Below are 144179 nucleotides of genomic sequence, written 5' to 3'. Positions count from 1 at the left end.
TACAAATGATAAGTGAGTATAGATATCAGACATCAAAAAACTTACTCTGTTTTATTCTTTTTCAATTTATAGGGTTGCATACTTATTCTTTGCAAACTATTATCTGTGTTCACTTTAAAAAGGCCCATAGGAAGAGATGGAAGTGGTTCTTTTAAACAAAAAATGATTTTATTAATGCCAAAGGTAATGCTGAAAAAAGCATAAAGAAGTCTATGTGACCTCAAAAGTTATCTATGTCATGAATGGAGGAGCAAGAGGTGATCATAAAAATATTTTATTTGCCATGTTTACAAAAAAGATTTAGCAATTTCCCAGATTTTTATATGGCTAGAAACATTTGCATTATCAGAAGATACATAAGAGTACACAGATTTTATGCCAGCTACTCTTCCTCTACGTACCTGAAGGCATAAAGATTTTGCATTATTTGTTATTCTATTAAAAAAAGACATCTTTCTAGTTGAAGCCAACCAAGTTGCTGTAAAAATGTTAGATAGTTATAGTACATTGGAAGTGGGATCTTTTAAAACTATTATGCATGGTGGATTTCTTGGAGAAATTGTGTTCTTGAAAACCAGAAAATAAACTTGGAACGATGGTGTGACTTATTTTGAAACATATCAACTAAGTGTCAGATAAGTACTAAACAAAATAATCAGATATGAATTTACCTAAATATCTGTGTTGGCTTTTCTTTATAAGAACACTGCTCAAGCAAAACTGAAAATGCATTTGCTATTTACAAACTTTCTTATGGTATGCTAACACACTCTGCTACAGCATATAGGTGAAGAAAGCAAAAAATATATACAAATATCATTAAATATTTTCAATACAATTTTGGAAATTTGCTTTGTTTTGATAACATATAAACTAATTGTAATTTTATTATAAAGTTTTAATGTTTTAAAGTATAAAGAGTTGTTTCTGTCTTAGAAATACATGATTGTACAGGAAAGACAATTCATTTTTATTGTTACTTAATATAGTTTTATTATAGAGCTAATATATCATTGTAGATAAGATATGCAATTCAGAAAAAATATTACTACCCATTGCCCAAATATCTATAGATAAAAATGGGTAGATTATTACATTAGCATCTAGTAATGTAGTATCTTAGTTTCTGCTTACTTACATGAGTTTGGCCCTGTGATTTGTTTTAGCAAGTAGGTGCTAGCAAAACTGATAGAAGCTGAGGCTTGATAGAGTACTTCTGCACTGATGATTGTTTTTTTGAAACATTACCACCACTGTGTAAAAAACCTGGACTATTCTTCAAAAGAAACCGTGCAGAGGAGATCTAAGATTCTCTGACCTCAAACCTCAGCTAACCTCCAGTTATGTGGCTCCGACCTTGGATCACTCAGCCCTAGGAGAGTTGTTAGACAACTGAATCCATGCAAAGTGACCCCAGATTTAATCAACAAATAAACTGTCCAATTGAGTTCAGCCTAGATTGTAAAACAGCAAGCAAATAACTGGTTGCTGTTTTAAGTATAAGTAGCTGAAACTTAAATTAGAACCTAAAGCTGGGATGCAACCCTTTAAAAAACATTAACCATACTCCACTGAATTTGTGAAGTGCTTTGGGTGGACAAATGGTGAACAAACTGGTAGTGAAAGTTGAAAAGACGGTGAGGAAACTAACAATGGAGGCTAGAAGCATGATAAAGCAGTTTTCACAGTGCTAAAGTAATAAGGGAATAGATAAAGGGTTAATTGACAGCATTTAGTTGCATAGAAGGAGAAAAATAGAGGGGCATACAGGAAAAGAGAAAGACGGGAAAAAGGACTATTTAGCTTTCAAATAGAATTTTGAGGAAATATGGAGCATTGAATAATTTTTAGGTCAAAAAATAAAACCCATAGCCAACAGTCACATGAAAAGATGCTCAACATCACAAATCATCAAGGAAATGCAAATCAAAGCAACAATGAATTATCATCCCAGACCTATGAGATTGGCTAATCAACAAAAAGAACACAGATAACAAATGTCGGCAAGGATGTGGAAAAAGACAAACTCTCATCCACTGTTCATGGGACTGTAAACTGGGGCAGCCACTGTGGAAAACACATTTCTCAAAAAACTAACAATATGATTGCCATAGGACCCAGCATTTCACCTCCTGGGTATACACCTGATAACAACAAAAGCACTAATTCAAAGAGATACATGCACCCCAGTGCTCAGAGCAGCATTATTTACAGTTGCTAAGATACAGAAGCAACCTAAGTGTCCCCCAACAGACGAATGCATAACGAAGATATGGTATGTATGCACACATGTATGTGTGTCTATAACAGAATGCTGCTGCTGCTAAGTCGCTTCAGTCGTGTCCGACCCCATAGACGGCAGCCCACCAGGCTCCCCCGTCCCTGGGATTCTCCAGGCAAGAACACTGGAGTGGGTTGCCATTTCCTTCTCCAATGCATGAAAGTGAAAAGTGAAATTGAAGTCACTCAGTTGTGTCCAACTCTTAGCGACCCCATGGACTGCAGCCTACCAGGCTCCTCCGTCCATGGGATTTTCCAGGCAAGAGTACTGGAGTGGGGTGCCATTGCCTTCTTTGTATAATGGAATACTTCTCAGCCATAAAAGAAAAAAACCCTGTGTACGAGACAGCAAAAGAGACACTGATGTATAGAACAGTCTTATGGACTCTATGGGAGAGGGAGAGGGTGGGAAGATTTGGGAGAATGGCATTGAAACATGTAAAATATCATGTATGCAACGAGATGCCAGTCCAGGTTCGATGCACGATACTGGATGCTTGGGGCTAGAGCACTGGGACGACCCAGAGGCAGGGTATAGGGAGGGACGAGGGAGGAAGGTTCACGATGGGGAACATATGTATACCTGTGGTGGATTCATTTTGATATTTGGCAAAACTAATACAATTATGTAAAGTTTAAAAATAAAATTAAATTAAAAAAATAAAAAGAAAAGAAAAAAAAATCTGCCATTTGTAGCAACACAAAAGGCACTATGCCAGGTGAAATAAATCAGAGAAAGACAAAGTATGATATCACTTATATGTAGAATCTAAAAAAAAAAACCGCAACAAACTAAAGAAGCAGGCTCACAGATAAAGAGAACAAAATAGTGGTTACCCATGGGGAGAACGTAGTGGGGAGGGGTAATAGCGGGTACAGAAGTAAGAGGTACAAACTATTACATATAAAATAAACTATAAGGAAATACTATACAACAAGGAAAATCAGATAATATTTTATAATAACTATAAATGGAGTATAACCTTTTATGAATGATGAATCACTATATTGTATGCAATATAGTCTTATGTAATATTATACAGCAACCATATTTCAATAAAAAATAATTTTAAAAAACCTCTTTCTTAGATCTACTCAACTTGACAAAAACAAAAGACTAAAAAAAAAAGGCTTCAGAATAAGGATCATTCAAGAACATTGCTGTAAAATACTTTGTTAAGACTTTAAAGATTTGAAGTTAATGTTTGAATACATACATTTTAAAGAAAAGAAACAACTTCTAGGACTTCTGCAGATATTGTTTCAAAGAGTCTAACAAGCCCAAAGAGAATTATGTATATGATTCTTGGAGCATTAAATAATCCATAATTAGACTCAAAATAACTAAGAATTCTTTAAAATAACTGTATGGTCTTCGTCAAAATGGGTCACAAACAAGTCAAGAAAAGAAGCTTCTGGGCCTTCAACTTTCACAGAGATTATACTGAAAAATCTATTCCTCTTCAAGCACACCCATTTCTTAAGGAAAAGGAAATATTCAAGAGCAGAGGCAACCACTCAGAGGGAGATTCAGATGTAGGAGAGTATAATATCTTAGGAACCATTTCCAGGGAACATAACGTGACTGGTTACTAATTGAGGAACATTCTCTGTCTCTTAAACAGAGGCTTTGGCAGCCTGTTTTGGCCAGATTTTCCTGATAGAATCATTATCAACAACTGTTTACTAAGGTCTCCCACTCCCCCCGTTTTTGAAGGTATACAAACATCTATTATAATTTCCTGATTTTGCCTAAACATTCGACTGGATGTTGTTTGTTTGCTTTTGGTTTTGAAATCCCAAAATCAAGAGTGGTTGAGAAGCCTTCATTCAGACTTGATGAAGATGAGCAGATTACAGAATTCAAACACAATATCACCAATATTTTCTAGCCAAAGACCACCAAGGTGCACCTTTAAAGAAACAAACAGGGTTTATTGACTCACTGCATTAAGGGAGAATGCACCCTATGAGGAAGCATGGGGCATCTAAGCAGTAGGGTGTTTGTTATTTAGTTGCTAAATCGTGTCCGGCTCTTTGCCACCCCATGGATTGCAGCCCACCAGGCTCTGTCCATGGTACTTCCTGGGAAAGAAAACCGAAGTGGGTTGCCATTTAATTCTCCAGGGGATCTTACTGATCCAGGGATTGAAAATGTTTCTCCTGCATTACAGGAAGATTCTTTTACCACTGAGCCACCAGAGAAGCCCAACAGGATGTTAGAAAAGACTTAGAAAAGACTGTAGGATTTAGGCTTTGTGATTTGCAGAAGAATTCCAGGATGTGGGGTTTTCTCTGAACTTGATTCTCTCAGGAGGCAGAAGCAATTTTAAGACTGAACATCTTAATATTATTTAGTTGCTCAGTTCAGTCCAGTCATTCAGTCGTGTCCGACTCTTTGGGAACCCATGAACCATAGCACGTCAGGCCTCCCTGTCCATGACCAACTCCCGGGGTTTACTCAAACTCATGTCCATTGAGTCGGTGATGCCATCCAATCATCTCATCCTCTGTTGTCCCCTTCTCCTCCCACCTTCAATCTTTCCCAGCATCAGGGTCTTTTCCAATGAGTCAGTTCTTCATATCAGGTGGCTAAAGTATTGGAGTTTCAGCTTCAACATCAGTCCTTCCAATGAACACCCAGGACTGATCGCCTTTAGGATGAACTGGTTGGATCTCCTTGCAGTCCAAGGGACTCAAGAGTCTTCTCCAACACCACAGTTCAAAAGCACCAATTCTTTGGCACTCAGCTTTCTTTATAGTCCAACTCTCACATCCATACATGACCACTGGAAAAACCATAGCTTTGACTAGATGGACTTTTGTTGGCAAAATAATGTCTCTGCTTTTTAATATGCTATCTAGTTTGGTCATAACTTTCCTTCCAAGGAGCAAGAGTCTTTTAATTTCATGACTGCAGTCACCATCTGCAGTTATTTAGAGCCCAAAAAAGTAAAGTCTGTCACTGTTTCCACTGTTTCCCCATCTATTTGCCATGAAGTGATGGGACCAGATGCCACAATTTTAGTTTTATGATGGTTGAGCTTTATGTCAACTTTTTCACTCTCCTCTTTCACTTTCATCAAGAGGCTCTTTAGTTCTTCATTTTCTACCATAAGTGTGGTGTTCTGCATATCTGAGGTTATTGATATTTTCTCCCGGCAATCTTGACTCCAGCTGGTGTTTCATCCAGCCCAGCATTTCTCATGATATACTCTGCATAGAAGTTTAATAAGCAGGGTGACAAAAGGCAGCCTTGGCATACCCCTTGGATGTGGGGTATCTCCTCATGGCTACTCCAGCGCCATCCAGCAGCGGCATTTAGTTGCTCAGTTGTGTCCAACTCTTTGCGACCCCATGGACTGTAGCCTGCAAGGTTCCTCCATCCATGGGGTTCTCCAGCTGTGAATACTGGAGTGGGTTGCCATGCCCTTCCTCGGGGGATGTTCCCAACCCAGGGACTGAACCCACTTTTCTTATATCTCCTGCTTTGGCAGGCAGGTTCTTTACCACTAGCACCACTTAGGAAGCCCACCTTTTGAGCATACTTACGCACAAATGAAAATGCAGCTGGTTTTGTATATACAATTTCGTTCTGAGAAACCCTGATGTACCCACTTGTTTTAGTCTATAATCCCCATGGCTGGGAATCTTCTTCATTTCTCAATCCTTTGCATACCTAGTTCTCCTGTTTTGAGCACCTGATTATAAAACTCCAAGTTCTAAAATCTTGAAATTTTGGAGATTTCAAATCAAGAAATCTAAAATCTTAAAATCATGCCTTTCCCATGCCTTCTCTTTGAATGTTCCCTTCCAATATGGCAATATTGTAAATGAATTGCCCACTACAATTCCATAGGTTTAGCTTAGCTAAAGATACTGCTGCTGTTGCTGCTAAGTCGCTTCAGTCATGTCCGACTCTGTGCGACCCCATAGATGGCAGCCCACCAGGCTCCCCCATCCCTGGGATTCTCCAGGCAAGAACACTGGAGTGGGTTGCCATTTATTTCTCAAGCTAAAGATACTAGGACCCTGTTATTGCCCTCAAAGAGATATCAGATTATCACAAAGAAAATTATTGTATGAATATAGAGAAAGAGCAAATTAGCCAAATGGCATGGTCAGGCTGTCGCCCCACGTTTTGTAAATAATGGTTATGGAACAGCTGAGATCACTTACAGTGCTGTGATGTGTGTCGCGAGGTACTGGCTTGCTCATGGGATACTGTGTGCAGAACGCCTGTGTGAGCTTCGCCGTGAAAGCTCTGGCTTCTGCTGCATTGGCGCTACATTGGAGCGACATCACAATTATGTTACATGAGGTTACGTTATGGCTCTGTTATGGCTACGTTATGGGTATGTTGTGGCTGCTGCTACAGCTGCTGCGTCAGCCAGGCTGTTGTGGCTGCTGTGCCAGCCAAGAGACAGCAAGGGTGTCTGCAGTTCCTATGGCTCCTCAAGCCTCCTTCCAGCATCTTAGGTCGAGTCCTGCCTAACCTGGGTTCAGCGAACACTGTGGGCAGTGTGAACAGCAAGGCAATTGGCATCATGAAGAGGATCAGCAATGCAACGATGTGGTATACGAAGGATGTTTTAAGGCCAATGAGGTAGCTAAGAGTTGTGTGGGTTCATCACTTTGTAGGCTTTCAACATCCTGTGCATCACGGTCCCTGCTTGTAAAACTGGTGATATTATTTATAGATTTTCTTATGAGGCTAAATAATATAACATATGTAAAAACCTTAAATATTTTACATATATAGCACTGTATATATGTTACCAGTGTTATGGAAAAAAAAAAAAAATGGGTAGGATTTGAAGAGGCAGGCATTGAATGTCAACTCTAGGCAGGGATAAGCACATAAGCATAAAGGTCTTAGGTGGAAAGTCCACAGCATATTGGTCAATTTGCATGAAGTTGAATTATAGGGTTAGTAATAATATTGCAAGCTGGATTAGAATTATTATTAATTTTATATAGCATTTGAAAGGCCACTGAACATCACGTTAGCAATGTTTAATCTTCCTTTTCTAGCAAATATTATTTTAGCTGAATATTCATTGGAAGGACTGATGCTGAAGCTCCAATACTTTAGCCACCTGATGCAAAGAGACAACTCATTGGAGAAGATCCTGACGCTGGGAAAGACTGAAGGCAACAGGAGAAGTGGGCAGCAGCAGATGAGATGGTTAGGTACCATCACTGACTCGATGGACAGGAATTAGAGCAAAATCGGGGAGATGGTGGAGGACAGAGGAGCCCTGTGTGTTTCAGTCCATGGGGTCGCACAGAGTCAGACACGACTTAGCGACTGAACAACAAGAACAAAATCCAATTAAAATAAATAAATATATATTTTAAAAAAGAACAAAATCCTTTTAGCTAGGCATCAAATGTGAAGAAGTTGGCCTACAAAAGCCAGTACGTGGATCACACCTTTTATTTTGTGATATGAAAAGGTCCACCAGGTAGATGAGATTTGTTCTGTATTGTTCAAGAAAGCAAAGCTAGAGCTACCAGTTTAGTTTACATGTAGGCAAGTTTACCCTCAGAGTGGCAAATAATTTACTGCAAATACACATCTGTCAGGAGAAAGGGCTCTTATACACAGTAACAAAATGTAGCTCACAGGAATTAGAATAGCAAAGAGTGGAAGACAAACCACAGATGCTATAGAAAGCGTTAATACAAAATAAGGATGAGGGGTTCACGTGTGTACATGAGCCTCACTCAGTTTTCAGGAAAGGAGAGCACATGTTTTCGTCACACTCTGAAAAAAATGCATAGCTCCAAAAAGGTTAGGACTGATACAAAAACATTATTGGACTTAGATGCCTCGCTGTGATTTTGAATGTCTCAATAGCTAGTCAGCATGCACAGAGAAATACCTAGATGTTGCAACCTTGGCAAACTATCTGACTTTGTCATGGTGCATGCGTGCCTAAGTGGTGTCTCAATCTTTGTGATCCCATGGACTGTAGACTGCCAGGCTCCTCTATCCATGGGATTTTCCAGGGAAGAATACTGAAATGGGCTGTCATTCCCTCCTCCGGGGGACCTTCCCAACCCAGGGACTGAACTACAGTCTATTGCATCTCCTGCGCTGGCAGGCAGATTTTTTACCCCTGGGCCACCTGGGAAGGCTAGCTAAATCGCATAACCTAAATTTCATAACTGATTTTCCTTAATCCCTCACTCTGTCAGTCTCTCTTTTAATTCTGATGCCTATTGCTGTGTTTATTCCATCTACTTCTTAAACTTAAATTCTCATTCTGGTCATTTGAGCTATTCTTTAGCATTTTTATTCTGTGAGATTTAACATTTATCTCCCAACTTTTTAACTTCACAATGGCCTTTAGACTGGAAGGACCAAAAAGATTTCTGAACCTTTCTTTCAATCCCCCACACCCTTACACCCCCGGACACTTTATTCCCCTGATCTTTTTATTGCTTTTAGTGCCGGATTTTACTTTCATTGTCGTTCTTTTGTGAAGGGCATTTTTTTCAGGCCTAGCGATTGTTAAGTCATAAACCTTATCTGTGAATCTAAGTCTGTTTGGGGGGTGGGGGGCCGGAAAGAAGATTCTGAATCAAAGAAAGGTTAAGGGATTAAACTGTGACTCTTTAATTTGCAAGTTATCTTAACTTTGTAGGCAGGGACTTTTATTTTTATTTTATTCAGTTAAAGGGATTGAAAGACATGCAGCAAGCTATCAATCGAAATCACAGTGTAAAACACTGAATCAGGCAGACCCCATCGTGGTGTATGTCTCCAAAGATACTGCCTAAGGATTCTCCGAGGGTTTTATCATGTATACGATAATGTAGATAACTCTTAAGCAAGTTTCAGAGCCAATGAATATGGTTTCATAATATGTAATAAATTTGCAATCTTCTGTAACTCTTTTAGTGAACTGAAGCGTGCAGGTCCCCCTGCCCGGATATTACTCTTGACTTTTAAAGTTACCAATCCTTAGGCCATTCTTGTGAGTTCAAGACAAGTAAGACACAAGCCTATTTTCTATGAGTCAGTGACAAACTCTTTATCAAGGTTTAATTATATTTCTCTCTTTACAACTAGTGAGTCGACACCCCTTCCATGAAACAACGCTGAAATAATTCATCCATACAGCCTCAGAGGGGAAAGAAGTGGGTTACCTAAACTGTACACTGGCACTGTGGAATCAAAGAAAAATGGCTCAAAGGCAGGGCTGAGAGGCTGATTTTACATGGAAGAGATAGTGTTTCATTTGCAACACAACATCTGATATAAAGATGCATGGCATTATGTTTTTATCTTGAAATACTAACACTGCTAGCAGCTCAACCTGCGATTCCATTAGAACATCTCCTAGGAATTCTGGAATTTATCTGCTGCCCACATAAAAACAGATAAAGCAAAGGAAAAAGAAAATATTAAAGCTTATTTTTATCACAGAACAGGGCTGTAGCTCCAGAATCAAAGCTTTTAAACCTCTATCATGAGCCGTCTGCAAGAAAGCTCAGGTACAATGCGAGCAGGGCGAGGGACAATGGCGAGGGAATGTATACGAACAGCATCTTTTTAATGTTGACACCTACATTCTACGCAGCTTAATATTTCTCTTCAGAGTCACAGAACAGCAAGGAGTCTTACTTTGTTCCCCATTCTGAATCCATAGATGCAACAATGCTCTGCCTGGAAAGTGATAACAATGTAGGCAGAGGAGATGCCTAAAGCGGAAGCCTGGAGTTGCTTTGCGTGAGGGAGCTTAAGAGAGTATAAAAAGAGAAAACTGAGTTTTAGAGACCTATCCAACAGCCGAAGTGAGAATCCCCTGTGACCAGTGGGATCTTGGGGAAGAGAATTACTGAAATACTGTGAATAAAATGAAATTTTATCTAAATTAGCCACTAAGGTCTACAACAGTACTGTCAAACAGAAAATTATGAGATGATAGAAATGGTCTATATTCGCTCTGTCCATAATAGTCACAAGCCAAGTGCAACAACTGAGCACTTATAGTATGACTGCTTGGACTAAGAAAATAAATTTCAAATTTTATTTAATTCCATTTAATATAATTAGTCACATTTGGCTAGTGTCTATGTTATTGTACGGAATATATCTAGAATACAACTAGCTAAACATATTTATAAAATCTTAGTGTATGAAATCAAAGGGAAATAGTTCTAGTAGTGAAGGTAATTTAAAGAGTTTGATGAACACATTTTCCATTGCATCTCTTTCCAAGTAAATTTTATTGAATATTTTGTGCCTTTAATCATCATCTGAAATATTTGGAAGATTTTCATGTAGAGAGACACTTTTTAAAATTTATTTTAATGAAGTCATGATTGATAAAAGAAGATTATTGATTAGACTGATTGACTTGTTCTAATATCTCTAAGTAAGTAAACTCCTCATCTCAACACCATGGTAATAGTCACAGAAAAATGAGTGACTCTTATAGACCAGTGCCTGAACTATTAGTGCTTTAAGTTGAACATTTTATTGACATGTAAAAACAGTACATTAAGCATGAAAGAGAGAGAAAAATAATGTAAGAATGCCAAAATGACTGGGATTCCAATTCCAACTAGTGATATAGACTAAAGAGATATGAATGGATATTATATTTTCATTTTCAAAAAGCTGTGAGCTCTGTAGAATCCCAAAGGGGAAGATAACTTTATAGTAAAAATGGTCAGATTTCAATAAGAGCCACGTTTTTAGTTTCTATAATTTTTAGATATCCCTTGGACTGCAAGGAGGTCCAACCAGTCCATTCTAAAGGAGATCAGCCCTGGGATTTCTTTGGAAGGAATGATGCTAAAGCTGAAACTCCAGTACTTTGGCCACCTCATGCAAAGAGTTGACTCATTGGAAAAGACTCTGATGCTGGCAGGGATTGGGGGCAGGAGGAGAAGGGGACGACAGAGCATGAGATGGCTGGATGGCATCACTGACTCAATGGACGTTAGTCTGAGTGAACTCCGGGGGTTGGTGATGGACAGGGAGGCCTGGCCCGCTGCGATTCACGGGGTCGCAGAGTTGGACACGACTGAGCGACTGAACTGAACTGAACTGACAATTTCAGAATTGAATGTTTAAATTCCTTTCTTACATTCATTTTTTTCATTCCTTCCTTCATTATTTACCAAAACCTGGTGTTTCATTGGTGCCATTTCTGTGCTAACTTGACAGTGCTTTGTGTTTACTGAAAAAGCTCTGCACCCCTGATCATGCAAAAGAGTGTGGGTTCCACTGGTTCAGTTACAAAGTGCTTCCATCTTAAGAAACAGTGGGAAATGAAATCATAGATCTAGATGAAATGGAAAATTCCTAGAAAAAAATGAAGCAGCATGGCTGAATCATGAAGAAACAGAAAATCTGAATAGATTAAAGACTACTAAGGAAGCTAAATTGATAATCAAAAACTTAACAAAGGAAAATTCAGGGATAAATGCTTTACTAGTGAATCATACCAAACATTTAAACGGGTCTTTTTCTTTTTCAATTCTTCTCCAAAAAAATTAATGAGGAGGGAATACTCTTATACACATTCTATGAGATCTGTGTAACAAAGCAAAGTCAGACCAATAAAAAAGAAAATACAAGAAAACTACAAACCAATATCTCTTATAAATAATGATTATAATTCCTCAATAATATACTAGAAAATGAAATTCAACAGCACATCAAATGGATTATACACCATGAAAAAGAGGGATTACCCCTAGAATGCAAGGATGGTTCAACATATATAAATTAATAAATGGGATACACCATGTTAACAGAATGAAGGATAAAAATCATATGATCATCTTAATAGATGCAGAATAAAATATTTGATAAAATTCAACATCTATTCACAATAAAATATTCAACAAATTAGGAATACAAGGAATGTACCTCAATTAAATAAAGGCCATATATGACAAATCCATGGCTAAGGTGAAAGCTTTTCCTTTAAGGTAATAAAAATGACAAGGGTGACCACTTTCACCACTTCTATCCAACATGTATTTGGAAGTTCTAGCTGGATTAATGAAGCAAGAAAAGGAAATTAAAGCCATCCAAATCAGAAAGGAAAATGTTTAACTGCCTCTTTTTGTGGATGATATAATCTTTTTTTTTTTTTTTGGCCTGTTGTCAGTTTCTGTTTTATTTTTTATTTTTTTTAAATTTTATTTTATTTTTAAACTTTACAATATTGTATTAGTTTTGCCAAATATCGAAATGAATCCACCACAGGTATACCTGTGTTCCCCATCCTGAACCCTCCTCCCTCCTCCCTCCCCATACCCTCCCTCTGGGTCGTCCCAGTGCAGCAGCCCCAAGCATCCAGTATCGTGCATCGAACCTGGACTGGCGACTTGTTTCATACGTGATATTATACATGTTTCAATGCCATTCTCCCAAATCTCCCCTCCCTCTCCCTCTCCCACAGAATCCATAAGACTGATCTATACATCGGTGTCTCATAATCTTATATGAAGAAAACCCTAAGACTCCATAGAGCATTTGTTAGAATTAATAAATGAATGTAGCAACTTGTGGAATATAAAATCGATGTATAAAAATCACTTGTATTTGTATACACTAACAATGAATTATCCAACAAAGAAATTAAGAAAACAATATCATATATAAAGCATCAACAAGAATAAAATACTTAAAAATTTAACTAAGGAGGCAAAAGACTTGTACACTCAAAACTGATAGACATTGATGAAAGAAATTGAAGAAGACACAAGAGTACATGTTGATGGATAGGAGGAGTTCGTAGTTTTAAAATGCCCATATTATCCAAAGCAACCTACGGATTGAATGTAACACATCAAATTCCAATGATATATTTCAGAGGAATAGAAACAGTGATTCTACAATTTATATGGAACCACAAAAGACCCAAAATAGCCAAATCAATCTTGAGAAATAGTTTAATAACAAAGCTAGAGTCATCACACTTCATTATTTCAAACTATATATGTATTACAGAAAAACAGAAATCAAAATAGTATTCCACTAGCATATTAAACAGAAGCACAAATCAACAAAACAGACTACACAGTCCAGAAGTAAACCCATGCAAATATGGTCAACTAATCTTTTGCCTGGAAAATCCCATGGACGGAGGAGTCTGGTAGGATGCCGTCCATGGGGTAGGGAAGAGTTGGACACAACTGAGCAACTTCACTTTCAATTTCACTTTCATGCATTGGAGGAGGAATTGGCAACCCACTCCAGTATTCTTGCCTGGAGAATCCCAGGGATGGGGGAGCCTGCTGGGCTGCCGTCTATGGGGTCGCACAGAGTCGGACACGACTGAAGTGACTTAGCAGCAACAGCAGCAGCAGCAGCAATCTTTTATAAGAACGCCAAGAACAGTTATGGGGAAAATATAGTCTCTATAATAAATTATGTTGCGAAAACTAGATATCTAAATACAAAAGACCCGTTTCTTACAGCAATCCGAAATTGAAATTGATTAAAGATTTAATGTAGACAATAATGTAGAAAACTATTTAAAAATAAAACTATAAAACTCCTAGAAATGAGTGGGAAAAAAAATGCCCCTACATCAGTCTTGGCAATGATTTTTTGGGTATACCATCAAAAGCACAAACAGAAGAAACAGGCAGAAGTACATCAACCTGAAAACTTCTGTACAGCAAAAGAGACAGTTAACAAGATGAAGAGGCTGCCTACAGAAGCAGAGGTAACCCATGCAAACTATGTGACTGATATGGGATTAATGCCCAACATACTTAAGGAGCCCATAAAATCCAGTAGCAAAAGAATAGATAGCTGCATGTAAAGTTGGGCAAAGGTCCTAGACATTTCTTGAGTGAAGACATACAAATGGCCAACAGATAGACAGAAAGTTGTTCAATATCACTGATTATGAGGGAAACGCAAATGAATACCACAGTGAGATGTTACCTCACACATGTTAGGACAGCTATTATCAAAATGATAAGAGATGGTACGTTATGGCAAGCGGGTAGAGGAAAGGGAGCCCGTTGATGGAAATGTAAATTGGTCAGCCATTAAGAAAAACAACACAGACTTTCCTCAAAATATTAAAAGCTTAACTACCAGCTGATCCAGCAATTCCACCTCTGAGTACATACTCAAAAGAATTAAAATCACTATCTAAAAACAATATATATTCTCGTGTCCACAGCAACACTATTCATAGCAGCAAAGATATGTAAACAACCAAAGTATTCATCATGGATGAATAGATAAATAACTTGTGTGAGATATCTATATAAGGATATCTCTATATATGTAGGTTTATATATATATATTTACACAAATAGATACATATATTAAATGTAATATTGTTCATGGGATTCTCGAGGCAAGAACACTGCAGTGGCTTGCCATTCCCTCCTCCAGTAGACCACATTTTGTCAGAACTCTTCTCTATGATCCATCTATCTTGGGTGGTCTTGAATGGCATGGCTCATAGCTTCACTGAGTTATACAAGTCCCTTCACCATGACAAATCTGTGATCCATGAAGAAGGGCTGTTACAAAGAATATTCAAACTACCACACAACTGTGCTCATTTCACATGCTAGTAAGGTTATGCTCAAAATCTTTCAAACTAGGCTTCAACAGTACCCGAATCAAGAACTTCCAAATGTACAAGCTGGGTTTAGAAAGGGCAGAGGAACCAGAGATCAAATTGGCAACATTCATTGGATCATAGAGAAGGCAAGGGAATTCCAGAAAAAACATCTATTTCAACTTCATTGACTATGAGAAAGCCTTTGACTGTGTAGATCACAACAAACTGTGGAAAGTTTTCAAAGAGATGGGAATGGTAGATCACCTTATCTATCTCCGGAGAAACCTGTATTCATGTCAAGAAGCAACAGTTAGAACCGAACATGGAACAACTGATTGGTTCAAACTTGGAAAGGAGTACAAGGCTGTATATTGTTACCCTGCTTATTTAGCTTATATGCAGAGTACATAATATGAAATGCTGGGCTGGATGAATCACAAGCTGGAATCAAGATTGCCAAGAGAAATAATCACCTTAGATTTGCAGATGTGTGTGTTAGTCACTGAGTCATGTCTGACTGCAACCCCATGGACTGCAGCCTCTGTCCTCGGAATTCTCCAGGAAAGAATACTGGAGTGGGTTGTCATTTCCTTCTTCAGGGGATCTTCCTGACCCAGGGATAGAACCTGGGTCTCCTGCATTGCAGGTGGATTTTTCACCATCTAAGCTACTAGGGAAGCCCAGACATGCAGATGATACCACTCTAACAGCAGAAAGTAAAGAGGAACTAGAGTCTCTTGATGAGGGTGAAAGAAGAGAATAAAATACTATATGATCTCACTTTTTTGGGAAATCTAAAGAAGTCAAACTCATACAACCAGAGAGTCAAATATTGGCTGTGAGGAGCAAGGGTGTTGGAGAAATAGATGTTGTTCAAAGTGTACAAAGTTTCAATTATAAGGTGACTGTCTTCTTGGGATTTAATACACAGCATGGTGATTATAATTAATAACACTATAATGTACACTTGCAGTTCTCTAAGAGTGTATGCAGATGTTGTGTTCTCTGCAGAAAAAAAAAAAAAAAAAGTTACCAGATGAGGTTATTTACTTTGATTGTGGTAAGCATTTCACAGTATAATTAAATCATCACATTTGTACATCTTTTAAAAATTATATCACATTACTTAAATATATATAATTTTTGATTTGCCAATATTACCTCAATAAAATTGGGAAAAGTTATAATAATGACATATTTTATGGTATATGTTTTGCCACCATAACCAAGCAAATAAACAAAATGGAAACAGCAACTCAGCCATGCTAGTAGTATACAATTTGATATATGATGAAAATCACACTTCACTTCTGTGATCTTCCTCTTTAAAATACAACTTCAGTATAATCATGGTAAAATACCAGAGAAATATCAGTTGATGGACATTATATAAAATACTTGACCACCACTCCTTAAATTTTCGAGGTCATCAATGATAAAGTATGAGAAATTGTCATTGACAAGAAGTAGCTTAAGGAGACATAAAGTTTTTAATATAACTTGGTATCCTAGATGGGATTTTGTGGGGGGAAAAAAAAAAAAGAAAAAGAAAGAAAAGAATAGTGGATAAAAGCTGAGGAAATTTTAAGCATGAACTTTAGTTAATACTAATGTATTAATAATGATTCATTAATCTTGTCAAATATGCCATACTAATAATGCAGGCTGTAAAAATGGAGAATACTGGATATGGGGTATATGGGAACTCTGAACACTATATTGAAAACTTTTCTGTAAATCTGAACCTATTCTGAAGTAGTCTTCAAAAACAGTTTATTTTAATATAGAATTGTAAATATACAGAATGTGTGTGTGTGTTAGTCCTTCAGTTGTGTCTGAATTTTTGACCCCATGGACTGTAGCCCACCAGGCTCCTCTGTCTATGGAGTTCTCCAGGCGAGAATACTGGATTTCCATTCCCTTCTCCAAAATATATAGAATACTTAGCATTAAGTATGTTGAATTAGTACTTAAAATCTGCCTACTGAATTTATTCAAATTGGTTCAACCATATTGGGAAATTATTTCACAGATTGTATGATTCAGCAATTCCTCCCCTACAGACTAACAGAAAAATATATGTATCAAAAAGGCATGTGCAAAATTACTTATAGAAGCATTATTCATGTTAGAAAATCAAGCAATCCATGTGCCTATCTACAATAGGATAGATTAATTGTGACATATTCACATGAAACATTTTTACTGAACTATGGAAATTAACTGTTGTTAAACACAGCTACGATGAAAATTACAAATCTAATGTTGAATTTAAAATATCAGATATCAAAAAGCTAATTCTTATCAAGTTAAAAAAAACATTCTTAGCTAATCTATGTCATTTATATCAGAAAAGTGGCTATCCTTGAGGAACGTAAGATCAACGAATGGAATGCAAGGAAGTTCTGTTGTTGATGTTCAGTAGCTAAGTCATGTCTGACTCTTTGCAACCCCATGGACTGCAGGACACTGGGCTTCCCTGTTCTCTACTATCTCCCAGAGTGGAAGTTCTAGATACTGGTAATATTGTTTATGTAGTGGTGACAAGTTGGATTTGTTTACCTGGTGAAAACTATATCAAGCAATGATACAGTACTTGTCAAAAGTGAAAGTGCTCAGTCGTGTACGACTCTCTGCAACCCCATGGACCAGGCTCCTCTGTCCATGGGATTTTCCAGGCATTAGTACTGGAGTGAATTGCCATTTCCTTCTCCAGGGGATCTTCCCAACCCAGGGGTCGAACCCAGGTCTCCTGCATTGTAGACAGACGCTTTACCGTCTAAGCCACCAGGGAACATTCTCAAGAAACCTGGCATTCCAGGCTTCTGAATGAGGAAAATCTCCCACCCTTGATACCAAATCCATGCAATGACAGTATGAAGGATATTTACTGGCCAGTATCATTTTGCACATAAAAAATAGTAAATAAGCCAGCAACGTGAATTTGTGTAATCAAAAAAAAAAGTTTAGTCGCTCAGTCGTGTTCGACTCTTTGTGACTCTGGACTGTAGCCTACCAGGCTCCTCCATCCATAGGATTTTCCAGGCAAGAATACTGGAGTGGGGTGCCATTTCCTTCTCCAGAGGATCTTCATGACCCAGGGCTCAAAGCCAGGTCTCCCATATTGTAGGCAGATGCTTTACTGTCTGAGCCACCAGGGAAGCATGTACACAAAATATATACCTAATATTTATATAAATAACATATGAATATGTCATGTATACATTTTTGTTTTGTTTTTATTTTTTTAATTGTTCTAATTAATTTATTTTAATTGGAGGCTAATTACTTTAAAATACTGTAGTGGTTTTTGCCATACATCACATGAATCGGCCGTGAGTGTATATGTGTTCCCCATCCTGAGCCTCCTTCCCACATCCCTCCCCATCTCATCCCGCAGGGTCATCCCAGTGCACCAGCCATGAGCACTGTCTCTTGCATCAAACCTGGACTGGCGATCTATTTCACATATGATAATATACATGTTCAATGCTATTCTCTTAAATCATCCCACCCTCACCTTCTTCCACAGAGTCCAAAAGTCTGTTCTTTACATCTGTGTCTTTTTTGCTGTCTCGCATATAGGGTCATTGTTACCATCTTTCTAAATTCCATATATATGCATTAATATACTGTATTGGTGTTTTTCTTTCTGACTTATTTCACTCTGTATAATAGGCTCCAGTTTCATCCACCTCATTAGAACTGATTCAAATGTGTTCTTTTTAATGGCTGAGTAATATTCCATTGTGTATATGTACCACAGCTTTCCTATCCATTCATCTGCTGATAGACATCTAGGTTGCTTCCATGTCCTGGTTATTGTAAACGGTGCTGTGATGAACATTGGAGTGCATGTGTCTCTTTCAATTCTGGTTTCCTCGGTGTGTATGCCCAGCAGTGGGATTTTCTGGGTTGTATGGCAATTCTATTTTCAGTTTTTTAAGGAATCTCCGCACTGTTCTCCATAGTGGCTGTACTAGTTTGCATTCCCACCAACAGTGTAAGAGGGTTCCCTTTTCTCCACATCCTCTCCAGCATTTATTGTTTGTAGACTTTTTGATGGCAGCCATTCTGACCGGTGTGAGATGGTACCTCATTGTAGTTTTGATTTGCATTTCTCTGATAATGAATGATGTTGAGCATCTTTTCATGTGTTTGTTAGCCATCTGTATGTCTTCTTTGGAGAAACGTCTGTTCAGTTCTTTGGCCCATTATGTATACATATTTTAAAGATGGTGCTTAAATCAGCAGGGGAGGGAGAGAGAGCAAATGTATTTGAAAATGGGTTAACAAATGGTTTTGTGTACTAACATGTATGCCAGACACGGCAAACGGTATTTCAGACAATTCTAAAGACACGGATTTGATGAAATGAAAATTATCTAAAGATATTACCCAGAATACAGCTCAGAGTAGGACAAGATTAAAAATAAAGAACTCAGGAGAGATGGAGGGCAAAATGAGACGGCCTAATGGTCATCTTTCCAAAGATAATATATAGAATGAGAGATACTTTATTTAAAGAATTTTTTTTTGCATAATATGTTTCACAGCAATCTCTGATGAGTTCAGTTAGCTCAATAACAAAATCGGTTTTCTATTCTTTACAAATGAAGGGAAGATCCAGGGATGCATTGGTCAAATTATCTGACCAATGTTAAGAGACGCCATGCATGTGAGACCTGAGACACCCCAAGGTGACTCTAATGCCTCCATGTATCTTCAAACTAAAGCAAACACATTGTTTCTATCTGCACTTGGGGAGAGTGTGCTGGGAAATCTTTCAAAGAATTGGATTGGATAAGATGAAGGAAGCTAATGCTACCATAACAGATTTCTATTAAGTAAAACATATTTTTACAAGATATTTTATCTGTTCCTTATAAAATCTCTCAGATAATAGTGGTATTTTAATAAATAAAATATTAATATATGTTGTTAAACAGCCTTTCTAGTATTTTAATTTTTAATATAATTTGTTCTAACAGTTTCTTTCAAGTATACTAAGTAAAGAAAATTTACTTTAGTGCTTAATTCACATTTTCCCTCACATTGAACTTGACATTTTCACAGCAAGAAAGAGACAACATCATTCTATGTGGGAACAAATTTTATGGTATATTGAACCAGAGAAAACAAAATTTTTTTTCAGATATACACAAAATAAAGTATAGTATATTTTTGTTTCATTCTGCAAAACTATTACCTGCATTAGGATAGGGAAACAAATCTAATGTAATTTCAGAAGGATGAAGAAAATTAATAAAAGGGCATTTAGTCATCAAGTGTTAAAACTTAAGCTACAGCCTCTCTTTAAAGAACTGGGAATTGTCTTGACCAATTGTAAAATGTGAAACCAGCCACATAGACAGAGTAAAACTGGTCTCACCTGACGACTTTCAGTGTTTGAGTTAAGTAGAGAAGCAGCAATACATGCACAGTTAATTTCAGGGAGAAGATACACTCATCGACAACAAGAACAACATCAAAAATGAAGAAGTATCCGTAATTGACGCTAAGATACCAGTGAGGTCAACAGCAGACCCTTTGGTTAGTCCAAAACAGTATTTTGTTCCTTGGATCAAAGGCTTTAAGAAACTATGCTCCCTCTTCATGGAATTTTTTGTAATCCTAGCCATGGTGCATATTTTGGTAAATCAGAAAACTGTGTTTTTGTATATACATTATATTTGTTAAGCGCACATGTTTTGTGTGTGTTGGGTGGGTGGGGGGTGATGATAGTACCAATGTTAAAGACTTAAGTGATTTATAGTTAAAAAACACATATTAGAAATACATAATAGTATTTGTTAATTTCACATTTTGTTAATTTCACATTTTACATTGTCAACAGTAGCATCCACTGGCAGGAACAAGGCAAATTGAAAATGAGCATTTTCAATTATTTTGAATCTTGTTTTCTCTCAGAATTTAATAAGTTTTCAAGAGCAAACAGCACAGACAATCACACTTTTTTTTTCTTGTTGAGTTCTCATTTTTGATTCCCCAAAGGTGAGACAGAGGAAGAATTGCTCTTCAGTTGAAAACACAAATATCAGAAAAAAGCATACATCTCCTTCTTAAGAGTCCTTATTCTCTTAGTTCTTGGGAGTGCTTTCATTTGAGTTTTTTGAGTCAAATAATCTTTTGATTTCATTAAATATAATGCTGATTTCCATTTTAGATGAATGAATTTGAAATTACTAACGTGTCAGAATAAGCTGTCAGGGTAGACGACGTTGGTTACATACATTTAAACTGCTTTTTAATTAAAGTGACACTTAATTTTGATACTCATTAGAATGTGAAGTGAAACAACAGAAAACCTATGAGCTTTCTCAATTAAACTAAAAGTTTAATAGGGATTTGTTATTGTTTTTTTTATACTTTGACATTTCAGGTAAATACACACATACACTTAATTACATAAATTATTTTTTACTCATTTAGCAAAACTAACGAACAAGAAAAGTCTCAAAAACTAACAAGTGCTATGAAGAAAAATTAAAGCAGTGTAACCTAAAGGGAAGTGGGTTGACCTTTCAGATTGGGAATAGGAGGTCTCTCCGAGGAACTGACAATGAGCCAAAACCTAATGAAGTGAGGGGTAATTCCTTTTGGATTTCTGGAGGAAGAGCATCATAGTACAGAGAATAGAATGTACAAAGTTCTGATACCACGGAGTTGACAGCATGTTTAAACATAGGATCAGAAGCCATGGTATCTGATGCACACTAAAAAAAAAAAAAAAAAAGTGAAGGTGGTAATAAGTGTGTTTAGAGAGGCAGTCAGGGACTAGATTTAGCTGGATTTTATAGGCATTAGTAAAGAATTTAGATTCTGTTTTAAGTGTGACAGCAAGTGCTAGATAAATCCTGGAGCATGATTGCAGACGGGTTTGGAGGACAACCGAGCCCACTTTCTCAGCTTGGTTAAGGAAAGATAGACCAAGTTGTTAGATAAAAAGGCTAAAGATGAGAAATGACAATTTTGTTCATACCTAAAGGTTATTTACTATACTCTGGCAAATATATTTCCGAGAATGATGTGATAACTCTGGCCCAGGCTAATGGACAGAGATAAGTATCCTAAAAGATTATATGCTGGGCTGCTCCAGCTTCATGCAGCTATAAGCCCGACTGAAAATCACTGAACATCCAGGAGGTGGGCTACGACTCCAGGTTTTCACTGACATAACATTTCAACTTAGAAGGTTCTATGACCCTAAAACTTCTGGTCAGATCTCTCATATTGTGTTCTTATCCTTCTACAGTGAATTCTGACTCTATTGCTGCTGCTGCTGCTAAGCCGCCTCAGTCGTGTCCAACTCTGTGCGACCCCATAGACGGCAGCCCACCAGGCTCCCCCATCCCTGGGATTCTCCAGGCAAGAACACTGGAGTGGGTTGCCATTTCCTTCTCCAATGCATGAAAATGAAAAGTGAAAGTGAAGTCGCTCAGTCGCGTCCGACTCCCAGCGAACCCATGGACTGCAGCCTACCAGGCTCCTCCGTCCATGGGTCTCTACTGACTTATCTATAAATCATTTAGATACACAAATCTTATTTAATGTGGCTACATTATGTCTGTATCTGATCTATTCACCAATATGTACCTGCTATTCACACTTGCTGATACAGTCACCCAGCAAGAAGCCACTGGAGGATATTAAGCTGGCAAGAAAAATGATCTGACTTATGTCTTAAAAGACCATACAATAAATATAATGAAGGCATAAGAATAGAAGCATAGCTGCAAATAAAGGCTCTTTAGAGCAAGAAATGATGGAGCCTGGATAAACGTGACAGTGGAGAAAGTACAGACAAGTAGTGATCAGATTCCGGACATATTCTGAAGGCGGAACTGAAGTATTCTCTAATGCTAAATACAGAACGTGAGTATAGCAGAGAGCTACAGCATAACTAAGCTTTTTGGCCTGAACAGCTGGGTGAGTGATTATAATATTTACTGAAATGTGGTATACCATAAGAGGCATGGTTTTGAGTAATCAAAAGTTTAGTTTGGGGTATATTATGCTTGAGGTTTCTAGTAAGATCCATGGAGAAATATCAGTAAGTCAATTGGATATGGAAATCCTTATTTCAAGGGCAAAGCTGAAGCTGGTATCACAAATTTGTGTGTCATCATTTTATGTATAGTAACTAAAATCAAGTGATATAGTTGTGATTACAGATGGACAGGAGAAAAGATTCTTCATCAGAAAGTTGGAGCGGTCTCAAATTTTTAGAACTGGGAAAAGAATAATCAAGTAAAAATAACTGATAACAATGGCTAGTGAGGTATAAAAACATACACACAAATGTGAGTCTCAGTAACTGAGTGAACAAGTGTTTGAAGAGAGATTGATTATATGCTTCTGCAGACTTAGAACGTCAGATAAGATAAAACAAACTGAGATAAGACAGTGAAAATCTGCCATTGAGTACCTCAAGATAGAGGTCTCTGGTGACACTGACAACAGTAGTTTCAATAGAGTCAAATTGGGTATTCTTGGGCTTCCCTTGTGTCTCAGCTGATAAAGAACCTGCCTGCAATGTTTGTAGACCTGGGTTCCATCCCTGGGTTGGGAAGATGCCCTGGAGAAGGGAAAGGCTACCCATTCTGGCCTGGAGAATTCCATGGACTATAAAGTTGCATGGTTGCAAAGAGTCAGACATGAATGAACAACTTTCACTTTCACTCACTGAATAAGGATACTGATAAAATTAGTCCCATGTATTTTTTATTTGTGGTATCCTGAAACCAAATGCAATTCTAAATACTGCTGACAGCAATTGGTTTGCATGGAGGAGGGGAAAAATTGTTAGCAAAGGGAAAAAACAAGGAAAACACGCTGTCGGGAAATGCAGTATGTGTCTTTGAGGGCAGTCTAAAGCTTCTGTGGTCATATTTAGAGTGAGGATTAGTATGTATGTTAGTAACTTCAAAAGTAAGGAGATCAACAAAAAATTATTGGCTTCAGTGGGTAGAGGTCATGGTAGAATCAAATAACATGGAGAGTTAGAGTTCTTGAAGAGATCATATTTTAATATGAAAATACGAGGTGTGTTGGTTTTAATTAAGATTATGAAGGTAGTCCAGAAATTGGTAATGATAATGTTTAGATAGAATGATGATGGAATGGGTGATTGAAGTGAATTGTAGAACAAAATTATTGGAGGTGAGCAAGTATAAAACTAAAATATGTTGCATAGATTATCTATATAGATGTTGATCAATGACACAAAGAATAAAAATAAAAGTACTGGTGGAAGGAAGGTAGTAAACAAGTTGATAAAACATCAGTGATGTTTTTTAGTAGGTGATTACAATCATTAGGAAAACATTCACATTCACAATTTTCCCTGATACAATTTAAACAAGTTGTTCATCTGCTTGTTTGTTTTGAGGAGAGATGCAAATGTGTCCTAGCTCCAGGACTGCTGCTTCTTGGGGTGGAGTGAAGGACTACTAGAGAGTCCTACTCTGGACACAGTGTACTTAGATGGCTAGATTTCAGTTAGAACAAGAAGTAGCAGAAACATTCAGACACAAGGAAGGTAGAGGGAATTTTCTTTGTTCAGTGGTCACCGTAAGAGTTTACACTGTGAGAGAATGAGTTATCTCAGTGGATACACAGAGCCGTGTGTCTTCAAGAAATTAGGGAGACCTAAGAGTCTTGGCCTACTTAGGATACGGACACAAATGAGGGTGCAGAGAGTATTTGGATTAACTTTTATGATTTCTTTACAGAATGTGATAATCAGCTCTGGTTATGGTCTTCTATTGAGCAATATTTTAAAAGTTTGGTTCTGGAACAAGAAGGGTTGGCGATCAAAAGTGGTCTCACCATATGCTTGGGGGATTCTCAGATGCCCCCACCTTCAGTCTTGATGTGAGGAATGTCAAAGCTGGAGGGGAGGTAGTTTCAGCAGGAACATGGGTACTCTGAGGGACCTTTGTCACCCCAAATTGAAATTTACCTCCCAACAAAACACCTTTCATATTTGACTTGAATACGGAGAGGGCAATGGCACTCTACTCCAGTACTCTTGCCTGGTGAATCCCATGGACGGAGGAGCCTGGTAGGCTGCAGTCCATGGGGTCGCTGGGAGTCAGACATGACTGAACGACTTCACTTTGACTTTTCACTTTCATGCATTGGAGAAGGAAATGGCAACCCACTCCAATGTTCTTGCCTGGAGAATCCCAGAGACGGGGGAGCCTGGTGGGCTGCCTGCCATCTCTGGGGTCACACAGAGATGGACACGACTGAATCAACTTAGCAGCAGCAGCAGCAGACTTGAATAAAAGCTCATTTTCCTCCATTTTACCAGGGAAAAGAAAAAACAAAACAAACGAACAAACTGAAAACTCATACTGTAAAGCAGAATTAAAAGGGGAGAAAGCCCTTGGCATGAATCAGCTCTTTGGTGAGTTGCCTTAAAGAAACATCCCAGTTTTAAGGCAACATCCCTGGTTGCCTTAAAGAAACATTTCCCCTGTGAATGGAAGAATTCTAGTGGGAAGGAGAACACGATGTCTGAGAACCAGCACTGAAGGGGTAAAAACATGGTAAATATTAATGAGACTTTAAATTAGATGTGATTTCAGACTGCTAGTCAGATTTAATGACAATAAACATATTTATATCGCTTCTTTAAGATTTCAGAGAATGGGATGTCTGCATGATATTCCATGAAAAAGCATTTTCTATGGCTAATTCACTTTGGAATATCTTACCTAATATATGCATACCCTAGATTCAGACAGTTTAAGTTATTGTGGTATTGGTATATGAAAGTTCTTGTTGTAAAAAAGTAAAATAAAATAAAACAAAACTCGTTTGCCTTTATTTAACCAAGAGCTGCCCATTGTAGTTGATCCATAAAACTATGTCTCTGCGTGTATCTGTGTGTGTGTAAATACTTACTGAAATTTTGCAGAAATACAGTCCCAGTATTATCTCCTATTTACCTAGGAGGCTGTTGTTTCTTTCAGTTCAGTTCAGTTCAGTTCATTTCAGTCATGTCCGACTCTTTGTGACCCTATGGATGGCAGCACAGCCAGGCCTCTCTTGTCTATCACCAGCTCCCGGAATCCAGCCAAACTCATGTCCATCGAGTCGGTGATGCCATTCAACCATCTCATCCTCTGTTATCCCCCTTCTCCTTCCGCTTTCAATCTTTCCCAGCATCAGGGTCTTTTCCAATGAGTCAGTTCTTTGCATCAGGTGGCCAAAGTATTGGAGTTTCAGCTTCAACATCAGTCCTTCCAATAAATATTCAGGACTGATTTCCTTTAGAATGGACTGGTAGATCTCTTTGCAATCTAAGGGACTCTCAAGAGTCTTCTCGAACACCAGCTCAAAAGCATCAATTCTTGGGGACTCAGCTTTCTCTATGGTCCAACTCTCACATCCATACAAGAATACTGGGAAAGCCATAACTTTGACTAGATGGACCTTTGTTGGTAAAGTAATGTCTCTGCTTTTTAATATACTGTCTAGGTTGGTCATAACTTTTCTTCCATGGAATAAGCATCTTTTAATTTCATGGCTGCAGTCACCATCTGCAGTGATTTTGAAGCAAAATAAATAAATAAATAAAGTCTGTCAATGTTTCCACTGTTTCCCCATCTAATCACCATGAAGTAATGGGACCAGACGCCATGATTTTAGTTTCCTGGAATGTTGAGCTTTAAGGCAGCTTTCTCACTCTCCTCTTTCACTTTCATCAAGAGGCTCCTTAGTTGTTCTTCACTTTCTGCCATAAGTGTGGTGTCATCTGTGTATCTGAGGTTATTGATAAATCTCCCAGTAATCATATGCCAGCAAATTTGGAAAACTCAGCAGTGGCCACAGGACTGAAAAGGTCAGTTTTTATTCCAATCCCAAAGAAAGGCAATGCCAAAGATTGCTCAAACTACCGCACAATTGCACTCCTCTCACATGCTAGTAAATTAATGCTCAAAATTCTCCAAGCCAGGCTTCAGCAATACGTGAACCGTGAACTTCCAGTTGTTCAAGCTGGTTTTAGAAAAGGCAGAGGAATCAGAGACCAAATTTCCAACACCAGCTGGATCATGGAAAAAGCAAGAGAGTTCCAGAAAAACATCTATTTCTGCTTTATTGACTATGCCAAAGCCTTTGACTGTGGGGATCACAATACACTATGGAAAATTCTGAAAGAGATGGGAATACCAGACCACCTGACCTGCCTCCTGAGAAATTTCTATGCAGGTCAGGAAGCAACAGTTACAACTGGACATGGAACAGCAGACTGGTTCCAAACAGGAAAAGGAGTACATCAAGGCTGTATATTGTCACCTTGTTTATTTAACTTATATGCAGAGTACATCATGAGAAATGCTGGGCTGGAGGAAGCACAAGCTGGAATCAAGATTGCCAGGAGAAATATCAATAACCTCAGATATGCAGATGACACCACCCTTATGGCAGAAAGTGAAGAGGAACTAAAGAGCCTCTTGATGAAAGTGAAAGAGGAGAGTGAAAAAGTTGGCTTAAAACTCAACATTCAAAAAACGAAGATCATGGCATCCAGTCCCATCACTTCACTATTCATGGGAAATAGATGGGGAAATAGTGGAAACAGTGTCAGACTTTAGTTTTGGGGGCTCCAAAATCACTGCAGATGGTGACTGCAGCCATGAAATTAAAAGACGCTTACTCCTTGGAAGGAAAGTTATGACCAACCTAGATAGCATATTTAAAAGCAGAGACATTACTTTGCCAACAAAGGTCTGTCTAGTCAAGGCTATGGTTTTTCCAGTGGTCATGTATGGATGTGAGAGTTGGACTGTGAAGAAAGCTGAGCCCCGAAGAATTGATGCTTTTGAACTGTGGTGTTGGAGAAGACTCTTGAGAGTCCCTTGGACTGCAAGGAAATCCAACCAGTCCATTCTGAAGGAGATCAGCCCTGGGATTTCTTTAGAAGGAATGATGCTAAAGCTGAAACTCCAGTACTTTGGCCACCTCATGAGAAGAGTTGACTCATTGGAAAAGACTCTGATGCTGGGAGGGATTGGGGGCAGGAGGAGAAGGGGACGACAGAGGATGAAATGGCTGGATGGAATCACTGACTCGATGGACATGAGTCTGAGTGAACTCCGGGAGTTGGTGATGGACAGGGAGGCCTGACATGCTGCAATTCATGGGTTCGCTAAGAGTCCGACACGACTGAGTGACTGAACTGAACTGAATCTTGATTCCAGCTTGTGCTTCATCCAGTCCAGCGTTTCTCATGATGTACTCTGCATATAAGTTAAATAAGCAGGGTGACAATACACAGCCTTAACATACTCCTTTCCTGATTTGGAACCAGTCTGTTGTTCCATGTCCTGTTCTATTTGCTTCTTGACCTGTATGCAGATTTCTCAGGAGGCAGGTCAGATGGACTGGTATTCCCATCTCTTGAAGAATTTTCCACAGTTTGTTGTGATCCACACAGTCAAAGGCTTTAGTGTAGTCAGTGAAGGAGAAGAAATGTTTTTCTTGAATGTGCTTGCTTTTTTATGATCTGATAGATGTTGGCAATTTGATCTCTGGTTCCTCTGCCTTTTCTAAATCCAGCTTGAACATCTGGTAGTTCTTGGTTCACATACTGTTGAAGTCTAGCTTGGAGAATTTTGAGCATTATTTGCTAGTGTGTGAGATGAGTGCAATTGTGAAGTAGTTTGAACAGTCCCTTGCCTTTCTTTGGGATGGGAATGAAAACTGACCTTTTCCAATCATGTGGCCACTGCTGAGTTTTCCAAATTTGATGGCATATTGAGTGCAGCACTTTTTTTTTTTTTTCCTGGCTTCTCGACTTTTTATTTATTTTTTAATTTTTATTTTATTTTTTAACTTTACAATATTGTATTGGTTTTGGAGAATGGCATTTAAACATGAATAATAATCATATATGAAATGAGTGCAGCACTTTTACAGTATCATCTTTTGGGATTTGATATAGCTCAGCTGGAATTCCATCACCTCCACTAGCTTTGTTTGTAGAGATGCTTCCTAAGGCCCACCTGACTTCGCATTCCAGAATGTCTGGCTCTAGATGAGTGATCACACCATCCTGGTTACCTGGGTCATGAAGATCTTTTTTGTACAGTTCTTCTGTGTATTCTTCAGTTCAGTTCAGTTCACCACCTCATAATACCTTCTGTTCTGTTAGGTCCATACCATTTCTGTCCTTTAGTCTGCCCATCTTTGCATGAAATGTTCCCTTGGTGTCTCTAATTTTCTTGAAGAGATCTCTAGTCTTTCCCATTCTATTGTTTTCCTCTACTTCTTTGCATTGATCGATGAAGAAGGCTTTCTTATCTCTCCTTGCTATTCTTTGGAACTCTGCATTCAAATGGGTTTATCTTTCCTTTTCTCCTTTGTCTTTATCTACTCTTCTTTTCACAGCTATTTGTAGGGCCTCCTTAGACAACCATTTTGCCTTTTTGCATTTCTTTTTCTTGGGGATGGTAGTTTACTTACAGTCAAAATTCAAACATATGGTAGGCCACTGCTAATTGACTTCTGACAATTTAAACATCTGACTAGATTATTGATTATAGTATATAAATACCCATTTGAACTTAATATTTTCAACACAAAGAGTATTAACAGTATATTTGAGCTATAGTTAAATATGCAATGCCATTTGACAATATGTGTAGAATTATGTGTGATTCTGGTTTCCAAACATCTAGTTTTGCATATGCAAGATTATTGAAATCATCAGAGTATACTTTGTTGCCTTCTCTAACCTTGGGCATTAAGAAATCAAGTCACTAGTTTTTGAACGGTCTACTAATCACAACATATATCTATTAATGTGGATAAATAGTTTTTACTTTACTTTTGAAAGTTGCACTTTTTTGAGACCAAAATAATATCTCAAATAAAGCAAAAGTAAGACACAATTTTATACATCAGTGATACCCATCACTTGGGAATGCAAATCTCTTTGCATTTCCTTCAAACAAAAATAATCAAATTTTTTCTTTAGATCATCCATTGGAAAATTCTCATAATGATATCCTCCATTCAGGGATGGAAATGATAGGATAATATCCACTTATTATAATAATGACTTTCAACAAGAAAGCATTCACAAAACTTAATGGCTCAAGCAAACATTAAATGTATAATTTTAGCAAGCAACTATATGGCCTGAGAAGAACAAATATATACAAATTATCCAATATAACTATTCCATATACAGCACAGTAGACAAAGCAAGGATTAGGCCTCCAATAACTATAAAATGCACATAACAGCACACTATAATGGAACCAAATAAAACATTTAAAAAATTACAATGATAAGTTTGATAACTGTATAGACATTTTAAGCGGTCTATTATGGAGAGAGATATGTACCCACACACACATAATACACATACTTCTTATTACTACATTTTTAAGTGACAAAATTATTAGTTTATAAAGGTTTTAAATGGGTGTGGTGTATCTTTCATGGTTGGCAAGCTCATATTCAATTAGATGGTTTTGCCTTCAACATTTTATAAATTTATCAAACAAATGATTATTTTAATATGTAACTTTTAAAATGGAAGTGGTTGCTTCATACCGTACACCTGGTTACTTGGAAATATAACTTGCATCAAGCTTAAGATAAATGTATAACTACCAACTACAGTTGATATTTAGTAATGTCTCAAGTCTTTTTATATTTACTGTTTTGTGATGGCCTTCAAGTTAACTAGAAGAGCGAAACTGAGTCACATTTTATACAATAAAATACATCAGCCATGGTCCTATGCAATTCAAGTGTTTCTTACTATATGAACTATTTCTAGCTTGGCATTGAGTTATCTATCAATTTGAAATAGACTGAAGATAAGAAAATAGAGATATTCTGTGATCTCACTTCTATTGTTTTGTATTTCTCAGGGACATGCTTGTTGAGAGCTAAATTCATATTGCAATCAATAGCTTTCATGTCCTCTTTATCCTTACTGCATATCATTAAGAAGTTTATATTTATTCAGTATTAGATAAAACACAGTGAAAATGCTAGTCTGAAATAATGTTGGAAAATATATTATCTGAAAACTTTGAGGTTAAGTTCACTATAACAGGTTTCAAAACAGGAAATATGAGTGTTCGTGTTCACTGAGAAAATCAACAGAAAATATTGGTGTTTCTAATCTGGCATGAGTCAAAATACTGCATTCTTGATTCGATATGAAGAGCTGTAAAATAAACATGCTTGTGCCAGTGCTCGCCAATAATATCTACACAATACATAAAATGCATTTGCACAAGTATGCATTATAAAACTGATTAATATTCCCAGCTGTCTATATTAATATCCACATATGATATAAAATATAATTCAATACAGTTTATACCATTTTTTCCTAAATTGACCAAACACTCTATTGACTGAAGTGAAGATGTATCTTTTTTAAAGTAGAAAACTTCTTATAACATAATAATATAAATTTTTACTCACATTACAAATTTTCCCTCAGGTGCTCAAAATTCACAAACCCTATTGTGTTTCAACACCTGGAGGGAGGAGAGAGTGTTGTCTGAACACAAGCTCTATGCTCAAGATTTATGTCTAAAGACACAGAGAGACAAACTGACGCAGAAGACGCAGGCTTGCTGATTGATAGAGAGACAAACTGACGCAGAAGACGCAGGCTTGCTGATAGAGCGACAAACTGATGCAGAAGACGCAGGCTTGCTGATTGATAGAGAGACAAACTGACGCAGAAGACGCAGGCTTGCTGATAGAGCGTCTGCTCTCTGCCATCACTCTTCAATGGTGTAACTGATTGGAGGAAATTGATTATTGCCTTGAGTGCTGAGTAAATGATCAACGACAGTTTCTTTTATTTTTCTGATTTACACTTAAAGTCAATGGTCACCTCTTTCAGTAAAAATCACTCTTTTCCTGTACCTTCCTAGAAAGCATCCCAGATTATTTTTAAACATATTTCCAGTGTTTTAAAAGTCCATATCATTAACATTGAGTTGAAAAGTACTTGAGAACACTGTCCCAGGGGCACTTTCATCTTTTAACCACTTCTCAGACCAAGGTAATTTAGCACAGAAATGCAAAATCACATGCCAGCTTTGACTTTCAGGAGCAAGTTTTCATCTGCCCAATCCAAAGTCAGATCAGATCAGGTCAGATCAGTTGCTCAGTTGTGTCTGACTCTTTGCGACCCCATGAATTGCAGCACACCAGGCCTCCCTGTCCATCACCAGCTCCCGGAGTTCACTCAGACTCACGTCCATCGAGTCAGTGATGCCATCCAGCCATCTCATCCTCTGTCGTCCCCTTCTCCTCCTGCCCCCCAATCCCTCCCAGCATCAGGGTCTTTTCCGAAGAGTCAACTCTTCTCATGAGGTGGCCAAAGTACTGGAGTTTCAGCTTTAGCATCATTCCTTCCAAAGAAATCCCAGGGCTGATCTCCTTCAGAATGGACTGGTTGGATCTCCTTGCAGTTTAAGGGACTCTCAAGAGTCTTCTCCAACACCACAGTTCAAAAGCATCAATTCTTCAGTGCTCAGCCTTCTTCACAGTCCAACTCTCACATCCATACATGACCACTGGAAAAACCATAGCCTTGACTAGACAGACCTTTGCTGACAAAGTAATGTCTCTGCTTTTGAATATGCTATCTAGGTTGGTCATAACTTTCCTTCCAAGGAGTAAGCATCTTTTAATTTCATGGCTGCAGTCACCATCTATAGTGATTTTGGAGCCCAGAAAAATAAAGTCTGACACTGTTTCCACTGTTTCCCCATCTATTTCCCATGAAGTGACTGGATGCCATGATCTTCGTTTTCTGAATGTTGAGCTTTAAGCCAACTTTTTCACTCTCCACTTTCACTTTCATCAAGAGGCCTTTCAATTCCTCTTCACTTTCTGCCATAAGGGTGGTGTCATCTGCATATCTGAGGTTAGTGATATTTCTCCCGGCAATCTTGATTCCAGCTTGTGTTTCTTCCAGTCCAGCGTTTCTCATGATGTACTCTGCATATAAGTTAAATAAACAGGGTGACAATATACAACCTTGATGTACTCCTTTTCCTGTTTGGAACCAGTCTGTTGTTCCATGTCCAGTTCTAACTGTTGCTTCCTGACCTGCATACAGATTTCTCAAGAGGCAGATCAGGTGGTCTGGTAGTCCCTACTCTTGAAGAATTTTCCACAGTTGATTGTGATCCACACAGTCAAAAGTTTTGGCATAGTCAATAAAGCAGAAATAGATGTTTTTCTGGAACTCTCTTGCTTTTTCCATGATCCAGCAGATGTTGGCAATTTGATCTCTGGTTCCTCTGCCTTTTCTAAATCAAGCTTGAACATCTGGAAGTTCACGGTTCACGTATTGCTGAAGCCTGGCTTGGAGAATTTTGAGCATTAATTTACTAGTATGTGAGAGGAGTGCAATTGTGTGGTAGTTTGAGCATTCTTTGGCATTGCCTTTCTTTGGGATTGGAATAAAAACTGACCTTTTCTAGTCCTGTGGCCACTGCTGAGTTTTCCAAATTTGCTGGCATATTGAGTGCAGCACTTTCACAGCATCATCTTTCAGGATTTGGAATAACTCAACTGGAATTCCATCACCTCCACTAGCTTTGTTCATAGTGATGCTTTCTAAGGCCCACTTGACTTCACATTCCAGGATGTCTGGCTCTAGGTCAGTGATCACACCATCGTGATTATCTGGCTCATGAAGATCTTTTTTGTACTGTTCTTCTGTGTATTCTTGCCATCTCTTCTTAACATCTTCTGCTTCTGTTAGGTCCATACCATTTCTGTCCTTTATCGAGCCCATCTTTGCATGAAATGTTCCTTTGGTATCTCTGATTTTCTTGAAGAGATCCTTAGTCTTTCCCATTCTGTTGTTTTCCTCTATTTCTTTGCATTGATCACTGAGGAAGGCTTTCTTATCTCTTCTTGCTATTCTTTGGAACTCTGCATTCAGATGTTTATATCTTTCCTTTTCTCCTTTGCTTTTCGCTTCTCTTCTTTTCTCAGCTATTGTAAGGCCTTCCCTGACAGCCATTTTGCTTTTATGCATTTCTTTTCCATGGGGATGGTCTTCATCCCTATCTCCTATACAATGTCACGAACCTCATTCCATAGTTCATCAGGCACTCTATCTATCAGATCTAGGCCCTTAAATCTATTTCTCACTTCCACTGTATAATCATAAGGGATTTGATTTAGGTCATACCTGAATGGTCTAGTGGTTTTCCCTACTTTCTTCAATTTCAGTCTGAATCTGGCAATAAGGAGTTCATGGTCTGAGCCACAATCAGCTCCTGGTCTTGTTTTTGCTGACTGTATAGAGCTTCTCCATCTTCGGCTGCAAAGAATATAATCAATCTGATTTCGGTGTTGACCATCTGGTGATGTCCGTATATAGAGTCTTCTCTTGTGTTGTTGGAAGAGGGTGTTTGTTACGACCAGTGCATATTCTTGGCAAAACTCTATTAGGCTTTGTCCTGCTTCATTCCGTATTCCAAGGCCAAATTTGCCTGTTACTCCAGGTGTTTCTTGACTTCCTACTTTTGCATTCCAGACCCCTATAATGAAAAGGACATCTGTTTTGGGTGTTACTTCTAAAAGGTCTTGTAGGTCTTCATAGAACTGTTCAACTTCAGCTTCTTCAGCATTACTGGTTGAGGCATAGACTTGGATTACTGTGATATTGAATGGTTTGCCTTGGAAAGGAACAGAGATCATTCTGTCATTTTTGAGATTGCATCCAAGTACTGCATTTCTGACTCTTTTGTTGACCATGATGGCCACTCCATTTTTTCTGAGGGATTCCTGCCCGCAGTAGTAGATATAATGGTCATCTGAGTTAAATTCACCCATTCCAGTCCATTTCAGTTCGCTGATTCCTAGAATGTCGACATTCACTCTTGCCATCTCTTGTTTGACCACTTGCAATTTGCCTTGATTCGTGGACCTGACATTCCAGGTTCCTATGTAATATTGCTCTTTACAGCATCCGACCTTGCTTCTATCACCAGTCACATCTGCAGCTGGGTATTGTTTTTGCTTTGGCTCCATCCCTTCATTCTTTCTGGAGTTATTTCTCCACTGATCTCCAGTAGCATATTGGGCACCTACTGACCTGGGGAGTTCCTCTTTCAGTATCCTATCATTTTGCCTTTTCATACTGTTCATGGGGTTCTCAAGGCAAGAATACTGAAGTGGTTTGCCATTCCCTTCTCCGGTGGACCACATTCTGTCAGATCTCTCCACCATGACCCACCCGTGTTGGGTTGCCCCACGGGCATGGCTTAGTTTCATTGAGTTAGAGAAGGCTGTGGTCCTAGTGTGATTAGATTGACTAGTTTTCTGTGAGTATGGTTTCAGTGTGTTTGCCCTCGATGCCATCTTGCAACATCTACCGTCTTACTTGGGTTTCTCTTACCTTGGGTGTGGGGTATCTCTTCACGGCTGCTCCAGCAAAGTGCAGCCATTGCTCCTTACCTTGGACGCACAGTGAACTACTTCAAACAGACAAGTCACTTAACAATTAGTTTAAAAATAAATGAGGGCTACAATAGGGGTCAATTACAAAAATTAGCTACATAAGGAAAAGGAATAAAAAGTGCAATTGCTGAGCAAAATAGGTCATTAAGGGCTCAGCGTGTCCTCAAAACACAGTGTGATTTCAGGTTCAAGTGTAACATACAGCTTATATTTTCTTTCCGGATATTTAAAGTTGGAACATTTAGTTCCATCTACAATGCTTGAAGGAAGTCTACATATTTACACTTTAATATTCAGGAGTCAATAAAAATGAAAGAATTTTCATCAATATTACTTTTACTTTATTTGACTGAATTATTTCAACAGCATCTTACAATTTTACAAGTCAAGTGACTGAGAGAGGAAAAAAAAAAATAATGCAGACTGTGGCACATACATCTCTCGTTTTCAAGAGCAGCTCTGCTTTGGTATGAAATCTTCTTGCCTGTTTTATTTTGCTTTTGTTTTTGCATTTTTATGAAAGTAAAGCATGAGTATGTTTTAGGAGGAAGAATGTATTTAATTGTACAAAAATTTCCATGTGCATTCATTTTAGTTGAAATGTATGCTCAGTGAATTTATATGGCCAAGTGGAGGACTGATTCTGACTAATTTAGTTCTCTAGTTTTACAAGACTGACGTTGAATAGAATGTCTTTTCCTTTGTGCGTCCTGAATTTTTTTCCATCTCCCTACAATGAAAGAATCTCATTTTGTCCTCTATTTCAACCTAGAGGGTAGTAAGTCATTCCCTTAGGTGTAATAACCAAGGCACTAACTGTGATTCAGTTAGCAAGATGGTAATAATGATAACAATATCTCAGAGTCTTTTTCCCTAGAGACTCTCAAAGACACTACCAGTACTAACTCTCCCACATTGTAAGTTTCATGAACTGTACGTGAAGGTTTAAATGTAGCCCTAAGCTGAAAAGAAATATTTTTTTAAAGTGGCACCTTGTTATTATTATAGCATACATTTATTCCCTGTGTGCCTTTGGGTTGTCTCTGCTTATGACAACAACAAGTTTTTACAACTGTCAGCAAGTGCCAGCACAACTGGGAAAGGGCAAGTGAGAATGTCTTGTACTTCATGTATCAACAATATTACTTCCCATATCCCTTTGCTCTGGATAGTTATAGAGGAAATATATATTTAGTAGCATCAAATGGTGCCTGGAAAAATTATCAGGGTTATGAAAGTGGGGAGAGAGCTAAATGCTTGTTGGGCTGTTTCATTTTATATGGAAAATCTAGCATGTCATATTTGCTCACACTGATATGTTTCTTTAGCCCCTAAAAGCTGTTTCTGGATTTTTATTTACTGGATGTATTAGTGTCCCGGTTAACAGTGAACAGGGTTTCTTTAAGATTTCCTTTCTCCTCCGTTTGCTCCATGGAATCAAGTGAAGGGCCACAGTAACGGAAATAGTAAAGAAAGAGTTTTTGAAACAGCTCATCTTTGATCAAAAATTGTTTTTAGAAAGATTAAATGAATATAGGATAAAAGATGAACAGTAAAGCAGAGGTTCGGATGAGGTATTAGGAACATAACACATTTCTCATGTCAGAAAACTTCGCTTGCTCTATAGCACAGGGAACTCTGCTCAATGTAATTTGGTAGTCCAGATGGTAGGGAAGTTTGGGGGGGAATGGATATATGCGTATATGTATGGCTGAGCTGCACTGCTGTGTACTGGAAACTATCAAAACATTGTTAATCAGCTATATTCCAATATCAAATAAAAAGTTAAAAAAAAAAAAGAGAAAGCTTTGCTGACTTTGGAAATAATGATCAAAGCTATGTTTGGGTATATAAAAGTTTCAAGGGGAGCATAATATCACATTGAACTATCATTAGATCATTATCAGTCTATTTTGAGCGTCAGAGTTTTGTTTTGTTTTTTTTTTTAATTATGGTAGCAATGAAAGAAATTTTAAACACATAAAGTTCTCTTTAGTGAACTATTGAACCGGACACTTTGCACACACATGCACAAGAGCAGACACACGTAAGAAAAAGCAAGTTCACAAACCGTGATTAGATGTGTGGATGCAAGGAGTTAAGGGAGTGGAGAGTGAGAGGTACTGAAATCTCATTCTCCCGGGGATAGTCCTGAACATCGCAGCCTGAATATCGGATTCTTATTAAGCAAGGAAAAACGTGTATGCCCACTGTTGACAAGGTCACTACCTTCGTTTTCAATAGTAATGGAGTTGTGGGTGCAAGACAACATTCTATACGACTACCCAGCTCTCCTTCACAGGCCGGGGAGCACAGAGATGGATTCATCAAGGTTTTTATTACTTCAGATCATCTCAGATATTCATGACCAATTTTCCCCCCCATGAACTTTATCTTCCATCATGTTCACAAAATGCCATGTCAAGCTTTTCAACAAATTGGCTCTAACATCTTTTCCAGATTTTTTAGCACCAATAAGAGATATATTTATATTAAAGGCAACAAATTTAAAAATGTACGTATTTTTTCAAAAGCCTGTATTGATAGACAATAAGAAAATCATCCTATTAAATTATCAGAATGTAAAGCTTTTCCTTACAACAAGTGCTTAATTTTAAACTACAATAAATGTTATTATTATGGATAATTTGGGCCAGCAGAATCCCTTTCCCTGGTGGCTCAGATGGTAAACACAGGAGACCTGGGTTCGATCCCTGGGTAGGGATGATCTTCTGTAGGAGGTCATGGCAACCCACTCCAGTATTCTTGCCTGGAGAATCCTATGGACAGAGGAGCCTGAAGGGCTGCAGTCCATAGGGTTGCAAAGAGTTGGACACGACTGAGCGCCTAAGCACAGCATATTATGGAGCATAAGCTTTGCAAAACATGCTCATTTGCATAAACCTTTACTCAAAATCCTCTGTAGTGCAATTCAGTCACACTCTACACACAGAAGAAAGTACTGTCTGAGGATGTCAAGTAACTTGACAAAACCCCATTACAACTTCAAACTAGTTGGTTATACTAATGAAAGTACTACCATAAAATGGAGGTCTTAGATCAAGAGAGGAAACCTATGAAGTCAAAGATTTATGAAAGGTAGGGTACATGGCTCCAAATTATGTTTTCTGGAAAAAAAAAAAAAAACAGTCCTGAATAAAATAGCACAGTTTTCTCAGGACTGTAGAAGCTGACTGGGGTCTCCGGCTTGGGGCTGTTAATGGACAGCACACCTGCAGGCACAAGCTTGCTCTCATCTACCTTGACCAACTCTATTTATGGTAGTATTTATATAGGGATTTTTAACTCAACTGACTTATCACTCCAAATGAGTAATTATGAACTACCATTGAAGTCCTCCTGAGTTTTCAGATAATTGGCCTCAGATACTTAGAAGTATTTGAGCTCTTCCTACCCAACAACCTGTTATTACTCAGATCACCTTTTTCACAGGACTAAAGCCCATATGTAATCTTTAATAAGTATTCAATGATTATACCCTCTGGAGCATTCATACATAAAATGCTTTATTACACATTTTTTAAAAGGGATCCTGAATTTATGAATAACTTCACACTTTCTCATTTGTAAGAGACTGTCCCTAGGGACTTCATTCTGTAAGATTAGAAGGTAAAACTCCTAACTAAATTACCCTTGTTTTGTGCACTTGTTTTACAAAAAAAAAAAATGAAGTTCAATCTCACAGGTTTGACTCAGGTAACCACTGGTTTTGAATTTATTCAATTCCAATTATTAAATAATTATTTTCTAAAAATTAGTAGATCTGTTTTAATAATGTTTTAACATCTTAACATCTTAGCAATGGTCAGAATCTTCCCCTCAGTCTTTCCAGGACATTTTAGTTTAATTTAAAAGTGAAGATATGTAGAGGATCATGTCATCTGCAAATAGTGAGAGTTTTACTTCTTCTTTTCCAATTTGGATTCCTTTTATTTCTTTTTCTGCTCTGATTGCTGTGGCCAAAACTTCCAAAACTATGTTGAATAGTAAATTTGAATCAGTTCTAATGAGGTGGATGAAACTGGAACCTATTATACAGAGTGAAGTAAGCCAGAAAGAAAAATACCAATACAGTATACTAACGCATATATATGGAATTTAGAAAGATGGTAACAATAACCCTGTGTACGAGACAGCAAAAGAGACACTGATGTATAGAACAGTCTTATGGACTCTGTGGGAGAGGGAGAGGGAGAAGGTGGGCAGATTTTGGAGAATGGCATTGAAACATGTATAATATCATGTATGAAACGAGTCGCCAGTCCATGTTCGATGCATGATACTGGATGCTTGGGGCTGGTGCACTGGGATGACCCAGAGGGATGGTATGGGGAGGGAGGAGGGAGGAGGGTTCAGGATGGGGAACACATGTATACCTGTGGAGGATTCATTTCGATATTTGGCAAAACTAATACAATATTGTAAAGTCTAAAATAAAATAAAATTTAAGCAAAAAAAAAGTGAAGATAAATATAATTTAAATTAAAAGATAAGATGCATATTTTAAACCTCATAAGAAAGATTTTGTCGGGGACTGGCATATTTTAAACCTCATAAGAAAGATTTGGGGGGGTGGCGACCATACAGTGATTAAATTACTTGGAAACTTTACATTTTTTTCTCCAATTCTGTACTGCAGATTGTAGATAGGAAAGCAGGCTGAAGCTTGGAGGATGGAACTTGGCTCTCCTGTTCTTTCACTCAGAGAAGAGTTCAGACAATAATTGTTTAATATAGTGAATTTTCACTAGAAAAACATTTGTGCAAATAAAATTATTTCAGAAAATCTTGTTTTAAAGCATGAATCTCTACTATGTATCCAATGAAAATGAAAGTGATAATCGCTCAGTCATGTCTGACTCTTTGCAACCCATGGACTACTTTGCCAGTCTCCTCTGTCCATGGAATTCTCCAGGCAAGAATACTGGAGTGGGTTGCCATTTCCTTCTCCAGGGGAACTTCCTGACCCAGGGATCAAACCCAGGTCTGCTGCATTGCAGGCACATCCTTTACCATCTCAGTCACCAAGAAAGCCCCTATATATTCAATAGTTTCTTTAAATTATGAATTATTTGGAGAAATATTTTATATTTACAATTTATATATGGAAGTGACTCATTTTAACACTTGTTTTAATGGGTACTATGCAAAAGACTCAGCTGGTAAAAAATCCACCTGTAATGTGGGAGAACTGGGTTCAATCCCTGAGTTGGGATCCCCTGGAGAAGGGAATGGCTACCCACTCCAATATTCTTGCTTGGAAAATCCCATGGACTGTATAGTCCACGGGGTTGCAAAGAGTGGGACACGCCTGGGTGACTTTCGCTTTTTCATGCAAAAGTAAGTCATGACAGTGACAGTGGACATTTTTTTTTTTTTTTATAAATGCAATCTTATTGGTAAATTGTTTTATCTACTCTTACTTCGTTAGACTATTGTCAGGTATCTCTTTAAATGATTTTACTATATAACAAATGTTTTCTAAAAAGATGCCCAATGGAAGACAGGCAGCTAAACACTGTAGAATACCTGAAGTATTCCATATATCTTACCTCAATGAACCTTGCAGCCTTATGTGATCAGAACTATATTCATGTAAATACAAATAATACAAGGGAATACTTCACAAGAATCAAAAGAGAGGTATAGGGACAGTATGTTCTATGTTTAAAAAGCATCAGAGCTTGTTAAAGATGCAGGTGTCCAAATCTATTCTAGACCAACTGAAATAGTAATTTTCAGCGTCTAGTGCAAAATGAAAACATGTGTGCTCTTGTTTAAAAAGAAGGAAGAAAGCGCCATTAAATAGAAAAATTTACTCCCATTTTCTTTGTGCTGTTGGCCTTCTCACTCATCTTGCCATACTTGCTGTTGTTATTTAATGTTGTTTCAAATAAATAAAAAATAAAAATTTAAAGTAGCATGAATTTTGTATTCATTTTTATATTGTGTAATGCCAGTTTAAAACACATATAATCTGTATATGGAATTACTTAACTTACGCAATTCCTAATTTTAGTGAATATGGTACACATTAATGTATTTCAACATTACTAGAAACGCTAAACTCTCCACAAAACTAACTTGGTTGTTATTTCATTTCCTGATAAGCACACATTCTGCCAGAACTTTCTACCTGAGGCTTAGCGATGAGTAAGAAAGGACAGAAAGGAAACAAGCTATGGACTGTCTAATCTTTCCTTTTCTGCCCATGTCATCATTTTCAGCATAAGTGGTTGGACATACAGGGAAGTAACAAAGGTAGGAAAAGATATAATGGAGTTTCTTGAGTGTTCATGTTTCTTAGATTTTCACTGCCTTTACGTTGAAGGAAAATTCTGATTTAAAGGAAATTTGAATAAACCCGTCTCAGAGCTCCCTGTTCCTCCGCTTATTTTGTATGTAACATGCTAACCCTGTATTCATTTGAGTCTGTCTGAATTCCCAGCCATCACAAAGCAGAATTCTCTGTCACGGTGCATCACAAATGCTATATGTGAATGGTGTGATAAGAATTAGAGGGCAAACACATTGCATGTATGTTCTTTGGTAATGCACATGCTCACTTGTCTCGTTGGACTTCATTTACAGAACATTAGTTCAAAATAAAATTTACAAAACATTAGTTCAAAATAAAGAAAGAAGCAGAGCGTTAAAGTAAATGTGGGAGGCCGTTCTGAGTATGGGGCTTTGTGCTACTCTATAGGTCTCACATGCAAGTTGTCAGCTCTTAAAAGGGTCAAGGATTCTTTGTTTTAAACAAGCACTCAATGGGATTCTTATGCAATCTAAATTTTTTTCAGTCGAAATTTTTGTAACCCTAAAGGCTATGAATTTCAGAGTTAGGACAGCTTTCTTCTACCTGGCTATGAAAGATTCACAGGCTTGTATGGACTTGAGTTTACTGGAGAACATGACTTCTTATCTTACCATCATTTGCATCTATGTCCTGGATAGTCAGGTCTACGTGTTCAAAGTAATGTTTTCAAATTGCAAAAGAAAGTTTCCTAATGCTTTCCTAATCAAAGCATTAATATCATCTAGATGACTCTCTCGGAGAAGGCAATGGCACCCCCCTCCAGTACTCTTGCCTGTAAAATCCCATGGATGGAGGAGCCTGGAAGGCTGCAGTCCATGGGGTCGCTGAGGTTCGGACACGACTGAGCGACTTCACTTTGACTTTTCACTTTCATACATTGGAGAAGGAAATGGCAACCCACTCCAGTGTTCTTGCCTGGAGAATCCCAGGGATGGGGGTGCCTGGTGGGCTGTTGTCTATGGGGTCGCACAGAGGCGGACATGACTGCAGATGACTCTCTGCCTGTCCTACATTTCAGTGGTTGAACATGACAATCAATGGAAATGCATGTGGCCCTCACATTGTGCCATTATGAACCACTTTTGAAACAATACAAATGTTTAAACATTTAGAACACAGTTTTCATTTTAAACAGAACACTTACTTATAGTAGGCAAATTTGAAAACCAAATACGGGAGACCAAACATTCAATTATAAAACTTTAAAAATTGTTATATTTCGCACTAAATAATGTTGAGTAAGCAATAATTTTACAGTTTTAAGAAATAAAACTCTCTAAGATTCTTCATATAAACCAAGACTATCAATGAAAATACTCTGTTCACTGTGAACATGTCAATTAAAATGAAGACATAATTTGACTAAATATGAATATGCTAGTTTTATGCATTTCTCCTTTAAGAACTTTTACTCTCATAAAGCTATAAAAATCATAAAGCTTTAGAATGATCAGTTCAGTTCAGTTCAGTCACTCAGTTGTGTCCGACTCTTTGAGATCCCATGAACCACAGCACACCAGGCCTCCCTGTCCATTACCAATTCCTGGAGTTCACTCAAACCAATGTCCATTGAGTTGGTGATGCCATCCAACAATCTCATCCTCTGTCATCCCCTTCTCCTCCTGCCTTCAATCTTTCCCAGCATCAGGGACTTTTCCAGTGAGTCAGTTCTTCACATCAGGTGGCCAAAGTATTGGAGCTTCAGCTTCAATATCAGTCCTTCCAATGAACAACCAGGACTGATCTCCTTTAGGATGGACTGGTTGGATCTCCTTGCAGTCCAAGGGACTCTCAAGAGTCTTCTCCAACACCACAGTTCAAAAGCATCAATTCTTCAATGCTCAGCTTTCTTTATAGTCCAACTCTCACATCCATACATGACCAGTGGAAAAACCATAGCCTTGACTAGATGAAACTTTGTAGGCAAAGTAATGTCTCTGCTTTTCAATATGCTGTCTAGGTTGGTCATAACTTTCCTTCCAAGGGGTAAGCGTCTTTTAATATCATGGCTGCAATCACATGTGCAGTGATTTTGGATTGCAGAAAAATAAAGTCTGACACTGTTTCCACTGTTTCCCCATCTATTTGCCATGAAGTGATGGGACCAGATGCCATGATCTTCGTTTTCTGAGCTTTAAGCCAACTTTTTCACTCTCCTCTTTCACTTTCATCAAGAGGATCTTTAGTTCTTCTTCACCTTCTGCCATGAGGGTGGTATCATCTGCATATCTAAGGTTATTGATATATCTCTCATTAGCTGTGGATATTTAATGTTTTCAGTTTCATTCACTATCATAGATAAATGGAAATTAGCCTCAGTACTTAAATTATTATTTTCCAAGTTTGACCTAAAATTTGCAGAAAAGGACAAGGTATATATTTGAAGTAGATATTAATACATGGATATAGATTTTCACCTCCTCTATGAAAGAAGATAAAAATTCCTAGCTAAGAATTAAAGAGACTACTTCATTAAGAAGTGGATTCACCTTTATGGAAAGCATTTACATCAAGGACAAATCAATGTTTCTTCCACCTTTATTTGGAAGAAGTTTGGACTGGATGTCTCTAAAAGCTTTTGTATCCCTTTGAACAATTTAGGAGAATAGTTTATTGGCCAGTCTTTATATGTGTTTCTCTGCACCTTTTCAGAAGATTCTTATCCTTTCCTCTTCCCTGGAATAGATACATTTGTGTCACGCCACCAAAAATAAATCACATTATTCCTTTATTTCTGGTCTCCCTTCAGTTGAAATGTTATTACTCTAGTAGGAAGAATTTATTACATTACTCATACAAGTCCTCGTACAAGTACAATTTACCAAAAGCCATTACTTACATGACTCACACTGAGTCATCTAGCTTCAAGTTATCCTATACCTTAAAGAACTATGTAACTAAAGATCCTGAGTTGTTTTTTCTCTCAGAAGTCCTCAGGGTGATTTTTAAGTCAGAATGTATTTTCAAAAACTAAGTTGCTTGTAAAGTCAATTGTCGTAGACATCCTCCACTGAGAATCCTATTCACCACTCCTACAGGGATCTAGCTAAGACAGTACTCTATTTTTACCAAAGACTTGGATTAAAAAAAAAACTACCATTTATTTTTGCATGAAATCAAAATTAGATTAGTAATATGATATGTTTAGAAAAACAAACACTTTAGACATATGTAAGCTGTTTGTAATTTAAACCTCTGTTCAGTGTGTCCTGAATGTTAAACCCTGTTGCCTCTTCAACTCACTTATCATATCAGAGGATTCCCTAGGATCTGGGCAAGGTTTGATAAGATAGGAAAGTATTAAGGGGACAGGGGGAAATAACACTAATCCAAATGCCATGTAGAGTCCCCTTGTTAGTAGACAGAGATACTACTTTCTCTTCCATTTCTGTACCTTTGTCCACACCACAGACAAATAACCTACTCACCATAGGCTTCAATTTCCTAACTCCATAAAGTAAAGGGGTTGGACTATTTGACCTTTAAGGTGCCCTTTAGCCTGAAAATCTTACAGTTCTGTCATGTTCAATCAATGGACTATAGAGAGAGAGGAATACTTTAGGAATAAGCCTGACAAGCCTACAGGCCAATGATGACACAGATGTTCATATTTTTAAGGAGGTGATAGAAGATATTTGATCCCAACGGTCTGGAGTCCCCCAACTGTGATAAAGGAAAAGAGCTGAGAAGCCTTACAACATTAGTGTTCTTTGTCTCTTTGTGGATGACCCTTTCACATTAATATCAACATCAGAAACTCTGAATTCAAGAAAAGAAAGGGAGAGTCACAGATTCTTTCAATAACCCTTTACCAGTGAACATTTGAGAACCATAGGAAGCCAAATCAGACATCACTTAAAATAGTTTTTGGGTCAAGATTACAAAAAAAAGGAAGACAGGAAAGAACAGTGGAATCAGCAGGAGTGTGTCCCCTAAAGTCCCTTAAACTAAGTTGGAACACAACCCAGGGCAAGTTAGCTAGAGCACTTCTCAGTGGGATTTTACCCACAGAAAGGCATTAACCACAAATTGTCCTCTGAAAGCATTTTCCCTCAACACCAAAAATCACTGGGAAAAAAAAGGGTATTATTTGTTAAGGAGACTTTCAATAAAGCATGCATGCCAAATCTTATTGCTTACAGAATTCATAATCAGTCCTGAAAATGGGCATCTTAAATTGGGGAATATGAATGTAATCTTGTCTTTCAATCTCAAGCCAAGATCATATATATGGGAATTTTATAACTACTATATAACTGTTGGCTATATTTGCAGATTTCACCAATGTGTGGAGGGTAAAAACAAAGTAAAAATAAAAAAAAAAACATTTTTCTGTTCCCAGTTAAGGATCCCTATTTTCTGGTTTTACATAGAGTTAATTTTTAGAGTCACAAAGTGACCGTGGCTATTAAAAAAAGCACCACAGAGCTATTTACATGCAGACAGCATCTCAGTTCACTGAATGAAGAGAAAAATGAAATTTCAGCAGAACATGAATTTTGACACATCTCTGGTAAACTATTCAAGTATAATTCAAATATTCAGTAGACCACAATATTTCTTATTTTCCTTCAGAGGTTTTCTTGTTCACTTTCCTTCTGTCCATTTCAAATATCCAGGCTGTTTATTTTCAAAATGTCTATCCAAACTAACAGACGCACTATGAAAACAAAATAAGGTATGTCCACTATTTTTTTCTGCAAGTTAATTAACATTTTTAAGATTTAATTGCTCCAAAAACTAGTATAAAGTCCTATCATTTAAGGAGCATTTAAAAATAAATATCAACTGGTAAGAGTGACATATTGATATTTCCCTATATTTTGCCTGTGCAGACTATCTTGTAACACAGAACTTGGGAAACAAAAGAGATGGGGAAATAGATTCATTTTGCCTTCCTATTTCAATACTGTATTTTTAATTGAATTAAAGTTTATATTGTAGAACTTTGAACTAGTAGTTGAATTAATTTCTATTGCTGAATATTATATAGAATTGGAAAGCTACTTGTAATCTCAAATGATAAATACTATTTGATTATGTAGCAAGACTTCACTATGTATTATAAATTATTAAAAGAATAAAAAGAACATAAATACCTATCATTATCCAATATTAGCTTGGATGAATTTCATTGTAGTTTTCTTTCATTGAACATATCATTAAAAAAAAAATTTCTGACTGTTTTGTTTGTCATACTTCAAAAGCCATAAGAAATAGCTTCTATATTTAATATATCACAGAATGATGCTATCCAAGTGATTGACCATGCAAGCAGTATATTTTCAAGCTGACAGTTTTATATGGCTAGAATCTATACTTTTTTTTTTTTTTTTTTGCTTTCCCATATGAATAGCTCATTCTAAATTCAATGCTTTGATCTATCCTATCACCCTTCCAGAGTTCAGTTCAGTATAAATCCCCACTGACACTACTTTGTCATTGTTTTCGGTTTATGATACTAATACACAGCCTCTATTTTTTGATTGACTTTCAGTTTTATTAGATCTCATTGTTTTTAAAATAATTTATTTGTAAATATATTCACTAGTATAAATTATCTTGTCATTTTTTTCAACTTGTATATGATTATTTTTTTATAGTTACATGTCATAAGTACACTTTAAGTAGAGGCAAGTGTACTTTAGCAATGGAAGAAATGTGTAATGTTAATATAGCGCTTCAAAAGCATAGGCATGTGTTGGTTCATTCGAGTGTGATAGACATAGTTGTGGGCTATGTTCAAACAAGTGCAAATAAACATGCTAAAACTGACAAGAGACATAAAATTAATAAAAAATTGCCATCAGTGCAAATAATGTATAAACTATTCATGTTTTAAAAGAGTAAGTTAACTGACAGAATTTGAAAACTTTATTAGTTGGAGTAATTTTAATATCCCAATCTGGTATATATTATTTAGACACAGTGAGAAAAAAACAAAAAAACAAAAAACTGTAGTCTATTTAGTTTGCATGTTTTTGAACAAATACTGTAATCAACGCAAATGTTCATTATATTTTTATCTATACAACAACCTTGATATTTTTATTAAGAAAGTGCCTTCTGAGCAGTCTTCAGGTGCACTGCATACATTTTAGTATGCTGCCTTTATATTAATTTCAAATTATAAATATGAAAAAAGCCTCCCAAAATAGGAAACAAAAACTAATAATTAAGGGAGAAATATAAAACTGAACAATTGTTGTTACAGACTTCAATATGCCTACTTTAAGTGATGGAAAGAAAAAAGGGAAGATCAGCAAAGAAACAGAAGACTTGTAAACACTATAAATCAATTAGAAATAATAAATGTGACTAGAGGTTTGATATATTTATACAATGGAATAGGACTCAGCCATAAAAATGAATGGAATAATGCCATTTGAAGCGACATAGATGGCCCTGGACACAATGATACCAAGTGAAGAAAGCCAGACAGAGAGACAAATATTGCTTAGACGTGGAATCTTGAACAAAAAATTACAAATGAACTTATATACAGAACAGAAGTAGACTCACAGACACAGAAAACAGATGTTTCGTTACCAAAGTAGTGCAGAAAAAGGGATAAATTAAGAGTTTGGGATTAACTTACACAAACTACTATGTATAAAACAGATAAGCAACAAGGACTCTACGATACAGCACTGTAACCTATATTCAATATTTTGTAATAACCTATACGGGACAAGAATCTGAAAACATAGGTATATATGTATGTATAACTGAATGACTTTGCTGTATGCCTGAAACTCACACAACACTGTAAATCTATATTTCAATACAAATGAAATAAATAAAATTTAATTTATTTTTTTAAAAAAGAAATATGTATAGAACACTTCACCCAATAGCAGTAGAACACACATTCTTCTCAGGTCCACACAGAACTTTCTACAGAAAAGACCATATGCTAAGCCATTAAACAAGCATCAATAAATAAAAAATAAATAAAATACAAAATATGTCTCTAAGTGCAATGTAATTAAATTATAATTCAATAACAGAAAGCAATTTAGGACAGTTACACAAACTCCTAAATAATTGATAATTAAATTAAAAATAATCATGGAAATTTATAAAATACTTGGAAGTAAATTAATTAGAAAATATTTTGGAGACAAATGAAAATAAAATCACTAAATATCAAAATATACTCAATTCAGCTAAAGGAATTAGACCATAAGAAATTAGAAAAAGAAGAGAAAACTAAGCAAACTCAAAGCAAAGATAAGGCAATGTAATGAAAATAAAATACTATAAAGAATATCAATAAAACAAAAAATTATTCATGAAAATGTTAACAAAATTAGCAAACATTTAGCTAGATCGATTACGAGAAAAAGAAAAAAGACTTGAGTTACTAAAATCATGACAGGAACAGGGGGAATTATTACAGAATTTACAAAGGCCAAAAAACAAAAAAAGTAAGGAAATACTAGAGGCATTTTAAGCTAACAAAATAAAATAAATGAATTGGATAAATTCCTTAAAGAAAGCAAAATCTACCAAAACTCATTCAAAAGAAAATACAATATCTGAAAGTATCATAACAAGTAAAAAGTTTGAGTTAGTAATAAATAACCCCCACAAAAGAAAAGCTGAGACCTACATGGCATCACTGGTAAATCATACTAACCCTTTAAATAATAAATGTCAATTCTTCACAAAATCTTCAAAATATACTGAAGAGGCAGGACAATTCCCAACTCATTCTATGAAGCAAAAACTGATAACAAAATCAGGCTAAGAAAAGAAAACTGCAAGATGGATAAGAAAACAATAAATTTTCAAGAAAGCTAAAAATCAATACACCTTGCAAATACAGAAGCAAAAATCCTCAGCAAAATCCTGGCCAATCAATCCTGTGTACTCAGTTGCTCAGTTGTGTTCAACTCAGCCACCCAATGGTATCACCAAGAAAATTAAAACATAACCCACAGAAGGCTAGTATTTCAAATCATACCTTGAAAGACCTATCTTCAGAATATATAAACAAAGACAACTAATCCAATTAATGATTGGGCAAAGAATAGATATTTCTCCATCTTGCCTAATAAAAGCACCAGAAAAGATGCTCAAGATTTTTTGTCATTCTGCTACTGCTTCCGCTGCTTAGTCACTAAGCCATGTCTGACTCTTTTGTGACCCCATGGACTGTAGCCCACTAGGCTCCTCTGTCCACGGGATTTCCCAGGAAAGAATACTGAAGTGGGCTGCCATTACCTTCTCCAGGGACTCTTCCTACCCACAGATTGAAACCACAAGCCACCTGGGAAGTCCTAGTAGCCATTAGGGAATGTAAATCAAAATCACAATTAGATGCAGTTCAATTCCAGAAAGATGATTATCAAAAAGAAGAAATAGCAAGGGGATATAGAGAAATATCAATCCTCACCCACTGAAGGTAGCATATGCTACGCTATGCTATGCTAAGTCACTTCAGTCGTGTCCGACTCTGTGCGACCCCATAGACGGCAGCAAAGCCACGTTGGAAAACAATTTTTTGGCAATATTTCAAAATGTTAAACATCAAGTTACTATATGACCCAGCAATTTCACTCCTAGGTATAGCCAATATGAAAATCTATGTCCATACATAAATTCATACATGAGTGATCAAAGCAGCATTATTCAAGATAGCCAAAAAGTAGAAACAATTCAGATGTCAGTTGTTGAATGGAATAAAACAAACATATTCACACAATAGAATATTATCCAGCAATAAAGAAGAATGAAGTAGTCACACAATCTTAAAATATGGGTAAACAGTAACAACATTATTTCTGGTTTAAGACAATGCAATGCATGATGTTTTTGTGAAGAATACAAAATAAGAGAATTTATGGTAAGAGAAAAGACCAGTGGTTGCCTAGACCTGGGTACATGCCATAGTGCATGCTAAGTCACTTTGCTGCTCCATGGACTGTAGCCTGCCAGGCTCCTCTGACCATGAGATTTTCCAGGCAAGAGTACTGGAGTGGGTTGCCATGCCCTGCACCAGGGGATCTTTCCCACTCAGGGATAGAACCTGAGTCTCATATGTCTCCTGAATTGGCAGGCGAGTTCTTTACCACTAGCAGCACCTGGGTGTTTGGTACTGAGTAGAAATGGAGAGCGACTCCCAAAGTGTACCAGAATTATCCTAGGCATGATGAAAACGTCCTATAATTGAATTGTAGTAATGGGTTGGCTTCCCAGGGGCGCAGTGGTAAAGAATCTGCCTGTTAATGCAGAAGATGCAAGAGATGGGGGTTCCATCCCTGGGTGGGAAAGATCCCCTGGCGTAGGAAATGGCAACCCACTCCAGTATTCTTGCCTGGAACACTCCATGGACAGAGGAGCCTGGTGGGCTACAGTCCATGAGGTCGCAAAGAGTGCAACACGACTGAGTGGCTGAGTACTGGCAGTGGCAATGGCTGGCACAACTCTGTAAATATACTAAAAACCACTGAATTACATACTTTGGTGAATTTTAATGTGTAAAATTACATATCAATGAAAATGTTAAAATATATAAATAAAACCAACATTTTAGTACCATTTCTTAATAAATTGCTTAATACCAATCATTCTTAGAAAATAAATTATGTACTAGCTGATTAAAGATGGTACATAGAATTATGTACTAGTTATTAAAAGACGGTTTAGTTGCAATTAATATACAAAATAAATATTGCAGAAATAGTATAGGTTTTGGATACCATTCTAATTGTCTAGGAGCATGCTCTTATTCCAATTTCTGGCAAATGTGGTTTTTTACTTCTTTGATGCCAGGATTCCACAAATTCCCTGAATGTGCACATTATATCCTATTTCAAATAACTTACAGAGGTCCTTCCATTTACTTTTACTCACTGATAGCAGGTTCCTCAATCCTCCTCCAAAAATAAGATAAGATTTCATATTTTAAAGTAAGCTAAAAATTTAAGATTACAAACACAGTTTATCCGACTTCCACTGTATTTTTAACAATGTGAATACTATATACTTCTAGAAGCAACAGGGGCTCAAAAAAAAAACATGGACCATAAATCTCTAGAACACATCGTGTGGCTATTTCTTTTATTAATATCTTTTGACAGGGAAACTGCCTCTCTTCTCAGTTGTTTAAACTATAGAGACAGGCATGTTCTAACTCTTTAAAGATTACCTTTACTTGCTCTTTTTCCCTCAATGCTTTCCTTTTATCCTCTTTTTCTATGAAACTTTAAAGTTTCTGCTGACTCCTCTGCTACTCAGGTAGTGTTTATTTTGGGAATTTAATATCCCTTGCTCCATCTAAAAACGTTCCACTCTTTTCTACCTTTTCTAGGATTTATGGTCTTAGTGTTATAATTTCAAGTATACAAACCAGGTAAATGCTGATATTGATTTATGCATAAATATACATATACATCGGAGAAGGCAATGGCACCCCACTCCAGTACTCTTGCCTGGAAAATCCCATGGACGGAGGAGCCTGGTGGGCTGCAGTGCATGGGGTCGCTAAGAGTCGGACACGACTGAGCGACTTCACTTTCACTTTTCCCTTTCATGCATTGGAGAAGGAAATGGCAACCCACTCCAGTGTTCTTGCCTGGAGAATCCCAGGGATGAGGGTGCCTGGTGGGCTGCCGTCTATGGGGTCGCACAGAGTCGGACACGACGAAAGCGACTTAGCAGCAGCAGCAGCATAGCATACATATACATACACATACATATGTGTGTAAATATTTATATATACAGAGACACATACATTAAAGTTCAGCAAGCTTTGCTTGCCTTTTACCAAATTGTTTTTCATTCTAGAAAATATAATCAGGAATAGGCATCACATAACTAAAGCTTCTAATTCCTGCATGTGATTTATAATTCCGAAAGATGATCACCATTGCTGGGTACAGAAGTCACTCCTCCCATCAAGGGATCTTATCTGTTTTCTCTTTCATATTCTAGGTTGGCCTCAGAATTTATCTTTATCAATAGAATGCAGAATTGACGCTGAATTAGTTCTATGCCTTGCCCTAAAAAGGCTTGCCAGCTTCATGTTTCACTCTCTTGAAACCCTGAGGGACCATGTAAAAAGTTCTGGCTACACTGCTATAGAAACCAAGCAGAGAAAAAGAGATGCCTGGACAGCCCATAGCTGTTGCAGACACAGCCACCGAGGCACATCTCCTGTGACCTGAGGCATATTTGATGTTTCAGCTCTAATCAAACTTCCGGACAAATGCACTGTGTCAGTGACCTCAGCTAATCACGTGGAACAGAAATGATCTTTGCCCAAATTTCAGAGTCATGGGCACATAAATGGTTGTTATTTTTCTAATAAGTTTTGGGGTGATTTATATAACAGCAACAGATATGTAAAATAGTCATTAAAAAGAACACACAGGAGAACAAAATGCGGAAGAAAGTTTAACATGGGAAAGAGCCTCTATAATTAAAATTTTAGGAACTTAGAGAAGAATCTGCACGTCAAAGTGTCTTAAAAGATTTAAAAGATGTGCTGTTGTTGTTTGGTCGCTAAGTTGTGTGGGCTTTTTTGTGACCTCGTGGATTGTAGCCCACCGGGCTCTTCTGTCCATGGGATTTCCCAGGCAAGAATACTGGAGTGGGTTGCCATTTCCCTCTCTAGGGAATATTCCCAACTGAGGGATTGAACCCACATCTGAAGCATTGGCAGACAGGTTCTTTACTACTGAGGCACCTGGGAAGCCCCTTAAAAGAGTAAATGCGTATAAAAAGACATTCTTTAGAAAATTAGTGAAGCTGATCTGTAAGGAACAAGTCGATGCTTTTGACTCATTATAATAAATACAAAAAAAAGTTAAGAAAACCAGTGTAGATATAGTAGATATGTAGATATAGTGTGTATTATTTATTGATTGTAATATGTTACAATAACCTTTTTTAATCAAACAAGAAAAGCAGCAAGAAATTTTATATTTTATGCTTGATGATTGCCAGGAGGTATAGGAATGACAGATGAGGCAAGTGAGAAACTCTCCTTTATTATCCTCCTATAAATGACAAGAGGGTGGCATTGGAATTTTTTCACCACTAGACACTTTTCTTCATTGTCATAATTTTAAGAGCTCATGATTTTGATGGCAGTATTGGCTACCTGTTATTAATATATGCTCCAACACTTAGTGCATACATCAATAAACATTTGTTAGTTTACATTTTCTATAGGTCACAGATCTCAGCATGGTGTAGCTGGGTGGCTCTGCTGCAAAGTCTCTTGTAAACCCATGCTGCTGCTGTTGCTAAGTCGCTTCAATCATGTCCAACTCTGTGCAACCCCATAGATGGCAGCCCTGGGATTCTCCAGGCAAGAACACTGGAGTGGGTTGCCATTTCCTTCTCCAATGCATGAAAGTGAAAAGTGAAAGTGAAGTCGCTTAGTCGTGTCCGACTCTTCACGACCCCATGGACTGCAGCCTACCAGGCTCCTCTGTCCATGGGATTTTCCAGGCAAGAGCACTGGAGTGGGGTGCCATCGCCTTCTGCATGTAAACCCGTGGTCAAGGTACTAATCAACCAAGGCTAGTGCTCATATGAGGACTCCAAGGGAAAGCTATGCTCCCAAACTCAATTGCATAGTCGTTGGCAGGATTCAATACCTATGGACTATTGGACTATGGCTGTTTTCTGTGTTCCTTGCAGGTCAGCTGACCTCCTTTCAGAACCAGTGAGTAAGAGAAAAAGGGTGGATGTACGAAACTGAAACCACAATATCCTTATAACCTAACCTAGGCAGCAACATTCCATCATGCTTGTCATTTCAATTTCTTAGAAGAAAGTCAGTCATCCTAGACCCCATTTAGGGAGAGACGATTATGAAAGAGCATGAATAGTAGATGATAACCATTAAGTCCAGGCTAGTGGTTGCCTAACATGGTGTTTCTCAAAAAATGAATAAGGTCTCCTAATCACGTATCACCAAACTGCATGAAATGCTTAGTTCAATACAGAAAATAAATTAAAGCAAGTCATCGCATAAAATTTAATTTATATTTTATTAGTAATAAAAAAAAATAAGAGCAAGAGAAGTACTGGAGGAGAGCAGTAAAGAATGAAATCCTCTACGTGAGGTACATAGATAAACAATCACGTTGAAAAGCCAAGCAAGGCACGGCAAGATTGCTAAACTCCATATACAGAGTAGGCAAAAGGGAATATCCACATGATGAGAGTAAATCTTGCAGCGTAAAAAGAAGAAATGGCGCTCAGCAGTTGGAAACTGCCTAGGTACAAATAGGGAGTTAGGTTATAATGTGAAGAAACTTCATGGAAGATGGGAAAGCAAAGAGGAACCTCACCAAGATAAGAATAGTAGGAAGACTGAGCAGATGCTCATATTGTTATTCAGCTCATTAGCTATAACCCCAAGCTCATTTCATGTCTAAACACATAAAACCAGGGATGTCTGGGCTGGAGCTGATTCACTAGAGTTTTGAACATCAATGTCAGTTCCAAATTAGAAAGACAGAGAAAAACCATTGAGGTTGTTCTGAAAGGAGTTGATAGGCTGATTTCTCCCAGCCCAATTTAGTTCCTGTACTACTATAGTTAGCGCTGGGACAGAGGACGGGTTCATATCAGATTCAAGACAATTACACTGGACGTGTGTGAAAAGCACAGGAGACTTTCTGCCGTGTGCACAGCAGAATTACAGGGAAAGAGCCTTAAAATCACAGTGAGGCGATTTGCATATTGCTGTCCAGTTGTCAGATGGCATCTCAGTTTATAAGTGTAGAAATCACAGCAGACTTTATTTTTATCAGGATGTTAGGCTTCCTTACTGAAATATAGAACATCAGCAAGCCTCTCTGAATCTCCATTATCATATTTGTACAGTTCGGGGCTCAAAGGTTTGTAGAGTGGAAGTGGAATCAGCAGACTTTTCTTTCACCTGGGGAAAGTCTCCAAAAGTGACACCCTTTCAACAAAGTTTTTTAAAGTGTAATATTTGACATGACTATTGAGTTAAGGGGGAGATGAAAAATACTTTCAAGGAAGCAATGTGAACTATCGGCAAAGCAGAAAATGTGATCCACGAGTATTTCTTAGGAGCTTTCTCTCTTACCAACTGACTGCCTAGGGTCTGTTTACTGCCCCACTTCCATTTCACTTTTGACCCAAATCTGCACCACCTGATGTCAAAACAGGGCACTGTCTCCGGCCAACCAATTGTCAAGGGTATATCCCCAGAATCCATGGAACTTAAAGTCTAGTTAGGAATATAACCATTTGAACAGATACAATCATAACAGAGTATAAAATATTTCCACAGTTGACCAGTGATATGAGAGAGGTAAAAATATTCTCTGTGAGCACTAACGAAGGAGATATTAATTCTGAATAAGAGGACAGAGGACAATACCTGATTTGGATTTAGGAAAATCCACAGAGATTTTTCTAAGCAGATTTACAGAGTGGGTGGATTTAAGTCAGCCAGAGTAACATGAGAAGAGGACCAGAGCTGGAAAGTGCAGGACCTGTAATGATCAGTCTATCTGGAGTAAAGGTACAGGTGCCTGTGGGGAAGGGTGGAGGTATTTGAAGATAAGTCTAGAAAGATAGACTGGATAGGTTATGGACTACCGTGCTAAGAAATGATAGGAAATGGGATGTCACTGAAGATATTTTACTGAAGTACTAATATGTCTGGAGCTATGTTTTAAAAATACTATATAGAAACTCTGTGGAGTGTACATGTAGTAGCACAATTTGGTATTAAAGTGGTCTGCAGAAATGTGGCAATTAATTCATGTATGTCTTTCTTCATAAAATTATGTGCAAATATGGCTACAACATTAAGAGTGCATGTATATTTCATCCATATACATATACACATCTATGGGCTTCCCAGACGGCAAAGCGGTATATAATCATCCTGCCAATATAGGACACAGCAAATGTGGGTTCAATTCTTGAGTTGGGAAGATCCTCTGGAGTCAGAAATGGCAACCCAATCCAGTATTCTTGCCTGGAAAATTTCCATGAAAATTTCCATGAACAGAGGAGCCTGGCAGGCTACAGGCCATGGGGTCACATACAGTCAGACAAGACTGAGCATTCACACACCAAACATGTGTACATATTTCTTGAATTTAGAGGTGAGAATAAAATTTTAAGTCAAAATTATTTTTTAATTTTACCATAAGGTACCATTTTATATTATATTTCTGTACAAAAGTGAGCATTTCTTCTTCTCTGCAATAGCCTTCTGTGATTTTTCAGTCTTTTAACTTTCAGTAGCTAAGTCAAAGATTCCTGCTAAATGTCACATTGCACTTGAAAATACATGGATTATCTTCAAATATCTTTTGTTGATTTCTAACATACTTCCACAGTGATAGGATAAAAGACTCTGTAAGATTTCAATATCTTTAGACCATGAAATTTTTACACCTTGCTGTATGTCACTGGCTATGTTCCATTGTCTCCTGGTTTATAGTCTATGGGAATTTAAATAGCATTTATGTCTCGCTGTTGTGTGAAAACTGTATAAATCTTCATTAGGTTAAAAAAGTAAAAATCTGTATATATGCAAAAAAGTGAGCAATCCCATTTAGTTTCATTCTCGTACATAAGGGAACTTAAATACACACTGCAGTACCAACCTGGGCCATATTAGAACTACTGGCTTAGAAATGATGGCCCCAAGTCATTAAAAATGGATCGCTGTTCAGCGGTGTGTGGGAAATGAGATGATGGTCACAGTCCAGTTCCTACTTAACAGGTGTCTACCTCATAAAAACCACCATCCTAATCAGCACTTACTGGCACCCTTATCGTCTGTGTGAAGACAGAAGCCAAGATTTAAGATTGCTTTCCCTTCTCTGTCTGTCAGGACGGTGTAGGACGCTTCCCTTCAACATTTCATAATGGCTTTACGTTTTCCTTCTAACAATATTAATTTCTAAAATGATTTAGTGTCTATGAAGCCATCCCTCGGGACGGACATTGACTTCTCAAACAGCAAATTCATTTTAGAAAATAATACTGTTAGAAGGAAAACATGGAGCCATTATGAAAGGCTGCTTATAATGAGAATATTTCAAGGGGTACCATTGCAGATCAGCGGTTTAAAGACAGACATATGTTCCCACCACAGGGACCTGTCCTACTGCTTGAACACCAGAGGAAAATTCATTACTTAACATCATTAAAGGATCATACTCAAACTTAATCATGATTTACCGGGTGAAATCCACAGCTTTACTCAGTGGTCCTTGATTGTGATGTTGGATGCTACTCAATGGAAGCAGAACTTGTTTTCCCTTGCTAGCGTGTCATCTTTCATATTTTATGCTTTACGCATGGAATCTAATTCCAAAACCCACTCATTTACCACAGAATTATTTTAAACCTTCACTGACTGTATAGGTGACTATTAAAATTCATCTTTTGCATAAAGTTTCATTTATAGATAAAAATATTTTAGGAACATCCCACTGTGCAGTATTTAAGAATTTTCTCATTTTGAAAAAAAAATGTTTACTGTGGTGATGGTAAGAAACAATTAGCTCTGTTTAAATGACTTAGTGTGATGTTTCAATAGCAGTCGTTTTAGGCTTTTGAAGAGTTAAGGGGAAATGGACTTGAATGCATTCCAGTCATTTCTATATTATATTTTCATTGAACTTTCCATTTATAAGACAGAAAGAACAAAATTACCTGCCTAACAAAATGCATTTATATTTACAACACAGAAAATAAAAATCAAAGAAAAATTCACAAACACCTATGCTTAAACCAGTCTTATTTCATATAGAAAGACAATAAAGAAAAAGACATGAGAACTTTCAGGGTAAAATTAAAACTATAAATAATTCACATTTTTCACAATAACCTTTTAATTTATACAACTTTAAAAGGAGATATTTAAAATATTTGATAATACAAAAAAAAGGTAAACCACTTTGAATGTAAAATGTATACAAGCTTGTTGGCTGAATTTTTTTTAAAGTACAGAAACATATAATTGCTTTCCAGAACACTTTGATTCATTTCATACTGTTTTGTAGTCTCTCTTCATTCTTGTCTACAAACATAATTTTTAAGGATATGAGACAGCATTTTCACACAAATTATGTAAAAATAGAAACTGAAATAAAACATCTATGTTTTGGATTACAATTTTGACATTATTGCTGCCCCATAAAGAGAAAATAATGCGTATCCATGTAATTTGGGACATAAACTTCAAAATATCTCATTTGCAAGTGAAAAAAATTATCCAAGGTACAAAATTATCTGAAAGAAGAGTCAAATGAATATCTATGTTTACAGTCTGTGTTGCATATTAGAAGTGAAGACTTTTCACACAATATTACTGTAGTATGCTCTTCTTTTGAATATGATGATAAGTCAAATTAACATATTGTTCCTTAAATTTTCAGGTGTTTCTTTAATCTATGACTGTTGTTTTTCTACCCTTCTAAAGAACAAGATGTCTATTATCTACAACACAGGTGACTTATGTGGAAGTTCAGATATCCAGAAAAGATTGACTTGTTTCAAGTATATGTTCTAATTTTGATGTACATTTTTAAAAAGTATAGTACTTAAACCTTTCTTAATTAAACTATAATTGCCTAAAGATCTGAGGACTGTGCCATGATCTACTTATCTTTGATAAAACCTTACACTAAGCTTCACTTTTGACTTTTAGTAGAAATACAATAAATTTATATTAATAATTTTATTGAAGAAAGGAAATGATACAGAAATTCTTTCAGAAGTTATAGTATAGGTTGTATTCCACATGGAAGCACACAAACATATCTCATTGACTTTAAAATTATTTCTAAGAGCAAGAATAGAAGCCATTTATCCATTTTCTTCTTAAATAAGTTGACGATGTTAGTTAAAAATAATTTTAATTTTCCCTGGCTCTAAAAAAAAAAAAAAAGAATGAAACTTTCATACAGATTCTTAAGTTGTGATTGGTACACATTATCTTTTTATTTATTGCTTTCCAACTCTTTTATTTTTCAAAAAAGAGAATCTACTAGAAATATTATTTGTCTAATTTTTACTTCAATTTAGGAAGCATATTCTGAAGACTTAATATGTTTCTCCATTTAGTAGCTAACATACAAAATACTTCGTAAGGTGATATCTCTAATTGTCACAAACCAAATAGAGTTTAGCGTAGCACGAAAAAATGACAGTTCTTACTTGATTTCATGTGTTAAAAACACCACTTCAAAATAAAAAGAGGCTTTTGATATGAGTATGGACAGGTGAAGGTTCATAATGCGCAAAGACTTCGTGTCTGTGTGGAAATCTGTAATTACAAATCTGAAGTATTACATTAATACCACAAAGATAGTAAGGTCACAGATAAAAAAAGAAATCTTCATTTTGTGACTCAAGAGTTTATTCTCTTTAAACTCTTTCAATTTTGCATAATCATCACCCTTTTCATCTGAATGCCATTTTATGTGATGCTGATCTCTGAAACTCTCCATATGTGGAAAACATTCCAAGGCAGTTTAAAGTAAAGCGGTTTGTTATGAAACACTTCAATTTCACTTCTTCGTGTTTGTTTTACTCTCCACCCAAGCACACCTTAAACACCGCTCTGTCCATTGGTCTGTTCACTGCAGTATGTCCTTTGAGTTCTCAAACATTATCACCTCTTGTCAATCCTGGCATGAAATAGCTTGCAAGGTTTTTATGTTGATTTTAAGGAATTAGCAGCACCAGGCATGTTATTTATTCTGGGTTTATCTTCAGTGATATACACTGCTACCAGCTGCACTGGATTGCATCATGAATAATCTTCTCAGGATTGGCTGCTGAAGTATTATATCTACGTCTGGATTAAGGTTGTCTATATCCTGCACCAAAATTTAGTTTTTTAGGACTTCATGTTGCTAAGTTCAGTCAATAAGAAATCTAGCTTCTCAGAATTCAAATTTACAAGGCCATGTCCCCCAAGCTAATGCAGAATATTTAGCATCTTAGTATATTATACATTCATTTACAAAGTCAAGCTCTCATCCCTATCCTGTTTCCAATAAACACACACACACACACACACACACGACTAGACTGATAGATTTGTTATAGGTTTGTTTTCAGTTCTAATGAAGAATCAGTTCAGTTCAGTCACTCAGTCATGTCCGACGCTTTGTGACCCCATGGACTGCAGCACGCCAGGCTTCCTTGTCCATCACCAACTCCCGGAGCTTGCTCAAACTCATGTCCATCGAGTCAGTGATGCCATCCAGCCCTCTCATCCTCTATCATCCCCTTGTCCTCCCACCTTCAATCTTTCCCAGCATCAGGGTCTTTTCCAATGAGTCAGCTCTTTGCATCAGGTGGCCAAAGTATTGGAGTTTCAGCTTCAGCATCATTCCTCCCAATGAATATTCAGGACTGATTTCCTTTAGGATGAACTGGTTGGGTCTCCTTCAGTCCAACGGATTCTCAAGAGTCTTCTCCAACACCACAGTTCAAAAGCATCAATTCTTCAATGCTCAGCTTTCTTTATAGTCCAACTCTCACATCTATACATGACCACTGGAAAAACCATAGCCTTGACTAGACAGACCTTTGTTGGCAAAATAATGTCTCTGCTTTTTATATGCTGTCTAGGTTGGTCATAATATTTTTTCCAAGAAGTAAGTGTCTTTTAATTTCATGGCTGCAGTCACCATCTGCAGTGAGTTTGAAGAATAAAAGGAGACAACTATGCAAGTATATAAAACTATTAATAGAATTCTATAAAATAATTTTCAGCAGTGTATATTTGACAGATGCAGAGTCAGTGATGGGCCCCATCACAGGCTCTGCTCATTGTTCTTATTCCCTGAGAAGCTGCTGCTTTTTTCCCCACACAGCACAGGCTCTTCCTTCCAGCAGAGGTCATGCATTGGCTAAGGTCAGCTATAGTTAGCTCATTCACAGATCGAACAACAAATCTATGTCTCATTGTTCTTACAGGTAAAATTAGGAGTTGGGAGTAGGTCAATTATTCATATACAGTTTTGGTCAAATTTCCCATTGATAATCAGAGGAGAAATTTAGGAACTCTACAAAAGACAAAAAAGCATTTTAGAGGCTTAAGCCTTTTGCAGAATAAAGAATTATACGGAGGTATACATTCTTTGGCATTGCCATTCTTTAGGATTGGAATGAAAACTGACCTTTTCCAATCCTGTAGCCAGCAGAGTTTTCCAAATTTGTTGGCATATTGAGTGAGCACTTTAACAGCATCATCATTTAGGATTTTAAATAGCTCAGCTGGAATTCCATCACCTCCACTGACTTGGTTTGTAGTAATTCTTCCTAAGGCCCACTTGACATCACACTCCAGGATGTCTGGCTCTAGGTGAGTGACCACACCATCGTGGTTAGCTGGGTCATTAAGACCATTTTTGTAGAGTTATTCTGTGTATTCTTGCCATCTTTTCTTAATGTCTTCTGCTTCTGTTAAGTCCTTGTCATTTCTGTCCTTTATCATGCCCATCCTTGCATGAAATGTTCCCTTGATCCCTCCGATTTTCTAGAAGAAATCTCCAGTCTTTCTCATTCTATTGTTTTCCTCTATTTCTTTGTATTGTTCCCTTAAGAAGGCTTTATTATCTCTCCTTGCTATTCTCTGGAACTCTGCAGAGGAACCAGAGATCAAATTGCCGACATTCATTGGATCATAGAGAAAGCAAGAGAATTCCAGAAAAACATCTTCTTCATGACAACATTAAAGCCTTTGACTGTGTGGATCACAACAAACTGGAAAATTCTTAAAGAGAGTGGAATACAGGACTACTTTAACTGCCTCCTGAGAAATCTGTATGTAGATCAAGAAGAAACAGCACAAGTCATGGAACAATGGACTGGTTCAAATTTGGGAAAGGAGTATGAAAAGACTGTATATTGTCACCCTGCTTATTTAACTTATATGCAGAGTACATCATGCGAAATGCCTGGATGGATGAATCACAAGCTGGAATCAAGATTGCCAGGAGAAATATCAATAACTTCAGATATGCAGATCATACCACTCTAACATCAGAAAGAGAAAGGGAACTAAACAGCCTTTTTATGAGAGTGAAAAATCTGGCTTAAAACTCAATATTAAAAAACTAAGAACATGGCAATCTAACCCATCACTTCATGGAAATACAAGGGAGGAAAGTGACAGATGTTCTTTTCTTGGGCTCCAAAACCACTGTGGATAGTGATTGTGGCCATGTAATTAAAAGATGCTTGCTCCTTCCAAGGAAAGGCATGCCAAATCTAGACAGTTATTAACCAATACAATATTGTAAAGTAATTAACCCCCAATTTGAATAAATAAATTTATATTAAAAAAAAAGCAGAGACATAACTTTGCCAACAAATATCCATGTAGTCAAAGCTATGGTTTTTCCAATAGTCATGTATGGATGTGAGAGTTGGACTATAAAGAAGGCTGAGCGCCAAAAAAATGATGCTCTCGAGCTGTGGTGCTGGAGAAGACTCTTGAGAGTCCCTTGGACTGCAAGGAGATCCAACCAGTCCATCCTAAAGGAAATCAATCCTGAATATTCATTCATTAGAGGGACTGTTACAGAAGCTGAAACTCCAATACTTTGGCCACCAGATGCTAAGAGCCGACTCATTGGAAAAGACCCTGATGCTGGGAAAGATTGAAGGCAGGAGGAGTAGCAGGCAGCAGAGGAAGAGATGTTTAGATAGCATCACCAGCTCAATGGACATGAGTTTGAGCAAACTCCAGGAGACAGTGAAAGATGCAGGAGTCTGGCCTACTGCGGTCCTTGGGGTTGCAAACGGCCGATGCTACTTAGTGACTCAACAACAAAAATCCTGCATTGCATAATGTGTATCGGGATCATATTTCTCTTCCCCCAACCCATCTCTTTTCAATAATGTGTATTAAGCTTCCCTGCTCATGGGCCTGGCATAAAAGTATTTGCATTTATATGTATATTCACTGAATCTTTTCTAAAAAGACTTTTCTTGCTGAACAAATCTGTCCCTATTTTTAAACTCTTTCAAAATAAGCTTTTCTAAAGTGAGTATATAAAATTAATATCAACAGACTTCTGAAGTATGTCTTTACCTATACTTTCTAGAGCTGCAAATCAGGTAATATGTTAGATAAGATTTGGTTCAAAATTGTTACAGCAGATTCAATTTACCTTTTAACCTGATATCTTTCAATACATCCCTTTCCTTTCCTCATTCCTCCACTGATGAGTATAACAGATAACCATGTCATTTCTGTTAAATAAGAGAACATTACGCTCAACACCACTTTCCACTCCCACTCTTAAAATTGTAATGAAGCTAAGTAACACAGAAACGTTAAAGGAAAGGGAAAGCCAGACACATTTTCTGCTCAGTGAAACAAACCCGTCTTTTTTTCACAGCACTATTTTCTTTCTGGTACTTTATTTTTCCTTTCCAAAAGCAGCTGTTACATGCACTATGCACTTCACCCCGTTTCTACGGCCAAGCATTTTTCAGGTCCTATAATTTTGCCTTCATTTTCTCATCCAAATATGAGCATTCCCCTTCCCATGAAATGCACACAGATCCTCTATTTTAGGTACCACGGTGTGTCAATAGCATCAATCACCATTCGCACCATCGATCATGCAGCTATGAAGCAGGTGGATGACATCTGCCATAACACCCTCTGTGCTAAGACAATGCACTTGAATTCTGATGCAGAAAAATATTGGTCTGCAGACTTGTAATCAATCACAGTATTTTTTCAAGCAGGATATCTCAGAGATGTAGCAGAGAGTTAATCACACATTCTTAGAGTATGTTTGGATGTGAATATAAGAGAGTTTCATGTTGTTGAATAATATTGAATAATTAAAATATAATTCATAATTCTCCAAACTACCAATGCCATCTAAGTTATTCCAAATAATATGTTGCTCATTCAACTTTAGCCCTTGCCTCCATAGCTGTCAATATTGTAGGTTTTTTAAATTATTAAATTTAAGCAAGATTCGTGACGTTCTAAAATGCAAAGCATGAAGACAAAGCAATCTCATATTTAGAGTTCTCTACTCTAGTGCCATTTAATGAATGCAGATTTTATACAGCAGTATATTCCTTGCATTGCCGATGGTGACCTCTGGTATATAGAAAAATGGTAATATATTATAGCAAAATTTAAATAAAATATAAGGGAAATTTTGTAAATGGAAACAGTTAAAATAAATGAACAGTAAAATATACCTGAAGGCTATTTAACTTGCTTTCATTTGAGACTAAGTCATTATATCCTATTGTGAAAGGCATGGCAACCCACTCCAGTATTCTTGCCTGGAGAATCCCATGGACAGAGAATCCTGGTGGGCTAGAGTCTGTAGGGTCACAAAGAGTCGGACATGACTGAAGCAACTTAGCATGCACCCACACATTACATTCTGACCTGAAGCCCTTTAAAATCCTTGCTAGTTTTCTCATCTTCTGAAATTTCATCATTATAGCATTTGGTAAATGCATTACTGATCCTTAAATGTATTTAATACAAAAGTTTCTTGCTGCAAGGCTGCTGCTGCTGCTGCTGCTAAGTCACTTCAGTTGTGTCTGACTCTGTGCAACCCCATAGACAGCAGCCCACCAGGCTCCCCCATCCCTGGGGTTCTCCAGGCAAGAACACTGGAGTGGGTTGCCATTTCCTTCTCCAATGCTGCAAAGCTAGGGGCAAGCAAAGAAGTACCATTTGGGTTTCTAACAAATCTAGACATTTTGAGGGAAGAGGCTTTGTTTCTTGGAATGTGTTTATGTTCATTCATTCAGTCATGTTTAAGTCTTCGCAATCCTAAGGCAGCCCACCAGGTTTCTCTGTCCATGGGATTCTCCAGGCAAAAATACTGGAATGCATTGCCTTGCTCTCCTCCAGGGGATCTTCCCAACCCAGGGATTGAACCCACCTCTCTCCTGTCTCCTGCATTGGCACATAGATTCTTCACTACTAGAGCCCCTCCGAGGGGTTCCTGAAAAATCCAAACATTTTGAGGGAGGAGACTTTGTCCTGGGATAGAACTCTCTCATTTCTGGATAGCAGAGCCAGGTTTCGCCCCCAAGGGAATGTTTCATTACATCACACTTCTCAGAGCAGGGGGCAGAAAACAGGTTTGGAAGGAAGAAGAAGAGGCTTAAGTGTTTAGAGGCTTAAGTGTTTAGATGCTAGGTGAGACAGACCTCCTTTGTCTGGGATTAGCAGTTTTTAAGGCAGAGTGTGGGGTAAAGGTAGAGAAGTAAAACTGGCTAATATTATAAAAACTTTGAGTATATATATATGTGTATATATACACACACACACACACACATTTGAAATATTATGTGGTTTGCAGGCTACCAACTTGTGACCTCAGTTCAAATTCTTTTTTTTTTTAATTTTTTTAAATTTAAATTTAATTGTTCAAATTCTTAAGAGTTTCCTCAGTGTGAAAAATATGCGCTCTCTGCTTTGATGTGCTGTGTGCTTAGCTGCTCAGTTGTGTCAACTCTTTGAGACCCTTTGGACTTGTAGCCAGCCAAGTATCTCTGTCCATAGAACTTTTGAGGCAAAAATACTGGAGTGGGTTGCCATTTCCCTCTCCAGGGGATCTTCCCAACCCAAGAAGATCACACCCGCATTTCCTGTATCTCCTGCATTGCAGGCAGATTCTTAACCTGCTGAGCTACTCCGTGGATTGAGTAATATTTACTGAATAATGGCTGAATGATTGTTGTTAACTTCATATGGTTCAAAACTGTCTATCTCCATCCCTTCGCATTTTTTCTTCCCTTACAAATCTCCCTCTCTCAATAATATCCACCTAATAACCTTCTTAAATTGGACTGCTCTTTCAAGGCCTTTTTTAAGTGCTACCAGCTCCATGAAGTTTCCTAGTTTTCTATGAAGAGAATGAACATTTTTTTTTTCCTTTCTGTGCTTCCATCTTTTTAATTATTTACTTTCAAACTCTTCCTTTATTTATACTATTCTGCCCCTTTATACTATTCTGCTATTATACACTCAGAAAAATAATCTTTATATTGGGCCAACTGCTTGAACAAGATTCAAAAATCTTCCTTAATAAAATAATTTTGTGGTTTGTGAGGTTATAATGAGGAATCCATCTAATATACAGAGCTTTGAACCCTTCTGCTCACACGTACACATGTCAATTCTTCCTTCAACATAATACCCTCTGCTTTAATCGTATCTAGTTGGAGAATGAAGTGGTCCAATTAATCAAATATTTTGTGTTATATATATATATATGATAAATTAAAAAATCTGTGTACTTATATGCATTTATGTAAATTTACACATATTTATAGATAAATTGACATGTGAATCAATTCAAGGACAGCTTGATGTCCTTCTTGACTCTGTCCTTACAAAACTGAAGTGTTATAAATTCTAAAAGTGTTATAAATTCTAAAAGTAGGCAAATAATATGCATTCTGAAATTTCCACTGGGAAATTAATTCAATAACATATTTAACATATTGATTTGCTTTTATTCATTCAAAGTACAAGAATTGATGCTATCCCTTTCATGTGTCTGGCACAGAATTAAATGCCGAGGGACACTGCAAGGCATACATCAGAAGGATATAAATATTTAGAGTGGTAGTTCTCAACTGGGAAATTCTTTGGCCCCCGGGGATCATTTGAAAGGTCTGGAGATATTTCCTAAAGTAACTGGGGTAAGGTCCTATTGGATGGAGGCCAGCAATGCTGCTAAAACCTTACAATACACAGGGAAGGCCCCCAAAACAAGGAACTATCTGGCCCCAAACTGTCAACAGGGCTGAGACGGAGAGATTCTAATTTAGAAGGATCATGAAGGAATATGATAATTACTATGCTTTTTGGTTCTGAAACAGTATGAGGAGGAAGTCATCACCTCTACTGTAGGCAGTTGTCATGGAAGGCTCCAAGAAGAGAAACACAAAGATTATGGCTTTCGTTATATTTGCCAAGAATATGACATGATGGAAGGACGTGGTACCTCCAGAGGAGAAAAGGAACATGCACAAAGGCACAGACAAGAGCTCTAGTATGGCTGGAGTATATATACGACAGCTAACGTTATGTGGAATAATGCTGGAGAGGGAGAGAGAGAGAACACTTCAAATGAGGCGAGAAATATTCTCCTTAGTATGATATACTCATACGCAGTCACATGACTTGGAGTCCTTAGGTGTCATACTCGAGAACAGATTGCATTCTAGACAAGTGGAGAGTTACTGAATGACTGCTTTAACAATGGATTATAATAATGAAATATACAGTATTTTTTACCAAAAAAATTGCAAGAGAATTTAGAGAGTATGTTGGGGTGGACTGGCACTGGAGACTAAGAGCACAGAGTGTATTTTGCAGTGAAACCTAAGAGAAAGCATTCAAACCAAGAACTTAGAAGTGAGAATGAAGTCAGATAAATGACTTAAGGAATAACTAGGAAGATGACAGAAAGTGCTCTGCAAAGCAGATCATCTATGAGAAGTAAAAGTTAGTAAAAAGAGACACTTAAGGTTCTAGCTTGTCCTCTTAATTGTAATATAAAGTACCTTGGAAGTCGAGTTTGGGATAAGATGAATACACTGGCTTCAATGAATTATATGTTGAAATTGTAATTTCAGAATAATATTCAAGAGGAAGTATCCACTACATTTTTGCATGTGGAATTTGGAAAGTACTTTTGGGTAAGAGACATTGATTTGAGAGTTATCAGAATATAGAGACATGAGACCCAAAGAATCGATCCATTTATCTGAGGAAAATAGAGAGAATGAAAATATACAAGAACCCAGATGAAGTCCAACAAGGTTATTGGGCTAGCCTCTAGGAATCTAAACTATTAAGAAGACAAAGGAAGGGTTAGTTAAAAAAAAAAACAAAACAAACTTAAACAATGCAAGGGAGTATGGTATCAGTAGGATAAGCAAGTTATGTTTGACAACTTTTCATTAAATACATTTTTAACAAAAGAATGTTAACTATAAATTAATAAAAATATGATTTGAGGGCACACTTATGATATTCTATACTTATATTCAGGAGTTGAATAAAAGGTATAACCACCTCTGTGCTAAGGCACAGAAAGAGAGATATGTCCTGTGCATAACAGGTGCTCAGGAAACATTTTTGGAATGCAAAGGTATCCATAAAACACCTGAGAGGTAAAACAAGCTACATAATGCCAAATACAGGAGAGTGTGACTGATAGAGAAGTTAGGTCAGCTGTGGCAGAGGATAAACCAATCTTCTACCAGAACCACTCCACAAATCTTTTTTCCATTTGTGAACAAAATTATCCTGAAAACAGAAGGAAGAGCTTGTTAACATAGGAGAAAAAAAAATTAGATAAAGATTGTTTATCTCTTCTTGCTTCTTTTGGAAAGTTGGGTGGCTTGGATTTTTTCCTATGTTATATAGGTTAACAAGTAATATTTCACTTTAGTTTTCTTTCTTGATCCTAGATAATTTGTTTGTTGAAAATTAAAGCAATCTCTTTCAGGAGGTGCCTTCAGATTCCAAGATGAAATAACAGAATGCATACCTTTCAAATCCTGAGATATTTCTATCATTTACCTTATTGACCTTGATCTTTCTGGGATGAAAAGTAGTTTGCAGTTTGTATTTGTTCTGTTTCATACCCTCAAATGTCAGTGCCTTCCATTAAACTTTGGAAGGCTTTTTTTCCTCCTGAACCATCCTTTCAGGAACTTGGTATATTTATGCTTTCTTCTCTAACCTTTACTTTCAAAATCAACTTCTGGAAAAATAATGTAAGTCTCATATCATAGTGTTCATTTAAGATAGTAATATACTAATTAATCAATGTATCAGTTAACTACAACTGTCAGATGTGCTCAGTCGATAAGTGTGTCTAATTTCTTGTGTTTAAGGTACCAATGAAACTGTTAGTGTGATGTATTTGGGTAAGTGATAATGAATAGGAACGAGTTTTGAAGGCTGAAATCATAGTATGTAGCAGCTTTCCTTGGTATAAATGTATTGAAATAAAATCCTCTTCCCTTCCAGTTTAGAAGATGACTATTTAATTATGTTGCTCTTTTCAGAAAGTAAGTAGTTCCAACTTAAATGGATATACTTAAAGGGAAGCTATCTAATTTTTTAATGTGTTAATAGAAACATAGGCTATTCCTCTCTGCTCCAGAACCTTCCTTATGCATTTTGATCTCCCATATTCCCTTTAATCCAACTACACACACACGCACACACACACACACCCCTTTGGGAAGAGTTCTCTTGATCTTCTCTTATCGACAGGTGAAGACCTTTAAGAAGTCATTTATACCCCACCCTTCATTCAAATAAATGTAATCTAGCTTTGAACAATTTTGAGTATTATATATACATTTACTGCAAAAAATTATGTTTTATTATAAATATGAATATTTTATATGTATTTATGGTACATTTGCTTTCTTTAATCGAAATATTCTCTTTAAGTAGTAATTTAAATAAATCTATCCTATTTGCTGGATAAGGAAATGGCAACCCACTCCAGTATCCTTGCCTGGAAAATGTCATGGACAGAGGAGCCTGGTGGGCTGCAGTCATGGGGTCAGAAAGAGTTGGACATGACTGAGCGACTAACACACTTGCCCTATTTGCTAGCTGAAGCCATTGTTATTTTGCTTTTAAGTATCTATGGCTTTTAAGAAAAATGTCCCTTTTCTATATAGGATTTACTTTTACATTTGATAATAGGGTTTTTATTTTTTTATTGAGTATAGCTAGGTGTCATCTATGATATAAGAAGCTTCCCCCACCCCCATCCAATTCCCTAGGTTAGAATTTGCTAATAAATAGTTTTAACTTAAAAAAAAATAATTTGTAAATGTCTTTTTAAAAAACTCTCAGATTATATCAATTCACTAGTAACCTGTTTTTTCTGTCCTGTTGCTCGTCCCTCCTGCCCCTCCTTCCTATCTTCCTTCCCCTTCTTGCTTTCACCAAGTGCTTACTCATGGGCACTGTGTGTGCATGACAGATATGTGCTCCAGATTCCCACTGCTGCCATGACGAGTCAACAAAGCCTAATGACTCGGGACAGCACACATTCAGTATCTCGCAGTTCTGGAGCTCGGAAGTCCTCAACACACGGTGTCACAAGCAGGGCTGCATTTCTTCTGGAGTCTCGACAGGGGACGTTTCCCGCTTCCAGAGTCTACCTGACTCTATCCTTGGCTCATGGCACCTTCCTCCATCGTCACAGCCAACAAGGCAGCAATTTAACTCTCTCTCCTCTGTCTCCTTTTCGTTTCTACCTTCTGACTCTACTTTCTTGTCTTTTCTCTTATCTGCACCATTGTGACTGTATTGGACCCAGATGTGTAATCCAGGATAATCTTTTCATCTCAAAATCACCAGTGTAATCACATCTGCAAAGTCTTTTTTTTTGCCAAAAGGTTAATTAGTCATAGATTCTGGCCACACATCTTTGAGGAACCACAACTTTGTCTATCACAACACACATTTTATAACTCTTTAAAATATGAAAGTTATAGCAAAATGTTGAAAATGCTAATATATTTGTAAGCATACATGCATATATATTGACTCACAAATATTTATACATATGTTCAAATAAATAACACAGCTTGATGTACTTCTAATGCTTCATGCATTTTAAAGCTTTTATTCAAAACTTGTACTTTAGCACACGAAAAGATGCTCAACATCACTAATTATTAGAGAAATGCAAATCAAAACTAAAATGAGGTATCACCTCACACCCAGTCGGAATAGCCATCATCATAAAGTCTATAAACAATAAATGCTGGAGAGTAGAGGAAAGGGAACCCTCTTACCCTGTTGGTAGGTATGTAAATTGATACAGCCACTGTGGAGAACAGTATGAAAGTCCCTTAAAAAACTAAAAATAAAATGGCCATATGACCCAGCAATCCCACTCATGAACATATATCCAGAGAAATGCATATTGGAAAATGTACATGCACCCTGATATTCACTGCAGCACTATTTACAATAGCCAAGACATAGAAGAGGCCTACTTGTCCAATGACAGAGAAATGGATAAAGAAGATGTGGTACATATACACAATAGAATATTACTCAGCCATAAAAAAGAAAGAAAGAATGCCATTTGCAGCAACATGGGCAGACCTAGAGATTATCATACTACATAAAAAATCAGAGAAAGATAAATATCACATGATATCATTTGTATTTGGAATCTATAAATTAAAAAAAAGACACAAACGAAGCAACTTTCAAAACAGAAACTGACCCATAGACTTTGCAAACAAACCTACGGCTGCCAAAGGGGAAAGCTGGGTAAGGAGCTTGAAATTAACAAATTCACACTACTATGTATAAAATAGATAATCCACAAGGACCTACTGGATAGGATGAGGACGTCTACTCAGTATTTTGCAATAACCTATGGGAAAGGAATCTGAAAAAAGATGGAGCAACACACGTATATGCATGAACCACTTCGCTGTACACCTGAAACGAACACAACATTGTAAATTAACTATAACGTTAAAAACAATTCTAATTGTCATTTGAAGCTTCCTTAAAAGCTTATCTATTTCCTGCTGTCACAAAGTTTTTTCTTTGTTTTTGCATCCAGCCAATAGCGTTCTCATTCACTCTTCTTAATGAAGATACTAGTTAATAGGGCTTTTTGGATAATAAGTTCGGTGATTCAAGTAGTCTACTAATAAACTTATTGATATACAAGGAATGTGGTATAAAAGTCTTGCTACAGCCACGCTCTTTCCAGCCAGCGCCGAGCAATGGGCATCTCTCAGGACAAACGGCACAAGCCTCGGAAACCCAGAGGCAAGAGAAAGCCGTACCAAAAAATATGAACAGGCACTCCCCGCTGCCAACACAAACACTGGCCCCGCCGCATATACACAGTCCATGTGCAGGAGGCAGCAAGTACCCGGCTTTGAGGCTGGACGTGGGGAACTTCTCCTGGGCTCCCAGTGCTGGACACACCGGACAAGGATCACGGATGTTGTCTGTAGCGCATCCAGCGATGGGCTGGTCCCTACCAAGACCATGGGGAAGAAGTGCTTTGTGCTCATGGACAGCACGCCGTAGGGACAGCGGTGTGAGCCCCGCCCTGCGCTGCCTCTCGGGGCCTAGGAGGGGGCCAGGCTGCCTCCCAAGGAGGAAGAGATTTTCAACAAGAAACGATCAAAGAAAATGCAGAAGAAATATCATGAAAGGAAAAAGAACGCCACAATTAGCAGTCTTCCAGAGGAGCGGTTTCAGCCGGGCAAGCTTCTTGCCTGCATCGCTCCAAGACCAGGCCGGCGTGGCCCAGCAGAGGGCCGTGTATTAAAGGAGAAGGAGCTGGAGTTCTGTCTGAGGAAGATCAAGGCCCGAAAGGCCAAGAAACCCTCTTCCTCCTGTCTTAGCTCATGCAATAAAGCCATTTACCGTTCTAAAAAAAAAAGTCTTGCTACAGCCAAGAAAAATTACATTAATCACTTCACCTCTATATATCAGATCTATTACTCTAATCTAGCAGATTAAATTTATGTCAGAAGAGCTTTCAACCCCAAACCTAAAATCTAACAATTTAAACAGCCACACCAAGCTTTTCTTTAGTGAATATGGATGCAGTTAACAGACCAACTTCTGCCATGAAAATTTATGATCGCACACCTAATTCAATTTGATTTAAACCACTTAACACTGTGTAGTGAAAAGAACACTGGTCTAGAATCAGATTGATATTGGCGTAAACTCTGGCTTGGTTGCCCCAGTAGACTATGACTTTTGGCTCATCTCTTGAGTTCTCTAAGTTTTCATGTGAAAGATGGAAATAATAACATGTATCCCTATAATTCTTACAACAGTGGCTCCCTGAAAGGATTCTAAGGATTCAAAGGATTCTAAGTAAATGACAGCAGGTTTTAGCACAACCATCTTTAAAAGAAGAAAGAACACATCATGGAACAAGTCATTAAGTCATGAGCATAATCAAAGCAAAATGAAAATAAAAAATTAAGAGTTAGGGATATGCTTTACTACATCTGAAAGAAAGAAAATTAGCCAAGTAGTCAGGTTAGGTACTAGGTAAATTTCTAATAATACACGTTTGCCTCTATATCAGTTTTCAAATGTACTTACACTTGCCAGATATTAATCTACTTTTGCATTCATTTTTAAGAAATCTGTGGGTTCCCCCCCTTTTTTTTATCGTATTACTTGTTCAAGCTATTTTTATTCTTTTCTTCTTTTTGTAAACATCTTTTTTATCATAGTCTTTTTTATGATGTGATGCCTTGGACGAGTCAAGCAAGATCACTTCAAAATTCAAAACTTGGTGTGTATGTCATGTTGCTGTATGGCAAAACCAATACAATATTGTAAAGTAATTAACCTCCAATTAAAATAAATAATTTTATATTAAAAAATTCAAAACTTGATGCTCATTTGATCTTTGTTTTATATATTTAATAAAATTATATATATATATATATATATAATATTCAGTACTATAACTTTATGTTTTCCTTGTACCAATACAGAGAAGTGTATCTCATTCTTTTTATCTGGAATACAATATTATATATAATATTATATATATAAAACACATGCTATATAAAACAACATAAATATTATCCTTATATGTAATATTAACAAAAAGTTAAATATTTACATAAATTAAAGAATTATATTTTTATTTATAAAATTAACTTATAAAATGGACACAAACATATACATATAAACAGGCACATACCTATAGTGCTATTGAAATAAAGACTATTAAAATATCTTCCCAGATGATAGCCTTGCTATCTGCCTTCTTATCTAGCTTATCTATTTAATCTAATCTAATCTGTTTTCCAATTGTCAAGATAGTAATCCTTCTAAGCAGGCATGTTTGATTGTTTCTCTTTGTTCTAAAATGTCAAGTGGAAGTCCATTTTCTCTAGGAGGATATAGAGGGATAACTCAGGGGCATGGTCTAGGAGGGTCTTTGTAATCAGCCCTTCTGAACTCTCCAGATTGATCCCTAGGCCTCATTACTAGTCTCATCACTCAAATCCTGAATGCTTTTTGGTGTTCTTTTCCCCTTATTCACTTCCCTGGTGGCTCAGACGGTAAAGCGTCTGTCTACAATGCGGGAGACCTGGGCTCGATCCCTGGGTTGGGAGGATCCCCTGGAGAAGGAAATGGCAATCCACTCCAGTACTCTTGCCTGGAAAATCCCATGGACAGAGGAGCCTGGTAGGCTACAGTTCACGGGGTCGCAAAGAGTCAGACATGACTGAGCAACTTCACTTTCACTTTCACTTTTCCCCGTACAGTCACTTGGATGATTTCTCTCCCTGTTTGAATATGCCCTCTAACCACCTGGCATAATTTTCATTATCTATAGTTTTATTTCACAATTCTAGTCTTCTGGAGAGATTTTCTTAATTCCTTTAACCAGTATTCATCACTTTCCCTTTGTGCCTTCAGGTTTCCATGCCTTCTTCTGCGGTTCTTTTGCACTATTTTGGGGGAATGTGCATATACTCATTACTGTCTCATCCAGACTTCATGATACCACAGGCCATATATATGCATTTCTAGCACAGTGCTCCTCACATGGAAGGAATACAAGAAAGGTTAGTCAATAAGTAAACAGACAAATGAATGAAGCTGGCATTTCTGAAATCCAATGTGTAAAACCTTGATCTATAATTATTATAGATTATAATTATTATGTCTATATTTTTATAATTATTATATTAATGCTATATAAATATGTTTTTTTAAATGAAACAATATAGAATACACTGTGTGCAACGTTATGAACTCTCAGCATTTCTCCCTATTGTACTACCTTCCCAAGAGATACTTCTCCTCAGGCTTTCTTCTTCCTTGAGACACAACACTATTTAACTTAGGTGAGTTAAGAACCCTACAATAGCTTGTAAGTGATCAAGTGAAAGGAAGAGCATCAAGTCTCTAACTCTAAATCAAAAGTTAGAAATGATTAAGTTTAGCAAGGAAGATATGTCAAAAGCCTAGAAAGGCAGAAAACTAGACCTCTTGTGTCAAGTTACGAATGCAAAGGAAAAGTTCTTGAAAGAAATGAAAAGTGCTACTCCGGTGAACACATGAATACTAAGAAAGTGAAGCAGCCCTGTTGCTGACATCAAGTTTCTGTGGTCCGGATAGATCAATCCAGCCACAACATTCCTTTAAGTCAAAGCTTAATCCAGAACAAGGCCCTAACTTCAAACTTGCACCTAACATCAAAGTGCAAGTTGAAGCAGCAAGTACTAATGTAGAATTTGCAACAAGTTATCCAGAAGATCTAGTTAAGATAATGAATAATGGTGGCTACACTAAACAAGAGATTTTCAATGTATAAAATAGAGCACTCTCTTGGAAGAAGCTGCTATCTAGCACTTTCATAGCTAGAGAAGAGAAGTCAATGCCTTGCTTCAAAACTTCAGAGGACAGCCTAACTTTCCTGTTAGGGGCTAGTGAAACTGGTGACTTAAAGTTGAAGCCGATGCTCATTTATCATTTTGAAAATCCTGGGATCTTTAAAGATTATACTATATCGACCCTGCCTATATAGACTCTTCCTGAATATTCATTAGAAGGACTGATGCTGAAGCTGAAATTCCAGTACTTTGGCCACCTGATGAGAAGAGCTGACTCACTGAAAAAGACCCTGATGCTGGGAAAGATTGAAGGCAGGAGGACAGGGGACGACAGAGGATGAGATGGTTGGATGGCATCACTGATTTGGACATGAGTTTGAGTAAACTCCAGGAGTTGGTGATGATCAGGGAGGCCTGGCGTGCTGTGGTTCATGGGGTCACAAAGAGTCGGACACGACTGAGCGACTAAACTGACTGACTGACTGACTGACCCTGCCTACGCTCAATAAAGAAAACAGCAAAGTCCGGATGACAGCATGTCTATTTATCATATGGCTTAGTAAATATTTTAACCCCAGTGTTGATACTAATTGATTCTTCTCAGTAAGAAGATTCCTTTCAAAATATTACTGCTCATCGATACATGTTTGCCCGCCTTTAAGAGCACTGTTGGATCTGTTCAGTGAGATTCATATTGTTTTCATGTCTCCTCATCCTACACCCATTTTGTAGCCTGGGGATCAAAGGATAATTTCAACATTCAAGTCTTATTCTTTAAGCTGCCGTACATGGTTACTTCACTAATGGATCTGGAAAAAAGTAAACTGAAAACCTTCTAGAAAGTATTCACCATTCTAGATGCCATTAAGAACATTTATGAGTCTTGGGATGAGGTTAAAGTATCAACCTTAATAGGAGTTTAGAAGAAGTTGATTTCAACCCTCATGAAAGATTTGAGTCATTTGAGACTTCACCTACAGATATGGTGAAAACAGCATAAGAACTGGAATTAGAAGTGGAGCTTGAAGATGTGACTGAATTGCTGCAATCTCCTGATAAAACTTGAATAGATGAGAAGTGGCTTCTGACAGCTGAGCAAGGAAAGTGATTCCTTGAAACGGAACCTACTCCTGGTGAAGATGCTGTGAAGATTGTTAAAATAACAAAGGACTGAGAATATTACATAAACTTAGTTGATAAGCCAGTGGCAGAGTTTGAGAGGCTTGACTCCAATTTTCAAAGAAATTCTACTGTGGGTAAAATGTTATCAAACAGCATTACAGGCGACAGAGAAAATTTTCCTGAAAGGAAGAGTCGATCAATGTAGCAAATTTCACTATTGTCTTATTTTAAGAAATTGCCACAGCCACCCCAGGCTTTAGCAACCACAATCCTGATCAGTCAGCAGTTATCATCATTGTGGCAAGACCCTCCACCAGCAAAAACATTGCAACTTTTGAAGTTTCAGATAACAGCATTTTTTTTAACAATAAAGCATAGCTTTAATTAAGGTATATACATTGTTTTTTTTTAGACATCCTATTGCACACTTATTGGCCCACAGTATAGTGTAAACAAATTTTATTGGAACTGGGGAATCAAAACGTTCACACTCTTCAGTTTGTTAAAATACTTGCTTAGTTGTGATGGTCTGGAACCAAACCTATAATATCTTTGAGGTATCTTTATAATCTAACTCTGCACAGTTTAACTCCCAAACTATCATAATTTCATTAATACAGAGTTATAGCATATTAACAACTGAAACTTGCAATATATTCATGTTTACTGGAAGTGGCTACTAAATGTACTACTAGGAGAAAAGCAGGTGTTTGAATTTAAAAATGTTTTAAACTACTAACTTTCTGAAAAAGTTAGACTGTGTAATTAACCACTATGCAAAACTGGAGAATAAATGGGTTTGGAGCATCACTGTATATAAAAGCTTCAAATGTTGGAACATAGAAAATTATAAATTTGAGGTAATCTCTCATATTCAATAAATATGTTCAATAAACTTATTTTGAGCAGTGCAAAAAAGATCATGCAGGCCAAGTAAAACATGTGAGTGTTTATGATTTAACACAATTGTCTTATTTTTAAATGTCATATATTAATTGTTTTAATTAAATATATAAGGTAATTTTTACCAAAGTTTAGGCAATATAGAAACATTATATAACTGACAAGGAATGACTCACCTTGTGCTTCGGCTTAAAAAACTAAATCTAATTGACTTTAAATTAAATTAGTCAAATCCACTGTTTATTTGGCATAGAAAAGCAATTCCACTGAAAAACAGTTGATTGACATTTGGGAGTTATATCTTAGTTATAATATTCAATTATATAATTGGCAGTCAGGAAACAAACTAGTGTGTGCTAATATGAAACATTATTTCTTACCTTGTTTAAATATAAAATTTATATTCAGCTGGCAAGAATGTTATTATGCAAAATATCAATAAAATAAGCATATTGGAAACAGACTGAAAATTCACATTCAAACTCAAGATTCTCATTGTTCTGATTTATTTAGATAATAACCAACCAGCTGCCTAAGGACTGTATGGAAGATGTGTGTTAATAGTGGCATGCATGGGAAATAGCCAATTTTAACCTTTGTTGCAACATAATGCACTTGACATTTTAAAAAATATAAAAATTCTTATATTCCAAAAGAAACCTCATTGATAGTGAATTGCCAATTCCATTTCTCTCTCTCTCTCTTTTTTTTCTGGCAACCAGGAGACCCAGATGCTCAGCGCTGGAAGATATTTCTTCCAATAGCAGCATCTGGCGTGCTGGCAGACTCCATAAGCAATTTTGTTTTACAGCTTCAGAGCAGCTTCTGGGTCTATTACATGGTTAATCTGATGGGCTGTCTGGACTGCCTTGTCCTCCCGGATGCCATATGCCAACAGCTAGAGATGCAGTGAACTATCTGCCCATTAGCATTGCTATCAAGAGCACACCTGAAAAAAACCAGCTGCAAAGAGAGCACTCTGCTTCTGTTCAGGCATTACAGTACCAGTGATGAGTGACCTGGCCAAAATAGTGCAGAAAGACCTTGCCAAAAATGTTCCATGCCCTCTGAGCACCAGAGAAGACTAGGAAACTGTAAATAATCAAATATGCAGGAAATCAATGTATCATTTGATAATGACATAAGTATTTGCAATTTTCCCCCATGCAAGAGAAGGAACATATAATGAAATGTAGAATTGTGAGGGTAAGAGACACAAATTTGATTGCTGCTATTCTGTGGCAATTAGATCATGAAGGGATGTTAGGGATTGTGTCTTACTCATTTTCATATTTTCAGGGCCTGCCAGAGTATTTGAACATGGCAGAATTTGAGTAAGTTATTTTAAATAGATAAAAGCAAATAATGTAATATTACTATAATTGTGCAGTAAATTGTATAATCTTTAAATTCCTGGCATCATTAATTTCTTATCCTTTAGATATTATATTTTATAGCTCTTTCAGGGAATATTTTTCTTGACCAGAGAACAGACTGAACCACCCTTCTGTATACCCTGATATCTGCTAATACATGTCATTATACCTTGTGACACCATTTACATTTATGTCCTTGTGTGATCACAGTAAATTATAACGCAGTCTTTTAATTGAAAACGGAAGTTCATTCTGTTTTAATTTAAAACATGTCAATATACACTAGCCTCTTAATTTTGCATAAGGGCTAAAGCATAGTCTTTAAGTGTAGAAGAATCTAGGGTCTCTGAAACCTAAAACACATCAGCTGATAAATAAACAATGAAAACAGTAAGATAAGAGGAAATGTGCAACTTTTGTTCATCAAATAAATGAGTTGGTGGTGGTTAACTAAAGAGTTTCTGCCTTACTTGACTAGCTCTCATGCATGGCATTGCTCCCTCTTTTTCTAGTATCGTCTCTCTGACCCACTCTTGTTGCTCTCTTCTACTTTTAAGAGCTCATGAGATTAGACTGGGGCCTCCCAGTCTATTCAGGATAAGTCTGCTGTTTTATTAGTTAACTGATCAGCAATCTTAGTTCTAACTATAGTCCTCCATTTTTCCTTGTAACAAAATCCATTCATAAGTTTTGGGATTAGGACCTGAACCTCTTCTGTTCCCCACACTGCCCAATAACCAGAATTTAAAGGGAGGGATGGAATGTACTCTTAAAGTTTCCCAGTTGAGCTCCAAGACTGGTGTATGGACAGGGGAGGGCTCACTGGTTTATGACATGTCAATGCTGATGATTTAGAAATGGTTTAGTCATGAACCCTCACTTTATACAAGGGGAAATTAAATCTTTAAGACCTAAATCATGAAGCCCAAACTATCTCTGAAAGAACTGGGGATAATGACTAGCTTTCTAACTCTTATTTTAATGTTCTTTATACTAAGCCATCCTCCTTAATCATCTGCTGCTTCAGGCCAAAAATACATGGGAGTCTATTTCACAGGTTATATGATTCTTAATGATTCATAAAAATAAGTATAAAAACAAAAGTAAGATTATAATAAAGTATAAAGTTCTTACAAAGATTAAAATAAAATTTAATGGGTGAAGGCTACAGATAGTCTCATTCTAATAAACAAAAGCACGAAAAAACAAATGTACTATACAAGCCATGTCGTTAGAGCTTTGTTCAGGTAGAGCCAGGAGAAAACACTTGGAAGTTGATAAATTAGTTTAGGGAAACTCACTGCTCCAGGCTTCATGCTTTACCCTTGTGTTTGGGAGAATAATTCCCCCCACCTCTGGCTCCCACCAAATATATTTATGGTAACCTGCTTTTACATGTCTTTATACTAGCAGACCATACAATAAAACAAACAAAGAAAAGAACCGTGCTGAACTACTCAAGTAATTAGAGAGGTGGTTTGTCAACCCAGAACATTTAATAACTAAAAATCTTAATGAAAATATGTATACTTTAAAACCTGAATTACTCTATCACCATAGCCCTTTCTCTATACCATAATTATTCACTGAATAAAGCACCTTAAGTGATTCTATGGTTAATTTGACTAAGTAGATGTGGCTTCAAAGTCATTCCACATCCTGTTTGTCATTCTGGAATTCCAGCTGTGCTAGAATTGCTTGAAATCATAAAAAAAGATCTCCCTTGTAAAATTTCTTTTTCTTTTCCTATTCAACAACCAATGCCCTGAAAAGAATTAGGTATCGATATTGCTACTGCCATCCAGCAAGCCTAACCCCTGCCATTTCCTAGCCTGGACACTGGAAGCCAAATTGAATATGCTCATATTCATTGAGAACATTGTTTTCATATTTTTTCATTAAGGAAAAGCCTGTTTAACATTTCAATACTCATTAGAAAGGATACTTTAAAGGAGAAAGTGGTCTAGAATAAAGTATTCAATTACAGATTTGAAAATCTTCATTTCAGTTCAGTTCAGTTTAGTTGCTCAGTCATGTCCAACTCTTTGTGACCCCATGAATTGCAGCACGCCAGGCCTCCCTGTCCATCACAAACTCCCGGAGTTCACTCAAACTCACGTCCATCGAGTCGGTGATGCCATCCAGCCATCTCATCCTCTGTCGTCCCCTTCTCCTCTTGTCCCCAATCCCTCCCAGCATCAGGGTCTTTTCCAATGAGTCAACTTTTCGCATGAGGTGGCCAAAGTACTGGAGTTTCAGCTTTAGCATCAGCCCTTCCAAAGAAATCCTAGGGCTGATCTCCTTCAGAATGGACTGGTTGGATCTCCTTGCAGTCCAAGGGACTCTCAAGAGTCTTTTCCAACACCACAGTTCAAAAGCATCAATTCTTCAGCGCTCAGCTTTCTTCACAGTCCAACTCTCACATCCATACATGAACACTGGAAAAACCATAGCCTTGACTAGACAGACCTTTGTTGGCAAAGTAATGTCTCTAGTTTTCAATACGCTATCTAGGTTGGTTATAAGTTTTCTTCCAAGGAGTAAGCATCCTTTAATTTCATGGCTGCAGTGACCATCTGCAGTGATTTTGGAGCCCAGAAAAATAAAGTCTGACACTGTTTCCACTGTTTCCCCATCTGTTTCCATGAAGTGATGGGACCAGATGCCATGATCTTCGTTTTCTGAATGTTGAGCTTTAAGCCAACTTTTTCACTCTCCTCTTTCACTTTCATCAAGAGGCTTTCTAGTTCCTCTTCACTTTCTGCCATAAGGGTAGTGTCATCTGCATAGCTGAGGTTATTGATATTTCTCCTGGCAATCTTGATTCCAGCTTGTGCTTCTTCCAGTCCAGCGTTTCTCATGATGTACTCTGCATATAAGTTAAATAAGCAGGGTGACAATATACAGCCTTGACGTACCCCTTTTCCTATTTGGAACCAGTCTGTTGTTCCATGTCCAGTTCTAACTGTTGCTTCCTGACCTGCATACAGGTTTCTCAAGAGGCAGGTCAGGTGGTCTGGGATTCTTATCTCTTTAAGAATTTTCCACAGTTTATTGTGATCCACACAGTCAAAGGCTTTGGCATAGTCAATAAAGCAGAAATAGATGTTTTTCTGGAACTCTTTTGCTTTTTCCATGATGCAGCAGATATTGGCAATTTGATCTCTGGTTCCTCTGCCTTGTCTAAAACCAGCTTGAACATCTGAAGTTCACGGTTCACGTATTGTTGAAGCCTGGCTTGTAGAATTTTGAGCATTACTTTACTAGCGTGTGAGATGAGTGCAATTGTGCGGTAGTTTGAGCATTCTTTGGCATTGCCTTCCTTTGGGATTGGAATGAAAAGTGACCTTTCCAGTCCTGTGGCCACTGCTGAGTGAATGAAAATCTTCATTTAGGAAGTTTATATTAAACAAAGCATATTTTGAGTGAGCATTATTTTTTAGTTTTACTGAAGAACATTTGACAAATAGAAATTATATATTGTTAAGGTATACGACATCATGTTTTGATATACATATACATTGTAAAATTATTAACACAATCAAACTAAGTAGCATAACCTTTACCTCACCTACTTACTTTTGACTGTATATATGTTGAGAACATTTGAGATCTACTCTTAGAAAATTGCAATTATTATTAATAAATATTGTCATCATTCTGTACATTAGGTCTCCAGAGCTTACTTATCTTTTACCTGAATATTTGTTCCTCTTTATCATTATCTCCCCATTTCCCTGGCTACTAGAAAACAACATTTTATTCAGTTACTATGAGTTTGACTTTTTTAGATTTCATATATGTGAGATTATGCTCTGGGAGAGGGTGAAGGGTAGGGAAGCCTGGCATGCTGCAGCCAAGGGGTCACGAAGAGTTGGACACGACTGAGTGACTGAACTACAACAACATGCAGTATTTGTCTTTCTGTGTCTGACTTGTTTTACTTAATATAATGTCCACTGAGTATATCCCTGTTGTCACAAGTGGCAGGATTTCCTTTTCAAGGTTGGATAATATTCCATTTTATTTCTTTGTGTATATCGCATTTTCTGTACCCATTTACAAATCTACAGACACAAGTTATTTCCAAACCTTAGCTACTATGAATAATGCACACTGAAAATAAAAATGCAGATATCTCCTAGAAATACTGAAGTTACTTTCTTTGGCTATATATCCAGAATTGAATTGCAGCATCTTACACTAGTTCTGGGGTTTCCCAGTTGGTGCTAGTGGTAAAGAATCCGCCTGCCAATGCAGGAGATGTAAGAGACATGGCTTCAATCCCTGGGACAGAAAGATCCCCTGGAGGAGAGCATGGCAACCCACTGCAGTATTCTTGCCTGGAGAATCCCCATGGGCAGAGGAGCCTGGTGGGCTACAGTCCATGGGGACACAGAGTTGGACACAACTGAGTGACTTAGCATGCATGCTAGTTCTGTTCTTTAACATTTCAAGGAAACTCTGCATTGTTTTCCACTGACTGCATCAATTTACATTTCTACCAATAGTGCAGAACTGTACTCTTTTATTCACATTCTCACAAACATGTGTTATCTTTTGAGTTTTTATTAATCTCTACCCTAACAGGTATGAGGTGATATCTCATTGCAATTTTGATTTACATTGTCCTCATGATTAGTGATGGAGAAGGCAATGGCACCCCACTCCAGTACTCTTGCTGGAAAATCCCATGGACGGAGGAGCCTAGTAGGCTGCAGTCCATGGGGTCGCTAAGAGTCGGACACGACTGAGCGACTTCCCTTTCACTTTTCACTTTCCTGCATTGGAGAAGGAAGTGGCAACCCACTCCAGTGTTCTTGCCTGGAGAATCCCACGGATGGGGGAGCCTGGTGGGCTGCCGTCTATGGGGTCGCACAGAGTCGGACACGACTGAAGCGACTTAGCAGCAGCAGCATGACTAGTGATGTTGAATATCTTTTTATGTATCTGTAAAGCACTTGTATGTCTTTGTTAGATTAATTTTGATTGAGGTATAGTTGGTTTACAATGTAGTGTTAGTTCCTGCTGTACATCAAAATGAATCTGCATACATATAAATATATCCCCTCCCTTTTGCACTTCCTTCCCATTCAAGTTACCACCTGCATTAAGTAGAGTTTCCTGTGCAACTATGTTCCCATTAGTCGTATATTTTATACATAGCATCAATAGTGTATATGTGTCAACCCCAATCTCCCAGTCCCTTCCCCCTCCTTCTTCCCCTGACATCCTGATAGCCATACATTTGTTCTCTACATCAGTATCTCTATTTCTGCTTTGTAAATAGGATCGATTAGACTATTTTTCTAGATTCCATATATATTTATTAATGTACAATATTTTTCTCTTTCTGACTTACTTCAATCTGTATAACCCTCTCAAGGTCTATATAGATTTCTACAAATGACCCAATTTCCTTTCTTTTTATGACTGAATAATATTCCATTGTAAATATGTACCATATCTTCTTTACCCATTCTTCTGTTGATGGACATTTAGGTTGCTTCCATGCCTTGGCTGTGGATGTCTTCTTTAGAGAAATGTTTATTCAGATCCCTTGCCTACTTAACTGTTTTATTTATTTTGCTATTGAGTTATATGAGTTTATATACATATATATATTTGTATATTAGCCTCTTAACAGATAAATGGTTTACAAAGAGTAAAGGTCACCACGTGGTGGTTTAGTCGCTCAGTTGTGTCCAGCTCTTATGACCCCATAGACTGTAGCCCGCCAGGCTCCTCTGCCCATGGGATTCTCCAGGCAAGAATACTGGAGTGGGTTGCCACTACCTTCTCCAGGGGATCTTCCTGATCCAGGGACCAAACCCAGGTCTCCTGCATTACAGGCAGATTCTTTACCAACTGAGCTACAAGGGAAGCTCGGCATGGTTTACAAAAGTCTTCTGCAGTTCTGTACTTTATCTCTTCACTTTGTTGAATGTTTCTTTTACTGTTAGTTTGATGCAGTTCCACTTGTTTTTGCTTTTGTTGCCTTTGCTCTGATGTCAAATTCAAAGTATCACTGTTAGACCAGTATCAAGGACATTTTCCCCTAGGTTTTCCTCTCAGAGTTCTATGCTTTCCTCTAGAAGTTGTATGCTTATATTTAAGTTGTTAATCTAATGAGTTAATTTTTGTGTATGTTCTAAGACAAGGGTTCAATTTTATTTTTTGCAGGTGAGTATCTAGTTTTACTAATATCATTTATTGAAGAGACTATTTCTATTTTATTTTCTAGGTACCTTTCTGGAAGACTAGCTGACTGCATATGCATTGCTTTATTTCTGGTTGCTCTATTCTGCCCACTGGTATGAGTAAGTAAATTAAAAACAAAACAAAACTAGAGACAGCTTATTGCCAAATAGAAAATGAAATTTGATCATTTATTTTGTTGTTAAGAAAATTGTAAGTACCTTTGAAGAGATGAAAATTTATTTTGCCTTACCTTGTCTCTTAAATTTCCTTTACTATGGCAGCATTCCCATATTTTGTTAGAATTGTGGTCCAAGTTTAGGCGGCTACAAATGAAATGGAATTAAAAATTGTCCTTAGAATTCCAATATTTATTAAAATGTGGTTTACTCAGGAAGGTTTACTCTTGAAGTAAAAATCAAACACAGAACAGAAAACAAGCCGTACGTAGGCAGAACACTCTTTGACATAAATTGCAGCAGGATCTTTTTTTTTTTTTTTTTTTTTTAGCAAGATCATTTTTGACCCACCTCCTAGAGTAATGAAAATAAAAACAAAAATAAACGTGCATAAGCTGCCTGCTGCAGCTCCAGCTTGCCATTACCCTGTCCGAGGTGTGACTGCCCGGTGGCCTTGCTCAGCAGTCTTCTCTTGTTTGGAGTTATAAGAGTTTTGCTGTGATTCATCTGATTCATTCATTGTGTTGTGTACTGCCATCAAAATAAAGCCTAAATCTTACAAATCAACTGATGCTGTGAGCAGAATCGCATGACCGTACCATGACCATGTGGTTGAAGCCCACCAGACCCTTCAGGGATGGTGTGAAGCTGGGGTGTGCAGTTTACTGATGATGACAGTAATTCATACAGCAGCAAAGAAGACTGGCAGCCCAGTACCAGCCTGAGCAGCAGTGAGAAGGAGATCAACGTGGCATCTCTTTACTGTTGGGCAGCCCAGCCACACTTTCCTCCAATCCGTAGCACATAGACAAACCAGAGTTCTGCCCCACACAATTACAAAGAAAACACCAACATGGAAGGTGTTTCAGCCCCTGGAATAGGCCTCTGCCAAACACAGCTGTTACCTGAAACACACCCGAATGCCCAATCTAAAAATGGGTGATGTAGGATGAAGCTTTGATATAAGGTTGGGTATGGATTTAACCACTCAAGAAAGGGAACTGGCCAGATTCTATCCAGGGCCTCAAAACTGTCAAGATAAACAAATAAAAAACAAACAAACAAACAATGAACCCAGGTCTCCCGCATTGCAGGTGGATTCTTTACCAGCTGAGGCACAAAAGAAGCCCAAGAATACTGGAGTGGGTACCCTGTCCCTTCTTCAAGGGATCTTCCTAACCCAGGAATCAAACTGGGGCCTCCTCATTGCAGGCGGATTCTTTACCATCTGAGATATCAGGGAAGCCCCTATAACAATTTTTAGGAATTTTTTAAAGTGATTTTGATTATACATATAACCTTCTTTTTCAGATTGTTTTCCATATAGGTTATTACTGAATGTTGAGTAGAGTTCCCTGTGCTATACCCATAGGTCTTTGTTGATTATATATTTTATATATTGTAGTATGTGTGTATCCCAAATTCCTAATTTGTCCCCCCCATCATGTTTCCACTTTGGTAACCATAAGTTTGTTTTCTAAGTCTACAAGTCTGCTTCTGTTTTATTAATGAATTCATTTGTATGAATCACTTTGTTGTATACTTGATACTAACACAACATTGTAAAGCAGCTATACCCCAATATACAATAAAAATTAAATTTAACATTGAGCAGAGTTTCCTGGACTACACAGTAGGTTCTTGTTGGTCATCCACTTTAAAAATAGCAGGATGTACATGTCAATCCCCCCAAAAAAGTGATTATGTATTAAGAAAGGCTGCCTGATGAAACATGCCTCAATGTAAATATCGTAATAGTCATACAGTACATGATTTGGTAAGTTCAATTCAGTTCAGTTGCTCAGTCATGTCCGAATCTTTGTGACCCCATGAACTACAGAAAGCCAGGCCTCCCTGTCCATCACCAGCTCCAGGAGTCCACCCAAACCAATGTCCACTGAATCGGTGGACATCCAACCATCTCATCCTCTGTTGTCCCCTTCTCCTCCTGCCCTCAATCTTTCCCAGCATCAAAGTCTTTTCCAATGAGTCAGCTCTTCGCATCAGGTGGACAGAGTACTGGAGTTTCAGCCTCAGCATGAGTCCTACCAATGAATATTCAGGACTGATTTCCTTTAGGATAGACTGCTTGGATCTCCTTGCACTCCAAGGGACTCTCAAGAGTTTTCTCCAACACCACAGTTCAAAAGCATCAATTCTTTGGCGCTTAGCTTTCTTTATAGTCCAACTCTCATATCCATACTTGACCACTGGAAAAACCATAGCCTTGACTAGACAGACATTTGTTGGCAAAGTAATGTCTCTGCTTTTTAATATGTTGTCTAGGTTGGTCATAACTTTCCTTCCAAGGAGTAAGCATCTTTTAATTTTGTGGCTGCAATCCCCATCTGCAGTGATTCTGGAGCCCAGAAAAATAAAGTCAGCCACTGTTTCCCCATCTATTTCCCATGAAGTGATGGGACAGGATGCCATGATCTTAGTTTTCTGAATGTTGAGCTTTAAGCCAATTTTTTCACTCTCCTCTTTCATTTTCATCAAGAGGCTCTTTAGTTCCTCTTCACTTTCTGCCATAAGGATAGTGTCATCTGCATATTTGAGGTTATTGATATTTCTCCCACCAATCTTGATTCCAGCTTGTGCTTCATCCAGTCCAGAGTTTCTCATGATGTACTCTGCATATAAGTTAAATAAGCAGATTTGGTAACTGCTAACTGCTGCTAAGTCACTTCAGTCGTGTCCGACTCTGTGCAACCCCATAGATGGCAGCCCACCAGGCTCCCCCGTCCCTGGGATTCTCCAGGCAAGAACACTGGAGTGGGTTGCCATTTCCTTCTCCAATGCATGAAAGTGAAAAGTGAAAGTGAAGTCGCTCAGTCATGCCTGACTCTTAGCGACTCCATGGACTGCAGCCTACCAGGATCCTCCATCCATGGGATTTTCCAGGCAAGAGTACTGGAGTAGGGTGCCATTGCCTTCTCCAAGATTTGGTAAAACTGAATATAAATGAACTTGCTTCTTTGGGCTACTGAATCTTCATGGTCAACATTGCCCTGTCTGTATGTTAATCCATGCTGACAGAATGTGAATGGGAACTTGATTTTCAGTACAGAATTAATGTACATGAAACTCACATTAGGGATGTTATCCAGTGAGTGCTAGATATAGAAAATGTTACAACAGGAAGTAATTTAGGATAACTTAGCTATGCATTCTTATTTTTGCAAAAGAAGAAAATAGGTCATGGGGCATTACTAAGAAACTTACACAAAGTCAAGTTAGGATTCGAAAGTGGCTCTCTTGGTGTCTAGACTTGTCTTCACTTATATTCTATTTGACACCATTCTTCAAGCTTTGTGAACAGAATTTCTTTAATCAAAACTAGTTAATTTTAAGGAAATTCTTAATCTCTGGAAATTGTGTGTTGCTCATCTTCACCAAGGTGCAATTTCCTGACACTATTTCTCAGGTTTATTTTAAAGACATTAAAAGCCTTGTGACATATCAAATAACAAAGTTACACACATCATCAACTGTTCTCTTCATGACATTAACATAAAATAATCTTAGACATATGGATTACTTTTAATTTTATTGAGGGAAATTTTAAGAAAATGGTAAAACCGTCTTTGGGAGTTCTGTAACTTAGCTTTGCAGAGTAAGTGTATCAATATTAGCTAATTTCAATCAGATTAGTGTTTTATTTATGTATTTCATAAACATCATGATTTAAACGTCACTCTACTTATTCAAATATATGCTTTGAAAAATACTCTTTATTTTGAAGTTATTAAGCCATGAGTAAATATTTAAACAGATTTTATACAAATCAGTACAATTCCTACCCAGTCTACTTTCCATTTCTTCCCTCTTAATATCTTTAATATCAGAAATAATAGCATTTCAACCACCTCTTTCCTTTTTCTTCTATCCTGTCCAACTGATCTTGGTGTTACTGATTGCTTTGTAGTAAAGCAGCATGAGTTACTACTTCTAAACAATATGATTCCACTCAAAATGATGCCTTTGAGCTACCAATCATAGGCAAAGCACAGCATGAGGACCGTAATACAAGACTGTGAGCTCTACCCATGAGCCACGAAGTCGTGCTTTTTCCATGTGTTTTAGTAATTTCCCATAAAAATTGACTTCAGAGAATATTCTCGTACTTTAAAACTCCAAAATTTAAAATAGAAACGTCTGTGACAATTTTTCTTAAAGTCACTCTTGGCGTTCCTAAGAGCAGCCATTGGTATTTAATTAACAAAACAAAGGCAAATTCCCCATGGGTTTTCTTTTTGTATATATCATAGTACAATAAAATATCTTTTAATATGAAGGAGAGAGATAAGTTGGTACTGCTTGTTTTCTTTTTTAAAACTTTTTTATTGGAATATAGTTGCTTAACAATATTGTGTTCTTTTTCTGCTGTACGATAAAATAAATCAGCTATGCATATAACATATGCTGTTGTTGTCATTTAGTTGTTAAGTTGTATCTGACTGTTTTGCAGCCCCATGGACTGTAGCCCACCAGGCTCATCTGTCCATGAGATTTCCCAGGCAAGGATACTGAAGTGGGTTGCCACTTCCTTCTCCAGGGTCATCTTCCTGACCCAGGCATCAAACCTGCATCTCCTGCATTGGCAGGTGGATTCTTTACCACTGAGCTGCCGGGGAAGTCCATACATACACATATATTTCCTCTTTTTTGAATTTCCTGTCAATTTAAGTCACCTCAGAGCAGAGTAGGGTTCCCTATGCTATACAGTAGGTTCTCATTAGTTATCTATGTCATACATAATAATGTATATCCATCAATCCCAATCTCAAGATTCACGCGTCTGCCTTTTTCTCCCTAGGTGTCCATACATTTGTTCTCTACATTCTCGTCTCTATTTTTGCTTTGCAAATAGGTCCATCTGTACCACTTATCTAGATTATACATATAAATGACATCATATATATGTCTTGTCTAACTCCGTGAAGACAGAGAGAGAAATCATCTACAAGCCAAGGAGAAAGGCCTCAGAATGAAACCAACCTTGCCAATATCTTGATCAACCTGCAGAACTGTGAGAAAATGCTTTTTTTTTTAAATTGTTTAAGACACCTGTCTGTGGCACTTTGTTATGGGACAACTAGCAAACTAATACAACGCAAATTTATTTAAATTACTACCTCTATCCACTCTGCATTCAGTAAGTATTTTGCTATTGTAAAACTGGCTAGTATGTGCTACTCAGTTTCGATTTCTACATCCTCTTCAGTCATAGCTGACCTTCACCAGCAAAGGGACAGAATACCCTTTCACTGGGCTACCCATGGCGGACCTGTGCAGCCTTGCTAAGTCAAACTGTCTTTTATGCAGAGATCATAACTGTATCCATCTTTCCCCAGGAACCTTGATAATATTACATCGATGACACCTCTCTCCAAGGGATTACGTTGAACACCCTTATTAAGGACATATGATTCTAACAGATTTTAGTCCATTTGGAGAAAATACATTCCTAATTTATAAATTCTACTTAATCTCAAGAATACTGCTGCTTACAAATCAGTCCACTTAAATAGAGATCCTTCAGTAAAAGTTGTAAAATCTATTCAAATTGAAATCAATGGGCATTACTGTTAGTGCCCTCAGAAGCCACTGAAGAGCCTTCGGTAGCCTCTTGTATGCCTCCTAGAATCTCTGGATGACTTGTGCTGGTATATACTGTCCACGGGCTTCAGATGCAAAAATCTGTGCTGCCTTCAGCTCTGCAATATACACACATATATGTTTGCATGTGTGTGTGTGTGTGTGTGTGTGTGTGTGTGTGTGTGTGTGTAAATCAGTTCAGTTCAGTGCACTCACTCAGTCCTGTCTGAGGCTTTGAGAGCCCATGGACTGCAGCACGCCAGGCCCCCTGTCCATCAACTCCTGGAGTTTACTCAAACTCATGTCCATTGAATCAGTGATGCCATCTAACCATCTCATCCTCTTTTCTCCCCTTCTCCTCCCACCTTCAATCTTTCCCAACATCAGAGTCTTTTCCAATGAGTTAGTTCTTCCCAGCAGGTGGCCAAAATACTGGAGTTTCAGCTTCAGCATCATTCCTTCCAATGAACACTCAGGATTGATTTCCTTTAGGATGGACTGGTTGGACCTCCTTGAAGTCCAAGGGACTCTCAAGAGTCTTCTCCAACGCCACGGTTCAAAAGCATCAATTCTTTGGCACTCAGCTTTCTTTATACTCCAGCTCTCACATCCAGACATGACTACTGGAAAAACCATAGCCTTGACTAGACAGACATTTGTTGACAAATTAATGTCTCTGCTTTTTAATATGTTGTCTAGGTTGGTCATAAGTTTTCTTCCAAGGAGCAAGCTTCTTTTAATTTAATGGATGCAGTCACCATCTGCAGTAATTTTGGAGCCCAAAAAAATAAAGTCAGCCACTGTTTCCCCATCTATTGGCCATGAAGTGATGGGACCAGATGCCATGATCGTAGTTTTCTGAATGTTGAGCTTTAAGCCAACTTTTTCACTCTCCTCTTTCACTTTCAAAAGGCTCTATAGTAGTTCTTCATTTTCTTCGACAAGGGTGATGTCAACTGCATATCTGAGATTATTGATATTTCTCCTGGCAATCTTGATTTCAGCTTGTGCTTCATCCAGCCCAGTGTTTCTCTTCTTGTACTCTGCATAGAATTTAAATAAGCAGGGTGACAATATATAGTCTTGATGTACTCCTTTCCCGATTTGGAATCAGTCTCTTGTTCTATGTCCAGTTCTAACTGTTGCTTCCTGACCTGCATACAGGTATTTCAAGAGGCAGGTCAGGTGGTCTGGTATTCCCATCTCTTTCAGAATTTTCCACAGTTTATTGTGATCTACACAAAGGCTTTGGCATAGTCAATAAAGCAGAAATAGATGTTTTTCTGGAACTTTCTTGCTTTTTCCATGATCCATCAGATATTGGCAATTTGATCTCTGGTTCCTCTGCCTTTTCTAAATCCAGCTTGAACATCTGGAAGTTCATGGTTCACGTAATGTTGAAGCCTGGCTTAGAGAATTTTGAGCATCACTTTGCTAGTGTGTGAGATGAGTGCAATTGTGCGGTAGTTTGAGCATTCTTTGCATTGCCTTTCTTTGGGATTGGAATGAAAACTGACCTTTTCCAGTCCTGTGGCCACTGCTGAGTTTTCCAAATTTGCTGGCATATTGAGTATAGCACTTTCACAGCATCATCTTTCAGGATTTGAAATAGCTCTACTGGAATTCCATCACCTCCACTAGCTTTGTACATAGTGATGCTTCCTAAAGCCCACTTGACTTCACATTCCAGGATGTCTGGCTCTAGGTGAGTGATCACACCATTGTGATTATCTGGGTCATGAAGATCTTTTTTGTACAGTTCTGTGTATTCTTGCCACCTCTTCTTAATATCTTCTGCTTCTGTTTGGTCCATACCATTTCTGTCCTTAATTGTACCCATCTTTGCATGAAATGTTCCCTTGGTATCTCTAATTTTCTTGAAGAGATCTCTAGTCTTTCCCATTCTATTGTTTTCCTCTATTTCTTTGCATTGATCACTGAGGAAGGCTTTCTTACCTCTCCTTGCTATTCTTTGCAGCTCTGCATTCAGACGGGAATATCTTTCCTTTTCTCCTTTGCTTTTCTCTTCTCTTCTTTTCACTTCTGTTACAAATAGGAGGAGCTATTTGTAAGGCCTCCTCAGACAGCCATTTTGCTTTTTTGCATTTCTTTTCCTTGGGGATGGTCTTGACCTCTGTTTTCTGTATAATGTCATGAGCCTCTGCCCATAACTCTTCAGGCACTCTATCATATCTAGTCCCTTAAATCTATTTCTTACTTCCACTGTATAATCGTAAGGGATTTGATTTAGGTCATGGCTGAATGGTGTACTGGTTTTCCCTACTTTCTTCAATTTAAGTCTGAATTTGCCAATAAGGAGTTTATGATCTGAGCCACAGTCAGTTCCCTGTCTTGTTGGTGCTGACTCTATAGAGCTTCTCCATCTTTGGTTGCAAAGAATATAATAAGTCTGATTTTGGTATTGACCATCTTGTGATGTCCATGTGTAGAGTCTTTTCTTGTGTAACAACACAAGAGAAATTGTCCGTAGTGCTCTACTTAACAGGTGTTAATTTGACAAATTTATAACATCATCTAATATGAGATTCATTTAAGACTAAACTCCCACTGCCCAGAAAAATCTTTCTCAATATTCAGATTTTAGAATGTGGATAATTAATCCATGTTCTCCCTCTGATCCTTTCCAGAAAATTAAAATTAATCTTCCCAGACCATTCCCACAGATAATGCAGACTACCAAGATGGGACATTAAAAAACAAAACAAACAAAGCCCACATTTACTTAGTAAATTAAAATCAAATCTGGAGATAATAATGGAATTAATACCATATCCCATAATAAAACCAGACAACAACCCCTCTGTGGTAATAATACATGCTAGAGAAAAATCTACATCAGGCAAAAAAAAAAAAAAAAAGTCTGTCAAATGCTGCTGCACACCATTCTGCTGACTCTTGGTCCTGTTATTACTGGTCTGAGTACTTTCACTGAAATGTGATCCAGAGGCCCAAGCTCTTCAACTAAGTCACTGTTTCAACCAACCACAGTAAAGGCTCCTACGTCATTGGATTTGGCTGATTGAAGATGTCCCTGTCACCAAACCAACAACTGAGACAAGGCCCACAGTCACTGGCTCAACTGGAAGAGCATAGCTACAGGTTAGTGCTAAATTCTCACCTCCAGCCACTAACATTGTAATCGGTGAACATCTGACACTGATTAAGAAAATACACCCAAATCAGGCCATATGATTTAAAATCTGTGTTCAGGAGAACCCCTTGCCTTATCCATCTGGGCAAGATTTTGGATTCTTGGGATCTTTTAGATTCAGCCACCTTTAATTGGGGCTTTAACTGTGCCTGTCAGATTCCAGCACTATGGTTCAATTACAGCAGTATCTGGCATTCTGGCATCATCTTGGCTAGCTCTGCCTCCACAATGCCCTTTGATTTAAAAGATGCACACAAGTTGAATTCCCAGGCCCACATTTTCCTTCAAATTCCACAAGTGGTTCAGCTTTATTATAATACCATGGATTCAACAAAAACATCAACCAAAGATAGGAACGGATACTCCAGTTGCACATCCCAGACATCACTGCACGAGGAGCTCACCCCATTATCAACCAGGGGAAAGTGTCACTTCGGAGCACATTGCCCCAACCCACGACGTAACTGCTGGGGATGAGGTCCACACCACAGACCACGTGGCCCCGACACAGACCACTGTCCCAGCAGCGTCTACAGCCTGCTTTCCTAAGTTACTGGCAAGTTGAACCTGACAGTTTTCACTTCTCTTCCTGCAGTATTAGGGATTTTGTTACATCTCATGAACTTGATATTTATCTCATGGACTCCTTATCAAGTAGTCCTTGGTCCTCCTGGACTCCTTGATGTCTGCCACAGTGTATAGCTCTGTCCTCTCACATCTGAAAAGAAATCTGATAGAGGTGGGTACTAGTCCATTGAAATATTAGTGGAGATTATTGCTTTCTCCAGGAGGTACTTGTTCATGTTGGTCTATTCCATGATCCCTTTGGGAAGAGAATTCTCATTCTCCAGGATCTTCTACTCCCTCCATCCAGCTTTCCAAAATTACCCTGCCCTGTGACTCTGGCCGTGTCCACCAAACCAGCCCTTCCTCCTGGTTACATATGCCACCTTCCCTTACGATCAGCTCAGAAGCTCCAACAGCATGACTACTGAACCTGTGACCTTGACTCAAGGAATACATGAAGGTATTATTATAATGAGCAACATGTCAGTAACTCATGACTTTAATACACTTTACAACTCCATTAAAGACCCTGAAATTCCAGATCTGTTTTCTTGGTTAAGGTTATATAACTGATTTTGTTATTAGACTACAAGAATTCTAATACTTTGATTTGTTTTGCTCCATTTTATTCTCATAACAAAAGGTTTTCTGTACCACATAGGGGATATAGCCAATATTTTATAATAACTACAAATGGAGTATGACCATTAAAAATTGTGAATTACTATACTGTACACCTGTTACTTATATAATAGTGTATATCAAATATACTTCAATTTAAATAGTTGCTTTCTATTCTGCTTAGGGCAATGTATGCAGGGATGTGTGTGTGTGTGACTTAGTCTTAGGGATCTCATTTCCCCAACCAAGAATTGAACTTGTGCCGTAACAGTGAAAGCAATAGGGAATAGAGTTTTAGTTTCTATGTTCTTGTTCTCAGTGCTCTCTTGACCCATAGTTTATATATATATATAAACTATTTAATAAATTCAGGAGTTTATAATCTGTGAGTTTAAAATAATTACCAAAAAAGAACAAGAAAGCAAACCCCAGAAATAACCACTTTCCTGCTATCCATCTTAAGACACACCTCGAAGTTACTGTGTGTGTGTATGTGTACGCAGCCCCTCTCAGTCATGTCCTGACTCTTTGCTACCCCATGGACTGTAGCCTGCCAGTCTCTTCAGTCCATGGGGTTTTCCAGGAAAGAATGCTGCAGTGGGGTGCCATTTTCTTCTCCAGTGGTTCTTCCCCACCCAGGAATCGAACCCAAGTCTCTGGCAACTGCTGCACTTGCAGGCAGATTCTTTACCACTTGCCACCGGGGAAGCCTCTTAAATCCCTTCAAGTCTTGCTCTAGTTACCACTTTCATTCCCAGAGGCAATCACTATTCTTAAATATGTATATAATTTTGCCTTGATTTTCAATATAGCCTTGCTGAAAAAAAAAATCACAGTGCTTGTGTACGTTGTGTTTTGCATGCTTTGACATCGGCACAAATTGATGTTTGTATATATTCTTCTGCAACTTGCTTTTTTGGCTCAGAGATTAATCCATAGCTATAGTTGTTACATAGTCTCTATAGTACTGTATTCAATTGTATTTTATTTATCCATTCTTCTCCTGATGAAAATGTTTCCAGGTTTTTTTTATTATTAATTTATTTTAACTGGAGGCTAATTCCTTTACAATATTGTGGTGGTTTTAGCCACACATCAACATGAATCAGCCACGGGTGTACGTGTGTCCCCCCCTCCCAAAGCCCCCTCCCACCACCCTCCCCATCCCATCCCTCTGGATTGTCCCAGGGTACCGGCTTTGTGTGACCCGTTTCATGCATCGACCTGGGACTTTGATCCAGGTTTGAGGCTGGTTTCAGGCTGGCCACTCCTCTAATTGAGCAGCTGGTTAAACTTACATCCTGATGCTTCCTTTCTCTGGCTCCCATATCCCAGAGTTACCACACATGAGCCCTCACTGCCCCAAGACAAGGAGCAGACCCCTAGGGACAGTCCCCATGCCTTGCCTAGAGCCTGAGAAATCATTTAAATTGGCAACTCAACAGGTAGCTACAAAACCTAGCCAACCCTACCTCCCTGTCAGACATAAGCTACCCCCAACAGCTCCTGCTTGCTGTTCATCTGTCCCTGAGTGCAACCCACTGCCTGGCCTTGCCTGGCAGTTTTCTTTGTTTGCATCTTGGGAACAATGAGTTCTGCCTTTCATCTATATGAATGTCATTGTGTTGTGTCCTGTCATCAGAAGAGTCTATTTTCTCTTGTAAAATATGTATGCAAAAGACATCCCTGGCAAGAAACCATATGTGGAATTAAGTAAAGTTGATAGATTCAGGAAACTAACCAAAGGAAAAAACTGCTTATTGTCTAGGTGAAATAAACTGTGCTGTTTCGGAGAACTCTAAATAGATCCATCACCCCAGGCATGATCTATGTTTCTCCAAACTGAGATGTCTTGAATTTAAGCATTATATTTGATTTTCAAACAGTACACACCTGCCTTCCAAGCTTTCATCCAAAGTCTCTTTCTGATCTAACTGTACCCAGTGAGGAGCTGTGGTAAATTTTTGACTTCTGAGTATCTATGATGAGTTAAAGATATCTGTAAAAATTACATGGAAAATTATAAAGTCTAATGGTGTGACTTTTTATACCACTTTTTATACCACTTCAAAATTATGCTGGTGGTCTCTGTTTGGTAATGTAATAATGATAATAGTTTGGAAATGGAACACAAAACATAGGTAATATTAATATGCATAATAATACTATTAACTAGGGTTTTTTAAATTTTTAATAAAAATACACTTTTAGAAAGTGATTAGAGCTTGAAATATAAATATATTGCCTATATTCCTTGATTAGCAGCATGCTATTAGGGACATCAAGTATTATATCTAAGTTTTAGTGTACCTATAGTAACATAATTAATACTAACTACCTCATGGGTCGTAAGTATTAAGTGAATAGTGGGAGTGTAAAACATTTAGTGGAGTTCATAGCATGTAGTATGGACTTAATAAATTATACATAGTGATAGCAATATTAATATTTCAATTATTAACTCATATTAAGGGATATCTAGGCACAAACTATTTTTAAAATAAAAGCAACATCAGCTGAAATAGGTGCTCAATGAATCTTTAGTTACCAAAATGATATAGTTGATAAATGTGGACAAAATATGCAGCAGAAGTGTTGTGTAAGCCAGCCAGCCCTATCCCATCTGCCAACAGCTGGGAACCGATGTCAAAGAACAGCAATGTTTTCAAAGCCCTAAAATGCCTACCGTGTTATTAGAAGAATTCCAAGCAGCCCAAGCAACAAAGAGGTCTGTCAAAAATCATGCCTGTACCCTTGAGAAGACCCCACATTCTCAGATATGTGCAAGCCATCTTATCAAATATCATCTGTATTTCAAGATTCCTTAAGCTCAAATCCAGCCTTCCCTTTGCTTTGGGTAGAAAATGTATTACAGTTTTCAGGCACTTCTCAAGTTTTTGTGTTATTTGAAGGACACACTGCCATTGGATTTAACTTAATAATTTTAATTTCCCTTCACATTTTAGCAATTCATTCCATTTCCTAAACTATATTTCTAAACCACACGTTTCCTTGTATTTTTTGTATTACTCACATAGGCTATAATCATTAGGAAATGATTATTTTTGCTATATATCAAAATCAGACCATCTGAGCAAATGTATTCATAGAAACTGAAGTCCTGTAGAACCAGTTATTAATATTCCATGAATAAATGCATTCATGAGAAAATGATTTGAAGACATAGTTCTTCTTAAAAATAGATGAACTGATGCTTTTTCATTTTAGTTTCTATGAAGTTATTCTGATATTCACTAGAATAAATGATCTATATAAAAGTGCTAAAATGATATCTACCCAATAATGTAGACTTTGTTTTTTGTTTTTTTTTTTCTGTCAAATCAATAGGTTTTCAAAGCCAATATGTTAGAATATCAAGTAAAAGATAATTTTCTATACAATCTCACTTAATCCCAATTTCAACATATCTATATTAAGCTAGATATTAGGAGACTTTTAAAGAATATCCATTTTCTAATCTGTAATTGTGATGCAAGATAGAAGAAAACAGACTACAAATCCTTAAAGTAACTAACAAAGAAATAAATTATGAATATCATACAATTTTTAACGTACACTTATATGCAATTTATAATAAGTAACTCTGCTAAATTACCATTTATATCTAAATTCACTTTTTAAAATGAATATCAGAATTAAAAATATATTGCAGTGCTTTTACTTTATCTTTTATTCAGGTAAGTATATGTTGTGTACATGTGTGTGCATGCTCAGTCATATCCAACTCTTTGTGACCCCGAGGACTGTAGCCCACCAGACTCCTCTGTCCATGGAATTTTCTGAGCAAGGATACTGACTGGGGTGGGTTGCCATTTTCTACTCCAGGGGATCTTCCTGACCCATGGATCAAACCCACATCTCACACATCTCCTGCATTGGCAGACAGATTCTTTACCACTGTGCCACCTTGGAAGCCCAAGTACAAGTTAACTTTCTTAATTTTAATGTTCATGATTTTAACTCTACTTGAGATAAAGTATGTTTTCATAAATTTCTTTAATGTGCATACTATCTTACTAAATTTCATGATTACATACTGTATTTGTCAAAGTTATTCAGAGAAATAGAACCAAGAGGCTGTGTATATACACAGAATGATATTTATTTTAAGGAGTTAGCTCATGAAATTGTGGTGGCTACTTGGTGAGTTCAAAATCTGATGGTAGGGTGGCAGACTAGAGATTCAATAAAAAATGTAGTTTAAGTCCAAAGGCAGTCTGCTGATGAAGCGGGATGAGCCTGTGTGATAGATGAAATCCAAGGTCATTTTGCTGGAAAATTCCTTCTTGCTTGGGAGAGATCAACTTTTTGTTTTACTCATTCATTGATTCTATTCACACCTTGGATTGGATGAGGTCCACTCACATTGTGGAGGGCAATCTGCTTTACTCAAAGTCCACAGACTGAAATGTAAATCTCACCCCCAAACACACTCAGAAATATCCAGAATAACGTTTCACAGAATATCTGATCTCTCATAGATACAGAGGACAAACTGTCTCGCCAAAGGGGAGACAGGCTAGGGAAGAGGGGAAGTCAAGGAAATTAAGAGGTTACAAACTTCCAGTTATAAAATAAATCACGAGAATGCAATGTGCGACACAGGGAATATAGTCAATAATACTGCAAAAAACTTTGCGTGGTGACACATGGTTATTAGACTTATTGTGCTCAGTTAATAACACATAAATGTTGAATCACTACACTGCATACCTGGAGCTAATATAATACTGTATGCCAACGATGTTGTTGTTCAGTCACCCAGTCGTGTCTGGCTCTTTGCGACCCCATGGACTGCAGCACACCAGGCCCCCCATCCCTCACCATCTCCCGGAGTTTGCCCAAGTTCGTGTCCAATGCATCGGTGATGCCATCCAACCACGTCAATTAAAAATAAAACACCTGCTCTCTATGGCATAGCTAATTTGACATAAGAAAATTGACCATTGCGCATTTCCACTTTCTTTATAGCAATAATGACTCAATGGAATGCCTCTCAGTGTTCTGTGGTGACTTAGATGGGTGGGATGGGGCGGTGAGTTGAGGGGAAGGTCCAAGAGAGAGGGGATATATGTATACACTGGCTGATTCACTTCATTGTATAGCAGAGGCTAACACAATATTATAAAGCAAATGCACCCAATTAAACAAATAAATAAACAAAGCCTGGAAGTAAAATGCTTCACATGCTTTGATACTATACTAAGATTTAACTACAGTTGATTATTATTGATGTATCAATGCTGATGACATTAGTAATGAAGAATCTTCCACCTCATATTCTACAGATAAAATTTTCTTAAAGGAAAGTGAAAGTCACTCAGTCGTGTCCAATTCCTTGTGGCCCATGGACTACACAGTCCATGGAATTCTTCAGGCCAGAATACTGGAATGAATAGCCTTTCCCTTATCCAGATCTTCCCAACCCAGTGATTGAATGCAGGTCTCCAGCATTGAGGGTGGATTCTTTACCAGCTGAGCCACCAGGGAAGCCCAGGAACACTGGTGTGAGTAGCCTATCCCTTCTCCAGGGGATCTTCCTGACCCAGAAATTGAACCGGGGTCTCCTGCATTGCAGGTGGATTCTTTACCAGCTGAGCTGTAAGGGGAGCCTTGAAGAAAAGTTTCTCCCTTATATTACAGACTATATCTGAAAATATCACAATAAAATTATTACTGTTATTAAGTAACTTTTACTTCTTTCAGAAGGGGATGGCAAAGGGTCCCAGTAGATTACAGAGTATAGAAGAAAGTTTTTTCTTGTTGTCTTACAATTCTCTGAGGTAACATAATCCAGTTGAATTCAGAATCTGTGTTTCTTATTTCATAGCAGGACTGAAAAGAACTGAAACAGAATGTCACAGAATGTGAGGTAATTCTCCTTAAAATGGCAACCCTAAAGTTGTTCGACTTCAAGCAATCAGTATCCTATTCCTACTTTTTTCAGGCTTAATAACTTGAAATACCTTTCTCTTCCACTGTTCTTTTACATTACACGCAATTTTTTAACTTGGTGTTGGTATGCAACATAGGTCATATTCCTTTCTCATTTTCATATTAAAACAGTCTAAGCTTTCATAATCACGATGGTGTGATCACTCACCTAGAGCCAGACATTCTGGAATGTGAAATCAAGTGGGCCTTAGAAAGCATCACTACGAACAAAGCTAGTGGAGGTGATGGAATTCCAGTTGAGCTATTTCAAATCCTGAAAGATGATGTAAATTTCAGATCCTGGAAGTGAAAGTGCTGCACTCAATATGCCAGCAAATTTGGAAAACTCAGCAGTGGCCACAGGACTAGAAAAGGTCAGTTTTCATTCCAATCCCAAAGAAAGGCAATGCCAAAGAACGCTCAAACTACCACACAATTGCACTCATCTCACATGCTAGTAAAGTAATGCTCAAAATTCTCCAAGCCAGGCTTCAGCAATACGTGAACCGTGAACTTCCAGATGTTCAAGCTGGATTTAGAAAAGGCAGAGGAACCAGAGATCAAATTGCCAACATCCGCTGGATCATGGAAAAAGCAAGAGAGTTCCAGAAAAACATCTATTTCTGCTTTATTGACTATGCCAAAGCCTTTGACTGTGTGGATCACAATAAACAGTGGAAAATTCTGAAAGAGATGGGAATACCAGACCACCTGACCTGCCTCTTGAGAAATTTGTATGCAGGTCAGGAAGCAACAGTTAGAACTGGACATGTTCTTATTTGGAACAACAGACTGGTTCCAAATAAGAAAAGGATTACGTCAAAGCTGTATATGTCATCCTGATTATTTAACTTACATGCAGAGTACATCATGAGAAACACTGGGCTGGAAGAAGTACAATCTGAAATCTAGATTGCCGGCAGAAATATCAATAACCTCAGATATGCAGATGACACTACCCTTATGGCAGAAAGTGAAGAGGAACTAAAAAGTCTCTTAATGAAAGTGAAAGAAGAGAGTAAAAAAGTTGGCTTAAAGCTCAACATTCAGAAAACGAAGATCATGGCATCCGGTCCCATCACTTCATGGAAACAGATGGGGAAACAGTGGAAACAGTGTCAGACTTTAGTTTTTGGGGCTCCAAAATCACTGCAGATGGTGACTGCAGCCATGAAATTAAAAGACGCTTACTCCTTGGAAAGAAAGTTATGACCAACCTAGATAGCATATTGAAAAGCAGAGACATTACTTTGCCAACAAAGGTCCATCTAGTCAAGGCTATGGTTTTTCCTCTGGTCATGTATGGATGTGAGAGTTGGACTGTGAAGAAAGCTGAGCACCGAAGAATTGATGCTTTTGAACTATGGTGTTGGAGAAGACTCTTGAGAGTCCCTTGGACTGTAAGGAGATCCAACCAGTTCATTCTGAAGGAGATCAGCCCTAGGATTTCTTTGGAAGGAATGATGCTAAAGCTGAAACTCCAGTACTTTGGCCACCTCATGCGAAGAGTTGACTCATTGGAAAAGACTCTGATGCTGGGAGAGATTGGGGGCAGGAGGAGAAGGGGACGACAGAGGATGAGATGGCTGGATGGCATCACCGACTCGATGGACGTGAGTTTGAGTGAACTCCGTGAGTTGGTGATAGACAGGGAGGCCTGACCTACTGCGATTCATGGGGTCGCAAAGAGTCGGACACGACTGAGCAACTGATATGAACTGAAGTGAAGCTTTCATGTTTGGATTTTTGTTTCCTTTTTACCCGCCTTGCTACATTTATTTTCTGTTCACTTTTGTCCATCAACATTTCCTGGATTATGATTAGAAATAACATTACTCAAAGTTGATTCTATGGACATTCAAAATTTTTTTTCAAATTTGAATTACCCAGAACACTAATCTTAAATAAACCTTCAGAAAACAAGTTCCATATAGGTATTTGAAAATATCCCGGTGCATATTTTTCTTATGGAATGACAATTACATCAGCAGCCGCAAATTCAGAGAATCATTCATTCACACAACCACCAAGCACTTAGTGTCTACTAAGTGCAGGCTCTGCTCTGGGGATGTATATACAGCAGCAAACCAAAGAGGGATAAAATATACATCCCTTGAGTATACATGCCACATACTAAATGCTATAACAGAAGGTAAAGCAGAGAAAATAAGGCAATTTTATTTTTCATGTTTTTGTTTTTATTAATTTAGTTACATACATTCCTACAAAGTATATAAATATTATGTGTATAGCTCTGTTAATTTTTGTTCAGTATATAATATATGAGCACCCAGATCAAAACATAAGGGGTGATATTTTAGGCTGTCAAGAAAGTTCTCACTGACAAGGTGATATTTGAGCAGAAAAATAAAGCAAGTAGAAGAGTCAGCAAGTAGTTCCCAGAAGAAATAATTACACTTTACTTTATCTGGAACTTCCAGTGGTTTGAGTATGCAATCTATTACCTGGGGAACTGTTCACATCCAGAAGAAACAGTCTATGTAAGATGCATAGGGGTATGGAGTGGGATGCATTTAAATTGCCTTTCACGTGCCACAATACTGTATCTCCAAGTCTCTCAGAAGTGATGTCCCCTCACCTAACCATAGTTCTTCATCCCAGACAAGGCACATGAGAATTTGTCCTCCTATTTATTTCCAGAAATCCTCTCTACACCCACCATCCTCAGAGAGACCATCATGGTCTCCAAGGCTTCACGTCCCTGTGCTATAGCCAGGGAACTCTGCTCTCATCTCACATACTTCCCTTCAGCAGAGGACTAGAGTCCTGTCCTGGCTTTTCATACTTTGCCTACTTTTACACCATTTTGTTACATTTTGGAAGGTCACGTCCAATGCCACTTCCTCTTTTGTGCCAGAGGAACAGTCGCTATGTTTTCAGCTTTTAAAAAAATCTTCTCTTAATTAAATAGCTCGCTCACGCCTCACAAGAACTTGCAAAGCTGTTAAGGTAGGTCTCCTTCCCTTTTCTGTCTCCATTTTTCAGATTAAAATATAGAGAAGTTATTGAAGGCTTTTAGTTACAATATGAAAATATTCTTAAAGTTCTTAAACTTTCCTAAAGCTCTCAAATTAGAAGTCATGACCTGTATTCTCCTTTGCTGTATCTGTTACACTATAGTGTTTTCTGTTGTATATGCAACTATAGATATATAATTATCTACAAGCTATAATGGTTACAAATGTCAAAAATTATTTTAAATAACTGTCGAAGGTTTTGCTAGTTTTTATCTTACTCCGTTCTGATTTTTCAGAACGTGAAAGCTTCTTTAAGATATCAGTTTTGTTGCTTTCATTTGTCTGAACTTTCATTTCTATGTCTCCAACAGAAAAAAAAGAAAATGGACTATACCGTATATGTAGATACTCCTATCTCTTTTTATGCAATTCTTTCAGAGAAATAACAAATTAAAATAAAACCCTTTTATCCTAGAATTACTATAAAAGTGTCCTAAAATCATCAAAGATTGTAACTTTTCATAGTGTTTATGTATGGAACAGTAGAATCATGTCTTTTGCTGATTTTTAATTATTCAGTAAGTCATTTTCTGTCCTCATTCTCTTCACAAATCGCCCCTACTTTCTTTTGATCCTGCTAAGTCTTAGCAACTTAGTTATATGTATTTTTTTCAGTAGCATAACAGCAACTGCTACCAAGTCAAAATTTGTGCACCCCCCACCTTTGCATTTCAAGAGAAACTGCTAAATTCTATCACAAGCAAATAAAATTTGTCCTTGGTAAAAAATACACTCAAGTGGTCTGCAAATTGTATCCCCCAAAACTGCAGGGGGTAATTGCAATTTCCCTACAAGTAAACAAATTCTTGTCTCACACCCTAGTTTCCAGGGATTTACTGTCAGTGGGTTTCACAGCATTGAGCTAGAAATACATAATGAAAGGGAGGATATAAAGAACTATTTAACTTATACTGATCAAGAAATAGAACCATATTTTTCTGCACCACTGCTATTTCTCAGCAGGTTACATATGTACAGGCTGATATACATTCCAGATCCCACAGGCTATTGAAACTTAAAGACCTCTGTGTCCTTGGCCTGCTTATGACTTACAAGAGACACAAATATGGTTTGGGGATTAGGCAAAGAGGCATTGCATGTTGCAAATTTTAAATTGTCAATTAAAAAGCATCACTGAATCCTGAGTGGAACTGCCAAGGGCATGTTTGTCTGCAAAAGGATGGATTAGTGCAGCCAGTCCCCATTGACATTTAAGATACATATCTGTGATTCAGGACACTTGAGGATCTGCATCTAGACAATGCAGTCACATTTCAAGTGCTGGAAGCAATTTTTGTCTTAGTAAACTGAAAAAGCCTCAATCAAACAAGGAAAAAGTCTCAAGATGTGCTTAACTTTGTAAACTATTTGTCAGTAGCATTTGCATTCACTATCCATACATGTGATACCAAGTAGACACAAAGATACAGGTCCCTTGGACATGGCTGTATTGAATGCAAAAGACTGAGTGTCATTTCTATACTAGGAAACTAATGTTGTTTGGTGAAGACAGCTTATTTGCTTTTACAAGAGAAGAGATTAATAAACAGGAATGTATAAACACTTGAGCTGACAAAAATTTTAGAGTGCTTTATGTTTCAACTTATCATCCATACTAATTGCGTTTTTCTTTCTCAGAGGTAAACTAAATACAAAAAATAACAACAGAACCAAAATAATAATTTGTGATTAAGAATAAATTTTTTTTAAAGATTACAAGTTTCCCTTTTTTTAAGAAAAATTTTTGTAACCTTCTTTCCATGACTTGAAGGAACTTGAGAATATTTAAAGAATGTTCCTCAGATTTCACTTTTACTTGTATAATTCAGTGATATCACAATGACACACACACACACATAAATATACACACACATACACAAATCTACACATATCACAATGTGATGAGTTAGTTGTTCTCTACAATGAGAAGTAAAGTAGCATAAGATTTATCACTGATTTGAAGAATTAAGAAAACACAATGTTTAATGGAAAATAGCATCAATATTACTTTTAAAGCATTTTCACATAAAACATAAAGAATTTCAATTTCTTTATATTTAGAATCTGTTATATTTATGACATTCTAGGAAACAGACATTTCTAGGAGACACCTTGTAGGCTAGACCTTTCTAGAAAATTAGGTTCAGCCAACTTACTGTTATCAACAGCAAAGCAACTGTGATCTTTTAGGACGGTAAAAATAAACCTAGAAAACTCACTAAAAGAAGAAAATGAGAATGAGCCATTTTTGATAGGATATTATTAGGCTCCAATATCTGTTGCCACCACTGACACATACATATCCTGGTTTCACACACTTGTATAAACCCTTCTGACTTTAGACTGGTCCTGTAGTACGCTTTTACCAACAGAACATGGCAACACTGATACACATCCAGTTACAGACCAGAAACTTAACATACCCTAGCAGTTTTGGCCTTCGAGTCTGCAAAGGCAGCTGCTGTAAGAAGTTCCATTACCCTGAGACCTCCAGGCTGTGAGGAAGCACAAGCAGCTACACAGATGTACGCTAACGGAGGAGCAGTGAAGCCCTCTATTGTCAGCGCCAACTGAGCCAGTAACTGGGACCAACAGTCAGCCCTGTGAATGAGTGCATCTTAGACCCAGCAGTCACAAGAGAGCACCTGCAGAATGAGGGAGTGAAGCAGCAGAACTTACCAGTCAGCCCAAAGAATTGTCATAAACGATACACTGTTATTGTGAGCCCCCAACTTTTGGGTTGAGATAACTTTAACAACTGTCATCGAGTATAAATGCCACCATGATCCCCATGTCAGTTAAGATTCTGCTCCAGCTCATTTTAGTTGAAGCATTCAGGTGCCACACACAGAGAAACTTTGTTTTAATGGCATAATCTGCTATTGACAACTGCTGAAATATTGTGGCCAAATGGAGCCTGAGTGGATAACTAGAAACATTCAGAAGGCTGTTGAGCCCTCCAAACCTGTTTTGATGACTCAAGCTTTGCAAGAGCCAGTTAAACCAGGGTCACCCAAAAGAAAAAAATTGTGGCCTGGAGTTACGGTAACAAAATATTTTGAGGCTTAACATATGAAGTAAAAAAAAAAATATATATATATATATATATATATAGTAAAATTTAATTTTAGTGACAGCTGAAATAGTAAAACAACTTTGCTGTCATGGTTATACAATTCTGCTAGATATTTTCATCATAAAAATATTTTCTTAGTATGAATAAAAAACTTTGGCTTTAAATATAAAATTGTTGTTTAAAAAAATTGACATTTTTTTAAGTTCAAAAGAGTTATTTCATTCATCCCCTAGACATACACCCAGATCCTTAGTGCCTTGTGCGTGTGTGTGTGTGGTCACTCAGTCGTGTCCAACTCTTTGTGACCCCATGGACTCTAGTCCGCTAGGCTCTCTGTCCATGGAATTCTCCAGGCAAGCATACTGGAGTTGGTTGACATTCCCTTTTCCAGGGGTTCTTCCCAATCCAGGGATCGAACCTTAGTCTTCTATGTTGTCCTTTACTTCTGAGCCACCAGGGAAGCTCCTCTTGCTTCTATAATACCAACAGCGCATTACCTACCTTCTTCCAGTTATCATTGATTTTTGTATTTGCTACTAAATTAGACTTCAAGAAGATAATACCCTATCTTGTCACTTTCTTTTCTCAAAGACCTATAGTAGCACTAACTTTGTCACATATTAAATTAAAATTTCTATAAATGGTTATATGTATTCTTATATGTATAATATGTGTTCATGTTTTATAATGTGTGTAATATATATACGTGCTTTATAATATATATGTTATAGGTGTTTATTATCATTTGCATATGTGTGTACATATGTATTATATATGTTTTTACCTTAATAATTTCTCTTATTCCAAAATACTAGGTCTTCTCCCTGTTATATGAATACAAGTGACTATTTTGCCCTTGATTATTTCTTACTTATTTCCTGAAACATTTTTCACCAAGGTATCTATTGCTGACTATCAGAAAATCTGTGAAACACAGTGGTCTTCCATTTTCTTGTTCTCGTGGCTCATTAAAAAAAATGAAGAAAATCAATTCACTGTTAGCACATTTGAAGTGATATTTTAAAAAGTAATCCTCAGTTTAAATACATGAAAATGACATAATTTCAAGTGTTTTGTAGATATTATTACTATCAAATAAAATGGTTATGTGACAGTTTAATGTATATTCACTATCATTTTAAAGCCTGGTGATTTTAAATCTACCATCACACTTTAAAAATATGCTTCTCCAAAACTGTTAGAATGTTACATATTTCGTTTTGTTCATGAAACCATATTTTTATCCCACATGCCTCATAAAGTAGTTTTTACTTATATCATATAACATAGGTTTTTTCTTGAAAGTTTTTTATTAAACTATGTTATAATTCTTAGAAACAAAATATGCACACAAATTGAAGTTTCAAATTTCCTGACACCAGGAAGGAAAACTTCTTGAAGAGTATTATATTGTTATTCAATTGCTAAGTCGGGTCCCATGGACTGCAGTATGACAGGCTTCCCTGTCCTTCACTGTCTCCCAGAGTTTGCTCTACCTCATGTCCACGGAGTCAGTGATGCTATTCAACCATCTCATCCTCTGTCACCCCTTCTCCTTTGATTTTCAAATCAAAGCATCAGGGTCTTTCCCAAGGACTTAGCTCTTAACGTCTGGTGGCCTAAGTATTTTAGTTTCAGCTTCAGCATCAGTCCTTTTAATGAATATTCAGGGTTGATTTCCTGTAGGATTGACTGGTTGGATCTCCTTGCAGTCCAAGGGACTCTCAAGAGTCTTCTCCAACTCCACAGTTCAAAAGGATCAATTCTTCAGTCCTCAGCCTCCTTTATGGTTTGACACTCACACCCATACATGACTACTGGAAAAACCATAGCTTTGAATATACAGACCTTTGTCGGCAAAGTGATATCTCTGCTTTTTAGTACACTGTCGAGGTTTCTCATAGCTTTCTTTCCAAGGAGAAAACATCTTAATTTCATGGCTGTAATTCACTGTCCGTGGTGATTTTGAAGCATAAGAAAATAAAATCTGTCAGTTTCCACTTCTTCCCCCATCTGTTTGCCATGAAGTAATGGGACTGGATGCCATGATCTTAATTTTCTGAATCTTGAGTTTTAAGCTAGCTTTTTCACTCTCCTCTTTCGCCCTCTTTAAGAGACTCTTTAGTTCCTCCTCACTTCTTGACATTAGAGTGGTATATGTGCATACTGAGGTAGTTGATATTTCTTCTGACAATCTTGATTGCAGCTTGCCATTTATCCAGTCTGACATTTCACATGATGTAATGTGCATATATGTTAAATAAGCAGGGTATAACATACAGACTTACTGTACTCCTTTCCCAATTTTGAATCAGTCTGTTGCTCCATATCTGGTTCTTTGCTTCATGACCCCACATACAAGTTTCTCAGGAGGCAGGTCAGGTGGTCTGGCACTTCCATCTCTTTAAAACACATTTTCACTGTTGTGATCCACACAATCAAAGGCTTTAGCATAGTTAATGAAGCAGAAATAGATGTTTCTCTGGAGTTTCCTTGCTTTCTTTATGATCCAACGGATATTGGCAATTTATCTCTGTAACCTCTGCCTTTTCTAAACCCAGCTTGTCCATCTAGAAGTTTTTGGTTCACATACTCTTACAGCTTAGCTTGAAGGTTTTTGAGCATAACCTTACTAACATGTGAAATGAGTGCAGTTGTACAATTGTTTGAACAATTTTGGCAATGCCCTTCTTTAGGAAGTTTCAAGTTTCCTGAGATCAGGAAGGAAATATTTTTGAAGAGTATTATATAGCTCTTATAAGTCTATAACTGATGAAAAAACAAAATCATCACACATTTTAGTATGTGAAAAGTTAGTTAAAAATAAAGTATGAGGCTTTATTTTGGCCATGCTGAAGTAACTTGTAGAAGACTTGTCCTCTCATCACAAAAAATAATAATAATAATAATAATAAAATAGTGAATGAACACAATCTGTAAAAATAATATTGGACATTGATTACTGAGGATTGTGATGCCCAAGAGAAGGAAAACAAAGGAGATTTTCTGATATTTTTTAATGCTAAAAGTCCATTTATATGATGTCTATAAAGTATATTTTAAGAAAAAATGGAAATGTTAACTTTTAAAAAACAGGAAAAAAATTTGTCTAGTCTCTCATCATGAGAGATTCAAACTGACCATATTAATATCAAAAAAAGTAGAGGTTGAGGAATGGTATCAGGATAAAGAGTTATTAATTAATAATAAAAGGGCTAAATACCAAATATATAATAATATTAAATAAAAAAACACTGAAAAATAGAGTTTCAAAATGTATGGAGAAAAGTTAGAGACAAATGAAAGGAAAAATTCACAAATCCACTATTATTGCTGGACAACTCAAAACCTCTCACCAGTAGAACATATTGACCAATAATCTGTAAGCATACAGACGACCTAAAGAACAGGAGCAGCAATTTGATCTATTTAACATTTGAAGACCACCACCTTCAACCAGAATCATGTTCTATTCAACTGTGAAAGCAACCTTTTACCTAAGGATACTACATGCTGGGTCAGATAACACATTTGGAAAATTTGAAAGAATAAAACATGTTCCTTTATCAAAATTAATACGAATCAGATATCAGAAACAAAATCATATCTGAGTGATCCATGAATATCTGGAAATTCACCATTCTTTATAATAATAAGTTTCACTGAGAAAACATAAAAGTTTTTAGCAAACATTTTTCATGAAATAAAAATAAAGTGACAAGACATCATTTTTGTGCAATACAGCAAAAACAGTACTTGGAGGATTCTTTACACCTTAAAAGGTCTATATTTGAAAAGGGTAAAGGTCCAAAGTCAGTGATCTAAGCTTTCATCATAAGACTCTAGAATAAGATGATCAAGTGAAATCCAAAGGAAGCAGAAATGAAGAAATAATAAAGCGAGGAACATAAATCAACAAATGGGAAAGAACAATAAAGAAAAAAAATTAAACCAAAGACTGATTTGTAGTAAAAAGAAACAATATTTCTATTATTCTGCTCTACTCATAAGCAAACACACACAAATAAAAAGATTATCAAAAATCAGGAGAAGGAATTGCTGCAAATCCTTCAGATATTATAGTTTAAAAAGACTGTAGTATGAACCACTTGGTGATAATAATTTCAACTACATATATGAAAAGCACACATTCTTAGAAAACAATTGGTCAAAATTGTCACAAGAAGAAGTAGAAAAGCTGAATTGCCTTATACGTCTTAAAAAAATTTAATCTGCAATTTAGATTATCCCCACTGAGGATACCGTCCCTTAGCATCCAAATCCCCACGGTCCAAATGGATTTTCCACTGAAGTCTATCAACATGAAAGTGGAAAAAATGCCAAACCTAAACAAAACCTCCCAGAAAACATACTAAAACAGCTTCATTTTATGGCGCCAGAATTAAGTTGATATCCAAACTAAGCACAGACATTACAAGAAAAGATAATTAGAGGTCAATATTTCTCAAGAACATAGGCTCAAAAATCCTTTAATATTAACAAATCTAGTCCTACAACATATAAAAAGATAAAACATCCTATGCCATATGATTGTTTCAGAAAAATATTTCACTACATTCAACATCCTACCTTGGTAAATACCAAAATTAAAAGGAAGGGATATACAAATTTTATTGGATTATCTGCAAATAAGCATGTGAGATATGCTTATTTTACTTAGAAAGTCAGTTTACTAAGATTTTATTTATTACAGCTAAAGTTCAAATATTACATTGAAAATTAACTGTGTCCTTTTAGTAAATCCCCAAATCAAACTTCTCTTGGGTCTTTAATATATTATTTATGAATGATAAAATATGAATCATTAATAATTGTTCTTTTAAATATCACAAAGTATGAATCATTTCTGATTATGTTGCAACCATTTATGAAACAACATTAAATTTTGTAACCAAATAAATTATGAACATGGATTTTTTTAAACCGAGAAAATTAACCTTCTTATGCTACATCACCAAATATCTCAGATGAAACTCTTACTTAATAGCTCAGATTTAAAAATACATTTCAGCAATACTAGAGTATTGCTAGATATAGCATAACATCTCCTAATAATTGCTCAAACATTTGTTGGATGAGTATTTCCAGTAGAACATGAGCCCCTTGAAGACAAAGATCGATCGTGTCTTTTAGATATTTTAATCTAGAGCATGGTAACAACATTGCACAGAGCTGTTTAAAAACTGCATCTTAAACTAAAACTACAAAACTCCATTGTACTTATTTTATTTTTGTTTGGTTTCATTTCACTTTATTTTTCTGATATTCCAAATAGAAAATAACACGTCATTTCAGAAACCTCTCTTAATTTGTCCACCGCTTAACAAACTGTGGCCGGCTTATCTTTTATTCCCGGAGTTTACATCTATCCAATAGGCATATGAACTCTAATATTTATTGAACAGAATGTTACCTTTCATTCCAATGGATCCCTATGTTCCTATTTTAAAGTTCTAGTAAGAGCTTGGGAAGAAGCCATTGACATTATTGTTATTTTGTAAACCACAGAGTAACAACCTAAATATCCACGAAGTTGTACAACAGATGAAATACAGCCACACAAATGGGCCCTAGGGAATTTGGAGTCTAGCAGCTAGTGTTAAACAAAAGCATGACTTGTGTAGTCTCTTTGATGTTTACTATGAGATGTAATTAATGTTTTCATTCAAACGCTTTTCACATGATTTAGCACAGCCTGATACATGATTTTAAATCCATCCATACATGACACAATTATTGCAACCTGATTTGCCCAATCCAAGTCGAAGTATAACTGTAGCGACGCTTAAAGTATGTTTCCTTGTTCCTGAGACACTGGTTTCTCCATTTCCCAAGTTACCAATTTGACTATAAGCAGAGAAGGAATTTTATATTAGGAAGAGATTTGAAATTTAGATACTGACAGAAGATTAAGTTTATAATATAAAGACAAGGCAGTTACTGAGAGACATGGAATATCTTAGTTAGGCTTCAAAAAATAAAGTCTACCCTTCCTTTCTGCCTTTTTAAATTCTTTCCTACCCAGAAAACAGAATCCTCCATGGGGCTTGCCTATGAAATTGAGGCATGCATCTTGACCGACTATTCTAGCCGGGCCAGTCCCTGCCCAGGCACCAAAGACCAGATTTCCACTGCACCTTCAGACTGCATGGCAGAGAATCGCCCTTCCAGGATTCCATCCTAGCTTACCCCACTGACAAAAATTTTCTGAATTATACTGTTCCAGGGCTCCTGCCTTGACAGGAGGCAGTCAAGCCTGACAGCCCTTTCCCTCTTGTCTGTTATCTTGAAATCAATTGCACAGCCTGATGCACCGAGTAATGGCCGTGGACTATTCTGCAGGACATGACCCATCTGGTCACTGAGGATGACAGCTTTGCTGGCTTCCTACGATCTGGGAGGAGCCTGCTGCTACACGGAGGTGACCTCCATCTCTCCACCTGGCTCTGCTACTGAGGAAATCAGTTTTACAAGTGTGCTCATTCAGAAATCAAAGCCACTTTGCACCAAGACCTATCCATCTTTGTCTTTAATTAAGAGCTCTGGCTCCTTTGAGATGAAATACTGAAGTGTGAAGCAATGGTAAGGGCACACATTTTCTGCATCAGGTACCATTTTCTGTGTAAGTTTTTAAGTCCCTGAGTTAAAATCTTGAAAGAAATCAGGCATTTCGATAGAGGGGGGGAAATTAATGTGGCTGTTTTATAAGTCCCCACATATTTCATCTTTGAAGAAAGTTCTTATATTGTAGCTGACTAACGTGCCTACAATGATTAGTATTTCTCCAGTTGGTTCTTTCAGGTAAATGATCGATTTATACTTAATTGTTTGAAGTTTGTTTCACAGCCTGCTTTACATTTTAAAAGAATTCCAATATTGGTGAATTATAATAAGTGGAACACGAATGTATAGAAACTGCAAAGTGCTCCTGAATCCGTTACTGAAAACATAGATGAGAGCAAGAGGAAAGCCAAGACTGATTAATACGCTTAACTTAGTGAAATTCGGGGATGCTGGGCTGGAAGAAGCACAAGCTGGAATCAAGATTGCCGGGAGAAATATCAAGAACCTCAGATATGCAGATGACACTACCCTTATGGCAGAAACTGAAGAGGAACTAAAAAGCCTCTTGATGAAAGTGAAAGAGGAGAGTGAAAAAGTCGGCTGAAAGCTCAACATGCAGAAAACGAAGATCATGGCATCTGGTCCCCTCACTTCATAGGAAATAGATGGGAAAACAGTGGAAACAGTGTCAGACTTTATTTTGGGGGGCTCCAAAATCACTGCAGATGGTGATTGCAGCCATGAAATTAAAAGACACTTACTCCTTGGAAGAAAAATATGACCAACCTGTTACATGTTAACATGTTAAAAAGCATGTTAAAAAGCAGAGACATTACTTTGCCAGCAAAGGTCTGTCTAGTCAAGGCTATGGTTTTTCCAGTGGTCATGTATGGATGTGAGAGCTGGACTGTGAAGAAAGCTGAGCGCTGAAGAATTGATGCTTTTGAACTGTGGTGTTGGAGAAGACTCTTGAGAGTCCCTTGGACTGCAAGGAAATCCAACCAGTCTATTCTAAAGGAGATCAGTCCTGGGTGTTCACTGGAAGGAATGATGCTAAAGCTGAAACTCCAGTACTTTGGCCACCTCATGCGAAGAGTTGACTCATTGGAAAAGACTCTGATGCTGTGAGGGATTGGGGACAGGAGGAGAAGGGGACGACAGAGGATGAGATGGGTGGATGGCATCACCGACTCGATGGACATGAGTTTGAGCAAACTCCGGGAGTTGGTGATGGTCAGGGAGGCCTGGCGTGCTGCAATTCATGGGGTCGCAAAGAGTCGGACATGGCTGAGCGACTGAACTGAACTGAATAATTCCATAGTGTTAATAGTTTGGTTTCTGCTTGCTTTCTAAATTTATAAAAACAGTAGCTGACTTCTATGGGTTTCTTCATAACTCCACTCTGTAAGTTGCCGTACAGCACTAACCATATAGGATTTCAAAAGTCTGCTCATTGGATCACCTGCCCCACTCTAGACCTCCTACAACACATTCACCCAGACGCCCAGTGATATTTGAAGAACATCAATCAGATTACTCCCCTTTCCTGATCAAAACCTTCTAGTGCCTCCCATGTCATTCAGACTGATGACCAAACTGTCTCCCTCCACAAGGCCAGTACGATCCGTCCTTGCCTGTCTCTCTGACCTTGTCATCCAACAGGGTCCTCTCTTGCTCACCCCACTCTAAATGGAGAGCTTGTCTTGCCGCAAGCCTGCATTTTTCAGAAGTTATGTGTTAAAATTCTCTTAGCCACAGATGTCTGTTAAAATACTCACTATAATCTCATAGGTTACAAGCCCCATAAAGTCAAGAATTATTTTTCTATCCTGCTTACCACAGTATTTCTAGTGTCTAATAAGTTACATGTTCAAGTAATGTGATACTAATCACTTATTTATCTCTCAACAGTTCTATGAGAACAAGGTCTAAAAGCAACTAAAATGGTTTCTTTATCACCCGATTCACACTCCCTTGGGTAGTTCTTGAATATTAAGGCCCCAAACACTTGTCGAATAAATTGTCCTAAGAAAATAAATATATTAAATATGTGCAGGGGGAAACTCAGGGCAGAATTCAGGATTGTCACAAAAGTTCCAGCAATGTGGTCACTTTACTTTCGAAGCAAATTTGAATAATATTAGTAATAAATGTACATAGCTTAGAAGCACTCTTACTTGGTAAAAACAATGTAAATTAGAGCGCAAAGTTTTAAACTATTCAAGCCATGGTCAAATTGTGGCTCTGCTCCCTGTGTCTATTTCTGACCTTGAGCACATTAATTAATTCATTGACTCCTTCTTCCACAAATGATGGTGAATCCTTTTATTCCACAAACCTGCAGGCAGGTTCTTTACCATCTGAGCCACCAGGGTAGTATGGAATGTGCTGTGTGTGCATGCCTGCTCAGTCGTTCAGCTGCAGCCAGCTCTTTACAACCCGACAGATTATAGCCCACCAGGCTCCTCTGTCCATGGGATTCTCCAGGCAAGAATACTGGAGTGGGTTGCCATTCCCTTCTCCAGGTATATTGTGAGGAGTAAATTAAGCATTATATATGGTCAAAAGAAGATGATATACTTTCAAACATGAATGATTATAGTTGTATGCTTCAGTGATAAAGAAATCTCTTTAAAGCCTTGCTTGCCCACCTATTTGCAGCTACAGACATAACATCTTCTTGTAAGTAGGGTAAAATATTGAAAAGATGGACCACGATGAGCTATAGAAGTTAATTCCTGGTACATTTACTGGGATTCTTTTTCCATCCTGCTCAACGAGATTTTATTATACCCTAGATAGTGCATTAAAACAATACAAATCAAAATGCCTCTTTCATGTGGGAGAAGTTATTCTTTTTCTTCCTGGCATGAACTTCAGAACCAAATCCCAGAGTGACAGCTTCAATTAACTTAAATTAATTTGAAGTTGATAGAGTCTTAAGAAATTGACCTACTGTGTGAGGCTGATTCACTTTTGACCCAGAAATTAATGAGCAGAACTCTTAGCTATACGAGGAACAGAACAGAAGAAACACAGGTTTCAGAAGACTTGTGATTAGGTATGATATAATAAAACACACTCAGGCTATCTATCGAACCACTTCTACTGGCTGATTCAGAAACAATTACATATACACACAAGGTCTCCTTCAATAAATAAAATAGTTTATCAGGATAAATTTATAAGTTACTAAATTAGTTTATATCACTTAGATTCATGTATTTTTTTTCCAAATCAGACTGAAGACCAGATGTTTCATACTCAAACGGCCCAATGAAAAGTACTTCAAAATACTAAATCATTTAAAATCATAAATGATCAGGAATGAAAGTGGAAAATCAACCACCAAGTTATTTATGAATTAGAAATAGCAAAAGATCTTTGCTATTGGAGACTATAATATTTCTGAGCTTACTTGCCAGAAGACTTAAAATATTATAATTATTATTACATACGTAAGTAAATTAACCTGCGTGCATGCTCAGTCGTGTCTGACTCTTTGCGACCTAATGGACTATAGCCTGCGAGGTTCCTCTGTCCATGGGACTCTCTAGGCAAGAAGACTAGAGTGAGTTGCCGTTTCCTCCCCCACGGGATCTTCCTGATCCAGGGATCAAGCCCACATCTCCTGCATCTCTTGCACTGGTAGGAGGATTCTTTACCCCTGAGCCACCTGGGAAGCCCAATTAAACTACGGATGTCCAGAATTCACTGTTTGTTCATTCCTTGTATCTAACCTCCTCTTCATAATGGGAAACAACCTATCTTCACCAATGGTTAACAAAGGAATGGCTACTTATACACTTTGACTCTACTCCACTGGTCACAGTTAATCAGTCCAAGAACCAGTGGCTGGCCCAAGCTGAACTAAAACTACTGTCAGGGAATTTTCAAAGTGAGGAACAGAATTAGATATCCCAGGGAATAAACTGGAAAGCCATAAAGCTCCAGCAGCGTCATCAGTCATATTTGGTGCAATATGGAGTAGAAAGCCTGAGAAGAAAACATGAAAAATGTGCACAAGAGGAGACAAGAGACAGAGAATCCGGATGGCTTGGGAAGGTCTATTTCCGCTCAGTTGTTCCTGGTTCTTTTAAACCATCCCAATTTTTACCAATGTCACTGTTACTAATCTATACTGTTAGGCACGGCAGATACTGCTAGTTAACCCCCAACAGCTATTCTGCCTGCCTTCTCAGCAGTAGAGCGGGTATACAGAACCACCGTCAAACAAAAAGATAAATTTCCCAGGTTTCCTTGAAGCTGGGTGTGACCATACCATTCTTTTTTCCTGCCTTTTGTGGATATAATATGGACACAATGAGCAGTCACCTTGTGGACACACAACGTAACAGTCATACATTGAACCTGACTGTGTAAAACATTAAATGGAAGCTGGTTCTTCAATATCTATACCAATTCCTGAACGCTTATGTTTCTATGAAAGATAAATAACTTCTTTCTTTTAGACAGTTGTTATTTTGCCTTTTCCCTATCCCACAAGCTTAATCCTGACCAATAGTATATCGGCTTTCTGTCACTTGGAAACAAAACAGTTGTAACTAATATATCACCTTATTCATTTATAATCACAAATGTCTTCTGTTTCTGCTTGTTATTTAAGTAGATGTGATAGAAATGACTAATATTTTTGCCTTCTGCTAGTTAATATTTGCCATTTTACTTAAGCCAAAATTCATTACCTCATTCCAAATTGACCCATCCTAAAACTGATTGCTTCTGACAGTAGTGATGCATTTTGTTCTGTCAGCTATAAACTAAATTTGGATACACTGAATAGAGTGTCTTTATTCTCTACACAGTGATTCCTGCTAATATCAATTGAAGCTTCCCATTTTAACACTGGAAGCATATAGCCCAGTATAATAGGGGATAGTCCTTGAAATATTCTTTTACATGAGATAAAACGACTCTGTTTTAGCACAAGATATGCACATTAAAACACAAATTAAAAAAAACACACAAGTTAAAATTAGAAGTAGAAAATATTATATTTATCTAAAGAAAGTATAATATAAGCAATTATTTTGTTTTCCTTTATATCTTTTTCTGTTTGTATGTTCAAATTACTTAAATCACTTTTTCTTTAAGGGGAAAAAATCATTTGCTGGAGGCCCATACACTAAGTCTAATTTTCCATCAGTGTGTCTTTTACCTAATTAGATATGTGTGGCTGCTATTCCTTCAAAATTGATTTGTATCATCTTCTCTATCTATATAATCATATAGTTGGAACAAACTTTTTATACCTTTCCCCAAGAATGAATAATCAATCAGAACACTTTCATAAATCAGGAACTTGCATACAAAAGGTCATGTGGTTTGTCTAAGGCAATATTGATTGGGAATTTTTTGTTTCCTGGAATTGCTACTAGAGCATTCAGATAAAAGAAAACCAGGGACATCAATTATGTACATTGCAAAGAAAGGCACTTGTAACTTGTAAAGAGACATACACTCTCTTTCAAGTCTTACTAAGAGGAAGAAGAACTGGCCCTGTCACAACCTCCTCCTGCTCACCATTGCCGACTAAAATACTACAGTCAGAAGATGAAGAGAAGAGGTCTTCTCGAATCTGCTGGTAAGTACTATGTGTTTTAGGAATGAAAATTCCTTTCTTTGTAAATAAGAAAAGTAGAGGGGTGTTTATGTTCTAGAAGGGAAATGAGGAGAGGTTATGAGAATAATTTCCAGAGATTAAATGTTGCCTTAAATAGATATATGTCCCTGGTGGCTCAGATGGTAAAGCGTCTGCCTTCAGTGTGGGAGACCTGGGTTCGATTCCTGGGTCGGGAAGATCCCCTGGAGAAGGAAATGGCAATCCACTCCAGCACTATTGCCTGGAAAATCCCATGGATGGAGGAGTCTGATAGGCTACAGTCCATGGGGTTGCAAAGAGTCGGACACAACTGAGCGACTTCACTTCACTTCACTTCTGCCTTTGGGTCTAGCTGGAGTGGATACTGGGTGTAAAGGGGGAAAAAACAAGACAAAACTGAAGAGAGATCATAGAGGGAGAGAGAATGAGGGAACAGCTCTTACACTGACATACTTCACAATTTCGTGAAAAAAAAAATGCTTGAGTTTCCTCTGGTTCAGTAGGCATCTCAGAGAATCAGTTCAGTTCAGTTCAGTCGCTCAGTCATGTTCAACTCTTTGCGACCCCATGAACTGCAGCATGCCAGGCCTCCCTATCCATCACCAACTCCCAGAGTTTACTCAAACTCATGTCCATCGAGTCGGTGATGCCATCCAACCATTTCATCCTCTGTCGACCCCTTCTCCCCTTGCCCTCAATCTTTCCCAGCATCAGAGTCTTTTCTAACGAGCCAACTCTTTGCTCGAGGTGGCCAAAGTGTTGGAGTTTCAGCCTCAGCATCAGTCCTTCCAATGAACACCCACCCTGATCTCCTTTAGGATGGACAGGTTGGATCTCCTTGCAGTCCCTCTCAAGAGTCTTCTCCAACACCACAGTTCAAAAGCATCAGTTCTTCTGTGCTCAGCTTTCTTTATAGTCCGACTCTCACATCCACACATGACTACTGGAAAAATCATAGCCTTGACTAGACGGACCTTTGTTGACAAAGTAATGTTTCTGCTTTTTAATATGCTGTCTAGGTTGGTCATAACTTTCCTTCCAAGAAGTAATTCTCAGAGAATACCTAGGGACAATTCCATTGGCATCCTTCCTGAGATGACACCTACCAGAAAGTGGGAATTTATAAAAAGCAAGATGCTAAAAAGCATACTGTTGATGATAGAGTTCGGTAAGTAGTGGAACATGTTTGGAAGCCAAGTCTTCCAAATCTGTGAACTGTATAGGAAGGAGGCTGGGCAAGGTTCTCCAAAGAACTGACTCACTGACCCCATGAGAGAGGCTAACAGAGGGTATATATATATATATATATATATATATATATATATATATATATAGTGTGGAAGCTGATTTCAAAGATGCCCCACCCCACCTTGCCTTCAGCCTAAGTGAATGATTTCTTCTGTTTCTCATGCCCTGTGTAGTTCCCTTCTCCACTCGATGGGGTTAGTCCTCTATAACCCATAGAATACAGCAGAAGTGACACTGAAAAATCTAAGTCCTCCCTTGGCTTCTTGGAATGGCTCTGAGGATGTCAAATCCAACATAATAAGGTTAACGATCACAGGTCAGACTTGCTATAAGAAAGACTAAGCTAGACACATCGGAGAGAATGCACAGCAATATACAGATGGCTTGCCAGAGTTGTTCAAGTCATCCCAGTAGAGGTGTCAGACAGATGAATAAAGAATCCGCCTTGAATTTTAACCCCGCCCCCCAGTAGATGCTATATGGGGAAGAAACAAGATACTCAGCAAAGACCAGAGTCATATTCCTGATAGTGGCCCCGACTGAATCAGTCATTTGACTGTTTTCTGGTCATTCGAGCCATTATAGTCTCAGCCAGTATATACCATGCATTAGATATGAGTCATCTCAGTGTTTTCTACTCAAACTCCTGGTCAAAATAACTGCAGACCATGTAAATTACTGTTTTAAGGGATGAAATTTTGAGTTGGGGTTTATTTTTTATATTTTTTGTTTTGTTTCTGGACTCAGAAATATCCAAAAAGACAAGAGAGTGCTAGCATATGAATGATAATGAAGAGAGATTGCCTACAGCCATACTGGTTATTTGTTTTCCTTTTACTCTTAAACCTTCAAATACTCATCATTCTAGTTTGTTTAGTGAATATTATGGGCAAAATTTTAAGGGATGCTGTGGTCTATACCTAAAATGTATCATTAATAACAGTGAATACATATTAAACAAAGGTGAAATTACTGAGTCAATACCAATATATCAAGATATAAAATTATACATTGAGGGGGAAAAATACACAAAATAATGTATCAGTAAGTAATATTTTTCTAACATTTAAATTTCCCATTGTATAATAACTTCCTAAATTATAAGAACTTTTATTCACCTTCTTTTAATGTTTTTCAAAGTCATTTTGTGTTAAAGTACTACCAATATGTATTTGTGTTATTATAACAGTTACACAGGAAAATTTTACTGTATATCATGCATTTCTCTGGCAACTACCAGTGGTATCCTATAGTCATTTGTGATAGAAAATTTTTTAAGAAGTGCCCATACATTATAACACTTACTAGAAGATGTTGGCCACCCTTTGAGAGGGGCTGAGCTAGAATCTATATGGGGAGGAGTACAGGAATCCCAGAGAGACTCTATCCACTGAATCACACACATCTTTTCATATCAAGATTCTGCAATCACATAGAAGCAGCCTAGATGTACATGGACAGATGGGTGGATAAATAAATTTTGATACATATATACAATGGAATATTACTCAGTACTAAAAAGGAACAGATGTGAGTCACTTGTTGTGAGGTGGATGAACCTAGAGCTGTCATACAGAGTGCAATGAGTCAGAAGGAGAAAAATAAATATGGTATATTAACACACATATATGAAAGCTAGGAAAGTAGGACTGATGAGGGCTTCCCTGGTGCCTCAGAGGGTAAAGCGTCTGCCTGCAATGTAGGAGACCTGGGTTTGATTCCTGGGTCTGGAAGATGCCCTGGAGAAGGAAATGGCAACACACTCCGGTACTCTTGCCTGGAAAATCCCACAGTACTGATGAATTTATTTCCAGAGAAGAAATGGGGATGCAGACGCAGACAGTCTGGTGGACACAGCGGTAAAGGAGAGGCTAGGACAAACTGAGGAAGTAGCATTGACATATATAAACGATCATGTGTAAACCAGAGAACTAGCAGAAGCTGTTGTATAATGCAGGGAGCCCAGCCTGGCACTCTGTGACAACCTCAAGTGGTGGAATGGCAGGGAGGCTCAAGGGGAAGAAATATAATTATGACGGATTTGCACTGATGTATGGATGTGAGAGTTGGACTGTGAAGAAAGCTGAGTGCCGAAGACTTGATGCTTTTGAACTGTGCTGTTGGAGAAGACTCTTGAGAGTCCCTTGGACTGCAAGGAGATCCAACCAGTCCATTCTACAAGGGACCACTCCTGGGTGTTCACTGGAAGGACTGGTGCTGAGGCTGAAACTCCAGTATTTTGGTCACCTCATGCAAAGAGTTGACTTATTGGAAAAGACTCTGATGCTGGGAGGGATTGGGGTCAGGAGGAGAAGGGGACGACAGAGGATGAGATGGCTGGATGGCATCACTGACACAATGCACATGAGTTTGGGCAAACTCTGGGAGTTGGTGATGGACAGGGAGGCCTGGCATGCTGCGATCCATGGGGTTGCAAAGAGTCGGACAGACTGAGTGACTGAACTGAACTGATGGCAGAGACCACCACAACACTGTAAAACAATCAATGTCAAGTTAAAAAAAAAAAAAAAAAAGATTCTGCAATGGGAAAAAGAGGAAAGAGTAGATATTGCAACATCTGGCAGATACATACGTGAGAGAGGAGATGAGATTTAAGTCTACTTTGACTTTAGCATTTTAAAGCATAGTGATTATTATAACTGAACCTGTAAACATATGAAACCTATTAAAACGGAGATTCCATGAAACACGATGAAAAGCAATGACTGGAACAACTGTGTTTGTTATGTGAATGTGTGTGTGCAACTGTGTACTATTTTGAACCTGCTCAGAACTGGTTACATTTGTACAAGCTCCATTATTAAAATAAAGGCTTGTTCACGATTACATGGGAATAGTAAATTGAATAGATTGATTCAGAGTCATTTGAGGCTCCTTATCTTGCCTTACAAGAAAGAAACTTCTGCATTTTAATCACTGCAGAGAAGACAACTACGTTTATTGATTACATCAGGAGCTATCGGCATCAGTACTTCACCTACATTATCTTGCAGCAAATTTCAGAGGACTCCATCAAGCAGTCGTTATTATTACCACGTTGTAGGTTGAAAAAACAGAGCCCCAGAGAGCACGGGTAACATGCCCAGGATGACATACGAATAAATAACTGGTTAATCTGACACCCAAATGATGTTCCATGTACTAAAATGTCTTTCATGTCATTTCCCATGTTGAATTCTTAAATTTAAATATTATTCTGGTTTCTCTGAGAGAATTTACTCACATGACTAAAGAAGATATGACACGTTATTTCCTTTCCTGGTTCTCTTCCAAAATCTCATCTCAAAAATATAAAAAAATACTTCTTGAAATTTTGGTTTGGGGACCAAAGTTTAAATATGTTCCACTAAGCAATATTGACATCCCACGTTAAAGCATCTTATTGAAAAAACAGCCTTTTAAGTGGAAGTAGTTGTTATTAAGAAAAAAAGTTAATTAATATGATAGAGGCAACTGCGTTTCCATCAATATGAAGTGATAATTTAGATACCACCTTAATTCTTTTTAATTGCCCTACATGTTCCATACTAAATGGATTGAGAGAAGACTGTAATCTTACTAGAGGTGAAAGAAACAAATACAGAAAAACACATGCCATTTTTATATGCAAAAAGGATTACACATCATAAATTATTTCATCAGTTCATGTACATAATTGATAAGTTGTGGCCATGTATATAAAGACTAAAGTAAAATTTGACTTAAATACTTAACATGTTATTAAATGCCTTTCCACTGGAATAGAGCTATTTCCCTAAAGAATTGACAAATAGATTTAAATGGAACTCTATAAGGAAGTTCTTTGCATATGAAGAATGAGATTATATGAAGAATAAACATAAAATAATTGTTTTATCTTCTTGAACAGTAACAATGCTTCCTCATTGGTATTAATGAAGTATTTACTGTAGGAAGAAGAAATCCCTACTACATACTCAAATTTTAACTTTCCTACATTAAGAGCAATATTTCTCTAACCTTTCATGTTATACTTTTAAAAAATTTATCCTTAGCTAGGAATAGTAGACCATACATTTCAGATTAAAGTTTTGAGGGTTTAAAGATTAAGAGGTATTGGATAACTATAAATAGTGACTATTCAAACAATTACCATTTCAAAATTAAGGAATGACATTCAGCAAACAATCTAGAAAAGAACAAAGTGTCACAAGAACAATTATTTCCAAATAAACATCTTTCAAAGGTTTGATTCATCCATTTCTCCTTTTTTCTACCTCATAAATTTTTCCTTTCCATTCTTCCCCTCATTCACTTTACTGATACCCATGTGTCTCCCTTGTTCCCTATCTTAGAATTAAAGGCTTATTTTGAGGTTGGAAACATTATCAATTTAAGTTAAATCATCACTGCCTGTTTTATACTGTACTAGTATAGAAGTGTTTCAGATTTAAAGTGGTATTATTTATTAAGCCCTGATGATGGATTCTTGATCATTTGGTAACAGTTAGTAAAGTCCTTCAAGGTCAGACTTGCATGCTACTCCAGTATCTCTTGACTACCTATGTTTTCCTACATCATGCAAAATGCTGGGCTGAATGAAGCACAAGCTGGAATCAAGATTGCCAGGAGAAATATCAATAACCTCAGATATGCAGATGACACCAACCTTACAGCAGAAAGTGAAGAAGAACTAAAGAGCACCTTGATGAAACTGAAAGAAGGGAGTAAAAAATCTGGCTTAAAACTCAGCATTCCTAAACAAAGATTATGACATTTGATCCCATCACTTCATGGTACATAGATGGGGAAACAACGGAAACAGTGACAGAGTTTAGTTTCTTGGTCTTCAACAACACTGTAGATGGTGACTGCAGCCATGAAATTAAAAGACTCTTGCTCCTTAGAAGAAAAGTTATGACCAACTGAGACAGCATATTAAAAAGCAGAGACATTATTTTGCCAAAAAAGGTCTGTCTAGTCAAGGCTATTGTTTTTCCAGTGGTCATGTAAGTATGTGAGAGGTGGACCATTAAGAAAGCTGAGCACCAAAGAATTGATGCTTTTGAACTGTGGTGCTGGAGAAGACTCTTGAGAGTCCCTTGGACTTCAAGGAGATCAAACCAGTCCATCCTAAAGGATATTAGTCCTGAATATTCATTGGAAGGACTGATGCTGAAGCTGAAGCTCCAATACTTTGGCCACCTGATGCGAAGAACTGACTCATTGGAAAAGACCCTGATGCTGGGAAAGATTGAAGACAGGAGGAGAAGGGGACGGCAGAGGATGAGATTGTTGGATGGCATCACGATGGAGATGAGTTTGAGCAAGCTCCGGGATTTGTTGATGGACAGGTAGGCCGGCATGCTGCAGTCCATGGGGTCACAAAGAGTCAGACATGACTGAGAGACTGAACTGAACTGAACAAAGTCTCCCCATATTTATTCAGATTCTGCAAATACTGAAAAAATATAAAACTGCACATTAAATGAGATGAAAGACAACAGAACATTTGAAGCGTAGAACTCCCAAGGAAAAAGCTCTCAGTGGGAACAATCAGTAAGCAAACAATCCAGCTAAGAATTGATTTAAAATAAATAAATTTAAATTAACCAAAGGAAAAAAAAAAAAAAAAAGATTTAAAGCAAAAAAAAAAAATTGGTTTAAAGGCCTTAATACATACCTCACCAAAGAAGATGTACAGATGGCAATTAAGCGTATGAAAAGATGTCACACATCATATGTCATCAGAGAAATGCAAATACATTGAGATACTACTACATACCTGAACACCCCAGAACATATACAAGACCAAATTCTGGTGACATTTTAGATCAAAAAGAAATCTCATTCATTGCTGGTATAAATGCAAAATGGTACAACTACACTGGAGAAAGTTTGGTGGTTTCTTGCAAAACTAAACATTTTTATGATATGATCCAGTAATCATTCCTCTTGGTATTTACCCAAAGTACTTGAAAAGTGTGGCCACATAAAAACCTGTATGTGGGTGTTTATAATAGTCTTATTCATAGTTGCCAAAACTTGGAGGTAATCAGGATTTACTTTTGTAGGTGGATGGATAAATAAATTGAAGGTCCATCCAGACAATGGAACATTATTCAGTGCTAAAAAGAATGTCAAGCCATGAAAAGAAATGGAGGGAGCTTAAATGCATATTACTTTACTAAATAAAAGAAACTAATCTGAAAAGGCTACATACCGTGTGAATCTTCCCTGCATCTGTAACTGTGTAGCTGGATTTGTTTCTAGCCTTATGAAGGCTTTTAAGTTACAAGTGGTTGCTTAAACTCCTGCCACTGCAGCGGCTTCCTCCAACTGCTCCTCCAGCTAACTTCTTCCAACCACTACTTGGGGCCCTTGGATCAGAAACCCTCAATATGAGGGTTAGGAGAATATGCTGCCTCGCCAATTTATGCCCCTTTCCCTAGGCAACACAGTTCTCCTGAAAGAAAAGGGGGGAATAAGAGGGTAACAGGCAGGAAGGCTAGAGGTCTCCAAATGGAGGAAATAGGCTGCAAGTGTCAGACATCTTTTCTCTCTCTCTTAAGAGGCAGGAGGACACAAACTATGAGTGTCAGATTTTTGGCTTCCCTGTGGCTCAGTTGGTAAACAATCCCCTTGCAATGCAGGAGACCTCAGTTCGATTCCTAGGTTGGGAAGATTCCCTGGAGAAGGAAAAGGCTACCCACTCCAGTATTCTGGCCTGGAGAATTCCATGGACTGAATAGTCCATGGGGTTGTAAAGAGTCAGACACGACTGAGCGACTTTAAAAAAAAAAAAATGTAAAGTACAGAGAAGCAAAACTATACAGATAGTATTAAAGATATGTGGCTATCAGGGTTTGAGGAAGTAAGGAATACTCTGTGGAGGACAGAGGATTTTTAGGGTGGTAAAAACAGATTTTATGATACCATAATGATGGATACACATCTGTTCATTTGTCCAAACTCGTAGAATCTGTGACAAAAACATAAATCTTATTATTAACTATGGACTCTAGATGATTATGATGTTTGTAGGTTCAACAACTGTAGCAAAAATGCTACTTTGGGAGGGGATGTTGGTAACGGGGGAGATTATGCATATACAGGGGTATGGAGTACATGAAAAATACCTCTGCCTTACTCTTAATTGTGCTGTGAACTTAAAACATCTCTAAAACCTGAAGTCTTAATTTAAGAAAAGTGTAAACGTGTGGAAAACATCAAAGAAACTTGTAAAAATATTAAGTAAAAGAAAGAGGATGCTGAGAAGGGGGAGATAAGGATGAGTCGGAGAAGAAGAGGGGAAGGGTAAGACAAGGGAGGAGGATAAGTGGAGAAGGAGAAAAGGACTAATAAGAAAGATGCATAGCTTCAAAAATAATAGAAGGAAAAATTGATCAAAATATGGTGCAATGAAAAGGAGAACCTAAAATGAACAAAGGAATGTTGAGGGGAAAAAAAGGTTAATGATACCTTTGGTTTATCTAAAAGAAACAAAACTTAAATTCTCTCAGAGCTTAAATATTGATTTACGCAAACACTGATATAAGTCTTAACTGTAGGATACTGAATGCAATACTGTACCTTCTCCATTTGCTGGCCTGCAACCTTTGACTACAAAGTGCTGTCTGGCATCATATGCCGTCCGTTTATGTATTTACTGAAATCCAGTTAAATGTATTGTGGTGTCAGAATTGATGCCTGGAATTTGTCACTCTCAGGGTGTCCTCATGAAGCGTCCAGCAATTCATCAAAATTATCATCTAAGTGTTCCTACTGGTTTACAGCTCATTCTGCCTCTGCTCCAGATAAGTGTATTACAGATCTGACTGTCTGGATTCACTTGTCCCTCTAGAATTCAGGGTGGTAGTTTGACTTGTGACTTCAATACTCTAATGAAAAGTTAACAACTTTAACTTTGTCCAGTCTTCCTTATTTGAAGGATAGGAATGATATCTTTCATTGGAGCTGAAACAGGCAATCCATTTATTTCTATTTTTTTTATTCAAGAGTTAGCTTAGGGTTTCCCTATAAAACTTAAATATTTTTCCAATATAAAATTGATTTTTTTTTTAAATCAGGTAGATATTTATCTGCCCAAATGTGCTAAAAGAAGCATACACACAGAGAAAACATGAATATTATATTGCTTTGGGGATTTAAAAACCATTTTTTCTTTCCTTTTCCAATTTTGGAAAAAAAAAAAAAGATGTTTTGGGTTAAGATGTAAACAGATTTCTTTTTCTCTCTGTCTTGTCCGTCTAGTCTATCCTCCTTTTTCCTACTCTAAGGTGTTTCTTGAGGTTCATAAAGTGTTCATCGTGGCTCTCCTAATCATCCCTTCTTCTCTTCTCTTATGTATCAATATATTTTTTCTCCAACTTGTAATTATTTCTTTCTAATTTTTAGCTTAGAGCTCTGCCAGCAATCTACGGGCATTTTTAGACCCACTGTTGCTATTAACAAGGGAAATGTTTTTAGTTCAGAGGTACAACCTCCATCTCAGTAAACGTTGAGTGAGTTAACAGGAAAAAAACGAAGCAAAAGCAAGACAGGCTAGTGCAGTAAATCCTAAAACACATAATGCTTGAGCTGCGTGAAACCTTAGGAGAATCCAGTCCTCTCAGCTTAAATATGAGCCCAGGAAGAGTAAGTGACTTGCTGTTTCCATCATTATATAAAAATACTGCTTTGATTTATAACTGTACATTCATTCTCTTCCTGTGAATTTGCATATATCTCAAAAATGTTTTTCAGTGAAAAACAATAGCTTTTCTGCATCCAGAATAAGAAAAAAAAAAAAAAAAACATGTAATACTTAACGGCTTTAAAACTATTCTGCTTATAGGATAGTTTGCAAGAATCTGGTGGGTGTGTTTGCTTGCTTTTGTAATTGTGCTTGCAAAAATTTAATTATAAAACTGTCAAATAAGATAAGCAAGATTGGAATTGTAAAACACATGTGAGCTATTTTGTTGTTATTTTCACCTCAATATTTGTTTTCTTTGTATCTCTTTTCCTGGAAAAAATAAAGAAGAAGACGCTTGTAAGAGCATATGTGTTGGCTGTACTCTAACCGAAGTAATGAGACGTGTAGCAAGCTTAATAATCAAACATAATTAATGCAACAAAACCTTCTGTTTTTATCTAATGATTTTAAATGGTCATGTTATACCTAAATTGAAATTAAACTAGATTTTGATCATTCCATTGTTTACGGTTAGATCAAATCATGACAATTCTGTTTTTTTATTCCACCTATTCAGGGCAAATATATTTATATATTTATGTGTGTGTGTGTGTGTGTATACACATATATATATATATATACACTATATATATATAGTGAGTCTACTTGAATCATTGAAAATATTTAGATATCATTGTTTCCTTTCTTCCTCTGTTATCCCAGCTAGAGAAGATTACCCACTTAAGAATTACAAGGCATTCATGTGTATAATTATATACGTGATCTCGTCCCTTAGACTGTATGCCACAGTGACAGAACTTCCCTTTATCCTTTTCTTTTGTAAATGTGTTCAGAAACTGGGAAAGTAGAATAATGATAAATGCATAAATTACTCAAATGGCTACATTTGATGGGTGACTTTTGAGAGAATTAGCAATACTTTAGAGTTCCTTTTTTTCTTAAAAGGACAGGGTCTATGTTTCACTCATCCTGTCTTCCGTAGAGCCTCACACAGTGCTATTGAAAGTTGGTGTCAAGAAATAATTTCAGAGCACAAGGACAGTGAAGAAATTAGATTGTCCTTCAGACTCAAAATGAGGTAAAAGTGTGCTCATTAGTAGCCATCCCCTATGTGTTTCCAACTTGTATATGAGCAAACGTTATAAAAATTAGAAGAAACATTCAAGAAACAAGTTCACACCTCTGTCAAAAAGGGACTTAATTATTGAATTATCTTCATGTTTCTTTCCAACTTCAAAACTTTTAATTCTTAATTTCAGTGATTATTCATACTATATGTATTCCAGTCACCTAATTAAAAACACTCTATCACTTAACAAAATAGGAAAAGGTTGAAGAAAAGAAAGGTAGTCTACTCTTTTACCCTGGAGAAACAAACCAAAACAATGATATAAATGTTTTAAGAGGGGGAAAGGGTATTGCATTGAAATAGCTATCAAATTTAGGACTTAGAGATACAAGTGCCACATGAAGTGGAAATTTGTAAATTGTGGAAAGAGCTGCTTGTCTCTTGCCCTCGGTTATTTTTAAAAGATTGTAATAAAAATGTTTCACTGCCCTGACCTTTCATTACTAAGATCTGGTTGCATTTCCTCTTTAGTCTCAGCGAACGGGACATAAATCACTCTCCTTGGCATTTTGCATGGTCTGCCATGCAGGCAGCCAACTTTTACAGATGCCCTTCCTGGCTTCAAAAAGCACAAGCCCGCAGGTAGCAGAAAACGCCAGGTTCCTTCTCACGCCTGAGAAGGTTCCGTCTGCGGCAGAAGAAGCCTGAGCGCCGTGATGAATGCCAGTGCGCGGAGTCAGCATGGTGGACAGTTTAATTCCACGACCTTCCGCAGGTAGACAGCCCCCCCCCCGTAGAGTGTCTTTGACACAACCTATAACACAGAACATCAACACCAGCCTAGCCAGTGTGATCTGTACTCATTTTGCTGTGAAACAACGGCTGCTCGCTGTGGAGTTCAGGTGCCTTGTGTTCTCCGAGATGATTTCTTAGGCTTTAGTGTTTGTTGGTCATGTATGCCTGAAAACTTCATCAAGGACTTTTTCGCTGGCTTAACTTTTATTCTGTCACTTTACATCTCAAGGGGGTCAAGGCCCAGGGCCAAGTTTCTAGAAGCCATTTATGGAAAAAGAAAACTAAGGGTTGTTACTACATTTGTTATCTTCACAGACAATGGAACAACTCTGATCCCATTACTGTGACTGTTATTCAGTTAGAATAACTTAATCCTATCTGTCCCACTCAACTGGCATGTGGGAGCAGAGAAGTTTCCCTGTGTGACACTGATGTGTAAAGTTAGCCTCTGTAAAATAAGAATTTATCTTAGTTTTCCCCTATGAAGCAGTTCTAGCCATTTTTGAAGCACCTTTTTCTTTTTCTTTTTTTCTTTTTTATTTACTTGGCCTGGCTTTCTGCACTTTGAAATGATTGGGGAAAATGTTTTGTTTGTTGTTTGTTTTGTTTTTTTTCTCTTAAAATCAGAGGAGGTTCTATTCACGTCAGGAAGTTTCAGTATGCAAGGTATTAAATCACAAACACGAAGCCCTTTTTATTACTGACTTAGGTAAGATTGTGAATTTATGTATTGTACTCTAATCTGAAAAAGTAAAGTATGCTTTTTAGGATGGCCACACAATATCGAACCACATGTGCCATACTTTCTTATCTTACTTTACTCCTTCCTTGCCTTTTGGTTACTACATCCCCAGTCCTCTTTACTGTCATCTACAAAACTCGCTATTGTCTGTAGAAACTGGCTCTCTGCCCTGTGCTGTTCGGCAGGGGTTGGCAAACTATACTCTGTGGTTCAAATTCAGCATGCCACTAATTTTAGTAGAGGAAGTGTTATTGGAATAGAGCCAGGTCCATTCATTTACACATTGTCTGATTGCCTTAAATCTACTTTTCATCTGTTGAGTACATGCAACAGAGACTGGGTGACCCATAAAGCCTAAAAACATTTACTGTCTGATCCTTCATAGAAAGTCTGGCTATTTCTGATATAAGGTTCTGCTCTTGATCCCAAAGTAGCTGGATGTCCTTGGTGAGTCATCTAGTCTTTCTTGCCCTTTAAAAAATGAGAAGGTTGAACTAGCCAGCTTCTCCAGGGTGATGGGATTCATTCAGGTTGGCACAGTCGGCAAGTCTTACAGTCCAGACTAAATTCAGTTCTGCTGTGTGCTTTTCAGTCCTCTCCAGAATGCCATGCTCTTATTTACATGTTACAATCTGCTTTGCATATTTAATCAGTTTACTTTAATTCATAGTTACTATCTAGGTATTTAAGTTGCTTGGGAGAAAGATAGTTAAGCTGTAATATGAAGGATAAATAGGAAATGAAAGTGAGGAGAAAAGTGAACACGAGCAAGGGCTTTTGCCAGAAATAGCATTTTCATCCATGTTGCACTGCCTTAAATTTTAAGATCTCCCACTCGTTTATGAAACATTAAGAAAGATAAAATACCACAATTCACTTGTGATACACTCCTATTATGAAATCTGTGTTGATTTTAGAATCTGAAAATATACTTTTGGAAAAAGTACTATCAATGAAATATAACATTATGATATTTTTGGAAAAAGCCAATGTGATTACAGAATCAGGACTAAAAGAATCCTTAATATGAGAAGAGATAAGAAGGGGCTCCCTCTTTGTAAAACTCACAGAAATTTAGGTGATTACAACAGAGGCACCTATAAAAATATAAACAAAAGAACTGGCTTTAGGTTAGAAGACATATCCTTTACCATAACAGGAGTATTAGAAGAAAGAATAAATGTATATGTTGGTATGGGTTGAGGGGCAAAGCACAGATAGGAAAAGAAATTGCCACCATATAGTGCCTATTCCTCTGATATATGGTATAATCAAATTGAGAAAAGTGGAAATTTAGAATCTGTGTGGCACAGAATAGGGGATCAAAATGACTAAGTCATTTTATTAAGATATCTGAATTATTAGAGCGCCTAGGTAAATTTGGTAATCTGAGAATTTCTGATCTGCTATGTGGGTATATGGCGTATACAAAATGTAACAACTGCAATACAAAGTAGTCTCGATGATTTTTATATCTAAGGATGTTAAATGTGACACTTTCTATTGTCTTAAGGGCAGGGGAATAATTTATCACCAGGCAGTCCCAAACCCTAGAGACAAACCAGGAAGACCTTGGAAAAAGTGATAAAAATATTATCTTGGTAGCATTAGTCCATCCAACACCACTAAAAATAACCAAGTGAAGTTAATAAAAGAGAAGAGAGAAGAGAAAGGAAGTGATGAGGTGGAGAGGGGAGGGGAGGGGAGGGGAGATGAGGGGAAGGAAGGAGGCAGCAAGGAAGAAAGGGCACAGAAAGCAAGAGAAAGAAAAAAAAGAAATACGGAGACTGAAGAAAAGGGACTACCCTAAGTAAAGTGGAGAAGGCAATGGCACCCCACTCCAGTACTCTTGCCTGGAAAACCCCATGGATGGAGGAGCCTGGTAGGCTGCAGTCCATGGGATTGCTGAGGGTCGGACACGACTGAGCGACTCACTTTGACTTTTCACTTTCATGCATTGGAGAAGGAAATGGCAACCCACTCCAGTGTTCTTGCCTGGAGAATCCTAGGGACGGAGGAGCCTGGTGGGCTGCCGTCTATGGGGTCACACAGAGTCGGACACAACTGAAGTGACTTAGCAGCAGCAGTAGCAGAAAGTAAAGTGGTCAGAGTACTACGCACCCCCCTCAGGGAGGGGAGGAAAGGAGAGTCACCATCTCTTTAAACTCAGTCAAGCTGCATCCAGTTAGTTTTTGGAAGCTCTCCATGTACTTTTGTGCTTTTGGTAAACCAGCTCTCTGGAAAATAGATAATTAGGCCCTGATTTGATAATAGTGATACACATATACCCACCATAAACAATTTCAGGAACCCAACAGCTTAACAACAGGCTCACAAACTCCCTAAACATTTACCAACGTGCTTTAGATCCAGTAGGAACCAATTCCAGCATACTGCTGCATGTGTCCATAGCTGTCTGGAAACTAAGGGATGACAGTGCCTGGTGGTTTGTATAAACCATGGAAATGACTGAGGAGAACCCTAGGAGTTACCTGAGATATCACCCAGAAGGCCCAGAATATCACACAGAAAGAACTAGCTCTTATATCTAACCGAGTCCAACCTATTTGCCAAAACAAGAGTTGCGTGAATTTTAAAGAATCAAATCAAATCTGTCATTCACTTGACCCATCACAGCCACCAGCAGATTCAGTCTCAGTCATTGCCACGCTCTTCCCCTTCTTGCTGGTTGCACGATGCAGGAAAAGGTTTAACTGGGGTAGCTTTTGAGTTAAGTTGAGCAAAGATCCAGAACTGAGGCCATCATCAAAAGGATTTGAGCTCTGGATAACAGAACTGTATTATTTCCAAGAGCTCACATCCACATGGAAATAAAGTGAAAGTGAAAGTCACTCAGGTGTGTCTGACTCTTTGTGACCCCAGGGACTATATAGTCCATGGAATTCTCCAGGCAAGAATACTGGAGTGGGTTGCCTTTCCCTTCTCCAGGGGATCTTCCCAACCCAGGGATCAAACCCAGGTCTCCTGCATTGCGGGCGGATTCTTTACCAGCTGAGCCACCAGGGAAGCCCCACACACAAACGGAGCAATGCACAAATCTATCATTTCCTTGATTGCTATAGTTCATGAAACCACATTAGCTCACCATTACTGCCCCGTGGCACCACTGAATAAAATATACCCTGGAGTATAAGGTGAAGGCACCTTTTATGAGTTGATACATCTTGGCACTGAAGCATGCTGATTCTGTTTTTGGACTTTCTAGCCCCTAGAGAGGTATTAGGATTAGGATGGCTGAAGAGATCATTCTGGCATATTTGATCTTCATTGTTTATCTTGATTTTATCCTGTTAACAAGACTGCTATTTAAGGACAGATTTATTCATTTTTCAGAGAAGCTGGAGAAATGAAACAAACAATGGGATTCCTTTTAAGACACTACTTTAAAGATAATGCAGTTGAGACATTAATATCACTATGCCTTTGAAGCAAAGAGTTTAGAGTTTGGAGCATTTGGGCATTTAGGATATCTAACTTGGTTCAGAATAAACCCTTGAGTTGATATCCATATTTACTTGATGATTCTCTATATTCTTCAAAGTGATTAATCAAACCCAAGTGAACTAATCAGTTTCTTCTCTGAAATTTGGAATTGAAAGACCATGGATGGGTTTCACAGTTACTACATCTGTAATGCATGAAAGGAGAAGTGGTTGCCCAAATTCTATGCCTCCATGTGGGACAAGTAGTAGAGAAGCTAATTAATCTAATAAGAAAATATGAATAAATCTAATAAGATTAGATTAGATTAAATATAATAAGAAAGTATGAAAAAAACTTATAAAATCCAACATGAAGAAAAAGACAATATGGTTCTCATTCTCTATGAAGCTGGTTCTCAATTTTGCTCCTAGATTTTATCAACTACTTTCTTCAGCCATATATAAATGCAATGCCTATTTAAAAGGACATATACCTGAAGTATTTTGAATATTCTATAGCCCCACCACTTCATGTAAAGAAGTAAAATTGCTACATGAATATGAAAACATTCCAGTTCTATCTTACATCAATATTTATTTCATAATTCATGAACCTATATGATTCATTACTTAAATTTCAAAGAAATGGATCCAATGCATACTCAGATATGGACATAAAGACTTCTCTTGCTAATAAATTATTGCTGTTAACATTAGAATTATAAAAATAATTATTATAATAATTAGCAGTGTAGATATAACTCTTCCAACATGATGCCCTGAACTTAAAGCAATTCTCACATAAGTTTTGAATAATATAAAATACCATAACACTTAACAAATTTTCCAAGCTTCCCTGATAGCTCAGTTGGTAAAGAATCCGCCTACAATGCAGGAGACCTGAGTTCTATTCCTGGGTTGGGAAGATCCCCTGGAGAAGGGAAAGGCTACCCACTCCAGTATTTTGGCCTAGGGAATTCCATGGACTGTACAAGTCCATGGGGTCACAAAGAGTTGGACAGGACTAAGCAACTTTAACAAATTTTCCAGTATGTTGCAATGGATTGGTCCTAAACTCCTTTCCTTGTTTAAGTGTAAACTCAAGGGAACTCTTTCAAGCAAGCATCAATGGAAAAAAATGGAACTCTGGGTTTAAAACATAAATTTTAGGAAAATCAAGAATCAGAGGAGGAAATTATTATTGGGAAAGCAATGGATAAAATGTCCTTCCCTGAAATTTTCTTCTCTCCCATTCACAGGAAGCTATGACTTTGAGGCCCAAGTACAGTCAGAAGTGAACATATAAAAAAAGAAACCCCATAAGTAGTCTAGTCTATTTAGATCTTACAATGGCAAAATGAGTTTTCTGAAAAATATATATGAGAATTTCAGCTCCGAGGACTTAACCAGCATTCTTTTAACAAATAGTTACGGAAGTCAGCCTCTAGAGTGGATAGATAAATATGTTAGAAATGATAAATGCCATGAATAGAAAATGGCAGGCTTTACTTTTTAAAAAATAGGAGATATGGGTCTAGGACTGGGTCATATACTTGTTAGGAAATATATTCTCATATGGTGATATATAGTGATACTCAAGCTGAAATAAAGGAGGTAAGAGACTCTCATGTAGAAAACCAAGGGTTGAATAATAAAGTATTAGAAGAGTGAATTTTGAGGGAGAACAGAAAAGATCCACTTAAAATGGAGCTGCTATAATCAGGGATTTGGAAGGTGCACAACATATCTGGGAGAAACTTTAGATGGCCACAACTTGGCCCAGCTTTATTTCAGCTACATACTGATTGCCTGAAAGCAAATTTTGGCAGATCTATCACAGACTTCTGCATACCTGCTATTATCCATGGTCACCTATTTTTTTACATGTTTGATTTATATGCTTATTTGTTGAATATAGCATTTTATACTTATCTCAATTAAACTTCATCTGGCAAGATGAAAAGCATGTAACTTCAGCTGATCAAATTCTTTTGATTCTGGTCCCATCATCCAAATTATCAACAAAAATTCTTTTTTTTTTCATATCCTATGCAAATTTAGTAACATGAAATCTATCTTTTTTCTCCCTAATAGTTAATGCAATTTTGAATAGATCAAATTATATACATAGCCAGAAGATACATTTCCCTCAAAACTCACTTTCAGAGTGAAATGAAACTAATTATCAGAACACTAGTAAACTACTTCAAATTATTATGAATGCCATTCAACTCATTTTCCCTTGCTAATCACAAGAGGAGTATGGAAGACTTTTCCAAATGAGTTATTGAGTTCTGAATATGTTTTTGATGAGGAAATCCCGAAAACACTATTCACATTGAATCTATGATGCCTCCCACAGAACAGTGATTCTTTTTCTTTTAAATGTTCCAAAACAATATATATCCAAACACTTCTTAGCACTGGGACCAAGAGAATGGCCTATATTTTAATAAATCAAGAGTATATCAGCTCTTTCCTCCCCTGAATTTATCTTCCTCATTTTTCTAAGACTTAGTAAACGTGACTGGGTGATTTATCAGCCTCCTCTATAAAACTGCATCATAAAAACAAGGTGGAATTTATCTAATATTTATTTGAAGCCGTGAAAAGCTAACTTAAAAGCTTGCTTCCTTGACTTGGTCATCATTTCCATAGTGACCTCACTTTTGCCTTTTTTCAGTCTGAAAATCATTTTGAAAGAAAATAGAAGGAAACATAAAATGGATAAGACTAAAATGTAAAAGGTTTAGCAATAACAAAGACAGTAGATCATCGTGGATATGAAAGGACAAACTGAGGTCATTTCAATTACAAAACTCTTCCAGAAGGACTGCCTGCGCTCTGGACTATGCTACTCTGCACCGTGATGTAGCAGACTGTGGGAAGCAAGTGAGCGCGACCTACCAAGTTATGAACAACAGTCCATCTCAGTGCAGGAAGAAAATGCCTACAAAATGTCTGATAAGAGAGATTCCCTATTTTGCTGGCAAAACAGGATTTACAAAATAATTGCTTTCTTTACATTTTGTGGGATAACAATTATTTAATCACTAATTGGTATGTATTATGTGTGGATCACAATAAACTGTGGAAAATTCTGAAAGAGATGGGAATACCAGACCACCTGACCTGCCTCTTGAGAAACCTATATGCAGGTCAGGAAACAACAGTTAGAACTGGACATGGAACAACAGACTGGTTCCAAATAGGAAAAGGGGTACGTCAAGGCTGTATATTGTCACCCTGCTTATTTAACTTCTATGCAGAGTACATCATGAGAAACGCTGGGCTGGAAGAAGCACAAGCTGGAATCAAGATTGCCAGGAGAAATATCAATAACTTCAGATATGCAGATGACACTACCCTTATGGCAGAAAGTGAAGAGGAACTAAAAAGCCTCTTGATGAAAGTGAAAAAGTTGGCTTTAAGCTCAACATTCAGAAAACAAAGATCATGGCATCCGGTCCCATCACTTCATGGCAAGTAGATGGGGAAACAGTGGAAACAGTGTCAGACTTTATTTTTCTGGGCTCCAAAATCACTGCAGATGGTGACTGCAGCCATGAAATTAAACGACACTTACTCCTTGGAAGGAAAGTTATGACCAACCTAGATAACATATTCAAAAGCAGAGACATTACTTTGCCAACAAAGGTCCGTCTAGTCAAGGCTATGGTTTTTCCAGTGGTCATATATGGATGTGAGAGTTGGACTGTGAAGAAAGCTAAGCGCTGAAGAATCCTTGATTTTGAACTGTGGTGTTGGAGAAGACTCTTGAGAGTGTCTTGGACTGCAAGGAGATCCAACCAATCTATTCTAAAGGAGATCAGTCCTTGGTGTTCATTGGAAGGAATGATGCTAAAGCTGAAACTCCAGTACTTTGGCCACCTCATGCGAAGAGTTGACTCATTGGAAAAGACTCTGATGCTGGGAGGGATTGGAGGCAGGAGGAGAAGGGGACAACAGAGGATGAGATGGCTGGATGGCGTCACCGACTCAATGGACATGAGTTTGAGTAAACTTCTAGAGTTGGTGATGGACAGGGAGGCGTGGCATGCTGCAATTCATGGGGTCGCAAAGAGTCAGACAGGACTGAGCAACTGAACTGAACTGAACTAATGTGCTGAAAAAGACTTTGATTGATATCTAGATATCTGTGATTATTAATGTAGAACAACTTTGCACTATAATAACATTCCGATTAAGGTTTTCTTTTTGAATTTATTTGATGCATCTGAAAACTTACTTTCAAAGTGAAAATCTGTATTTTGAATGCTCTTCAACTGAACACAAGCATTTTAGAATATCCCACCTCTATGTTCGAAAATCACTTATGTATATAGTAAAGCATGTGTTTCCCCCAGAGCTGTCCTTGCCCTGGGCTTCTCACATAATTTTCGTCCTCTTTCCAACCATGTACCTCGTCTCTTGCAGTTCAACAGATAACACAGGTTTGTGGGGAAAGTAGAGTGGTGATGAAAAAACTAGACCCTCTGGTGCTACTTGAAACTCCACAGTCATGTGAAGATCAAAGTTCCAAACTGTCTTAGCCTACCTTTGATCTTCAAATAGGCGCACCTAGGTTGTATCCTCATGGGACTAGAGGATTGACTGTTTGGACTAAATTGGTGATTTTTGCACCAATTTTTTTAAAACTTAGTTGAGTTTCCATGGACAGACAAGATTGGCCAGAATTACTCTTTTTACTTTTTAATGCTCTATAGACATTGTCAGAAAACATCAAGGTTTCCCATGTTGAAACAGTTTTTTGTTGTTGCCACCTTTTTTGAAGACAGATTTTATTTACAATTACCTCATCCTAATAAATACTTCATCCTAATACTTCATCCAAATAAATCAATTTTTGATCTAATAGATGATTTTGACTTTTCTTAATAAAAGAAAATAAATGTAACTCCTTATGAGAATTTACTTTGTGATAAATAAATGTTAACTAATTTTTAAAAGATGTCTGCTTACCAAAATACGTTTAGGTTTACTTTTGCAGGTAAATGAAAAGGACAATATTAGTCAAGGTACTTTTTCCAAAAAAGATTCTGAATGGAGACATTGTTAGCTTCCTCATCCCATTGTTAAAAAAGATCAAAGGATTTTGGGAGCTAAGAATAATGCAACTCACATTTAAGATAAGTACTGGTCAGAGGTGGCTTGAAATCCATCTCTACAGTCTGGAAAATGCTCTATTGTGCATAGACCCAAGGACAGTGATCTGCTTTCATCATTCTGGCTGAAAATCACAGTGAAGAGATTAAAGTATGACTATTAAAAAAATAGTTCTGCTTTTAACAGCATATTTTGTATTTTTTTATGTATCCATTTCCAAATATATAAACTTTGGAGTAATGTGGTAATTTAATCCTCAAAGGAGATAAACACACCAACCCACATCATTTACAAAGTTCCTTGTATCCATCGCTAACTTTATATTCCTCCTCTAAAGGAATTTAATCATCCATCCGACATCATTTAAAACCTAAAACTTTTTGTCATGTTAAATCTTTACCGTATATGATTTAGACATTGCTGATAATAAAAAGAAAAATCTCCCATAAAATCCTAACTTTACCATCCAGAGATATATAACATTAACATTATAGTATAGTTTTTGAGATCTCTCTCTCATCAATTATATATGTGTATTTTTAAAGAAAATTGCTTCCAACCTTATAATTTTAAACAAAATACATCATGAATATTGTTCCATGTCAGATATTATTTTACAATTTCAATTGTAGGATTTTAATGTACTGGGTAAAGCAGCTTTGTAAATCAACCCTGAATATTCACTGGAAAGACTGATATTGAAGCTGAAACTCCAATACTTTGGCCACCTGATGTGAACAGCTGACTCACTGGAAAAGACCCTGATGCTGGGAAAGATTGAAGGCGGGAGGAGAAGGGGGTGACAGAGGATGAGATGGTTGGATGGCATCACTGACTCAATGGACATGAACTCGAGTAAACTCCAGGAGATAATGAAGTGCGGGGAAGCCTGGCATGCTGCAGTTCATGGGTCGCAAAGAGTCAGACATGACTTAGTGACTGAACAACAAGTAACAAAGCAGCTTTAATGATCCATTTAACTTTATTTAAACTTTTGAACACAACTTATTGTCTTTGAAGTTAATCCATAAGAAGATGTTACAGAGAAATGATAATAAATGAAGCAGTTATATTTTAATACTGCTATTTCTATTTATTCATCAACATATTATAGTGGTTGATTTAACAAATATTAAAAAAGATCAAACCTTACAAGCACTTAGGAAATTTACTTTTCATTACACTGTATAATCCTCTTTTGATATAATGTGGTAAAGAGCTTAGAGAAATAAGACAAGTTTTGTAAGTGGAAAACAGCATGCTTAATTCAAAAAAACACAGAAGAAAAGGGAAACAAAAAATCAGCCTGTTTTTATTTACTGCGTCCATAGGAACGGAATCTGATATCCTCCCTAAAGTACATACATCTGCTTTAAATAGATTTTCTTGATTATAACACCATCTGATATCCTGAGAAACTCAAACAACTCTTCCATTCAAAGCTATCACACTTTTCATCCAAGAATCTCAGAGTCCAATGAAAGCATTCGCTTGCTTTTTCCCATGGGTTCTCCTAATCCTGCTGTGCAAGTCAGGAGACCTGTCAGCAGTGATGACATCCCTGCCACTCTCTGCAGTTTCCGGAGTCACAGGCTGGCCTGGTTTACCGCTTCTGGCTATTCCCCGCACTGTCCTCTTCAGCACTTCCCTTGGAAGTTAACTGCATGGCCAGACTCTGGTTCACTTCTCTGTATTCTTTTGCTCTCTCTGCTTCTCTTTCTGTTTGTCTCTTTTCTATCCATGTCTCTCTTCTCCGCTTTACTTGAGTCACAGGGGAAACGGTCTTCTTTAGTGCTTCTAACCAGTTACCGTTAAGTTCAACTTCCTTTAGACCCATGGAACACTCAAACTAGATGTCCTTACCAAAACCCAACTTCACTCAGGATCTAAGTCCACACTTCTTTATTATGTATCTTTATAAAAACACAAAATAGAAAGAATGCCTGCATCAAGTCTCCTTTTGTTACATAACTAAGTTTACTATTCACATTATAACTGTTGCGACAAAGTCTAATGAATGCTTTACATATTCTTTGGCCCGAACGCATGTATGACTTTGAACTCTTCCCCTAATTTCAAATGGATAGAATTCAGAGATTAAATCTTTAAATTTTGGCATACATAAACTAAAGGACAGAAAAAAGCTATGTTTAAAAAAATAAATTTTGGTTTCCTTGTCACTATTATTTCACCCTTCGTAACTACAATTATGTAAGACTTGTGTTCAGGCACTCAGTCATGTCCGACTCTTTGTGGCCCTGTGGACTGTAGCACTGTAGCCCACCAGGCTCCTCTGCCCATGGAATTTTCCAGGCAAGAATACTGCAGTAGGTGCCATTTCCTACCCCAGGAGATCTCCCTAACCCAGTGATCAAACTGTGTCTCCTGCATTGACAGGTGGATTCTTTACCACTAGCACCATCTGGGAAGCCCACAATTATGAAAACTTAATTTCACTGTGATTCTGAATTCTTGCAATACCAATTATTCTCATAGGAAAATATATTATCATCTAGTCTAATTAGGCAAATAGCAAATAAAACTTTCTGTTTTCCACAAAGTGGAAACAAAAGGCCACAGGTTTTTCAGTGGCTATCTTTTGATCATCTGTCTTTATTCCTTCCAGGGACCACCAGAGTTCTCTGCAAGGGCACGCGGCCTTGGAGGCTCTCTAAGGGTTTGATATAAGGTAAGAGTGCAAGATGTACACAGAAAAGCTGAGACAGATTTGAAAGACAGAGAGGGGAGTCAGTTCCTTCTCCTAGATCACGTCATATCCCGGCCTTGGCTATCTGATCATAGTGTAATTTATCTGGATCACCCATCATATAACTCAGAGGCTGCTGCAGGGGTCTGGAATTTGGGCTCTGGAATCTAACTGGGCTGGATGGACTTACCTACCCTCAGCAGCTTCGCCAACTTGTCAACATCATTGAATCTCTCTGGGCTTTAGTTTCCATTCTG

At 37.4% G+C, this 144179-nt stretch overlaps 1 pseudogene; it reads left to right on the top strand.

The window, feature by feature from the left end:
• Positions 1-72468: 72468 nt before the first annotated feature.
• LOC524356 (small ribosomal subunit protein eS8-like) lies at positions 72469-73219 on the top strand (annotated as a pseudogene).
• The last annotated feature ends 70960 nt before the right edge of the window (positions 73220-144179 follow it).

This window comes from Bos taurus, chromosome 7 (assembly GCF_002263795.3).
Source record: "Bos taurus isolate L1 Dominette 01449 registration number 42190680 breed Hereford chromosome 7, ARS-UCD2.0, whole genome shotgun sequence".
NCBI lineage: Eukaryota > Metazoa > Chordata > Mammalia > Artiodactyla > Bovidae > Bos > Bos taurus.
This window is presented reverse-complemented; position numbering and strand designations above follow the sequence as displayed.